This window comes from Ostrea edulis, chromosome 4, assembly GCF_947568905.1.
Source record: "Ostrea edulis chromosome 4, xbOstEdul1.1, whole genome shotgun sequence".
Taxonomy (NCBI): domain Eukaryota; kingdom Metazoa; phylum Mollusca; class Bivalvia; order Ostreida; family Ostreidae; genus Ostrea; species Ostrea edulis.
Genome location: NC_079167.1, coordinates 68,141,515 through 68,280,919, shown reverse-complemented (window position 1 = coordinate 68,280,919; position 139,405 = coordinate 68,141,515). Strand labels below are relative to the sequence as shown.

The 139,405-nt window shown below is 38.2% G+C and overlaps 9 protein-coding genes and 1 long non-coding RNA gene across 13 annotated transcripts; 3 read left to right on the top strand and 7 right to left on the bottom strand.

Annotated features, from left to right (window-relative positions):
• Positions 1–5,310: 5,310 nt before the first annotated feature.
• On the bottom strand, positions 5,311–13,264 carry LOC125670169 (uncharacterized). Its single transcript, XM_048905171.2, has 5 exons — positions 13,022–13,264; positions 12,611–12,696; positions 8,174–8,276; positions 5,968–6,086; positions 5,311–5,523 (listed from the first exon to the last, which is right to left on the bottom strand). Exons 1-5 carry the CDS (start codon positions 13,131–13,133, stop codon positions 5,359–5,361), a joined length of 585 nt encoding a protein of 194 aa, XP_048761128.2. The 5' UTR covers positions 13,134–13,264; the 3' UTR covers positions 5,311–5,358.
• Positions 13,265–16,689: 3,425 nt separating this feature from the next.
• On the top strand, positions 16,690–28,050 carry LOC125669116 (uncharacterized). Its single transcript, XM_056163594.1, has 5 exons — positions 16,690–16,875; positions 19,580–19,665; positions 19,993–20,095; positions 21,528–21,622; positions 26,397–28,050. The coding sequence occupies exons 1-5, from the start codon at positions 16,764–16,766 to the stop codon at positions 26,559–26,561; spliced, it is 561 nt and encodes a 186-aa protein (XP_056019569.1). The 5' UTR covers positions 16,690–16,763; the 3' UTR covers positions 26,562–28,050.
• Positions 28,051–31,928: 3,878 nt separating this feature from the next.
• On the bottom strand, positions 31,929–35,161 carry LOC125671432 (ependymin-related protein 1-like). Its single transcript, XM_048907174.2, has 5 exons — positions 34,648–35,161; positions 34,483–34,561; positions 34,222–34,347; positions 33,577–33,731; positions 31,929–33,269 (listed from the first exon to the last, which is right to left on the bottom strand). The coding sequence occupies exons 1-5, from the start codon at positions 34,969–34,971 to the stop codon at positions 33,210–33,212; spliced, it is 744 nt and encodes a 247-aa protein (XP_048763131.2). The 5' UTR covers positions 34,972–35,161; the 3' UTR covers positions 31,929–33,209.
• Positions 35,162–38,798: 3,637 nt separating this feature from the next.
• LOC125671433 (uncharacterized) lies at positions 38,799–52,160 on the bottom strand. Of its 2 annotated transcripts, XM_048907176.2 has the most exons (5): positions 51,774–52,160; positions 49,679–49,757; positions 48,912–49,037; positions 41,578–41,732; positions 38,799–41,293 (listed from the first exon to the last, which is right to left on the bottom strand). In XM_048907176.2, the coding sequence occupies exons 1-5, from the start codon at positions 52,068–52,070 to the stop codon at positions 41,234–41,236; spliced, it is 717 nt and encodes a 238-aa protein (XP_048763133.2). In that variant the 5' UTR covers positions 52,071–52,160; the 3' UTR covers positions 38,799–41,233. The 2 variants fall into 2 exon arrangements, with proteins under 2 accessions (XP_048763133.2, XP_056019568.1); XM_056163593.1 differs by having other exon boundaries at positions 38,799–41,732; positions 51,774–52,138.
• Positions 52,161–65,081: 12,921 nt separating this feature from the next.
• On the top strand, positions 65,082–66,485 carry LOC130053838 (uncharacterized protein F54H12.2-like). The gene is made up of 2 exons (XM_056161442.1): positions 65,082–66,116; positions 66,246–66,485. The coding sequence occupies exons 1-2, from the start codon at positions 65,082–65,084 to the stop codon at positions 66,483–66,485; spliced, it is 1,275 nt and encodes a 424-aa protein (XP_056017417.1).
• Positions 66,486–68,406: 1,921 nt separating this feature from the next.
• LOC130053837 (uncharacterized) lies at positions 68,407–69,195 on the bottom strand. Its single transcript, XM_056161441.1, has one exon. The coding sequence runs from the start codon at positions 69,193–69,195 to the stop codon at positions 68,407–68,409; it is 789 nt and encodes a 262-aa protein (XP_056017416.1).
• A 15,161-nt stretch (positions 69,196–84,356) lies between these two features.
• Positions 84,357–85,760, bottom strand: LOC130053836 (uncharacterized protein F54H12.2-like). The gene is made up of 2 exons (XM_056161440.1): positions 84,726–85,760; positions 84,357–84,596 (listed from the first exon to the last, which is right to left on the bottom strand). Exons 1-2 carry the CDS (start codon positions 85,758–85,760, stop codon positions 84,357–84,359), a joined length of 1,275 nt encoding a protein of 424 aa, XP_056017415.1.
• Positions 85,761–91,649: 5,889 nt separating this feature from the next.
• Positions 91,650–92,856, bottom strand: LOC130053835 (death-associated inhibitor of apoptosis 1-like). Its single transcript, XM_056161439.1, has 3 exons — positions 92,578–92,856; positions 92,036–92,255; positions 91,650–91,780 (listed from the first exon to the last, which is right to left on the bottom strand). The coding sequence occupies exons 1-3, from the start codon at positions 92,854–92,856 to the stop codon at positions 91,650–91,652; spliced, it is 630 nt and encodes a 209-aa protein (XP_056017414.1).
• Positions 92,857–101,737: 8,881 nt separating this feature from the next.
• LOC125671871 (uncharacterized) lies at positions 101,738–129,116 on the top strand. Of its 3 annotated transcripts, none has more exons than XM_048907857.2 (2): positions 101,738–102,323; positions 127,966–129,116. In XM_048907857.2, the coding sequence occupies exon 2, from the start codon at positions 128,000–128,002 to the stop codon at positions 128,783–128,785; it is 786 nt and encodes a 261-aa protein (XP_048763814.2). In that variant the 5' UTR covers positions 101,738–102,323; positions 127,966–127,999; the 3' UTR covers positions 128,786–129,116. The 3 variants fall into 3 exon arrangements, with proteins under 3 accessions (XP_048763814.2, XP_048763813.2, XP_048763815.2); XM_048907856.2 differs by lacking the exon at positions 101,738–102,323 and adding an exon at positions 102,804–105,326; XM_048907858.2 differs by lacking the exon at positions 101,738–102,323 and adding an exon at positions 127,734–127,857.
• LOC125671872 (uncharacterized) lies at positions 108,056–110,305 on the bottom strand. Its single transcript, XR_007368766.2, has 2 exons — positions 110,207–110,305; positions 108,056–108,172 (listed from the first exon to the last, which is right to left on the bottom strand). It is a non-coding gene; the product is annotated as an uncharacterized LOC125671872 (long non-coding RNA).
• Positions 129,117–139,405: the final 10,289 nt, after the last annotated feature.

Sequence of the window (139,405 nt, the reverse complement as noted above, 5' to 3'; positions counted from 1 at the left end):
ACATAAATCCCAAAAGATTTGCCAAAGAGAATTTACATATAGTTTTATGAAATATTTAAAATCAGTGTATGGAATTTTGAAGTGTACAATATCACCCTGAAGTGCATTTTTGGCCGCTTTGTCTGCTTTGGTGTTGCCATGGATACCAATGTGACTTGGGATCCAGCGGAAAAAAGCAACTATTTTACGTTGTTTAGTAAAAAGATGGTACCGGTGTAAGATATTTAAAATATATGGATGATCAATATTCATGTTGTTTATTGACTGAAGACATGATAGGGAGTCTGAGAATATAGTAAAATGTTTGTCATTAGAAGTTTTTATGTATTCAAACGCAAGCTGAATAGCCTTTGCTTCGGCGGTATAAATTGTTGCTTCATTTGGAAGTCGTGCAGAGAAAACGTCGTTTGTGATTACTGCAGCAGCAGCGACTTTATTTTGGTCTATTGAACCATCTGTATAGATCAGTTGTAGTATGTTAAATTATCAACTTTTTGTTAGGAATATGCTTGATAATACCACTAAAACACAAATGATAACCAAACTTTGATCAGAAAAAAAATTCACAAAGGTGTCAGGTTACGTAAGTAAACACGGGGGTATTTCGCACAGGTCTTATCAGTGACCGTGGTATTGATTTTCACATTCTGTATTTTGTTTTCTGTTGAACATATCCATATTTACTCCCTTTTTTCAGTACCATGGGTGTTTCAGGAAAGGTCTTTCAGCCCCACCCACCCAGTATTTTCTTTTCATTACCATAAGGGTAATCAGTTATGATCACTGATATGACATTCATAAAAACGGTTTCTGTGTAGCATTTGTTTATTTGATTTAAATATTAATCACTCACCTTGTCACCTGGACCAAGCTGTTATGATTTTAAAAGATTTTTTCCCAATGTTTACTCCTATGAAAAATGCTGACCCTATATTATGACCCCAAAGGATCATGACATAGCCAAACTTGACTTCACACAACATGGGTATGTCTTATTACCAATACGACTAACATTACAACGCTGTTTTGGAGAAGATTTTCTTTCCTGTATACTTGCATTATGTTAACTTTGATCTACTCTATTATCAGTATGCTGTCTGGTGCAAACAGCTAGCAAACCAATGACAACACAAATATATGTATGCTAACATGTGCTTTATTATGTGTACGTATGAAGGTAAAAGGCTACAAAAAATAGGAAAGAAAATTACTCACATGGTTGAACATATGGGCAAAATTAAAAAATATATATCAATTCGAAATTTCCTACGAAAAAATAATAGTTATAAAAGAATTTATTATGTTCAAAACTAATTCAGATATGCTTAAAAACTTACATGATGGTCTACATCGAGCGATGCCGAAGGATAGAATATGCTGTTCGAATTGCAAAGGAGTGTTAGAAGTGAAAACCTTAGAACAGGAAGTACTCAAACAGAAAATGAAAGTTTACAATAGATAATTTATACGTCATTTATAAACATGTTGTACATGTAATAAGTTGTAGCAACGCAATCTGCACTAGCTTGGGATGTTTGTATACCAATATGACTAATCATGGTCCTGCAGTCCTCGAAAAGTTTTCCCTTTATATCCCCATGTTAAACTTTGATCTTCTAATGTCGCCCCCCCCCCCCTTACTTTTGGGAACCATATTTTGATGAAATTGAATGAAAGGCGAAGATAACGAACAGTGATCAATCTCATTAGTCCTATAAGCAATACAAAATAAAAAAATTGGGCAAATACAGACCCCTGGATATACCAGGGATGGGATCAGGTGTCTAGAAGGAGTAAGCATCCCCTGTCGACCGGTCACATCCACCGTGAGCCCTATATCTTTATCAGGTAAACGGAGTTATCTGTAGACCAGTGTACCAAGAACGGCCTAACAATTGGCATGAAACAGTCAGACAGCATTTGAAGTACTGAAGTACCTGACGATGCTTGCATGTAAATATAACTCTTCGTGGTCCTGTTGCTCTTAGAGGAAGATCTTTCCTATATATTCCCATTTAAAACTTCCATCCCTTACTGTGGCCCCACCTTACTTCCCGGACCACAATTTGAATAAACTTCAATCTGTTCTACTTGGGGATGTCTACATACTAATATGTCTATGCATGGCTCTATTATTCATGAGGAAAACATCATTAAAGTCCCCCTCCCCTATATATCCGCATGTAGAACTTTAATCTCCTATTGAAGCCCCATCGTACTTGCGGGAACCACAATTTGAACAAACCTGAACCTGTATCCTGGGAATGCATGCATATTAATAAGGCTAATCATGGCCCTGTTTAAAATATTTTCCCTATATATCTGCATGTATTTGATCCGAGGGGTGGGGTGGGGTGGGGGTGGTGTGGTGATGTAAACAAACTTGAATCTACACTATGACAAGAAGACTTCATGTTCCACTTTTCTGACTCGGTGAGTCTTGATATGATCCCTCTACGTTTTTGTGTTTTCTTGATTGTCTCCCTTTTGAAGGGATCATGATTCTTTATTTAAACAACCCTGAGTCGTTTTACCCAGGGATGACTTGTACCAAGTGTAATTAAAATTGGCGGGGTGATACTGGAGAAGATGTTGATGGGGAAATTTACAGATAGACGGACGCCGGATACATGTAGTATGTGATCAGAAAAACCTCACCTGAGCTGAACGCTCTTTCAACTCAAATTATGTAAATCACCAGCTCTCAGGTTGAATATATTGTGAAAAATATCAGGGGTGGATCCAGGAATTGCGGTTAGAAGGGCGTAAGTTTATGAGGCAGGGGTGGGGCCCAGTGGGCGAAGCTCCTGGATTTTACAGACTTTATAGGGCTTGAAATATGTCTCCTAGGAAATCATTTATACTATTTTCTGTCATTTTTAATTAGGTGAAATTAATGAAATGACGCAAATTTTAAGGGTTTTTTGGGGGGAAATGTAAGTTCTCCCAATAAAAGTAATTCAATACATCAAAGGATTTCGTCATTTATTTCTCCGAGAGTGGAAGAAATTATTGCTTCTTTTATCGTTTACATTTTTCTAAACAAGAGACCACGATTTACCTTAATTTGGAATATACGCTAAATATACCCAAGGCATTGAACATTTTAAAAGTACAGGGAGGGAGAGTCCGGTCTCTACAAACATCTGTGTTCTGAAACCAAAACGTGATTCGATCATTTCTCTAAGGCAGGACCAAATGTTCAGTTTCGTGTTTACTATTTTTTATTCCTTCGCTTTTAGTCTTTCGAACTGTGCAAGTTAGAAAATATATATGTATATATATTACTTAATATCTTCCAATAATATACGTTTGTAGAGAAGCGGAGGGGATCGTAAACCCTTGGCTAGCAAAGATGGATTTAGACTGAATGTCGGTGTATGCAATGACATGCCCACCGACTGATGTAATTTTCATTTATCAAAGATGAACGCTATATATGGAGAGAGAGAGAGAGAGAGAGAGAGAGAGAGAGAGAGAGAGAGTTTTATAACTACTCTTTGTTGACGATTTAGGGAAATGTAAAGATATAAACACGGACACATTTTTGTTAGGGTTTTAATTATATTTACTATATGAAATATACCACAAGAAGTTACATGCATATTACTTGACGTGTTTTGCTTTACCCCCAAAAAATGATACCCCATTCATGCAACATACATTTGTATCGTTTAGTACATGTACCACGCTCTATTCAATATATTTTGTAAATACCCACAGCAGGCAGACATATTTTATTCGTATGTACTGTAGCATGTATATTACATACACATGTAAGCAGACCTGTTATATAGTCCTTGGTGTACATGGCATAACAAGTAATTTTATCCGACTCATTCGACGTTTTTAATCGAAGTGTTTATATTTATGAGCAAACAAAAATGAAAATTTAAGAGCCATTTCATTTTCCATAATTCATTTGAATAGGAGGACATCGAACAGCACCTTCGAAAATATTATTGCCTTCTACTCAACAATTTTTGGCAAATACATGCATTATTTTCCTCACTCTAATTAACACAAGATTCTCCGCAAAATGTCTATAAACACGATAAAGTTACATGTAAACGCATAATGTATTTTCCATAGCATGCCAGTTTTCAATAAGTATTTTTATAGAAAAAGTTAAAATATAGATATTTAGAAAAATATTCTAGAAGAAGCGGGGGACTGTAAATCCTATAAGGTCGATGAAAAGAATTTGTTCCGAAAAAGCGACCGTCGGAAGACAGCGTCAGAGTTAACAATGCAAAATTGTAATGTTATTTTCTCAATATCAGCAACAAATAAATGGTACATGTTATATATGAATGAAATGAGAACATTTTCACCTTTCTACCGGCAAAATATGATCGGCTTTTGAAGCGCGGCCAATTTTGGTCAATAACGTATTTGTTATTTGCGAGATGTTTTGCGAATGTTTTAAAGGTTAACCATTAACCTTGCAACCATTTCATGTATATATATATATATATATATATATATATATATATATATATATATATATATATATGAGACTTACAGATAGCTAATTCAAAGCACTATTAAAACTATTTATGTTTATTATCATTTTTAAATAGCAAAAAAAATGTAATTAGCAATTCTAAATGTATATATAGAGAAAGATACATGCTAAAATTCATATTATATGTCATATCAGCCCGAGTGGCCCCATATTAGCCCAAGGGTTGATTTGAGGCACGACGATTGATACATGTAAGACATATGATATGGATTTTGGCATATAATATTCAATTTATCATATAATGTTGTACTTTTTCATGCTTGAATATTTCATACATAGGGTATAGTATTCTTAATTTTTTATTTTATTTGATACGGAGTCCGAAAACTGACTTTATAAAATAAATTCTTACCTTTATTTACCATACTTGTAAATCTCTGATACTATGGTAAAAATATTGATATATCATTTATAATCAACTATCATAGTAAAAACTCTGAAACATTGATTCACTACACTGAAACATTGATTTACCATGGTAAAAACTCTGAAACATTGATTCACTACACTGAAACATTGATTTACCTTGGTAAAAACTCTGAAACATTGATTCACTACACTGAAACATTGATTTACCTTGGCAAAAACTTTGATACACTGATTGTTATATTATGTACTTGGGAAAACATGTACGTAATTCACAGATTGATATGCGTTTTTGTACACCCACAACACATACTATGTTTATCAATTAATGTCCGGTTGCTGAACAATAAAATCAGTGAGTACATTATATATCATGGTTTTGAATTAGCAATAATCTGTGAATAATAAAGCATAAGAGCAGCAAAAGCGTTTTATTTCTAGATAGGTTCTGTTAACAACAACATTTAATAACATTCTCCATGATTGCCCCACGTACACACGCCCTCTGCATTTCTTTTACAATAGCTACTTCTGGAGCAGGCGTAAACAGGAGCATTGCATTCGTTATTAGTGGGTGGTGGCAGGCCGGATGCATCATATCCAAAATACGCATCATAATCGAACTTTATCTACAAAATTGTAGTCATTTAAACATTGTTTGCAGTCATTGTTTGTCACTTCCTATGTACATATCATTATATCATTACTGACGTTTATCTAGAACCATTTTACTGTGTCTGTCATATATGTCCGTGTTCACGATTTATAATACCAAATTAGAGTTACATAAAATATCAGTTCATTGGACAGATGTTCATAGGAAGAGAACGCATGAAACCAAAGAAATATATAAGCTATTCATTAATGCCAATACTACGGAATAATTCAATATCAATTATTTTTACAAGTTATATTTTGATATAAATATTCGTGTATTCTGGTCCGTTGCTACAGATTTCCTTTGAATATTCATATACAATTCCACCAATTTACGCCTCCATGAAATGAAAAAAAAAATCAACATTTGGATTTACCACGAAAATGGAATTCCGTGATTTTCTTCAGAAACTTACTGTGCAGTTGCAGTCGTATTTGGTCGTCATTCTCTCAATATCAACATCGTTTACATTGTCCATAGGTTTATATCCATCGATACGCAGACCTCCTTCAATTTCATTGTAATTATCCCCGGCTACAAAACAAGCATCTCCAAAATATACCAACGATATTTATGCAATTCAATCATATTGAATTGTTTGATTTCGTCCATTCAGTAATCAACCTACACATGGACTTTAATCTACCACCATTTATCAGTTCCTCTCATGATTTCATTTTACTTCGTAGTTTTATCCAAATTGTTTGCGTCCATGAGAAATTCAAACATAGCATATCAATGAAAGTTTTACTCACTTAGGAATTAATCGGTTTTTTTATATAGGGTTTTCTTCAACTACTGGTCAGTTTTAAATTCAGCTAAAGCCGTTTTTGCTACTGTAGAATAATGTGTTAAGGAGGTATGCGACACCAGAGAAATTTGATATGGATGAAAAGTGGAGGATATGTGCAACAATGTTTTGAAATTGAAAACTTTCAAATTTACTTAATTTAGTCAAAAAATGCAGTTTTAGTAGAAAGCAATCTTTAATTTTTTTTAAAACCCTGCTGGACTCGAACCTGCGCTCTACAGTTCAGCAGTCAACGTGCTAACATACTGAGCTACTCAGCTAGGCTATACATTTTTCAATCAAAAGACAGATATTGCTGATATTTATATTTTCATCCATGATTGAAAACAAAGTCAGCCATTATGACGATGTAGAGTACCTCCTTAATACAAAGTGGTTCTCTTTTGATGCTTCACTCACCGAAAGTGCCTTAATTTTAACTATAGATTATTTCTAAAATTTCGAATTCAACTACTGCGGTTTTTTCTTCATTTTATTCAGGTATAAAATATCACAGAATGTCATGATTGTAAATTTAAAATAACAAATGGAAACCTGGCATAATCTATAGCACTATGCAGTTATAACAGTTAAAGAATAAGTAACTGTATGAATAACATGACATATGATGATATAATAACATAAGTATAACTCATAAAAGCTTTAATTAGCTTATTTCCAATGGGGTCCTTATATTTATATAATATATGTGATCAACAGACAAAAAGAATAAACATTACATGACTAACAATTGGAATTTTGGCAGGTTTTGATTAATATTTGCATAATGCGTTGAAAAATGACAAGCTTCAGACATATTTTATAATAGAATACTGAAGTGTTAAAAAAAATACTATTAAGTATTAAACAAACATTGGACATGTTATCTGGTTATACCCTTGCCTTGCTGGCTAATAAGGACTTAACAGCTTTTTTAAAACTTGCTTAGTTGCCAACTCTTTTGTATCTAAAGGTAAATTATTCCAATCCTTGATAGCATTGTAAAAATAAAACAAGAAGATTCTTTGCCTTTTATCTTAGGTATGATAATTTTTTTGTTTGTAGCACTTCTAGTATTATTATTGTTTAGAACAAAATGATCACAGAGAAAATGTGGGGCTTTACCATGAAATATATTAAATACATGGTTCAATCTTAATTGAGTAGCTCTGTCATCCACTCTTAACATGCCCAAAGAACCCAGAATGTCACTAGAAATGCTAGCTCTAGGACCTAGATTGAAAGTAAATCTGACTAATTTGTTTTGGGTGTAAATTTAAATATTCTCGGTGCGAATGCCATACAAATTCAAAGCAATACGAAATAGGATTCTAAGTTGTGTTAAATTTTCCATGTGAAGGGAGCATGAATTCTATCATTTGGTTTAAGGGCGAAAGTGATGAAAAAGAAACGGGAGCAAAACTTTTCTATGTCTTGTTTTAAAATTAGTTTTGTTTCCATTTCAGCGCATTTAGCAAATACGAGGATAACGGAGAGCTGTGATTTATAATCACCATTAGAATATTGACATAAACCTGCGTGCTGTGATAACACTAATTAATGATTAATTTGTTTTTAACATAGTTTACTGTGACAGATACATTGCCAAAGGACTGAGCGAAATGTTTCAAATCGAACGCAACAGTTTGCTCATAACCCACAGTCATGAATCTGCATGGTAAATATGTTAAAGCATACAGTCCGTGGACAAATGTTGCTAGCAAGATTTTTATGATAAAACAATTATTCTTTTCTTTAATTTGTCGAATTTACGTACGAAAAATTACTTGCATTGAGCAAAATTTTTAATACTTCAGCATTTTCTAATTACCGTAAATCATGTACGAGGTTCCATTATTTAGAATCTGTGGTCCACAGGAATGCATTGGTCCATCTCCAAACACCGTGTGATAAATACCTGCTGCTTTGTCCTTCTAAAAATTTGTTTTATTTTGAACATTATTTTATTCATGAATATATACAAAATACATACGTAAATAGGATTAGGCAGTAGGAGCAATACCTATATAAGCCCTTTCCACAGGTCGCAGGTCAGTTATTGCATAACGTGATTGATATACAATATGACATTATCAACAAAATAATTGGGAAAAAAGCACTAGTTTACCAATAAGAAAGAAGAATGAAATAATTATAAATAAAGGGGATAATTTGAAGTATTAGTCAATAGAACCATGACTGGAATATGAAACAAACTGCTTTTTAACTTTAGTTTAAAGATAAACTGTATGTTCAGTCCGGTAGAGGACGGTTTTCCTTCCGAACTCATAAAATCACTGTTGCATGGATGAAAATACCGCCCTATGCTTCGGAAGATTAATCCATCCAGTGTATAAGATGGTAAATCCTTCCAGTGTTGGAGTCAAACTAAGGATAAACCCTCAATACATTTTACATTCAAAATTTTCTGATGTAGGTATTAGAGACATGCAATACAGGTACAGACCCGTAGCATCGTTTTTCATAGTACAGAGTCGTCCGCTTCTGCTTCATACTTAGATATTTTATTGAAAGTAGATATCAACGGCAAACTAACAACTCAACTTAATTTATGACAAACGGGATGATTTCAGCTTCTCCATCATCAACTTCCGATATTTATGTAGCAATATTCCATTACCACCTGCATATGGTGTTTACATCTCTCAACCACTTCGATACCTAAAAACTTGTTCTGCGTTTGGTCAGTTTTTAAATCGAAGCAGGCTACTGAAAAATAAGTTGATGGTGCAGGGGCTCCAACAGTCTCGTTTAAAGTCAGCATTTCGCAAATTCTGTGGTCGTTATAACGATCTCGTTTTCCAATACCACCTATCATTGGGTCAAATGTTGTCTGACGTATTTCATGCCAATTATTAGGCTGTTCTTGGCACACTGATTTTGACTAAGGATAACTCCCTTTGCCCGATCAAGATATAGGTCTCACGCACGGCGGGTGTAAGCGGTCGACAGGGGTTGCTTACTCCTCCAAGACACCTGATCCCACCTCTGGTATATCCAGGGGTCCGTGTTTGCCCAACTCTCTATTTCGTATTGCTTATGAAAAGTGAATATAACGAACAGTGATCAATCTCATAACTCCTGGTATGCAATTCAAAAGAGATAGTTGGGCAAACTCGGACCCCTGGACACACCAGAGGTGGGATCAGGTGCCTAGGAACAGTAAGCATTCCCTGTCGACCGGTCATACCCGCCGTGAGCCCTATATCCTGATCAGGTAAACAGAGTTATCCGTTGTTAAAATCAGTGTGCCAAGAACGGTCTAACAATCGGTATGAAACACGTCAGACAGCATTTGACTAATGATAGATTGTATTGACCAACTAGATCGTTATAACGACCATAGAATTTGCGAAATGTTGATTTCAATCGAGAATGTTGAAACCCCTGAACCATCAATTTGTTTGTCAGTAGCTTGCATCGATTTAAAAACTTACCATAAGCAGAACAAGCTCTTGCGTATCGAATCAGCTGAGACAGATATAAACACCATATACAGGTGATGATGGAATATTGCTAAATAAATATGGGAAGTTGACGATGGAGAAGCTGAAATCATCCCGTTTGTCATAAAGATGAGTTGTTAAGTTGACGTTAGTATCTACTTTCAATAAAACATCGAGGTATGAAGCAAACGTGGGCGACTCTGTGGTGTCTTTTATTTGGAGCTCACAGGGATATATCTAATCGACATATGAATGAAAGTTATTATTGTTAATGGACAAAACGTCGTCGATATATTTAAATGTCGAATTGAAGGTCACAGCAAGAGATTTTTTTCTTGTCACGTAGAAGTTTTTGAATAAATTCTACTTCAAATGAATATAGAAACAGGTCAGCTAACAAAGAAGCACCATTCGTGCCCATGGGAATTCCAACAGACTATTGGAAGACCTGATCACCAAAGACCACGAAGATATTGTCAATGAAGAACTCTAGCGTATTTTCTATTTCAACTTCAGAGTACTTGTGCGTGGAATCAGAGTGATGTTTAACAAAGTAATTGTTTTAGATGACTGATCACTAGTTATGAATATTTTCGTTTTCATATTTTTTGAAGAAGCAAATATCTATGATGTCAAAAAGTCTAGTCTTTAATAATTTATCGTGAGGAATGGTCAGGTAAAGTGTTGAAAAGTCATAGGTTTTGATGTTATTGATTTGGGAAAAGTTTTGCGATTTCAAGTTTACTAAAAGTTCTTTAGTAGTAGGAGTAATGAGATTGATCATTGTTCGTTATCTTCTCCTTTCATAGTAGGAAAGTGGGAGATGGTGCAACGAATTAAATTTCATATATGAAAATAACGGTAAAAATTGAATTGTCAACAACAACAACCCCTTGTTGCTACATCGATGATGTTTTGAGATTACTTCCCCGAAAGGTAAGTCAAATAAGAATTAATGTCTATTCCTGACAATTAAAATCACACTACAAAGCCCAGTGGACTCTAAATCACTTGTATCAAGTTGTATGACCTAATGTTTCTACTTATAAATAATAACAAATCCGTAAAATAAAAAATCTTGAACACCGAACATTCATTTGGTAGCACAGTAAAAGTTATTGTCACAAAATAAGGACGGAGATACCGTCCTTCCATCTGGGATGGAAACGCATCCACTGAATGCTCTCAGTTGAAATTTTTTAAATCACAAAAATTACAATGCTTCCACGCACGTCCATTGCATAATTCTTCTTTATTTCAAACGAAATAAATTATTTTCAAGTAGTGTAGACATTCCTCTTTCATATTCCCGTAAGCAATGTTAATGAAAAAATATCTTTTATATACTATATTCGTGGAATTTCTTAACAGTCGTTTTCTCCCTGCCATCTCCCTCTGGCGCTACATTGCTTCTTCCGATTATCAAAGGTCATGCAAAGTCGAAATTGACTTGATATAACTTTCGGATATACATGTGTCTAGAATTCATGTTAAAAACGTCTATTATCATGATTATCATTACTCCTTTGATCGCCTTTTGCTAGAGAACATCGGATAAATCACATCCATTCTATCGACTTTTGCGAGAGAGCATCGAATAAATCACACCCATTCTATCGACTTTTGCTAGAGAACATCGAATAAGCCACACCCCTTTATCGGCCGTCGCTAGAGAACATTAAATAAACCACACCCCTTTATCGACTGTCGCTAGAGAACATGGAATAAACTACACCCCTTTTATTGACTGTCACTAGACTGAGATTGGCTACTTCATCTTTTCCAAAAGTCCTATTTCAGTGTTGAAATCACCTTGTTAATTATACAAATTGTTTTATTGAATAAAAACAGCATACAATTTTAAATTTACCTCTGAATATATTATCGGTTTCTTGGCTAAATGAAAGAAAAGGTGAAGATAACGAAGAGTTATCAGTCTTATAAATCCTGTCTTGATCAGGTAAACGGAGTAACCCTTAGTTAAAATCAGAATGTAAAAAAAAAAACGGTCTAACAATACGCCAGTTTCGAGATCAGAGCTCTTTCTTATAGGGGTGAACTTAGTAAAACTTTGAATTTTAAGTGGGACAGAGTAGACATACAGCCAGTGAGAAAGATGATAAAATGTATTAAAAGCGGCTTCTCTTTAAATGTGTAAATGTAGGAAACACAAAATAAGTGGAAACATAACAATATCATATTTGCAATATTCTAGATATGACGATTACAAACAATGAAATAACGTGGTATAATAAGAATGTCATGTATTTAATTACTCCCTGAATACTTATTACTTACTTAGTTTGTGTATCACTCGAGTACGGGTGATGAAACAGCGTATGGGGAACCTACCGAGTGCATTCATTTAATAGATGCAGTGATAAAAATTTGTCACACTTCCGTATGTAAGCAAATTGTTTCCCACCTCACTATATACGAGATTTCTCCAAAGGGAAATAACTCGGACGTATCTCTAAACTGGCGTATTGTATGAGACACTTCAGACAGTATTCCACCTAATGATAGATTGGATTTGTAAATGAAATCATCATAACGGCCACAGAATGTGAAATTCTGACTTGGATGAGACTGTAGAAACCCCTATAACATCAACTGATTCGTCTCTACCTGTCTTGGTTTAAATATTGATCATACAAAAACTTGCTCGTGTTTTCAAGCATTGTAAATTCATGGTTATCATATTTTATATATGGGAATATTTATGGGGGATAGGTTGTATCCACCAGTTTTGGTGTCATTGTTTTGACTGTGATATTTAAATCAGCTGTTTATCACCTTACCTTGTATTCTGTTTTTATGTTGATGGTGTATTCATAAGCCGAATCCTTGTCAGCTTGTTTGACGTCTGTGACTTCTGCTTCAAACGCTGAAGAAAAATGGAAGGGTTCGTTAAAGAAGACAATCTCCACTGGCGATCAATAACTTCTTAAGGTTGCAAAGTTCGAAATAAAACCTGATCCACAATCTGATAAATACGATCCCATTGATTTTTGTAAAGTTAAGCTTTCTCGTCTTGTATTTTCCGAAAGTCGTGGTATATAATGCAATTATTGTTAACAGAACCGGTTTCGAATCCGATTTGAATGATCAAAGTAGAATCGAAGTGTATTCTTGAACATTTACATGCTTAATCTCTGAAGAAAACAAAACTTAAAATTCTAAATATAACAAAATGTTGAAAGAAAGTTTACCATATTTCGCATAGCAAAAATCACTCTGGTCAACTCTGGGAAGTGGAGTACACCCCAGGGTAACAGAAACAATGGCTGCTATAGTAAGAATTTCAACCAACCAAGTCATCATAAGTTCATAGACAATGCTACTGTCGATGTGAACGTGACCTGTTGTTTTATATTGCCATTAAATGATAATTATTTATCACTTATAGCCTTTCGACAAATCATGGCGTCTCGATTTGTTTTGCGGATGAAAATAACATCTGTTGATCCATCACCGTCGGGAATGTTTCCATCAATGGAAGCCCCTCAATGACTTCGTGTTTTTACAATGTTTAATAAAGAAATATTTTGTATAGAATAGAATAGAATATATTTATTTGTAATTTAGAACCCAAACAGGGCATAAGGAAATGTTACATAAATGGCCGCCTACATTTGAAAGTTCATTCCAACCGACAAAAAATCATATAAGGTCTTGCTGGTTGTATAGGTCATATTTGTACATTTCTACAACACATAATAATCTGCAGTAAATTACATTTTTCATTTCAAACACACCCCATATGGTAATGTCCTGTCATTTCTCGATTTTTATTTTTTTTTTGGCGATATTTTTTCATCCTGATAATTGACTTAAACCCCTATAATATTTCTTTCGATTCCAAATAATTTCACTGCTGATCATTATTTTAGCCAATGACGCAACACTAAGACTTTTTACCTTTGCTCAATCTTGGGGTAAACTGCGTTCGGGTTACGCATCCGGGGTTTTGGTACTCTCATTTCATCTTTGTATTAGTATGAATTACCTTTTAACATACATATACTTGACCATTTCCTGTGAGAGCCGCAGAGTAAACAAATGGCCGTCCTAGTGATTACCCTGCACACACTTGCACATTCTCAGTATAAACACCTGTCTGTTCACGTGAAGTACTTTGTTCTGACTCGTACATTCAGTATAAACACCTGTCTGTTCACGTGAAGTACTTTGTTCTGACTCGTACATTCAGTATAAACACCTGTCTGTTCACGTGAAGTACATTGTTCTGACTCATACATTCAGTATAAACACCTGTCTGTTCACGTGAAGTACATTGCTCTGACGTGAAGTACTTAGTACCGACTCCTACATTCAGTATAAACACCTGTCTGTTCACGTGAAATACTTAATTCTGACTCGTACATTTAGTATAAACACCTGTCTGTTCACGTGAAATACATTGTACCGACTCGTACATTTAGTATAAACACCTGTCTGTTCACGTGAAGTACTTAGTACCGACTCCTACATTCAGTATAAACACCTGTCTGTTCACGTGAAGTACTTAGTACCGACTCGTACATTCAGTATAAACACCTGTCTGTTCACGTGAAGTACATTGTTCTGACTCATACATTCAGTATAAACACCTGTCTGTTCACGTGAAGTACATTGCTCTGACGTGAAGTACTTAGTACCGACTCCTACATTCAGTATAAACACCTGTCTGTTCACGTGAAATACTTAATTCTGACTCGTACATTTAGTATAAACACCTGTCTGTTCACGTGAAATACATTGTACCGACTCGTACATTTAGTATAAACACCTGTCTGTTCACGTGAAGTACTTAGTACCGACTCCTACATTCAGTATAAACACCTGTCTGTTCACGTGAAGTACTTAGTACCGACTCGTACATTCAGTATAAACACCTGTCTGTTCACGTGAAGTACTTTGTACTGACTCGTTCATTCTGTTCAGACTTGCAGTGTGAGCACCTGTCTGTAAGTATCTTGTTTGTCTGTTTTACGTCCCATCGACAATTTTTTACTCATAATGAGACGTCACAACTTGAGGTGAAGTATCGCCAGATTAATCGTATGCTTGGTGCTCAGAGTCGTAGAAATGAGGGTTCTTTAACGTGTCATCGCCTGTCATGACACGGTTTTAAGGTAATATCCAAAAGACCCGTGACTCTCACTTTTAAATGTCGAGCATTTGGACCGGGACCTGTAGCTCAGCTGTATCTCGTGTTCGCTTCTTAACCGGGAGGTCGTAAGTTCGAGCCCCGCTCGTGGCATGGCCGCGTTAAATCTAAGACGTAAACATGGGTAGTTATTGCTCTCGACATTTAGAAGTGAGAATCACGGGTCTTAAGATATGACCTTAAAAACGGAGGTCCCTTGTCACGGCAGGCGTTGGCACGTTAAAGAACCCTCACCGCTACCGTCGTAAGCTGTAAGTATAGGTCTAAATTTGAGGTACTTCACTTACAACTGGTTACGTCTAAATATGAGTGAAAAATCCTCGATTAGATGTAAATAAACTCTGTGTATTAGTCCCAAATGTTGTTTACACCAAAAGGAGTACCAACTTTGTGCTCGGGCATGTCTAATAAAGGTGTTTTTCATTAAATACAATGTACAGCATGCAAAATTCTTCGTCTGCTCCGCCATGCTTGTTATCGCGAGATCTCGTAGGTGGATCTAATGAAAAACCTAAACATTGACAATCAGCGCAAAAATGTAGTTACTCGAGCCACTTCGACAAAGAAAGGAAAATCATATTGTTGCAGAAAGAATTTACACTCTGCTGTTCGGTTTTTAACTCGATATTAAATTCAAACCTTTTCAATACCGACGAAATAGCTTTCGCCTCCATACTTGTCCATTGATGTAAATACTACCTTATATGGCATATGCAAATGACTTGACAATCGGAAGTTTATACTTCAGTACATCAAACATGGCGCACAAAAATGAATCGAGAAATTGGAATTTATCGAAATTGTTGAAAACGGTAAAATAGAGCCTCACAAATCTTAAGTTGCAGGTTGTAAATTTATATATTGACTAAGAAACATAGAATATCATTTTATTTACGTAAAGAAAGTCAGGAAATGTTTAGAATGAGCGCAAATGTTGCGGGAGTGAATCACTCCCGCATTTGCACCATTACGGAGATCCTAAGGAGTTGTAGCCCTCTCCCTAAAAAAAAAATCAAAAATCAGAGAGGGCTACATTATTGCAGCTAATCGTTTACAACCGCATCGCATTTCTGAGGAAATGACTGTCATTAAACTGTTAAGGATATCGAACGCAAAAACATTAGAAATGTAAATATATACCAATATTTACATTTCTATTGTTTTTACTTTTGAAATCTTTACCATTTGAAACGATAGTTATTTCCTCCTAAATGCAAGCAATACGCGTATGAATATTGAATAATATAGTACAACTATTCTAACGGCTGGGAATATCCCGACAGAAATAAAAGATAAATTCCATTATTGAAAATACATAATGGTATGAACAGCAACGCTTCACGCCAGCATACTTCTCCAACATGCGATAACGCGTGAAGCGTCGCAGTTAATAACCCTCATGTATTTTCAAAAATGTGTATTATTTATTATATACTACTGAACATTCTCTGTGGGCCTGCCTGTCTGTTAGAACTGATATACCACGAAGTCTTTATGATTCATATAAAAGCAATACAACAAATTACCAGCAAGTGAAATCATTTAAATGACGTTTGAAAATGAAGAGATAAATATAATATCACACTGAACTTGTCACATGTTCTTTCACCCTTGAAACAAACCCACTCGCTGACATTTGCTTAAAGGTCACATTTAAGGATAGTGATAGATGGTACTAATTCGAAATAAATCATTATAGCCGGCGAGGATGTTTTGAACAGTATAAAACTTCCCAAAAAGCGAATATATGCGCACAAAATCGTTAACGTCTGAATTTGGAGATGGCGTTGCTGTTGTTCAGAGTTGCTGTGACGACATTAGCCGTCTCTGTTGCGTTGGGTTGCACTCCGATTGATAAAGTAGACCAAGGTGATTTCTGCTTTGCAAACTACGGTGAGTGTTTCATTCCAGAAATGTTGATGTTTTTCCTTAAATTCTGTATTTGGTTTAACTGCAGTATCGTCGGTGACGTATATGTACGAAGTTCTAATCGAGTCCGTCCATCCCTCCAAAACATTAAAGGCTTTGAGTAATCTGTAACTGTGACAGTATCAAAAATTTGCAGAGATATTACATGCGTTTAGAAAGAATCAATACATACACTGACATATACCTAAGTATAGAAGCCCAACATATGTCCTTCGTTAACGAGACACTTGGTGTTGTTAACAAAACAATGACCATACACCCCGTACTGGATAGGTTTACGCTACCAGTAAATGATACCTACCGTCCCAGGGTCGAATCGGCCGAACAAAAAAATGTTTGTTTCTAGATTTACGTCTCATTAGGTCTTCTTCTTTTTTTTTTTTTTTTTTTTATCTCAGCTGCATGCTTTGCTCTCAAGGCCGAAGTAGTGAGGTTTTCATTTTATCGTTCCATAGCCTGCCGTGACATTGAACTTCCGTTTCATCCAAAACACCCGTGACTTTTGCTTTTAACGAAGGAACAGTACTTCCTCAATTAAAACTTTATCGCCGTGTGATCGAGAATAGAACTCCACACCTCCCCGGTTGCGAAGCGAACGCCCTTTACCACAAAGCCAGAACGACTGGTTCGATCAAGGAATAAAAGCTGACGTACATCGTACCTTGTTTTTATTGTAGCTAAAAAAGTTATGCATGATTTTAATCAAATATTCTTCAGAATGCACGTACACGTGTCTCTCCAAGTGATAATCAAAACAGAAAAAGGAATATTGTTAGATTGGTCTAGAAGTTTAATGAACTCATACAAAACAGCCTTACATGTAAGTGATGGGAAGTATTGTGTTTAAATTGGTCTAGAAGTTTAATGAACTCATACTTTCAGGTTGGTCCCTATGATGTTTCTTTACTCAAGTGAAATAGTTACTCTCGCATCCATTTTAAAAACTTGCGTGCACAAGATCTTTGTTTTAACGGCACATACATGTATATGAAGTTCCATTCGATATTTTTATACAGTTATCAATTTTCAAAAGTGAATACTGTTTTGTTGGGATGACTATAGGTTAATATACATTTTGTTTGTTATTACAAGTAAATCCAATCTTATAATCGTTACATCACTAGAACATATCTTGTGAATTTATTTTACTTTTGAAAAACAGGAACACAAATAAATAAAACGTTCAAACTGACCGAGATATTAAATAATCTATAGGGTTCACGCGACATTGACAATATCATCAGCACTGGCCGAGATATCAAATAATTCATAGGATTCACGCGACATTGTCACCATCATCACTACTGAATTTAAGAAATGTAATTTGATTAACAACCGCGGAGGAAACAATTTCGTAAAGTTAGAATCTAGCATATCTACTGCACGCCTCATTTCATTTTTTGTCATCCAATTCACGCTTGAAATATTTCCAAGCGTACGATGCTTGGGTCGGAGGCATCTTCCATGACGTTTTGAAATTAACGATTTTGGAATTATTCCCGAATGACTAAAGAACTTCTCTCTGGACCCGCAAATTGACCAATCTTCACTCGAAGAGTCTTCTTTATCTTCAAATTAATTTGATTATATCACTGACAATGCGTCGCTCTTCAGCGGTTAAAAAAATCTTGAAATAAAAATCCCTTCAAACTTTAATTTTTTTTGGGGGTGGGGGACTAATCGATTATAGAATTTGTATAACCGATCACCATCGTTCCGATTGGTTAACCGGTTAAAAATTGTCATCCCAACTGTTTTGTAATCTACATGCACTTATCTGATATTTATTGGTTTGCACCTGTCAGTCGGTCGGTCGGTAGACCACATGTTGTCCGCTCAATATCTTGAGAACCATTCACTTGATGATAATGATATTTCATATGTGGGTTGGTTATGAGTATAAGAGGACTCCTTTTGTTTTTCAAGTCAAAAAGTCAAGGGTCAATCTACTCTGGATATAGGAATATAATGTCCGCACAATATCTTGAGAACCCTGTGCTTGAAAGACATCAAACTTGGCACACTGGTACATCCTAAGGAGTAGATGACCCCTATTGATTTTGAGCTCATATGGTCAAAGGTCAAACTGGGCATAGGAATATACTGACCATTCAATGTCTAGAGAACCCTTTACTTGACAGACATCAAACTTGGTACATCAGTACATCTTCAGGAGAAAATGACCCCTATTGATTTTGAGGTCACATAGTCAAAGGTCAAGGGTCAAACTGGACATAGGAATATAATGTCCGCTCAATATCTTGAGAACCCTTTGCTTGACAGACATCAAACTTAGTACACTGGTGTATATTCAGGAAAAGATGACCCATATTGATTTTGAGGTCAAAAGTCAATAGTTGAACTGGACATAGTAATGTATTTTCTCCTATATTTTAAGAATTATTTGCTTGATTGACACCAAACTTGGTACACTGGTACAGCATAAGGAGTAGATGATCCCTATTGATTTTTAGGTCACATGGTCAATTCACTCTTGATATAGGAAGATATTGTCTGCTCAATATTTTGAATTGATGATACTACTATCAATTAAATGGTGAGTGTGTATAACCCTTTTCAATTTTGCACCATGGGGGGCATATGTGTTTTACAAACATCTCTTGTTGAAATAAAATTTCAATGTATGATATTTTTCTTTTGTACACAGCATTTGAAGCCAACATCACTTCGGTTAAACAAGCTGACGAGTACTCCAATTACGAATATACAATTGATATCAAGAAAGACTATAAGGTATAATTTTACTGCTGATATCAAGAGAAACTACATGTAATATAATTCCACCATCGATTGATTGATTGATTGAATATTGTTTAACATCCCTCTCGAGAATATTTTACTCGTTTTGGGTTGTATTGGCAAACTAGATCGTTATAACGACCATAGAATATCATACATGTACAATGTATATCTAAAAGTTTGGTAACATTTTTTCCTTCTCTTGTTGGACCTCACGGTGTTAATCTGCAATAGACCGGAAATCGCGGTCAAACTTTACCGTACTGTGGTTTACATTTAATACGTTGTTTTTTTTATTCATTCATAATTTCTTCTGTATAGAAAAACAAAGCAATCGACACGATCCAGATTATATCTGGTTTTGGTCCCTCCCATTCTTGTGGTCCTCAAATCCTTGATATTGGAACTTCCTACTTAATTTACGGTACGTGCTTAATTTGCTCAAAGACCCCCATGTAAAACTAATCTTGGGGCGGAGCTGCATAATCCTTGTGTTTTCCTGAGGTCTGGAAAAGATGTTCTAGCTGAAAGAAGTCATTACTGTATCTTTCTTCTAAATTGCCTACCAGACCTCAAGACCAAACACAAACTGAGTCTCTTGATATCTATCTTCTAGAACAGATGTTTGATATAACACACACAAACTGAGTCTCTTAATAGCTGTCTTCTAGAACAGATGTTTGATATAACTCCTGGTTCATAAGAAAATAAATGTAAACATTTCAAAAGATCCGGTTTTCAGACTTGTGTCTATTCTCAGTTTATGGTCTTGAGGCCTGGGATTCTATGAATTTTATATATCTCAGAAGTAAATACATGTAGTTTACAGGTATCCAAGGTGGAATGTAGAGTTTAAGTAATCTAGAAATGCTTTGTATAACATATATTTCATCTTTGAATAGCTATTGTAGCTCTCTGTTTACTAAACTCAATATGAGGCTCCGTGATTTCTTTTTCATTTTAAATTCCAAGATATAACATTTTTTACATAAGTTTCATTTAAAAAAAAAACTTTGGCAAATTCTCTTTTTAGAGTTAAACAAAAGTTTACAAAAAACTATGCATTATACAAAAATTGAGATCCAAGCCAAAAATGCGCTTTCATTTTTAAGTGCAAAATGGTCAAAAATGATTTTATGTCAGTAGCTTACCATGAATTTGTCATCAGTTCTGTTGGATTATACAATTATATTTCTCGAGTACTTTTTTTAATTTCTGATATCCAGTGCTAATTATCGTAACAAGTGTCTATTTGAAACAGCTAAGCGCTCTATTGTAAGTATAAAAGATCAAATTCTATATGATCGGGTTCTTTACGATACACATGAACCACCTCTTTTCTCCCGATTTGCAATTCGCCATATTTCGCGCATCTGGTGCATCAAAATTGATACCGTATGAGTTTTACATGATGACCCCTGGGTCGAGGCCTCTGCTGGTGGACTGTTAGTCCCCGAGGGTCTCTACAGCCCAGTAACTAAGTACTTCGTTACTAGCTTGAAAATACGGATGTATATTTAATAGCTGTTATAAAATTTAGAAATTCATTTCAAAATTAAGGATTATCTCCCTGATGCATAGCTCTTATCCTTAGACGAATTTGACTCCACTTTTTTGGCACGCTGTTTTTGGCTATATTTAGCTCTAAAACTTCATTGTTATTTCGGTTTTCAAACATTTCGGTTGAGCATCACTGAAGAGACTGGTGCATCTGGTGCATCAAAATTGGTACCGTATAAGTTTTACATTTCTAGATAATAAAAATATACATTGGTTTGGATTTTTAATGATTTTCATACTCGGGAACAAACATCCGCAATAAAATATCAAGAAGTATTTTATCTTTGATTTTTCAGCCAAAGACCTGCGTATTATTACCTATAAAAGTATGGCGAATGTTGTTGGCACTGATATTGAGAGAATCACTACCAAGTACGACTGCACCTGTACGGTAAGTTTTTGTTAAAACTATATAACTTTTCCGATTTCCCTATTATTAATTTCTCTTTAACTTGTAGAATTGTCGTACAACTTTTATTTTTATATTTTCCGTATTTTTTTATTTTATTTTTTTAAAATCTTTTAATTTATTTTTGTCTTTGAAATGTTCTAAATTTCTGCTTATAACGTAGAAACTTTCAGTATGCTTAGCTTGCAAAATACATACTCTAGAAGATCGGAGATTTAGAAAATATATGACTAGGACGAACTTCCCTGGTAAGGAACTGAAAACACTTGATATCGTCAGTGCTGTGCTATAGCCGTGTTTTATTGGTATTTTGTGCTGTCCAGCAGCCATGTTTTATTATATTTTGTGCTGTGCTAAAGCCATGTTTTATTGGTGTTTTGTGATGTGCTATAGCCATGTTTTATTGCTGTTTGAGCATTGCTATAGCTATGTTTTATTGGTGTTTTGTGATTTGTTATAGCCATGTTTTATTAGTGTTTTGTGCTGTGTTATAGCCATGTTTTATTGGTGTTTTATGATTTGCTATAGCCATGTTTTATTGGTGTTTTGCGCTTTCCTATAGCCATGTTTTATTGGTGTTTTGTGTTGTGCTATAGCCATGTTTTATTGGTTTTTTGTGCTGTGCTATAGCCATGTTTTATTGGTGTTTTGTGATGTGCTATAGCCATGTTTTATTGGGGTTTTGCGCTTTGCTATAGCCATGTTTTATTGGGGTTTTGTGATGTGCTATAGCCATGTTTTTTTGGGGTTTTGTGCTGTGCTATAGCCATGTTTTATTGGTGTTTTGTACTTTACTTAGCCATGTTTTATAGGAGTTTTGTGCTTTGCTATTTGCCATGTTTTATTGGTGTTTTGTGCTTTGCTATAGCCATGTTTTGCGTTTTGCTATAGCCATGTTTTAGAGGTGTTTTGTGATGTGCTATAGCCATGTTGTTTTGTGATGTGCTATAGCCATGTTTTATTGGTGTTTTGCGCTTTGCTATATCCATGTTTTATTGGTGTTTTGTGATGTGCTATAACCATGTTTTATTGGTGTTTTGTGCTGTGCTATAGCCATGTTTTATTGGTGTTTTGTGATGTGCTATAGCCATGTTTTATTGGTGTTTTGTGATGTGTTATAGCCATGTTTTATTGGTGTTTTGTGATGTGCTATAGCCATGTTTTATTGGGGTTTTGCGCTTTGCTATAGCCATGTTTTATTGGGGTTTTGCGCTTTGCTATAGCCATGTTTTATTGGTGTTTTGTGCTGTGCTATAGCCATGTTTTATTTGCTATAGCCGTGTTTTGCGTTTTGCTATAACCATGTTTTAGAGGTGTTTTGTGATGTGCTATAGCCATGTTGTTTGGTGTTTTGTGATGTGCTATAGCCATGTTTTATTGGTGTTTTGCGCTTTGCTATAGCCATGTTTTATTGGTGTTTTGTGTTTTGCTATAGCCATGTTTTATTGATGTTTTGTGCTGTGCTATAGCCATGTTTTATTGGTGTTTTGTGATGTGCTATAGCCATGTTTTATTAGTGTTTGAGCATTGTTATAGCTATGTTTTATTCGTGTTTTGCTATAGCCATGTTTTATTAGTGTTTTGTGATGTGCTATAGCCGTGTTTTATCGACATTTTGTGCGTGCTATAGCCGTGTTGTTTGGTGTTTTGTGATGTGCTATAGCCATGTTTTATTGGTGTTTTGTGATGAGTTATAGCCATGTTTTATTGGTGTTTTGTGATGTGCTATAGCCATGTTTTATTGGTGTTTTGTGATTTGCTATAGCCATGTTTTATTGGTGTTTTGTGATGTGCTATAGCCATGTTTTGTTGGTGTTTTGTGCTGTGCTATAGCCATGTTTTATTGGTGTTTTGTGCTGTGCTATAACCATGTTTTATTTGTGTTACTCTCATCAATACGCAACTTCCGAGATATCAGCTCTTCTGTGATGGAGGTACGTTCAATATTGTGTGGAACGTTTGGGTGGGTACAAGATGTATGCATGTATTATAGACTAGCTATGTAGACAAGGATAAAAGTTATGAAAGTTTCATCAATGAAAGATGGTGATTATCGATTTTTGTTTGAGCAATTTTATTATAAAATACTCGTAAACTTACTAAAATTGTGTGTTCCAGCAGTTTGGGTGATTGCATGATGTCTGATAATCGTCCTTTAAAACAATATATGAAGACAACTATAAGCATTTGTACCCACTGCGTGTAGGCGAAAGTATATTTTGCGTCTCACTCTGCGTAAGAGTTCCAGTAAGGGAAAGAACTATTGGACAACTCGGAAATTGCGTATTCGATTTATGCGCACATCCATTTGATGAAAATATTGCTCATGAAAATTAATTTAGAGCTCGGTATAAATGATGAAAGGTGAAGATAACGAACAGTGATCAATCTCATAACTCATTTGATGGCACCTTTAATTCAATTGAAGATATCTTTAATTATATATAACGAATTTGTATAAGAAAATTAATGCGCACATCAATATTTTAAAGAAAGCAACAATTCATTTAAAGAGATATGTTGAATTGAAGTTGTCTCTCATTAGAACGTTGCTTTCACTACAAAGAAATTGATGATGGGAGCGTTAACAAGCAAGCCTACATTTGTATATCTCTGTCTCCTGTATTTCTTTTCTACAAATATTGCCTGGCTTGTTAACATGGCCTTTTAACTCCCTCCTTTCTGACTTTTTCCAAGTTGTACATATGTTTGGGTCTATTTTTTATATGCCAAATATGCCATAATTTGTCACTGGTCATAATATGTCAGATGACACATTTTTTGTTCTCAGGTGCTAATTTTGAGATGTGGAAATTTGTCAATATACATTGTCTGTACATTTTACTTGTATGTAACTTTTACTTATATTTGAATCCTAGTTTGTGTTCCCTTTACTGTCATTTATTGTATATGTAATAAATGACCTATTTTATTCTTTAAAGGGTTTGATGTTTAGGTCACCTGAATTCATTCAGGTGACCTATTGCTATCTGTTTTTGTCCGTCGTGCGTTAACATTTGAACATTTTCAGCTTCTTCTCTGAAACCCCTGAACCAATTTCAACCAATTTTGGCATATAGCATCTGTGGGTGGAGGGGAACAAAAATTGTGAAATTCGTGGTCCCTGCCCCCCTGGGGCCTGAGGGGTGGGGCAAAAACCATCAAAATGAGTGTAATTTTAAAAAATCTTCTTCTTTACTCCTGGACATCAAGAAGCCAAAATGTGGGCATAATTATAATGAGCGTTGAGCCCTCTACCAAAATTGTGAAATTCATGGCCCCTGGGACAGGGGTTCTTGTGTTACGGTGGGGCTCTATTGGTCATATAGTGAAAATGTAGAAATTCTTTGAAAATCTTCTTCTCTGTCTCTGGGTATTAAGTAGACAAACTAATAGCATGGTAATGATGAGCAAGGATGCCTCTTTATACCCCCCGCAACAAGTTGTGGGGGGGGGGGGGGGGTATACTGGAATCGGGTTGTCCGTCTGTCCGTCCGTCTGTAGACGCAATGGTTTCCGGGCTCTAAAGCATTATCCTTTCCACCTACCGTCACCATATCATACATATGGACTACCCATAGGATGAAGATGTTCCCTATCGATTTTGGGGTCAAAAGGTCAAAGGTCAAGCGCACTGGACATTGAAGTAGCAATATGGTTTCCGGGCTCTAAAGCGTTATCCTTTCCACCTACAGTCACCATATCATATATATGGACTACCCATGCGATGAAGATGATCCCTATCGATTTTGGGGTCAAAAGGTCAAAGGTCAAGCGCACTGGACATTGAAGTAGCAATATGGTTTCTGGGCTCTAAAACGTTATCCTTTCCACCTACAGTCACCATATCAAACATATGGACTACCCATGGGATGAAGATGTTCCCTATCGATTTTGGGGTCAAAAGGTCAAAGGTCATGCGCACTGGACATCGAAGTAGCAACACTCAGAAAAGAGGTAGTTTATACCTATTACCAACACCCTTTGGGAGATTGGGGGAAGCGGGGGGTATTTTAGTGAGCATTGCTCACAGTACCTCTTGTTAAAAATTGTGAAATTCATGGCCCCTGGATCAGGGGTTCTGGTGCTAGGGTGGGGCTCTATAAGTCATATAGTGAAAATGCATTATTTCTTTGAAAATCTTCTTCTCTGTCCTTGGGTATTAAGTAGACAAACCAATAGCATGGTTATGATGAGCAAGGATGCCTCTTTCAAAATTGTGAAATTCATGGCCCCTGGGTCAGGGGTTCTGGTATTAGGGTGGGGCCCTATTGATCATATAGTGAAAATGCATTTTATTTCATTGAAAATCTTCTCTGCTGCTGGGTATTAAGTAGACAAACTAATAGTATGATAATGATGATCAAGGATGCTTCTTTCAAAACTGAAATTTATGGCCCCTGGGTCAGGGGTTCTGGTGCAAAGTCGGGGATGACCACATAGCTATTCAATGTTTCTTCCATCCAAAAGTAAAATTCGTATATTTAAACACAAACCTAATTCAAACATTGGAAGGTTGTTACATGATACTCAGGTGACCTATAAGGCCCCTGGGCCTCTTGTTTATTTAGTACAAGCAGATAGGTATAAAAAGAATTGATGATATCGTCAAATAATTTTAAAAGAAATATTCAATTATTTGAGTGTATGATAATTTGACGCTCCATATTATGAAGCTTTTAATACACTTTTCATACCTACAGAAATGGCATCGCAAAATCAAAAGTGACAAGATTTTATTGAAATAATTTTACAGATTAAGTTCGACTTTGACAAATATATTCAAATGCAGACCATTAGTCTTCCACCCACTACTACAGATGAATGCAACGCTCCCCTGGATTACTGCAGAAGGAGTGGTTATTGTAAGAGGGACCAGGGCGGTGGTTGTACCTGGGGAAACCTGGGCGTGTGTAACTAACGCGTACGATAAATATATTCTTTTTTTTTTTTTTTTTTTTAGAAGTCTTGATTATCTTTTCTTATATATAGATCCACCGTGACCTTTCCGTCTCAATGATATCAGTCGAAGGCTAATATGATGGATATGAAAAGGTGAAGATAACGAACAGTGATCAATCTCAAAATTCCTTTAAACCTTTAAAGAGTACAAAATTAACAGTAGGGCAAACATGATCCCTGGAACACCAGTGGTGAGATCAGGTGTTTAGGGGGAGAAAGCATCCCCGGTTGACCGGTCATACTCGCCGTGAGCTGTATATCTTGATCAGGTAAACGGAGTAATCCAAATCAGCATGTAAAGGGTGACTTAACTGTAGTACGGATTCGACAAAGTGATATCTTGTATTTGCAAATTATAACAGTATTACGACTATGGAATTTGTGAAATGCTAGCTTTAAAACCCCTGTAACATCAACTTATTTGTAAGTAGCATGTCTCTATTCTAAAATTGATCATACACAGAACATCGTAACACATTACATCCCCTTCTTATTCATCGTAATGAACGCTGATTGGTGGAGAGAGGTCCGTTTGCTCTGTGTATGGGTGTGAGAGTTTCAAGTGATGCGACTAGCTGGTATTTGTGAGTGATCTTGTAAGTTGCTTTACCGGTTTTGGTGCTATATAAGCATAATTCGCGCCAACCCCAAACCATCCGGCACTCCTAGCCAAATAGTGATTTGAGTATAAAGAAAGACAGACGGAGAGGTGGATAGAGGAAGAGGCAAAAAGGGAAAGACAAAAATATAGACGACTATTTTGTTCTCGTATTCACATTCTATTTCTTTCTAATTGTCTGTCTTGCAATGATCCCATATCTTCTCTGAACATTGACCCATCTTAATTTTGAAATTAGAAATCGAAGCCTCCATAGCAATGTGCATACATCGTATGCACAGTACATTCAATAATCCGGCGGAAAGATTATTAGTAACACGGTGTACCAGTGTATTCCCATAATAATAGGGATACCCCTTGTATCGGCGTATATATAATCACTCCCATGACAATATGTTCCGTGTCTGTGTATATATAATTAATAATCACATGATATTATGGACATACAAAGTACCTGTGTATTATAAACAATATTATTATCCTTCAGAATAATAGTCAATTTCATTGGTCGAGGGCTGGGCACGTGGAGGGAGACAATTCGTAATGTCTCCCTCACGCGCAGGGTGACAACTGTGTTGTCTCCCTTTAGAAGATAACTTTTAATGGCACAAGCGAGAAAGCTCTAAAGAATAATTGAAAATATGCGGGATCGTTAATCATAAACTTCAGCGTCAACATTAACGCTCACAAATAACAATCGAGAAGAAAAATATTTCCATTCTAATGCAATTTTGCATTTCACTTGATGTTTACGTTTTAGTCTTGAAATACGTTACGAAATGTTTACGTTTGCCGTTATGTTTTTGCGTCATTCTACTGTGACGTCACAATTGAAAGCTTTCTCTCGTTTAAGTTTCTCAAACCTCAATGTTTTGCTTTCGTTAACATATACATCTAATACATGTATGGCATTGAGTATAAAACAAAATAATATATGAAGTTGGGGGTAACATTAATTTCAGCCCTCGAAAACTATTGAAAGGTTATCAGAATTTACTGCAGAGAGTTATTAGGGCCTACGAATTTGTTGACGTTTTAGATAATGATTTAAAAAAAGATACATGGTAAAAGTCAATAAATGTGTGATAGTTTTTTTTTACATTCAAATTCTTCAGGATAATAAAACTATTATGAACTGTTTAGCACTGAGACATCACAAATTACGCATAGGCGCCCTCGGGTGATAACCCTACTAAGACCTGATAATTTGTGATGTCTCCCTGCTAAACAGTCCATAATTGTATATTGTCATGATGATGTAGATACACCGTGTATAAATTATCAATGAAATCATATAATATGCCGTGTACATTTAAAAATGAATTTCATTTTTGAAAATACATGAGAGTATGAACTGCAGCACTGGCATAGTTTTCATGAAGCCCTAACGCAAAAAATACCGGCGTGAAGCGTTACAGTTCATACCCTCATGCATTCTCAAAAGTCAGGTTTATTTCTTATATTTTCATTCTGCTTTCATTTTATCGGAATTTCCAGCCATCAAAATTGACGCATTATATTTATCAAGTTGTTCACATCGATTGTAAAGATACCAAAGGCAAACACAATGGGAATATAAATAATTATAATTAATGAACACAAAATTATGAACTTTTGAAAACAAAATCCTACTGGTTTCGTAACAGCATGGTAATTGTAATCCTGAATTTTAAAGTAAATCTAATTCGACCAGTAACTTGTAAAATGAACACGGTGTCAAGTGATTGCAAAACCTGATTAAGATTTAATCAAAAATGATTTTTTTTTTAGAATAAAGTATTTATGTTTCATTAATATATTGAATTATCTTTGGTGAAGTCTCAATTAGATTCCATTCTTAAGTAAAAGTTTGATAATAATTTATCATTGTTGAAATATAAAACTTTCAAAATATTCAAAATACCACCCACCCCCCCCCCCCCCCCCCCCACTCAGTTGAGTAGGTGTTTTCCTGGTATGCAGAAAATAAAATTGCAGTGATATATTTCTTGATAGGGGTGTCTGAAAGAAAATGTTTCTTCAAAATTCGATTTATAGTGCAATTAAACAAAATTGTTATCGTTTCTGTCTTTCACAGATGATAGATATTTTAAATTCCAGTGCCTAAACGATATCAAAATATATAGGTTTATAATAAAATACAAATGATTTCGCATCCTTTCACAAGGAAAAATATATTCATTTTGTAAATACAAAAAGTGTGAACATTTATACAACCAGATGAAAATTAAAAAGTGACAGTTGGCATATGATATTGTAATATTTCTTTCACGTCTGAAAAAAAAAATGTGGAACTATGAAGATTTTGTTCTGCGAATGAAATTTCCTCTGCTTCCAATTTTGATGAACAGGATAACCCAATTTCCATAGTAGAAATGACATGTATTAAAATCCAGCAAGCACCCTTCTCTTGCCTGTCCAGTTATTTCACAAGGTAGATAGCGTTGTCATTATTTATTTACCTACGTTGATAACAAGTCTCAAAACAACTGTACACATTCTTACTCAGGAGTCTTAATCAAATCTCGGAAGTACAGGAATGCTGATGATTAATTCAATTATTTCCTCTACCCTTTGCTCTTGATTATTTTTAGATAAGTACTGGGTTTTTTTTAAATTTTCTTTTAAAGAATTTTTGTCACATGTTTGTGTTTAAAGAGGAAATGACACATCGTCATAATGACTGAATTCCTTTTGAAACATGAATACACGTATCAGCAATATTTGTATTGCTTAGCTGGGTAGTTCAGTAGGTTAACCTGTAAAGTGCTGATCTGTAGATCGTGGGTTAGAATCCAGGAGTTTTGATTTTTTCAGACTACTTTCATCTAAAACTACATTTTGTAACTTAATAAGGTAAATTTGAGAGTTTTTAATTTCCAGTTATTATTGTAAATATCCCCCACTGTCCATTCATAGCAGGCTCCCCAGGTGTGTTATTCATTCTTAAATGATAAAGCCTCTCTTTATCAACAGGTGGTTAATCTTTAGTCAGTCGTAAATCCTGCGTTTACGTCTACGAACTTTAGCAAATATATACTTTGTTACGGTGGGTATACTGGAATCCGGTTGTCCGTCCATCCGTCTGTAGACGCAATGGATTCTGGGCTCTAAAAGCATTATCCTTTCCACCTACCGTCAGCATATCATACATATGGACTACCCATGGGACGAAGATGTTCCTTATCGAATTTGGGGTTCAAAGGTCAAGCGCACTCATAGATAAAGACTACCCATGGTTTCTTTTCTACACTAAGGAAAGAGGTAATTTACACCTACTAACAACACCCTTTGGGAGATTGGGGTATGCGTGGGGTATTTTTTGATGAGCATTTCTCACAGTACTTCTTGTTCTTCTTTAAAATTTCGATATTTTATTCAATAGAATGATTGGTTTAACGTCCCTCTCGAGAATATTTCACTCATATGGAGACGTCACCATGGCCGGTGAAGGGCTGCAAAATTTAGGCCTGTGCTCGGCGTTTTTGGCATTGAGCAGGGAGGGATCTTTATCGTGCCACACCTGCTGTGTCACTGGACCTCGGTTTTTGCGGTCACATCCGAAGGACCGCTCCATTTAATCGCCTTTTACGACAAGCAAGGTGTACTGAGGACCTATTCTAACCCAGATCCCCACGGGACGAATAAGCAGTAATCATTAGTATGTTGTATGACGGAGAATAATAAAATAACATGAAAGATAATGGAATTATGTATATTTCACCCCAGATACTAGGCATTTAATTATTTTGGCAGGGGATACAATCAGAAAGTTATGTCACCAGACCGTAAATTTAAAACAACTAACCTATTGTGTTGATTTTTCAATTGCAAAGTCTTTGCTGTAAACTTTTAGGTCTAACACCTTCGCAAATTCATTTGGACGCTAAAATTATTTTTTCGGAAAAGAATCTTTTGATGAATTTCGCTCATTGATGATACGAAGAAATTCCATTCCATTTATTTACTCACTAAAAACCAGATCACTGGTACATGAGGTACAAACACATGTATACATGAAAGGTGAAGATAACGAACAGTGATCAATCTCAGAACTCCTATAAGCAATACGAAACAGATACTTGGGCAAACACGGACCCCCTAGACACACCAAAAGATGGGATCAGGTGCCTAGGAGAAGTAAGCATCCCCTGTCGACCGGTCACACCCGCCGTGAGCCCTATATCCTGATCAGGAAAACGGAGTTATCCGTAGTCAAAATCAGTGTGCCAAGAACAGCCTAACAATCGGTATGAAACACGTCAGACAGCATTTGACCCAATGATATGTTGTATTGACGAACTAGATCGTTATAACGACCGTAGAATTTGCGAAATGATGACTTCAATCGAGACTGTTAAGCTCTTGCGTATCGAATCAATTGAGAGATATAAACACCATATGCAGGTGATAATGGAATATTGCTACATAAATATGGAAAGTTGACGATGGAGAAGCTGAAATCATCCCGTTTGTCATACAGTTGAGTTGTCAGTTTGCCATTAATGTCTACTTTAATATACTATCTATATATTTTGATAACCTATGATTATAAGTAAGGATCACAAAAAATAAAAGTAGATATTGAAAAATTAATAAACAGTCAGGTGTAAGTAAATTAGTTCTGGAAGAGCAGGCAGCACTAGAATTATTTTAACAAACTTTGCCAGTGATTTCAAAGATACCACATTGTTTTCATTCATTAACTCGTTAAACTTTTTAAAAAAATATTTTTTGTTAACCTTCATATTCATAATATTTTTACAATAGCATGCACATACATATATACGCATACATATACATACATGTACATACAGACATAAATACATATACACAAATATACACATAATGGATTAATTTCAGTTATATAAATGATTCACAATTAATATTAAGGAATATATATATATATATATATATGAAAGTTTTGGGAGTTTTATTTATAGAAGAAAAGAAAGAAACAGGTTAGAGATAAGAGTTTGAAAAGAAGAGAGAAAGTCATTTAAAGAGATGCAACACACAGATTAACTCGTTAAACTTAATCATGTTGGGTTTTCACAAAATCTTTTGTTAAGGTATACACCAAAGGATGTAAAGAGTTCATATCAATTAAGTTAAAGCTGTATGACCCGATGTTCATGTATTATTTTTGTACATAATTACTTTAAAGCAGATTAATTACTTTATAAAGTTATTAACTTTCCCTTAATTACATGCTTGAAACCATCTGCATGTAAAAGAAAACAGTGCGAATATTATTTAGAAAGTAAATACAGTGGGTACATATATAAATAATCCCATAATAGACGTCTATAAATAGACCCACGCGCGTCAGGGGAATCCCAACATAATGTATTAACTCATACGCAACTGTCTAGTTTTAAGGCTGAAAGAGCGTAAAACAACAAATTACTAAGAGGTATTTGATATTTTTATTTCTATTAAACTTATGGTACGGTACTGTTATAACAAAATACACAGCTTTACACAGATATGACCACCGATGATCTGAAAGTTTGAACTGGTCACGTGACTGTCTCTTGAAATGGCAGTGAAGCTGTTATTTGTAAACATCGATTTAAACTCAAATAATTTGGGTTAAAACAGCTGAAATAATTTATGATATGTCGTACAGCCTCATAACTACATACGTGCGATGATTTAATAGCGTTTTTACGAGATGGGGAAAAAATATTGTAATTCGGACCATACAGCTTTAAGAAATCACCTTTAAATTCCCAAATATTAATGGTTGTACAATTTTTATGCCCTTGTAGACATGGTACATGTATCTGTTGTAAATTAGTTTCAGAATTACTGAAGATTTGACTCGATTCTGTTTACTAAATTTCTAAATGAACCAAACGTACATGTCTACAGCTGGAAGTTTTAACATAATTGTTACCTAATTCCCTAAGACTGCTACAGTCTTCCTGTTAAAGATGATGTACACATATTTACAACCAAATTACATATTTTTATTGACTCAAGTCAAATGAAAATGCCCATTCTCAGAATTCGCTGCAATCCTTTATTGTCATCGCTTTCCATCTGGAAAAAATAATATTTAAAAAAGTAATTTTTATTATTTTCTTTTACGGAAATGAGTTTCATTTCTCTGTCAAATTCTTTTCCCATCCCTAATTTCTATACAATTAATAAGTAATGAATGTTGAAACGTGGTATACAGAATTACACCTATGACTTCAGCTACTGTCTATCAGAGACTATAGAATGTACAGTCATCTAATGATGTTCAATCAATCTGCAATTAGCAACGTGTTGGCAATACAAAGTGAATTATGAAGAAATCGCCTACAGAGATTGGCATGAACTGAATGCTGAACAGAAACCTGACCTTAAATCTGGCGTTTCTACACTGCGGGGGAACATCGAACACGGACGGGTCAATGTTATAAGGTACGACATTCAGGACATCCAGATTAATCATTGTTCCGCTGCCACGCTCGGCGCTACCCACGAAATATACAACATGCACCGGGTTACAGGACGCTGAAATGTACATTGGGCATGCATTTTTGTAAGAATTAAAAACATGCAGGTTGACTGGGTAAATTAAAAAGCATAATATTTATATTTAAATTTCCAATGTGTTTGCCTTCGATATATGTGTACCAATTGCACAAAATTGGGAGTTGAAACTCTACACATCAAATTAAACAATGGATCACTGACTTTTACTTTTATATTCTTATTCATCTGCATTTTCAAATGTAATCGAGTATATATATACAAAAAGAATTAGCTGACTAATCAGTTTTCATCTCAATTACACACATGTACATTGTATATGTAGGTAGGGTCTTTTTCATTGAATAATTAGTTTGCTTCAAACAAAGTCCAAATCATCGTTACTATCTATCATGCACCCTAACAAAAATGTAACACGTGGTTTTTCTTCCTCTAGAGACTCCATTACCTAAGATGCATGATATAATAAAATATAATATATATTTGAAATAAACAGGTCAATGTATCTTACATGAAGGTAAATTCCTGCTGACCGTGGCATCAACAGACGTTGAATCATCATTGATTGCAAATTTGTAATTCTCAACTTTATTCCATTCCATCGCCAGCGAGCCCGTGCTTACCAATTCGGCATCCTCTGAAAAAGTATGAAGATTTCCACGTTAATTACCTCTAAATTATATAGCTTGTAATGTTATTTATCCACAATTTAAATCACACACGCACGCACACACGCACACACATATATATAAATGTATAAATATTGTATTACCTGGTATGCATTGTTTTGTCATATTATCAACTTTGTCCTTTTGACAACTGCCATCTGCTCCGATGGTGTATTGTATTCCCTGCAACATATATCCATTATGTAATTCATAAATATTTTCATACAATAAAATTCATTAGAAACAAATGAAAACTAACCATAGCTTACATTCTTGTAGTCGCTGATAATGGTGGTATCATATGGAACGCCGGGACCCGGAATTAGAGGCGATACCTCCGCCCCCTGCAGTTTGAGGTAGCTACGTTGGTTTGGATAATCGTATGTAGCCTTTATTGTCCCATTGATATAGGAATATGCTGTACTCGGCACCCCTTTGTTGCTATCAATAAACACTATTCCATAATCCAGAAACATATCAGCGATCCATACATCAGGGGTACAGCATATCTGAGAAAAACACGGTGGTGTAACGACTGCTAAATATACTAGCAATGAAACACAATATAATTTATCCATTTCAGCAGTCTTCATTGATTAATATATATCATCCAGCATTATCCTGCAACTGTGCGCAAGTTTTAAATCGGTCACTGATAACGGAAAATCTAAGTCAATAATATGTATTATAGTACTCATATATGCATGGACTTGTTACTGTATACACACATGTATAGAAACTTACCTTGTGTAGTACAATACGGGTCACCCGACAAACACACAGACAATGGTGTTACTTATAAAGGACATTATGGTATAAGAATTCGTATATAAATGTGTAGATGACGCTTCAATCCATTTACACGTACAATTTTAGCTCACCTGGCCTGAATTTCTCGAAAAAAACACCTTAAACTGAAGTTTGAGTTTTCTCTTATTTGAGCATTGAGAAGTTGAGAAAAATCTGACTTAAGTCCAAGTTTCGACTTAAGTTTCTTTCGAGAAATCCAGGCCTGAGCTGAAAGTTCAGGTGAGCTATTCTGATCACCCGTTGTTCGTCGCCCGTCTGTCTGTAAATTTTTCACATTTTGATCTTACTGGGCAAAATTCAATCGAACTTAATACACATCATCCATGGGTAAAGGGGATGCACGATTGTTCAAAGGAAGGGCCACGCCCCCTTCAAAGGGGAGATAATCACAAAAATGCAAAAATAAAGGTACGGTCATTTTAAAATCTTCTCAAGAACCACTGAGCCAGAAAAGTTCAAATTTACATGAAAGCTTCCTGACATCATGCAGATTCAAGTTTTACATGCAAATATATACTAGGGAAAATCTTTAAAAATCTTCTTCTCAAGAACCAGGTTAGAATAGGTCCTCAGTACCACGTCCTTGTCAAAAGAGGCGACTAAATGGGGGTGGTCCTTCGGATGAGACCACAAAAACCCGAGGTCCCGTGTCACAGCAGATGTGGCACGATAAAGATCCGTCCTTGCGCGAAGGCCGTAAGCGCCGAGCATTAGACTAAATTTTGCAGCCTTTCTCCGGCAATGATGACGTCTCCATATGAGTGAAAGATTCTCGACAGGGACGATAAACAATACACAATCACAAGAACCACTGGGCCAGAAAAGTTCAAGTTTATAAGAAAGCATACTGACATAATGCAGATTCAATTTGTTCAAATCATATCCCCCGGGGTAAGGTGGGGCCAGAATAGGGGATCAAAGTTTTACATTTGAGTATATAAGGAAAATATTTAAAATTCTTCTGATGAAGAACCACTGGGCCAGAAGAGTTGATATTTATATGAAAACTTCCTGACATAGAGCAGATTCAAGTTTGTTTAAATCATGGCCACTGGGGGTAGGGTGGGCCACAATAGGCGATCAAAGTTTTACATTCAGATGTATAAGGAAAATCTTTAAAAATCTTGCTCTCAAAAACCACTGGAAAAAAAGTTCAAATTTAAATGAAAGCTTCCTGGCATAGAGTAGATCCAGGTTTGTGCAACTCATAGTCCCCAGGGGTAGGGCGTAGCCATAATGGGAGATCAAAATGTTCTATGCTGATACATGTATATGGGAAAATTTTTAAAATATCTCTTGGAACTATTTAAGCTATGGCTTTCATATTTTTTATATACTTTTTTACGGAAAGACCTTTCATGTGATGCAATGGTTTGTGATCTTGTGACATTGACTTGGAAGTTTGACCTACTTTTAATACAAATCTGACCTATACAATATGTCCTGACGTATTTAACGTACATGTATATCTTTCATATCTTGTATATGCAAGGTGAAGATAACGAACAGTGATCAATCTCATAACTCCTACAAGCAATACAAAATAGATAGTTGGGCAAACACGGACCCCTGGACACACCAGAGGTGAGATCAGGTGCCTAGGAGGAGTAAGCATCCCCTGTTGACCGGTCACACCCGCCGTGAGCCCCATATCCTGATCAGGTAAACGGAGTTATCCGCAGTCAAAATCAGTGTGCCAAGAACGGCTTAACAATCGGTATGAAACACGTCAGACAGATATATATTTCTTATGGCAAAACCTTTCATTTCATGATATTTGACCTTGTGGCCTTGAACTCGGAGATTGACCCACTTTTAAGAAAATATAATCTATTAGATACATTCGGAACCATTTTAGGTGGGACTTTCATATTTTGTAGATGGATTCTTTATGGCAAGACACTGTTCGAAAGGCGAAGATAACGAACAATGATCAATTTCAAAATCCTATTAGCAATACAAAATGAAGAGTTGGGCAACATGGAACCCTGAATATACCAGAGGTGGTGTTTGATATTTTGACCTTGGAGTTTGACCTACTTTTTAAAAATCCCTGACCTATTTAATATCTCCTGAACTATATAAGGTAGGGCTTTGATATTTTGTATGTAGGTTCTTGTTGACAAGACCTTATTATTTCGTGAAACTTGACCCTGTGGCCTTGAAGTTTGACCTACTTTTAATAAAAAAAATCTTACATATTTAATATCTCCTAAACTACTTAAGATAGAGCTTTTATATTCTGTGTATAGATTTCTTATGACCAGGTCTTTATATCATACCGGGTGTGACCGGTCGACAGGGGATGCTTACTCCTCCTAGACAACTGATCCCACCTCCGGTGTGTCCAGAGGTCCGTGTTTGCCCAACTATCTATTTTGTATTGCTTGTAGGAGTTATGAGATTGATCACTGTTCGTTATCTTCACCTTTCACCATGATCAATGACCTCGGTATTATCCAAAACAGCAAGATCGTGTTAGTGATATTGGTGTTGAGGCATCTCTAATTATGTGAATTCATTTTCAGTTACATGTATGTTGTAATCCTTTAGAGCTAGGTTGAGGCCACAGTATGGGGTCAAAAGTTTTCACGGGAATAAAGATTGATAAAAAAAATCCTTAAAACATTACAACAGCTGAACAATGTCAAGGCCAACGTTACTCTGGTGAGCGATGAGGTCCACGGACCTCTTGTTTCTCAATTGATTTGAATTAATGTTGACTTGATGAAGTTTGATGTGATATGTTCAAAAGAAGCACATTTACTGATCTTTAACAGCCAATTTGTATATCAAGCGATCCCACGATTCAAAAGGTATTTGTTCTTATTGATTATCCGTGAATATTTTTCCGCCTACAATTAGACAAAATGGATTAATTTTATACACGTAATTGCATGTTATTTCTCCGATATTTCAGATAAGCACTGAGGTCATTATGATACAGAATCTGTCCCAAGATGCTGTACAGTGTTCCGCTTAATGTTACAACTCGTAAGAACACCCTCTCAAAGAATCAGCGAATCTGTAGAGTATCCTTTGAAGTGACCGACATAACATGATTATTATTAATATATGTACAATATTAACTTTATATTCATCATACAAACAGTGGTGGGCAGTGTGGATATTTGGTTGTCTCGTGAGAGGAAGAGCTCTAGTCCTTCAACAAAATGTGACTTATCTTCTCGACACCATTTACTTCGGGGGAAAGATCGCCATTATTGTTTTTCACGATGCTAGAAAGCTATTTGCTAAATATACACAGTTTAATACAGTTAAACTCTGGTTATATTATTCATATCTTGGTTGAAATAGCAGATAATGCATGAGGACAACATAATACATGTACCACTTCTAGCAAAAGACATATTTATTAATTTTTGTACAGAATGTCTCGCGTTCTTACTTATCAAAGGAAATACAATCACGTTTGTGAAATGGCTGCATATTTAGATACGATTGGAGGAGTTATCTCTCTTACTCCTAGTATGTTCTCACTGACTCTTCTCTCATATAATATTTTATGTTTACAAGATTCTATTGCCTGACTCTCTCTGCTCACCAAAGCTCATTTTTGCTGATATCTGAACAAAAACATAAGAGTAACTGAGATTGAAAATTGCCATTTATTACATAACAAATGACTAAAGAAATCTTCAAAAGAAAATTCTGGGGGAAATCAGCTAATACAATTCTACACCAAAGTACCTGCAAAGCTAAATGACTTAAAGTGTGATTTCCCCGAAAGAAGACAAGATAACGAAAATGATGCTACGCTAAAAAATGACAAATCATGTAATATTTTGTAGATTTAAGTGCATTAATACAAAGGTTTGAATTAATTAAATCATTTTGCTCCCTCCTGTGATGTCATAAGATTTAGCAAAATCATTGATTTATTTAGATTTATGCATGACAGGAACATAATTTTCCAATAGGTATTGTTAAAAAAAATCTTTTTAAACATGAAATACTTCAAAAATCTAAGTTATAGATGAATAAACAATTATCTGTTTCAGAATATTAAATCCAAGTGCAATAACTGTTTTCATCGATTTCGTTATCAAGTCCATCATGCGACGGATTCCCTTTATTTTTCAGACATTTTGTACAATTTGAAAAGAAACAGTTTCAGGAAATCATCATGAATTTGGTGAAATTTTGGTAATGCTGTTTAAGAAAAAGTGCAATTTTCTGATGTTGATATGTGATTCTGTGTATGTCTCGCAACTTAAAAAGTGTGATGTCAGACCTGTATATTTTATTTGATGATTTATTACTTTGAACTCTAATAAATGGAAATAAATACACTTCCTATACTTTTATCAGATAAAAATGCTAGTATGGATTTACCTTAATTTGCAAATGACCCTTGTCTCTGTCTTGATATATATAGTTTTATAAATGTATTTCGTTTACACCAAGAGTAAATGTGTAGATATCTCTACAACCAATAGGCCTACACCTATGTTCAATCTTCTGTTTACGGTATGAGTGGAAGAAATTTAACATATCTGTTATTTTCATCTTATTCAACAATTTTTCTTAAGAGCTGTAGGTTTTGACCTACATACATGTATGTCTGCATGACGCTCAGGACCGTAGCAGTGAGGGTTCTCGTGTCAACACTTATCTGCCCCGGTATTTCAGTTCGTAATCGACCTGTAACTTTCGTTTCTAATGCTGGACAGGGCTTGGTGAAGGAACAATCACTGCTTGTGTTGGTTTGAACGTGGCGCCGGACCCGGGGCCTTCTAGTTGAGAAAACTTTAAGAGGGAGAACACCAAAGTCAAATAATGGTCCAAAAATCGCAAATTTTACACGAATATAAAGCCCTGTACAATCGATGGAGACCTTGGCTGTGGCACTCTACATGGGCTGTTTCGTCTTGTTCCAGGAACAGCACCCATCACATGGTACAGATTGATTATATCCCCTTAAGAATAGATACACAAGTCTTCATCTTCAAAGGGCCTGACTTCCGATTTAGGAGTCGTGAATTGTGTAATTTTGATAGAAGATGTTTTGTTACATACACATTGACATTTATTAGAAGTGGGAACACAACGATGTACGTACATGTATGGTCTGCATCAGTGTAGGTATCACTCAAAACATCACAACCAATCACAGACAAGAGGGACCTTGCTGCAATTAGTATTATCTCATTCTGTTACATTTAGAGCCATTGATCTCACCTTTAAACTGACATGTGAAAATGCTTACGAATTTTCCCATAATATGTAATTTACATCGTTTGAAATGAAGAATGGAAAACAAATTATAAGCATGGGTAATAAAATTACAAAAAGTTTCCATATTTGTAATTTTGTAAATTTTCCATAAAAATTGAGTCCTCACCAAATTATGCATGCAATACAATACATCCAAAGCTCTTGATTTTAATTCAAAAAGTAAAGAAAGAAATAAAGACCTGATATATGTGCTTATCTAGAAATATGGTAAATGAAAGTTCTGTGAATAAAGGTGTAATGAAAAACAAAGAAGCAACATACAATGTACTCATTTTAGGTCGACCATATCTGGGTTTTTTAAAAGACATTATTATTAAATGCATACATGTTAAGAATTAATAAGTACCTCAAATTTAGGTATGAAAAAAATCATTGACACATTTCTAGCAGGTGTGGCACGATAAAACCCCTCCCTGCTCAAAGGCCGTGGGCGTAAATTTTGCAGCTCTTCACCGGCAATGGTGACGTCTCATATGAGTGAAATATACTCGAGAGGGACGTTAAACAATATACAATCAATCGATAAACAATTGAACGATGCTTCAAAAAGGAATAACGACTCCAAAACAATCTATGTTTTTGTACACTCTCCAGGCATGCTTCAAAATTGTTCCTTAATTCTTGAATCGATCTATTTACTTCGTATTATATTGTAAAAAGCAGAAACATAATTCACTAACAGCTTTTAGAAAACATAATCGTTATTTAATTCTTAAAAATATTAACGATGATACATATTTATAGCAACACCATATGTGTTTATTGACTCTTGCACATAACAGTTATTCAAATGAAAACCCTCATTTTCAGAACCAGCTCCAGTTTATTATTTTCTTCATTTTCAATCTGAAAGAAAAAAACACACAAAAGAGTTCTATTTTACGTAAATGAAAGTGGAATTCGTTTTATTGGATCACTGTCTTTTACGTCCTTAGTCTTTAAGCAATTAACGAAATTACACATACATCTACATGCCTTCAATACATATTCGAGTAAATATTTAATCTAAAGATGAGCAATCACGAGCGATAAATCTGCAAAAAGTACCGTGTTTGCAATACAAATGCAAAATCAAGAATTATGAAGGAATAATTATGGGTTATTCTATCAATAGTAAGTGAACGCCTGACCTTAAACCTGGCGTTCCTGCACTGTGGAGGAATGTGGAACACGGACGGGTCAGTGTTATAAGGTACGACATTCAGGACGTCCAGATTAATCATTGCTCCACTGTCGTACTCAGCGCTACCGATGAAATACACAACATGTACTGGGTTACAGGACGCTGAAATTTACAATTATGTCACGTGCATCAAAGGTGAAGATAACGAACAGTGATCAATCTCATAAATCCTACAAGTAAAGCTTTTCTAAAAAAGCTTGCCGTCTTTAGCAGCAACTCTATAGAGCGAAGTTGAATTATGTCCCTTGTCTTCATTATTGAATTGAGCTAAAATAAATAATCTCACGGACATCATGCCTACAAAGCTGTGTCCTGACTCCCATTGTAAAAGTTTGTATTTATGAAGGGTGTATGTACTGGAAATCAAAATCACTGTTCCCTGTATTAGCACTGATTAAAGCCTCTATATCAAATGAAACTGAGATTTTCAGTGTGTATATCAAAATATTTATTTTTTAACAAAGTTATGAAACAAAACAAATTAAAAAGATTTAAATTGCTCAAATTTGCATAAAAATTATTCTGGCATATTGTACAGTACAATTGCTTTAGAAATTAACCAGAATAAAGACCTGAGAATTTTGTAATAGTTTTGCAAATTTTTTTATATCATAAAATACATAGAGTTTGATGGAAAAGATTAATAATTGTTATTCAAATTTGAGCAATTGTAAGGAAAAAAATATTCTGAAGGAATAGGATAGTTTTAGAACAGATGTGTTGAAAAAAACAAAAACTTTAAGTTTACCTGATACAGACAGTCTAAACTTACAGCAGGGGTAATTTTAAGCAACATAATATGTAATGAAATGTTACTATCCTATTCCTTCTTAAGATTAGCAAAGTTCTCAAATGCCACTGATAATACAAACAAAAATGGTTGCATTGGAATCACTGATTGTCAATTAAAATTATCCCAAAACACAAGCAATCAAAACTAAAAACGGCGAGTTTTTCTGTTTGTATGCAAAAATGAAAACATTGCTGTAAATGAAGTAACCATAGAAATGCTTTGTATTAGTTGCTTTTAAAAAAGTAATGTGTCAATTTCATGAATTGCATTTTTCTTTTGTTCGTTTTGTCGGTTTTTTTAAAAATTGAAAATCTTGAAAAATTGTTAAGTCGTACGAAAATTAGAACACCAGAACATTATCTCCCTTGCCTTGAAGAGCATTTCAACCAATGAAATAATTGAAAATTTTCACTTCATGCACTTTCTACCAATGAAAAAAGAGAGGAAGTGTAAAGTCCGAAGACTGTAAAACACTTCAACTCTGTATACCGTCTTCCAAGGAAGACGGTAATAAGCATACAAAAAATAGAGAGTTGGGAAAACACAGACCCCTGGATATACCAGAGGTGGGATCAGGTGCCCAGGAGTAAGCGTCCCCTCTCTACCGGTCACACCCGCCACGAGCCCTATATCTTGATCAGGTAAACGGAGTTATCCGTAGTCAAAATCAGTGCATTTATTTTTCAAAGACTTATAAAGCACGATAATAGCAAGAATCTGTGATAGTTATGTGCCTTTATAAACTTAAGATGAATGAAATGACATAATGTCCATATTGTAAAATAGAATCCAACCATACTTCAGGCTGTATGACCAGAGTAAACTATTAGCCTATAAAAGGTGAAGATAACAAACTGATTAATCTCATAACACCCACAAGGAATACAACTTTTAAGAGTTGGGGAAACACGGATCCCTGGATACACCAGAGGTAGGATCAGGTGCCTAGGAGACGTAAGCATCCCCTCTCGACCGGTTACATCCGCCGTGATCCCTATATCCTGATCATGTAAACGGAGTAATCCGTAGTTAAAATCAGTGTGTCAAGAACGGTCTAACAATCGGTATGAAACAGTTAACCCAATGATAGGTCCTATCTTCTGATGTTTTAATGTTAATACATATATTATATTATATAAAGCCTGTCATCGGTGTATGCACTTTTGAAGGCAGTGAAGTTTTAAGAACGCATCTTGTTTTATACTGTTGTTGAACATTAGAATTTAGTTTAAATATTCAGAACAGGAAATTTATTCTAGATGTCATAGCCCTTGGGAGTAGTGATACTTTTTCACTAGTATTCAGGTGACCGATAAGGCCTGTGGGCCTCTTGTTATCTTAATTCGTATAATTGACATAAAAAGAAATTCACAGGAGTCCACACTGAAAATATTAAGATATAACCATATATGTATGTGTATTTGTGGGAACTTTAACCTAGTTTAGATATTTACTTAGAAATGACATAACAAAAATATATGTATTCAGAATAATCAATTTAGTAAGAATATTTATCCATGGGTGATGGGTTGTTTGACATCATTTGACGAGTTTCAGATTTGCCAGTCATGTAAGAAGAAAGCATAGTATCATGACAATTGTACTATAAAAGAGGTACACGAATATTTTCGTGATTCTGAATTATCTTAATAATTCTTCTGTGTAACATTTAGATAAACAGGACACGTACATGTAGGTCGCAAACACTGCAGAAAAATGTAAGTTAGCGGGCTATGTAAAGAGTCATTTTATTATTTATATTTTTCTGAGTTTTTTTCTCTCTCAATATAAATAAGGACATAAAATATCAAATCTAAAGTAACAACCGAAAATCACCTGACATTGACTAGTCTTCATATTTGGTAATGGGTTCAGCATTTGAACTTGAAAGAAGAACAAACACTAAACCCATCAAACAGCCCATCTTATAATATAGATGAGCGTTATTCAGTATACTAAAGTCAAATAAAAGGTTAAAAAAAAACCAGAAAGCATATTTCCAACAATTTCATCAATGCTACAAAATAGGATGCGGAGTTCTAGGAATGCTAACAGGTTAATTAATATTCACACGTAGACAGGTGGTACTAAAAATGGGATCTAACTAGATTGAAGCAACATGTATCTTCATAGTTGCAAATGACAAGCAATGGATTTCAATAGAAATGAAGCAGTATACACACAGTGAATGTAAATGTTTTAATATTTTAGGTGTGTTATTTGGAAAGGAATCGGTTACGGGATCTCATGCAGCGGTTCTAGAGCGTTGGCTTCGTAACCGGGAGGTCGTGAGTTTGAGCCCCGCTCATGCCATGGCCGAGTCAAACCTTAGACATACACATAGGTAGTGATTGCTCCTTCGCCAAACCCTCGGCATTTAGAAGTGAGAAGCACAGGTCTTTCGGATATGACTTTACAAAAGGAGGTCCCCTGTCGCGACAGGGGTTGGCACGCTAAAGAACCCTCACTGCTTCAACGGCCCTGAGTGCTAAGTATAGGTCTAGATTTGTGGTACTTCATCTACAGATAGCGTCGTCTCAATATGAGTGGAAAATTCTCGACGGGACGTAAAACAATCTAGCTAGCTATTTGGTAAAGAGAGATGGTGGATTTCATTTTCAGTTGGTTGAATGTTTTATGTCTCGTTGAGAATTGTTCACTGATATTAAGACGTCACCAACTGTATGTGACTTACCACAAATTTAGACCTAGACTTAGCACTCTGGGCTGAAGCAGCGTGGGTTCTTTAACATGCCAACGCCTACCCGTGAATACCGAACGTTTGGCGAAGGAGCTATCACTACCTATGTTTATCTCTTAGGTCCCCCATAACCCTTGCTTGCCCAGAGAGGCAACTTAATGGGGCGGTCCTTCGGATAAGACCGCAAAAAACCCCGCGAGGCCTCGTGTCATAGAAAGTGTGGTACGATAAAGATCCCTCCCTAATCCCTCCTTGAGCGCCTAGCATATACCTCGATTTTGCAGCTCTTCACACGTCTCCATATGACACAAAACAATATACAACCAACTTGAGCTGCAACGATTCAATTCGATTTCGACTCACGCCATTCGATTTAGTTATTTTCGATTCGATTTAGAACCTGTTGGTATTTGTATAGTAACTCATTACCAGATCTTATTAAAAAAAAAATGCACAACTACCACATCTTTTAAATCAGCCTATCTCAAACATTGTATCGATCCTCAATGATACTCATGTGTTTATTGTCTCTTTTCATTTAGTTCTTATCTGTATGTATATAAACTGTGATATTTTCATGTTTTGTGATATATGTTCTCGATACGTATATATGTTATAGACAGGACCACAATGTAAACTAGTTTATATAACTAATTGTGCAATCCTGTATATATAAAGGATATTAGTATTACTTATTCAACAATTAATTTCAATCACAATCATACACTCACACACAAACACTTTATAGATCATTTAATGGACACATTTTGATGACATTTTAGTAATTAAAAATTAAATACAAATGTTGATTAAATTCAATTGACACAAAAGTTCTTTAACTATTTGAGTATTCGTCCTGATAATTATAGAAAATAAATGCAATATCACAGAATAAGTAAATGCAACTTATGCTAGTTTGATTAAAAATGGTTTATAATAGCATTCCGTATGTCATAATTACATCAAATCACTGGAATGATCAAAATTTTGAAAGACACACTTGCATGACAACCTGCTCACTTGATAAACAAGTCCTTTGAGATGTGATATTGTCTTCTGCTATGGAGAAGACTCACTGGCATCACTTGTTGCAGGGATCCCATGATACTGTCGAGCCAACTGGGAGAGGAGGGATCAATCTCATAACTCCTATAAGCAATACAAATGTAATGTGTAGTGGTCACCCAGCCAAGTGCTGATCACGCCCGTCGTTGCTTTAATAACTTTATAATTTTAACAACTTGCGTGATCGAGAGAGAGAGAGAGAGAGAGAGAGAGAGAGAGAGAGATTGTACCACATCACTAGAAAAGCTAGTGAACTAGCGAGTAGTATAAATTCCCTCTTATATTGTCCGCTACACAAAATACAGAGATGGGTAAACACGGACCCCTAGATATAAATCTAATTTACTTGCTTTGTGTTCATAATGACATAATTGATTACTACATGGGCAAATTTCTTCTCTTTTTTTTGCTCTAAATACATTTCATGAATCAATATACAGTAATTGGTAAATAATGAATTTTCAACCATTATGGCAAACCTCATCATTTTCTAATAATGCTAGAGAGAGATTACTGTGTGTCTTTGCTTGTCATTGATATATGGTAAGCTCTTGAAGCGCGGGTCAAAGACAGAGGCTTCTAGGATAAGCGTAAGAATTTCAGAGCCATTATACAAAACAGTTGGCAAATAATAAAGCTCTCATGTATTTATTTTATTCATTGAAGCTTTCTGAAATTTTGAAATTTAAACCACAAAGTATTCTAAAAATGAAATCATAGGTGTTTCATAATACTATATAAATGAGTGTAGCGCGTGATGATTAGTAATTAACCGCATGGTTTAGTAACAAAATATATAAGTTACCTTGGTTTAAGATCATCAGTGATAGCAGTTTTAACAACTGTCACAAGTCGATTGTCCATTTCTTTGATCTCCATCTACTTCAAGAGTCTTTCCTTGGGAGAGTGAATTAGAGATGCAGTTGGATGTTTGGAACTGCTCATAAGAGTGGTCACAGTTTTGAGTGGCTTCAGAATCTTGAGAACTTCCTCAGTATCATGCATATCATTGTCTGAGAGTGTCACTATATCCTTAGCATTTTCTTAGCTTCCAATAGTGCAGCAAACACAGCTGCTTGCTGCTCCAAGTAACGTTCAAGCATGTTATAACTAGAGTCCCATCGTCTTTGCACATCAATAAGTAACTTATGCTGGGGTATTTCTAGCCTCGTCTGCATTCTTTTCAGGTTCCTTGTGGCAGTGGTACTCTTGGGAAAAAATGATACCACTTTTCTTACTCTCCCCAATAAAGGATCCATCTGGGCAACTTTCATATTCCCAGAATATTCAGAATCACTGAATTTGGTTTGAAGGGTATAATCTTCCACTTCCCAATCACTGCTTATGATTGACTGATTGATTTTTGCTGTTTTCCGCCACACTCAACAATTTTTCAGTTTTATGGTGGCGCTCAGTTTTTATTGGTGGAAGAGAGAACCCAGATACAATGTACCTGGGAAGAGACCACCGACCTTCCCAAAGTAAACTGGGAAACTTTCTCAATTACCGGCGCGAGCGGGATTCGAACCCGCGCCAACCAGAGGTGAGAGGTAGTGTGATTTTGAGCTCGATGCTCTAACCACTCGGCCACGGAACCAACCCCCCCCCCCCCAACTGTTTATGAAATGCGCTGTGATTGCAATAAAGTTATCTGTAGCCCTGAATCTGTTGTGATGGCAACATATGTAGCTTTTTGTAGATGTTTCTTCATTCTGGCAACAACTGTTTCCACTAATTCCGGTATTACTTTCTGGTTAGAATTTGTCCCACAGGGAAGTTCATATCTAGGATCTAAAACTGTCAACATCTACTTGAAAACTTCACTCTGAACTGAGGGATAATTGTAGATAACCGTAGATAGCTTTAGAAATATGTGTAAAATGTTGACTTCTTCACCCATATTTTGCGGTTTGCAACGGAGTAATTTCATTTGTTTGGAAGGTTGAACTGGCTCTTGAGACAGGGATATTTGATGTTGCATTATCAGACTCACAAATGTTGCATGTTTTGCCATGTTTCCTTTTCCAGTGCCCTGACATGGTAGTCGTGGATCCTGTTTTGTATTTAATGTCAACAAATCATATTTTACATGTTGCTTGGTCTTTTACATCTTCTTTAAACACAAAGTGATCTTATCACACTTTGGATCTATGAATCTAGGGGGGATCTTTGAAAACAGGATTGCTGTCAACCGCCTCCATTTTGTTTGTTTTGGCTATTATCTTAATGTTGATTGGATGTTTCTTAGTCAGTCATAGATGCCGTTTAAAAAATTGAAGAAAATAGATAACAGGTACACATTTTATTCTTTTATAATGAACCGTACCGAATTCACACCATTGTGAATCGCGATTCGATTTGCCTGTCAGAATCGGTTTTCGATGCACCGTGGTGAATCGTTGCACCTCTACAACCAACCATCTTAGGTGTGATGCCCTCGTTTCAGACCCAAGTCCGAAGCATTGTTACTCTTATGTGTAACATTTCTCAAAAATTCTTATATCACTCCTAGAGAAAGGTATTGTAAAGAGCTTTAAAATATGATTGTTTAAAAAGTTGAATCAAGGAAAATTCATGGTATCGTATATGCACTAACTTACGCTAGAGTGCTATCAAACAAAGTCTAAAGATTGATCTGATTTCTTCACTTCTAAGATTCAAAACACTACTGATATCGTATTATATAATACATATTTGAAATAAACAGGTCAATGTATCTTACATGAAGGTAAATTCCTGCTGACCGTGGCATCAACAGACATTGAATCATCATTGATTGCAAACTTGTAATTCTCAACCTTATTCCATTCCATCGCCAGTGAGCCAGTGTTGACTAATTTGGCATCCTCTGAAAAAAACCTTCTATATCAATTACATCCTATGGTGGCATGTTTCTGTCATCACTTGTCAGATAATTATGTCGACTTGTCAGTTAATTGTGTCGAGTTATCGGATAATTATGTTGACTTGTCAGGTGATTATTTTGACTTATCATTTCCTATTATCTTTTAATTTTGATTTGCTTATGCTTTTTCCTGACATCCTTTTCCCCCGTTTAATATTTGACAAATCAACATTACGATCTGGCAAGTCAACATCAGGCAAGTCAACATCACGATATCTGACAAGTCAACACCACGATATGACAAGTCAACATAATCAACTGACAAGTTGACGTTATTATCTTGGTTGGGATTGTTATATCATTATGTCGACTTTTCAGATCTTTATGTTGGCTTCTCAGATCATTATTTTGACTTGTCAGATCATTATGTTGTTAAGTAGATGGCATATGTTGAGCGTGAAAGCATTTTCCGATTACCTTTTGAAACTTTTTATTATTTGAACAGCATTATCTGACAAGTCAATATAATTAACTGTCAAGACGATATAATTATCTGACAAGTGATGGCAGAAATATGTCACTATAACATCCAAATTGCATAGCTTTGTAATATATTTTCAAATTATGCATCGATATCGTATTACTTGGTATGCACTGTTTTGTCATATTTCCAAGTCTTTCCTTTTCACAACTGCCATCTGGTTTAATATCATATTGCATCCCCTGCAATATATGTATTTATTTAAGTAAGATAGCTTCTCGGATTTTGATCAATACCTCTCAGGATGTTTTAATATTTCATTGGCCAAAATACATTGTATAACATATATTTGTAACTTTACCCTTTCAATTTGATGTTTGTTATGTAAATTGGCTTGTAAAGGACTACATTTTGCGGCGTGATCAAAAAGCTATAAATATACACGATTTATCATGTTTTCAAAGGTGAAGATCAATCTCACAACTTTAATAAAAATACAAAATTAAGAGTAGGGCAAACACGGACTCCTGGACATACCAGAGGTAGGATAAGATGCCTATGACGACCAAGCATTTTTTTTTGTCGACCGGTCACACCCGCCGTGAGCCCCTTTTCTGGATAAGGTAAACAGAGTAATCCGTAATCACAATCACTTTGTAAAGAACAACCTCAATTGGTATGAAACATGTCAGACAGCATTTTACCCAAATGAAAGGTTATATTAGTAAATTAAATCATTATAATGACCGTAAAATTTGCGAATTTGGGACTTAAAACGAGAGCGTTAAATCCCTGTCTATTTCATCTAATATATTGTCAATATTAATAAAATTTATTCCTTAATTGATTAATGCATTAGACATTGGCAATATTTATGATACAAGTAGCAGAGGCTTGGAACTACATGTAATTCAAATGTTGTAAAGTCATGAATTTGGTTAATATACGTATATTGATTGATAATTTTTCACTCTGATTGAGACGTCACCAGCTGTAGGTGAAGTACCACAAATTCAGAACTATGCTTAGCGCTTACGGCCGTAACAATGAGAGTTCTGTATCGTGCCAACGTTTGTAGCGACACGGGACCTCCGTTTCCGAAAGACCTGTGATTATCACTTGAGACACGCAAACGTCCATTTCATGCTTCACTTGGTCCAACGGTCACACCATTATGAATATTATAAAACGAGAGCAAATTATTCCTGTATCATTCCTTCCCTATAATTCAAATTAAATACGCATTTAATGTAATTTCACAAATGATTATAGAGAAAAACTTGATTTTATATGACGCAGAGCAATAATGTTGTAGGATAATGTTATAATTCATTAAACGTCATATATATGCATATGGTGTTTATATCTCAACTGATTCTACACGCAAGAGCTTGTTCTGCATATGATCAATTTTTAAATCGAGCAGGCTACTGACAATCTGATGTTACAGAGGTTTCATCAATCTCGTTGAAAGTCAGCATTTCGCAAATTCTATGGTCAATATCTATCTTTGGGTCAAATGCTCTCTGATGTGTTTCATACCGATTTTCGGCCGTTCTTGGCCTTGGATTTTGACCATGGATTACTAAGTAACTTTACGTGTTCAAGATACATGTGCTCATGGCGAGTGTGACCGGTCGAGAGGGGATGCTTTCTCCTCCTAGGCACCTGATCCCACCTGGTTTATCCAGGGATCCGGCCCGATCCGTGTTTGCCCAACACCCCCTTTTATATTCCTTATGGGAGTTACTGTTCGTTATCTTCACCTTTCATGTATTTGTATTTTATTATCTGATTTGTCAAATTCAAACTGAGGAACGCAAGTTATTTTTTGTATAACCTGGGTTGGTGTGGGAACAACCTTCCCCCTTTAGCAACCAGATGCAGGAAATACTTTTTTCTCTAAATTTACATCATATGACTGTTTTAGGCCTTCTATGGAATAGAAAGTGAACGTGTGCACTTCGGTTAGATACACAGATTGTTTTCTCATTGTCGAGATTTACGTACAACTGTACAAGTAGATTCCACACGTCTTGTTGTAATACATATTTCCCTGTATGATGGTCGAATAATAAATTAAAGGTGTATTCGAATTATAAAGCGTTAACTGACCCAAACCACGTTATACTCGTTATTTCTTAACTATATTTTTTTATAAAATCAAACGAGCCAATGAAACTGCCTTTTTACAAGTCAAATTAAATCAAAGGCAATAAATATATGTCTTTACTAAATGAAAACTTAACCAAGCTTACATTCTTGTAGTCGTTGATAATGGTGGCGTGGTATGGAACGCTTGGGCCCGGAACAAGTGGGAACACTTCCGCTCCCCGTAGATTGACGTAACTCCGTTGGTTTGGATAATCATACGTGGCCTTTATTGTTCCATTGATATAGGAGTAAGACGTATTTGGTACATCTTTCTTTCTATCAATATATACTGTGCCATAATCCAAAAACATATCAGCGGTCCATTGATCGGGAGTACAACATATTTGACAAAAACACTGTTGTGCAGCGATTGCTACGGAAAAAGCAATGAAACACCACATGATTTGTTTATTTCAATAGTCTTTATTGATGAATTGATATACGTAGCATTGAAAACTATCATGCATTTGCTTGCAATTTAATCAGTTACTGATTACGAAAAACAAAGTCAACATACATAGTATGCATAGTACTTCTACACGACTAGACGTGTTTATATCAACCTGCCGTCAGATCAATGTTTAGTTAACAGTGCAGTTCCGAAAGTATCACATTATTCGAAGTCCCTGAAAATTTACACTGAAAATCGGTAGATTTTGAGACCCTTAACTGATATGCATGGTCATAATTACTTATTTGCACGCGCATGCACGTGCGCTTCTTTTTGATTGAATAATACTAAAACGTTTGTAATTATCTTATTTATGAAGCGAATGAGTTGATATTCACAGTATAGGTAGATAATATGTGTATTTATATATTAATGTGACAAAAAAATGCCAACGCACAGGCGCATGCGCGTACATAGTTTTTCAAATGTTCAATTTTTAAAGGACGATAACGTTTTTGTTTTTCATCAAATTCTATTGATATTAAGGGTTTAGATGTGTCTTGGTACTCCTTACGAATTGCTGTGGTTAAAATCACTGCTCTGCACGTGTGCTGAATTCTAATTGGACGATTTTAAAATCGCTATAACTTCCTTATATTTGATGGAAACGTTATGAAATTCATACTGTGGGTATATGATATGAATGCCTGTTGAATGACATCAATGAAAGTGCAGAATCATACACGCGTGCGCGTGTATGCACGTGCAACGCTTTCTTTCATTTCTTGGTACTGAAATGACCATATTGAACGTACTACATGTAATTAAAGGCTAAAATGAAATGATTTTTTGCTATAGGTTTACAATGACATCACATTTTGATTGGGGGAGGTTTGGGGAACATATGTAACGGTCCCCGTTACAATTAGAACTAGTTGGTTTTGTTTTTTGTCGAAAACCGAAGCACGCAGTTTCTCAATCTTTTGTTATCTAATATTGCTTTCCTTATATACAAGATAAAAATGAAATTAAGATATGAACAGAGACCAGAAACAGATATGGAGATTAAAATGTACGCAATAAGCTATCTTTTACGAAATTTATAAGAAATTAAATTAAATGTGAAACTGTTTTATGATTTGTCAATATGCTTATAAATGTTTTTCTTTCAACTACAAGGAGACCTGTCCTCCTGTAGTACTGCCATGGGGGTTGTGAATGGGCTGTATTCTAAGTGAGGCGTTACCCCCTAATGGCAGCATTCAGAAATATACGTGTATATATATTTTTCATTCTTTATACATGAATGTGTTTTGCCTACCGATATTATAATGTATATGTCCATCAATATATAACTTTTTCTTTGTAATCTATAATATGCATGATAGTCCGAATTTTCTTATGAATATATATACTGTATCAAATGAAATGTCAGAACAATCATTTTGCTATTATTGTACGTACATGTATATTCTTTCATATTGTTGTTGTGTGAGTAGTATAACGCGTCCCGATAGGGAGGTCAACTGAGTGCACTTTTTATGCAAATGAGGTCAAGTAAGGGGGTTTTTGATTGGTCAAGCGGTGTCGGGGTCAACGGAGTGCACTAGGACGGGGTCAACCCCAGCAGGGGTTGTAGAGCGGGTGAATAGACTGGCCTATGGCCGCTGGTCTATGATGCGGTACTTTCGCTTTGAGTTCCTGGAATGAGTTCCTGCTATTTTTCTGAAAATCCAGTGAAATCCTGTGTATTAAATCTAAAAGAATAACAGTGTATTAAATCTAAAAGAATAACACAAGGTTTTAAGTTGACATGTTTATTAAAGAACAATAGTACAATCCCCAGAGCTGGCACGGTCCCTAGTTTTACCCAGCGCTGTCTACAGGTAATATATATAAAGCGGCGCGCGGTGCATTGGGTGTCACTTTCGACATCATGTCAGACAAGTTACCTACTGGACTTCCACGGAGTTATATTGAACAGCGATTGAGATTTTTGAATGATCAGCTGAACAGACAACGGCAGCGTGAATTACAACTCCGCAGAGAGAATCAACGACGACTACAGTATTTACAGCGGGGAGGGGGGAAAAAGAAACTCATTTCGGATTATTACAAAATTCAACTGGAACGAGGACGTCAATCACGGAAATTTAAAGTCAAGGAAAATGTCTACAATGTTGCTTTCAAACCTATTCCAGAGAAAGAAAATACAGCTTTCATTCGTCGGCTCTTCCGGGATATGTTAAAAAATGTGAAACAGGAAATGCAGTGCAATCCCAATGATTATCTACGTTTAAATATTCGGCACCCGTCTCTGGATTCAGCTATTTGGTACGAATTTACGCAGTCCAATCAGCTCAACGAGGACAAAATTCTGAACAAAATAGAATCCGTCCAGCAATCTAAAAAGGAATTCCTAATCACCGACGGGGCAGTGCAGATGGATTTTTTCCATGTCAAATATCCACAAGGCAGCGGGTGCACTAAGAAAAAACATCTACACGTGGATAAGGAGAAATTCAAAAACTCCAAGAGAGCGATCGTTCGCATTCAAAATCCTGAGGATTCTCTCTGCTTGTCCCGGGCTATTGTGGTAGCACGTCTACACAGCCAGAAATCAAACGACCCGGCATGGGAAACGAAATGGTTACGCATGAGAAAAGGGGATTTCAAAACGCTCGACCAGAAACGAGAAGCGATAGCCTTGATGGAACAAGCTGGGTGTGTTATGAACCAGCCGTGTGGGCCGCGTGAATGGGAGCAATTACAGCACGCGCTCGCCCCACAGTATCGATTGAAAATATTTCAATTCAAAACGAATACAACTCGTTTACGACTGGAACCTATTTACAAAGGACCGGGGTACGGGACTTGTTTGAATATCCTGCTGGATAACGAGCATTACGATGCCATTGTGTCTATGACTGGAGTGACGGAAAACGGATACTATTGCGATTATTGCGATGTTGGTTACAGTCACATTGAAGATCATCGGACCGTCTGTCCTCATCGATGCTCATTTTGTTTAGCCGATACCCGCTGTACCCCGGACGGGACTCAGACGAATTGCCCTCATTGTAAGGGATTTTTCAGAAATGCAGCTTGTTACCAGAACCATTTAAAACCCTACAGCAGTAATACAACGACCACGGTCTGCAGTTTAATGGGGCGTTGTAACCAGTGTCAGAAATGGATGTCCAAGAATTTATTAAAACGCCACGCGTGTGGGGGTCAAACCGAATGCCGCATCTGTCACAAAGTCGTCACCATGCCTCATCACTGCTTTGTACAGACGAAACCCAAACCTAAGAAAGAAAAAGAAGAAGAAGAGGAGTTGAAAATATACATTTATTACGATTTCGAATGCAGTCAGGAAAACGGTATTCACATTCCCAATTTATGCGTGGCAGAACGTGTGTGTCAACATTGCGACAGTGTGGATATCGACAAGCCCTGTTCTCATTGTGAAGGATTCGGATCACAACGCCGCTTCCTATTTCAAGGACCCGACACGTTAAAACAGTTTATGGAATGGCTCTTACAGAGCGAGACCGATGAGCAAGGCCATGTGGAACTCAAACACGATGAAGCCACCATCATTGCCCACAATTTCAAAGGATACGATGGGCAGTTTATTTTGAATTACCTGGTGCACACGGCGTGTATCAAACCCACCGTCATCCTGAACGGCAGTAAAATCTTATCCATGCAAGTCTTGGGGTTGAGATTCATCGATTCTTACAACTTTCTACCCTTTGCTCTTGCCAAGATGCCCTCTGCTTTCGGATTAACGGAATTGAAAAAAGGATATTTCCCGCACTTTTTCAACACGACAGAGAACCAGCAGTATGTGGGTCCTTACCCGGCCGCTCATTTCTACAATCCTGACGATATGTCCACCGCCAATCGTGGAGCCTTCTATACTTGGTACCATCAACAAGAGGGCAAAGTCTTTGATTTCCAGAAAGAATTCTTAGCTTACTGCATCTCGGACGTGGATATTTTACGCCGCTGTTGTGCCCATTTCAAATCCACCCTGTTTGATCTGGTGGAAGTAGACCCCTTTCAAGAATCCATCACGTTTGCCAGCACGGCTAATTTAGCCTACCGACGAGGATTCATGGTTGAAAATACCATCGCCATCATTCCCAATATGGGCTACCGGCCAGCACGACGATATTCAGCTAAAGCTTGCCGATGGCTCGCCTGGTTAGAACATCAACATCACTGCATACGACATGCTAGAAATGGGGGCGAAGTCACGCTTGGACCCTATACAGTAGATGGGTATGATGAGGAATCTCGTATCGTGTACGAATTCTATGGCTGTTACTGGCACGGCTGTCCCACCTGTTTCCCGAATCTGTTGACTGACATGCATCCTCATCGTGTTCAGCATACGTATCAAGACCTCTACCTGGACACCTTAAAACGAGCCAGTGCTTTAGAAGACCAAGGCTATACAGTCGTGAGCATATGGGAACACGAGTTTGATCGTCAGACCCAGACCAATCCCGACTTACAGGAATTTTTACAAGGAGTCGATATACAAGATCCTTTGAATCCCCGTGACGCTTTGTACGGAGGCCGGACCAATGCTACACGACTGTATTGTGAGGAGGGTGACATGCGATACGTGGATGTCTGTTCCCTGTACCCGTACGTGTTGAAATACAAGCCATTTCCCGTCCAACATCCCCAAGTCATCACCAGCCATTTCACCGATGTCAGAGACTATTTCGGGCTCATTCGTTGTCGTGTCCTCCCACCCCGAGAGCTGTATCACCCCGTATTACCTTACAAGACCGGGGGTAAATTACTCTTTCCCTTATGCCGCACCTGTGCGGAACAGCGCAACTTAAGACCCGACGAGCGGTGCCAGCACACCGATTCTGAACGCAGTCTCACGGGCACCTGGGTGACCACCGAACTTCACAAAGCATTAGATCTAGGCTATCGTCTCGACCGCATTTACGAAGTTTGGCATTTTGAGAAAACCAGTGACCACTTATTTCGAGCGTATATCAACACCTTTTTGAAAATTAAACAAGAAGCTTCCGGATTCCCCGAGGATTGTCAAACAGCCCAACAGCAGCAACATTACATTGAGGAAATTCAGCAACGAGAAGGCATTGCCATGAATCCGGCAGACATCCAGAAAAATCCGGTCCGAAGAACCATTGCCAAACTCTTTTTAAATTGTTTGTGGGGAAAATTTGCTCAACGATTACAATTACCCAAATCCCTGTATCTCACGGAAGAAGAAGAATTACAACAGAAATTACAAGATGCCACTTTAGAAGTCAAAGGCATCGAACTCTTAGAAAATCGTGAACGCCCCGAATGTGATATGATGCTGATCAATTATCAGGAGAAAGAAGAATTTTTAGAAGACTGTCCCTTTGGAAACGTGGTGCTGGCGTGTTTTACAACAGCTCATGCTCGTTTACATTTGTACGAGACGTTACAGCCTTTGGGAGAGCGTGTCTTATACTTTGACACGGATAGTATCATCTATCAGCACGACGAGACCCAGTTCAATCCGACCATTATCAACAGTTTAGGCGGCTGGACCGATGAATTGGGTGGAGATCGTATCATCAAGTACATGTCGGGCGGGCCCAAAAATTATGCATACGAGACCCAGGGGGGAAAATCTGTCTGCAAAGTCAAAGGATTGACACTCAATTATCGTGCCTCTAGAGTCGTGTCTCTCGATACGTTGGAAAAAATGTTAAAAGGAGAAGAAGAAGAAGTCCATGTCAACTATCCGCACTTTATTCAACGAACCCGCCAACATGATGTGCGAACCATTCCTCTGGTGAAGAAATACCGCATGGTGTATGATAAACGTCAACGTATTCATAATTATGACACGCTGCCTTACGGGTATTAAAAAGGACATGCTAGAGAAAACCATCAGTCGGCAAAATGACGGACTACGAATCACTACATAACCCGGGTACACCACGTTATGCTCTACTGTCAGATCGAGTAACGTCGTTTGAAAATGCTCCCGAACACTTGCAGAACCTATTACCTACCATTGCAGAAGCGGGATACTTTTACAAAGGGTACGGGGATAACACGTGCTGTTTTTATTGCAACTTTGGACTTCACCATTGGGGAGCTGTCGACAATCCTTGGATACAACATGCTTATTGGTATCCTCACTGTCCTTACCTGAAGTGTAATAAGGGTAAACAATGGGTACGACAAGCCTTCAATGCCTATGCCCGCGCTAAAGACAGTGGTTGCGATTGGGAAGGCTTACCCTTAGACGCGGCAGGGAATCCAATGTGTACCCAGAAATGTCACATTTGTTTAGAACGAGACTTGAGAATTGCTTTTTTACCTTGTGGTCATTTATGTACTTGTGCTATATGTGCTACGGGACTGAAACAATGTCCTATTTGTAGACATAGTGTTGAGCAAGCTGTACGTATTTTTATTTGTTAATAAATATGTATGATCCCATGAACTTGTGTCATTTATCAAGATGTATACCTACGAGACACTTGAGCCTTTTCAGTTGAAACATGAATTTACCATGGTGGTGGCTGGACCCTCTAAATCGGGTAAAACGGAATTTGTGAAGCAACTGGTACAAAATACGCAGTGGATTGCACCGCCTCCCGAAAAGATAGTATGGTGTTATCGAGAATGGCAGTCCGCGTACGAATCCTTACAGGACAAGGTCACTTTTATCCACAATATACCTCAAGACGATGAGCAGATAGTGGCGGATCTCAGTACGCGTCATCTACTCATTTTTGATGATATGATGGGAGGTAAAGCCATCGAATCGATTGTCGACTGGTTTACGCGCAAAGCGCATCATCGCAATACCAGCGTCATTTATATCACACAAAATCTGTTTGATCGAGCAGTACAACATCGTACCATCAGTCTGAATGCTCACTATCTTGTGCTGTTTAAAAATCCTCGAGATAAATCTCAGATTGGGGTGTTAAGTCGGCAATTACAAATGCCGCATTTACTTCCAGCCTATGAGGACGCCACCCGTGTACCTCACGGGTATTTACTAGTGGACTTGAGTCCTCAGACGTCGGACGATTTAAGATTAAGAAGTCAACTCTTTACCAACTTGGCTGTGCACATGCCCCCGAGAGTATAAATAATGTCACATCATGGGCAGGTGTATCATTCGAAAGACAGTCTTCATCATGGGTAGACCTTCCGCGAAGAGTAAATTAGTCAAAACGTTACGCCGTTTACAACGGGAACGGGATCCCGTTCAACGGAGCCATCTCATTGAATTAGGACGTAGAGCCTTACTCAACTGGTTTGCGATGGGCGCTCGAAATTTATTGCGAGGCGTCTTACCAGGCAATAAAATCACTCAGCGGTTCATTCAATCCCATCGCCAAGACTTGAGTGTCATTGCCGATAAGAAGTCCAATGAAGAAGAGCGTAAAAAAGCCATTTTGAAACGAGGAGGCGCCGGATTCTTAGGAGGGACCATTATCCGTCATTTATTCAAATGGGAAACAGGCCGTAGGCCCCGTGGGGGACAACCCAAGAAAACCAAGAAACCACGGGCTAAGAAAGCTAAAAAATCGCCTCAGAGAATTCCTAAACTCATTATTCGCTTACCTAAGAAGACACCTAAGAAATCCCCTAAGAAGTCCCCTAAGAAGACACCTCTCAGGATGAAGAATCCGTTTCCCAATTGGGCTCCAAAGAAATCCCCTCTCATTGTGAAGATGCCGTTTCCCAAGGCCACTCCCCCCAAGGCCACTAAAACGTTAGCCAATCTGAAAGCCGGATTAGCTCAAAAGAAAATGGAACGACCCATGCATGGACCTATAGGAAGTTCCAGAACCAGTGATACTGCTCTACCGAGTTTTGCTCATACCTTTGGAAGCATGAAATTTCAACCCTTAACCACCTCAACACCGGTTCAGGTGCAAAAGAAATATAAATGTAAATTTTGCCCTCTGGTCTTCAATGCGAGAGAGAACCGCAATCGTCACGAAGAGACCGTCCATCACAAGCGTTTTGATCCTAAACATCCGAGTGCCGTTGTCCTGGACTAGGTATAAAAAGGAGGGGGAAGGTGACCCACCCTTCATTACCATGGCTCATACGAAGAAGTGTGAATGTCGATTACGACCTCATTTACCGCTCTTGCAGACGTTAGCGGCTCCTCACTATTCCAGCAAATTAAAGACAGAGGTGTTGAAACATTGTTCCAATGACTGCATTTTAAAGATTTGTGAGATTGTGTACAATCTATTAAAAGGGGTGATTCCTCTCAATCCTACTCAGAAGCGACAACTGGGTCGAAAGAAACACATCTTAAGACGCTTAGTCCGGACTCAACCCGTGAAAAAACGACGAGGTATACTCATCCACCAAAAAGGATTGGGTTCGTTTGTGTGTGGCAAGATTTGTAAGAAATCATGAGTCGAAAAATGGTGTTGGTACCGGAAGCGATGCTCAACGAATTAAAAGGCAAATTACCTAAACCTCCCGAATTTACCTCGACTATTGGTTTACGCAGTGATTTGGACGAGATTGAACATCGAGATGATTTAACCGAGAAAGAAAAAGTGGGGTTGTACGGTCATCAACTTCATCGCTATCGTCAATATTTACAACAAGCTCGACATCCCACCCCAGCCACTCGGCCCTCCCCAACCAGTGCAGCCAGTGCCGCCTCACCACCCACAGCCGCCGCAGCACCCGATGACTTGGAGGAACAGATTATCAAAAGCGTCAATAAACCGGGTCGAAAGAAAGCAGGTTTATTACTCGATCATCTCAAGAAATCCAAAGTGGTGACTTGGAATAAAGAAGGAGAAATCAGCTATAGAGGACGCAGGGTTCCCGATTCCAATATTGTGGATTTAATGACCGAAGCCCAACGACAAAGACCCTTAAGACATCGTGATCCCCCCACGGGATTAGAGGAATTTGCTCAAGCGTTAAAAGAGACTCATGCTCCCAAAGGATATGTGAACAATCGGGATGTTATAAAAGCCATGGACAAACCAGGGAAAATCAGTACGCCTAGACCTCTAGAGGAAGAGGAGAGCGGATTTCAAGAAATCTCGGGTTTTGACCAATCGTTCTATGAAACTCCCAGACGAATGATGACCCCTAAAAATATCTGGGAGGCCAGTAAAAAGACATCACGTGAAATTGGAAAATGGTTAAATCTACCATGAAAGCAGAACAGATCTTACAGCGACTGTATTACGATCCCAAGACAGGGTATGGGGGAGTCCAGGCGTTGTATCGTCAAGTGCGTCAATTAGGACACAAGATTACCCTGTCTCAAATTCGAGAATGGGTGAAAGCTCAAGATACCTATACCTTGCATAAACCGATACGGAGGAAATTCAAGCGACGACAAACACGAGTGACGGATATGGATGAACAATGGCAATTAGATTTAGCCGATGTCTCCAGCTTGAAACAAGACAATAATGGGTATACGTTTTTATTATGTGCCATTGACGTGCTGTCTAAATATGCCTGGGTCGTGCCTTTAAAACAGAAAACGGGTAAAGAAATGATACGAGGCTTACGAGGGATTTTTCGAGAGGGACGTCGCCCCGTGCGCATTCAGTCCGATCAAGGAAAAGAATTTACCAATAAAGAATTTCGTCAAGCCTTCAAATCCATTCATTTCTTTACGACCCGTAATGCCGAAACCAAAGCCAGTATTGTGGAACGTTTTCAACGCACGCTGAAAGCACGCATGTGGCGGTATTTTACACGTCATAAAACACGACGGTATGTCGATGTCTTGGGGGATCTGGTGTATGGTTACAATCATACCTATCATCGCAGTATCCGGCGAGCTCCTGCTCAAGTCAATGCCAAGAATGTCTTGACCGTATGGAAAACCTTGTATGGAAAACAGAGTGCCGATACCACGAGTCGCTTGCAAGTGGGGGATCGTGTACGCATTAGTAAAGCCAAACGTACGTTTGAAAAAGGATATTTACCGAATTGGACCAAAGAACTGTTTACCATCTCTAGAAAAGTGCCAGGACGAAACGTCTATCGCATTCAAGATGATCACGGGGAAGAATTAGAAGGAACGTTTTACGAGAAGGAATTACAACAAGTGATTAAAGACGATGATGTCTATGAAGTGGAAGAAATCTTAGGGTATAAAAAGCGGCGTGTGGGGAAAAAAGTCATTTCAGAAGTCAAAGTGCGTTGGAAAGGATATCCTCCCAGTTTTGATTCATGGATTCCGCAAGCGGATCTCATTCAGCCATGACCAACCAGTGGACTTTCTTGGGTGAAAAAGTCCCTCGAGCAGAAATTGTGTATTTTGCACAATTATTCCTGTGTTTAACCATCATTATCACCTCGGTCGTCATGTTAGCCTTAGGCGATCCCAATCGCGATTTTTGGATGGTCACCTTAAGTTCTTTGGTGGGCTACGTCATGCCTAGTCCACAAATGACGTTAGCGAGCCCGAGTATAAAACAGGAACGATCTTCTTCAGATTCATCAGTTCACCATGGCTAACACACAGTACGCCTGGAAACAAGAGGGAAAGAAAACGGCATGGTTTGCGGATAAGCAGATGTGTTTGATGCATTGTAAACAACACAAAACGTCCACGCATTCTGTGTACTTGTACAAACGTATACTGATACCTCACGGATGGTCAGCCTTTATCATGAAGACCAAGTATCAAGAGTTTCGCTGGAAAGTCAAAGCCTTCTGGGGATTGATGGGACGACAAGACGAATCCGATTGGACCTTAAATGAGAGTCCTTGGTTTGACCATTCCGAGGACTGTCTCCGACATTTCAAAGACATGATCAATGAAGGTTATGATGTAGCCGATTGCTGGGGAACCCGACACTATCTGGTGATGCGACGACGCTTAGTCCCGAGACGAACACTAGAGTTGGAAGACTCGGATGCGTTGATGTGGGGTGGTGGTGGCCGCGATCAAGAAGAATGAATTGAATGTATTGTCATGTTGTATGTTGTTTCAAATAAAAAATTGTGAAAAAACAAAACGGTGTTGTGTATAAATAGAGAAGGAAACAGAGACAGGGGCTCATTTAAGACATCATGGCTGGAGGAGGAGAAGGGTTTTACATGACTCTGTTGAGTGATGGGTCGATGGAATCGTTTCCGACGAATACGACTGCTCAATTTAAAACGTTATTGCCACACACCATGGACTTAACGGATGGAGCATGGGAAGTCGGATTGACCGAAATGATGTACTCGGCCAACTTACAAAACGTATCGGATAGCGAGGCTTATGTGGACGTTCTCATTCCAGATCCGTATACGCAACATGTCCAAGATCCCAACACTTATAAATGGGAAAGATTTAAGACAGAGAATATGGGCAAAGTCACGATGGCCAGGTGTGAGGTGGTGGTCCCCTGGGATCTGACGCCATGGTCCCATCTCTTTGCGGGAGGGGATAGTTTATTTCCCTTCGATATCATTCGCATTCACTTTCGACCCGGAGCTTATACACAACCTTTGGCGTTAATCAATGAAATCAACGCAGCCTTAAGGAGAACCCTGTGGAAAGTATGGACCGAGTTAGGGAATCCTAACGACGAGGGGAACAACCAGATCTTAGTGTATCACCCCGAGTACGATCGTGTCGAGTATCAGTTTAATGGGAAAGCACTGAGATCCACCCCCATGTGCATTCGTTTCCCTACGCCCTTAGCGTACAAGCTAGGTCTGGATAGTGACAAAATGATCCTGGGCCAAGAAACCATGACGAAATGGATCAACGTGAATTACTTGGGGAACACGACCATGGATGTCTACGACAATCTGAAAGCCATGTATGTGTATTGTGACATTGTGGATCCTCAAGTGGTGGGCACCAACAAATTGAAATTATTGAGAGTCGTCCCCTGTACGGCTCAATACGACGATCGACAACAAGCCCGTTGGGAACCGATTCGAGCCGAATATTTGAAACTGAGTAAGAAATATTTCGATACCATTGAGGTACACATCATGAATTCTTTAGGGCGTCCTATGGGGTTTTTAAATGGGCGCTCCCTAGTCAAACTTCATTTCCGCAAAGTGTATTGAAAGATGAAGTACCATCGAGGAGTCAGACGCCAGAAAGGACACGGAATCTGGTTTCTCATTCCGTGGATTGCCAATGCCATTGTGGGTCAAGCGGGGCAAGGAAAGAAGAGAAAGAGACGGCGTAAAAAGTATAAAAAGCGGGTGTAAACCCTAACGAAGTTCATTTACATCAAGATGCACTACCATAAAGGTTTAATACGGCAGCAGGGTCACGGGCTTGGAGCCCTGTTGGGAATAGCCAGCAAAGTGGCGGGTCCCCTGATCAGCGGATTATTAGGTGGATCCCCCGCACAACAGCAACAACAACAACAACGTCCTGTCTATCAAGAGAGATATTATGATTACGACCGCCCTTATCGCTCTTATCAGAGGAGACGACGTAGAAGCCATCCAACAGAAGAATATGACCCAGAATCTGAAAAGCAGAAGGGAAAAGGATTTTTCACCGATTTACTCAAATCGGGGGCTAAAAGTGCCTTAAAGGCTGCTGCTAAAACAGGGATGGATGTGTTAGATAATAAACGATCACTCAAAGACGCTCTCAAGACACACGGTGCCCAAGCCCTGAAAGAGACAGCAGGGTATGCCCGTAGGCGAAGATCTCGAAAAGCCCCATCCAAACGAGGAAGAAAAGCGCGCACAGGAATACTCAGGAAGCCTGGAACCACGACCCTCAAAAGAAAACAGGTGGGAAAACAGGTGGGAATACAGGAAGGAAAAGGATTTGTTAAAAGAAAACAACGTATCTTAGCTCGGGGAGGGCCTCATAAGAGACCTAGGAAGCAACCTAGGAAGCGATCTAGGAAGGGAGGTAGGAAGCTAGTGAAAAGGGGTAAGCCAAAACGCTCTCTGGATATTTTCGACTGAGAACCCTATAAAAAGGGAGTGAGAAGGAGCCCAGAACACATTTGATGCCAGTTCACGCTGAGTAACACATCGTTCCAATATGATGCACCGAGAATCTTGCGCTTGTGGCACCAGCAGTTTAGAACTGTTTAAAGTGCCCCCGACCAACGTCACTTTAGAAGATTCGAAATGGATGGAATATTATCCCATTTCCAGTACCCTCAACTCGGATACGGCTCCGATTGAATTTGAAATCAAAGGACAAGGAGATGAATATCTGGATTTATCCCAAACTTATCTCCAGATGGTATGTAAATTCACGAAAGCCAATGGAACGAATCTCGCAGGAGGCAATTCGACCTCGACCCCCGTGAATAACATTCTCCATTCCTTGTTCAGTGAAATCGATGTCAGTCTCAATGGAAAAGTCATTACCCCGGGGACGGATACTTATCCCTACAAAGCGTATCTGGAGAAATTGTTGTCTTATGCACCCAAGACTCTGGAAACCCAGATGAGAGCCTGTAGCTTGTGGGAAAAAGATACGGCAGGACATATGGATGAGGTCAAATTAGAAGCTCTGGCTCAAACTCCTGTGGAATTTGCAGTAGTGTCTAACAAAGTCAACATCGCGGCCGTCATCCCGACTCCCGAGTATCCGGATGATTCCAAGAATGTAGGGTTGAGAAAACGTCACGAGAAGATTACAGACAGTAAGGAGATCGTGTTGATGGATCGATTACATCTGGATTTGTTTGAGCAAGAGAAATGTCTCCCTAATGGCTTGGATGTCCGTCTCAGATTCAATCGCGCTCGACCCCAGTTCTACATGATGACCGCTGCCGGGAGTAGTGGGAAAGTGGCCATTCAAAGTATGATCTTGTGGGTGAGGAAAGTCAAACCTGTGCCGAGTATCATTAATCTCATCAATCAGCAACTGAGTACTCAAACGGCGAAATATCCATTGAGACGAGTGGAAGTGAAAACCTTCACCATTCCTAGTGGCACCCAATCTAAAATCACCGATCATCTGTTTCAAGGACAGATGCCTAAACTGATCGTGTTGGGCTTTGTGGACAATGCGGCTTTTAATGGGGATAATACCAGAAACCCCTTTCATTTCCAAAATGAGAGAGTCAAGAAATTAGAAATCAGTATCAATGGAGAAATGATGGAAACCCGACCTTTGGAACCTAATTTCACCGACGATCAGTACCTGAGATCGTATTTGAGTCTGTACAAAGGCTTGGGAAAATTAGGTCAGGACTGGGCTCCGGACATTACCCTGGAAGAGTATAAAAACGGTTACACCCTCTGGTGTGTGGATTTCACGAAAGATCAAGAAGCCCAGACGGATAAATTTCATCTCATACAGACGGGGAACTTGAGAGTGGAAGTGCAATTTGCCGCCAACGTAGCCAGGACCTTAAACTGTGTGGTGTATGCCGTGTTCGACAATCTGCTAGAAATCAACAAACAACGAGAAGTCAGTATCGATTACTAAGAGAGAGATGGATACTCAGCAATTGAGAGATGTTTTACAACGAGATTTAGGACCGGCGTTTGCCGGTGTGTATCCTCGAGATGTCATACCTGAGCTGTTACCTCATCACAAAGCCATCGTGGTGAATACAGACCCTCACGATCGCCCTGGAGCGCATTGGGTCTGTTTGTATTTGAGTAGCCCTACCGTCGAATATTTTGATTCTTACGGATTACCTCCCAGCCATAAAGACATCCAAGACTTTATTCAACGCCACGGAGAGACTTGGATTCATAACACCCATTGTTATCAAGATTTGAATACGGATGTCTGTGGACAATACTGTGTGTATTTTTTACATCAACGCCATCGCCATAGAAGCACCGTACGAGAATGGTTACTTCCCTGGAAAGGCACGGCCTTACAACGCGATCGTTTTGTGGCGGATTGGTTTAAAGAGACCTTCCGTAAACCGAGAACCCATCAAGGACAAACTTGTCAATGTCAAAGACTGAATGTATTGTAAACTATGTTATTGTTATTGTTCATAGTTGGAGTTTAATAAAACGTTGGAAAAAAAAAAATTTCTTGTCATTGTAATCAACCATGTCTTTTCAAAAAGAATGGGTAGCCCTGAAAAGGGCTGTTTTCTTTCTCTCTCTGTTCTTGGTCTTTTCTCTTCTTCTTCTCTCTTCTCCTTCTTCTCCTTCTCTTCTTCTTCTTTTCTTCTCGGTCCCCCTCACTGTCTGTTCTTCTTCTTCTTTCTTCTCTTCTTTTTCTGCTCCTCCGGGGGTTGCTCGTGGTCAAACACAAAAACGGGCAACCACCCGTGTTTAAAAAACAATCTCCCCGGAGGCCGCTGTACCACTTCTAACTCTGCGTCCCAGTTTTCTTCTGGCGGGGGCAGATCCTGGCTCATGGGCGGTGGGGGAAGAGCCTCCCGTGAGGCCGGCGGGGTAATCTCTTGCTCCCAATCCTCCTCCCATTTGATACAATAATCATTCACCGTAGGGTCTGGTCCTACTCTGCGGCTCATGGTTCTGGTTCCTTTAAAAACTCGGAATGCCCGATTTTGACGTTGCGCTCGGTTTAAAAAGGCGAGAGCGCGGACGTCCTCGAAAACATCCCCTACCTCAGATGGCTGACGTCATGTTGATGACTCATCAAAAAACACTATATACATAGGTCACTTGTTACCATTTTTCTCAATCATGTCGTTTGAACGGTACGCGGATGATGAGAATGATGTACTAGTGTGTGGGTATTGCCGAGGACCTTGGAGCACTTGTGGCTGTTTTCATTATAAAAAAGAAAACATCCTGGCCAAACAGAAGTGGATAGAGAGATTGGCAGAGCTGACGTATTATCCCTTTGTCTATAAATGTTGTGGTCACACTAGAGAACCCTGGCTAGAGTGCAAGTGTCCGCAGCATTGTACCATCACCCCTGAAGAAGAAATAGTGCATAAGGACTGTACCTGTGAGATCTGTCAGGAGTTTAGAGAGCGCTGGACTCAGAGAAAGTTTGATCCCCGGCTGTTTCAACATTGTCCTTACAGTCAAGAACCCTGGTCAACGTGTACCTGTGAGACCTGTCAACCAGCATGTCGGTGACGGATCTACGAGGAGATGTATTATCTCTACCTTGGGTGGATGCTATTGTACAACAATGTAACTGTTTAACGGTGAAACCTCATGGATTAGCCGGAGGCAATTGGACTCATTATAGACAATGGATTTGTGACTTTGCTTATCAGTATCATAAACATGTGTACATTGTCAAGAAAATGTAACTTTATTATAGCTTTATTCTAGCTATTACTTGTGTTAATAAAAACTTTTTTAAAACAAACTTGTGTGTTTCTTGATTTTTGCCATAAAAAGTGTCTTTTCAAAAAAGTTGGTGGCCCTGAAAAGGGCCGTTTGGTCCTAAGGACCGACTTTCATTCCCTGGTTCCGGTAAACCGGCATAACGGGCACCGTCCCCGGGTGTGTCGCCGCTCCTGTAACTCTTCCACGCACGAGCAGCAAGCTGGGCGCTGCCCACATCCCCTGCACGTGATACCAGAGTGTACCCTGTCTTGCCAGCAGACAGGGCACTTAAACCAAATGGGAACCGCCCTATCTGCCCAGCCAGGGACAGTCATAGGGTGGTTCCTCGGGGGATGAGTTGCCACCGGTGCGTGGGTTGGTCTCGGTGGCGGAGTCCTCCCTGCAAACCGGATGGTAGGTGGTGGGGGTCTTGCAGGGGCTGCCGGTCTCGGTGGTGATGACGTGGCTGCCACCAGCAGCGACGGACTCTGGGCTGGACTGGGAGGTGGTGCGGGGGACGGTGACCGCGGTGAATACTCCACCGGTGACGCTGGTGAGTCGCTCATCGGCACCGGGCTGTATTCCACTGGTGCCGATGGGATCGCTGGTGGTGGTGTTGTAGGCGTCGCCGGGGAGTAAGGTGGTGGTGGTGAGGGTGGCTGTGGGGCCCGTCGGCGCGGTCTCGTGGCCGTGGAGATCCGGGCGGTGCGGCGGCGGGGTGCCCTCCCTTCATACTCGGCCCGCACCCGGCAGATGATCTCACGGACCCCACTCTGGTCGAAAGGGGAGAAGGTGCTCAGGTCGTTCTCAGAACGCACGACCCAATTCTCCCCTACCCGTTCCTCACCCACCACTACCAGCCGGTACCGGAATCCAGGCAAGGTCTGAAAATTGTAGAGCGGGTCTCTTCTTGTAGCCATTCTTCTTTCTTCTTTAAAATCCTTCAAAAATCTTCTATAACTGTGCTGGATCACCAGTGAAGCAAACTGGCGAGTGCGCCGGTATATATCGGGAAAGCGCGGACCTCCTCGAAAACATCCCTCGCTTCGGAGACGAAGCCAAGATGGTGGCCGTCAAAATGGCGGATTTGTGCTTTCGAGTAGAGAGTTTTTTCTCATTGTCTTTTTCTAGACATTCGATATCTGTGTATGGTAGATTTAATCTGATAGATTCTGAGACGGCGAATGCGTTAAACTTATTTTTATTTTGCTACGTCGCATAGTTTTCAAAGAAACAGAGGTTAAAGAGGTCGAGTCGAGGTTCAATGTTTCTTCACCCCCTCTTTAAAAATTTATTTCTCGACCATGTACATCCCTAAAAACATCTCATAAGGTCTATTCGATAGAAAACACCTTATTTGATTCGATTTTCACTCTACCTTTAGGATTTTAGGATTCCTCAACAAATAAACCCTTCTCTGAGAGACTCAACCAAACACAGCTTTCGTGTAAACAATTTTATTCATGTCACATATTTCAAATACATAACTCCCACACACAACACCAATTCACATGTCTTTTTAAAATAGGGTCCAACATTTTTTCCATTTCTCGAATCCTGCGTTGAAATCGATAGCGATCAGCGGCTACAGTCATCCAGATACTTGTCCGGTCTTCTTCGGGTAACAGATGCACTTCATTTTGATCCAGATTAAAAGTCACACGTTTAACTTGACGTACATCTCTCGAAGACATCGTAGTCTGATTTTCTCGATTTCTGCTCTGTCTGTGGGTCGAATTCGTTTCAATTCCTGGCCCATTAAATGAATCAGTACTAAGGCTTGCGGGGTGATCCGGTTCTCGATCAAATACTGACAGAGACATGGATAGTCCTTTAAGCTGATGGGAAATAATTCTTCTCGCATATAGTGTAACACAAATTCAAACTGCCCAGAATGAATGTCTGTGAGATAATCCAATACATAAACTATCGCTTTCTCTGTGATGTGGTCACTGCTGGCCATCCTCCGGGAATAAATGAAATGAATTAAGTTCTTCACACTTTATGTATACTTCTCGAAGCCAGTCCTTGGTGATACTTTCAATCTCGGCGGTTTTTTCAGGCATGCGTTTCTTGAATTCCTCCCCCGCGACATAAATTAACATCAACCCCGCATCGTTATAGAGATTGATGTACACATGGTTCCGTAGATCTGTATATTCGTCCAGAGTCATTGGAAACACCCCCGCTATCAGATAATTTTTAACAGCTTGAAACACCGTATCGTCTTGCATTTTCTCCACCCATTCTAATGCATGGTTATGCGCTTTTTCTGCGATGTTGTCACTGCTGGCCATCCTCCAGGAATAAAGGAAAAGAAAACGGTTAGGTTTTTTTATACACCTTTTCCAGCCAGTGATCGGTAATCGCTACAATCGCCCCAGTCTTCTCAGGTTCCCGTCGTCTAAATTCTTGGTCCATGTTATAAATCATGATCAATCCAGACTCTCTGTTCAGGTTGTCGGCTATATGCTTGCAAACGCTGGAATATTCATATAAGGTCATAGGAAATTCCCAAAAGATCAACAACTTCATGGCGAATTTATATCTCAACGGCTGTTTTTCTTTCCAGTCCTTGATACACCGTAATGCAGCGCTACGAGCGTTGTTCACCGATTCTTTGTAGTCCTCGAAATGCTGTAATACAGCGGTAAGAACGTTGTTGGTCAATTCAGCCATGATGATCAAAATGAAAAAATTCTAAAACGTTCTTGTTTTATAACAGGGCAGCCATTCCTTTCATACGAATCAGTTCCACGAATCCTTTTTGTAGACAATCGCGTAAGATCCGATCAATGTCACTCATCTGGTCTGGAAGATTCTGTTTCAATTCCTCAGCATACAAATAAATCATGAGTAAACGTCCCGTATTGGTATTCTCCGCTAATGAATCAGCAATCCGTTGAAAACTATGTACATTTCTGACCTCCGGTGACATCTGTTGTACAAATTGACGAGCATTTTGAATGTGAGGATTATGTAAGGCCACGTTCATACATTGTAGTACATAACTATATCCATTTATTCTCGTAGTAGCACTGCCCCCCATAGTAAATAACGAACGTTCAGAAAACACCTGTATTTATAGGTAAAGGTTATGCATCACGTGATCAAACACCTGCACCACGTGATCAAGCACCTGTACGTCAGCTGGTTTTTCTACAGTCATTCTTGTCTGACCTTCAGTCATGGATACACGGAGAATTTTAAGAGCGAGACGCCGCGGCCAGGGAATACAACCAGTGGAGAATTTAACCATAGTAGAAGATTATGTAGACGAGATGGAGATCTGGGCCAATTTAGTACAGAGATGTCGCCATCGATTACGCTGGGGCCGATCTAAAAATTGGTGTTTTGACTATGTATTGCGGTCACATGAAACAGTGGAGGATATTTACCTGCGTTTAAGTGACATGTACCTGAAAAATTCCCCCCTCATACAGTACATGATTTACCAGTTTTACACGTTATTGAACGGCACTCAAAAAGTATCGGGATTTATTCGACTGGAGAAACCACGTTACCGGAGAAGTGTATGGGTATTGTTTTGGGATGCACACTGGATGTGGGAAACCGTCGAAGAGATACGTTTCCCCGGGAGAAGAGCTCGACAATTAGTACAACACATTATATCCGAAGATCATGACTTACACGTGTATATAGAAGAACCTGCGTATGAAGCCGGCCATTTTTAAAAATAAAAACTTCATGCACAGCCCTTTTTAGGGCTACTTTAAACACCAATATAAGTTCCATTCCACTAAAGTCAATGTGTACCAATGGGCACTAGCACGCGCTGGTCGCGAGAAACCGGCTTTTCAAGTTCAATTAGTGCACTAGCACGCGCTGGTCGCGCGATGTTCTAGCTGAAACCGGTTTTTCCAGAAAAAGATGATGCAACCACGTGCTCCCCACGTGCCCCTCACGAGACAGAATAGTCTAGACATTTTGCTGGCTATAAAAGCGGAGCCCCAGTGTCAGTCCTCATTCGATCTTCAATCACCTTCCAGAAGACATGGCTCAGAAACAACTAGAATTTGTGGACAAAGCTCAGAAGAAAATAGATCAGCTGGTACAGAAGGAGATGGGGCCACAGAAAGACTACATTGAACTGAAGAAAGCTAAGAGTGACGATCAGAAGACTGAACTGGGGAAGACCTCGAACTTCTTGCTCACGTCTCCAGACTACGTTGCTCAAAGAAGAAGAGAAGAGAAGAAGATGGCCCAGACCTCGAACCAGACCACGAGCTTCAATCTCACGCCTTCAGACCACGTTGCTCGACAAGTGAAGATGGCCCAGACCTCGGATTACCTCCCTAGCCAGAATCCGACAGACCCGGGATTAGGCTTCTATTTTCCCGATTCACAGGACGCTACGGGACTGGAGATGGGCTTATACGATAAACCCCCCTTCGGCGGAGAAGATTCCCCCATGAGCAGGACCGATTTCGCCATCATTACCACGACACTCGACGGGATCGTTAACCGCATTAATGTGCTGAGTAATGAGATTGGAAATCATACCACAATCCTACTGAAGAAGCTGGAAGACCTGACTTCTAAAAAACCTAGGAAGGAATACACTCCAGATTACACTGCTAACCCGTGCTACACGTGTGGAGAAACAGGACATTGGTCGCCGGATTGCCCACAGAAAACAGATTATCCGCAGACCAGTAAGAAATCGTGGTCGGCAGATTCTCAACAGACCAGCAAGAAAACCAAACAAAAGGATCCTTGCTTCAAATGCGGAAAAATAGGACACTGGATTAGTGAGTGTCCAGAAGAACAAGCGGAGATAGATGCGATGATTGGACCCGTACCTGGCTCAAAACCCCCTGTGAAGAGAGAATACACACCGTTAGAGATGTGGAATCCACCCGCACCTACTGAAGAACGGCCAAAAAAGAAGAAGAAACTCAGCAGAAAGTAATGGACTGTGCTTGAACTGTTATGCTTATTGAACTGTTTTTATGCTTATTGAATTGTTTTGCATTGTTCTATGCTTGTACCATTGTTCTTTAATAAACATGTCAACTTAAAACCTTGTGTTATTCTTTTAGATTTAATACACTGTTATTCTTTTAGATTTAATACACAGGATTTCACTGGATTTTATACCGATTTTCAGAAAAATAGCAGGAACTCATTCCAGGAACTCAAAGCGAAAGTACCGCATCATAGACCAGCGGCCATAGGCCAGTCTATTCACCCGCTCTACAACCCCTGCTGGGGTTGACCCCGTCCTAGTGCACTCCGTTGACCCCAACACCGCTTGACCAATCAAAAACGCCCTTACTTGACCTCATTTGCATAAAAAGTGCACTCAGTTGACCTCCCTATCGGGACGCGTTATACTACTTGTGTGATAATAAAATATTGTCAAATTCAAAAAAAAAGTCCTTTACCCGTAATCAATGATTACAACTTACAAGTCGAATTTTAAAAAGCTGAAGACTTCATTACACCTCACTTTCGATGTACAATTCCAACAAATATACAGAGATTTATGCATGTAAAACTTATACGGTACCAATTTTGATGCACCAGATGCGCATTTCGACAAATAATGTCTCTTCAGTGATGCTCAACCGAAATGTTTGAAATCCGCATGCATACTCATTCGATTTTGCTCTATCTAATGTATGCTTCGGAGTATTGTACCTTCTATTTTCTACTGACTTGTCTAATAATTCTTGTGAAGTCTCATCAGTATACATATTTACGTGGGAGTCTTTCGGTGTTTGTGGACAATTATCATGAGTAAAACCAATGCGTCTTAACTAGAACCATGTCGGACTCCCTTTGCAAAATTTAGGAACTATGCTGGACGCTTACAGTCTTTAAGCAGGGAGTCGATCTTTATCGTGCCACACCTGTTGTGACATGGGACCTAGGTTTTTGCTGTCTCATCCTAAGGACCACCCCATTTAGTCGCCTCTTACGACAAGCAAGGGGTACTGAGAACCTATTCTAACCCGGATCATCCTGATGCATCAGTAGAGAAATGTAGATATGGTAATAACAGAACAAAGTTTCAGATAATGCGCAACATGCAAAACTGTAATCTATCATCTGTATAGGGTTCAAAGGGTAACCCAAAATTCTATATCAGAGCAAGTGTATGCTAGTATGCGTAACTTAAAGTGCAATTTCGATTGATGATTTTCAAAGGAAACTAAGCACTTATTTGCAAAACAGTTTGTGTTATTTTTCCGCAAATGAGATCAATACATTGCAACATTTAGGTTCAAACAGAACTCTATATGATCTTCGATTTAGCTGCTCCATATTTCATGTAATAAGGAGTTTTGAGATAAAATGCAAGAGAGGTGAGAAAAATATAAAGTAATTCAGCCTGTTATTTGGTGAAATTTACATACACATGACAGTTATGTATAAATATCATTTATGCTCCATTAACACCAAATACAGAACTACTTTCTCCATGAAACAGAACGAGTGGTACAAAAGAGAATTTTTTCCACTCCGAATGGTATCTGTCAATTATAAGCTTGAATAGCTTCTAAGAGAAATATATCTTACACCTACATATAGTCAACAGAATAATCAAATAAAAACTGGGCGCCACCAGATAACTGCAAAAGTGTTGAGTGTGGCGGAAAACATCAAGCAATCAAACAATCATTTCAACAAAAAGATACAATTGGATCAAAACAGGTTTTTTTCTAGAAGAACTCGTAAATGTCAACATACTTCAGAAGTTAAAACAAAATCTTGGCATCAAATCCATTAATTTTCCTTTAATAACTGAAACCAAAAACACAATATTTAATCAAGCTCAAACTTTTATTGTAGATGTACCTTCATTGATTTCCAGGATGGTAAGAATTTTTTTTTAAATTGTTCAATCTGTGTGGGGTGGTGGTGTTGATCGTGGAAGTGTTATTGTAGGTGGTGGTGGTGGTGGTAGGAGTGTTGTTGTAGGTACTAGTGTTATAGGTGTGTGGTGGTGATCGTGGTAGTGCTGGGGTGGTGGTGGTGATTCTGGTGTTGTAGGTGGTGGTGGAAGCAGTATTGTAGGTGGTGTGGTGATCGTGCTAGTGTTGTTGGAGGTGGTGGTAGTGTAGGTGGCGGGGTGATCGTGGTAGTATTGTTGGAGGTGGTGGAGTGAAGGTGGTGATCGTGGTAGTGCTGGGGATTATGGTGTTATAGGTGGCAGGGTGGTGGTGGAAGCAGTGTTGTAGGTGGTGGGGTGATCGTGGTAGTGTTGTTGGAGGTGGTGGTAGTGTAGGTGGCGGGGTGATCGTGGTAGTATTGTTGGAGGTGGTGGAGTGAAGGTGGTGATCGTGGTAGTGTTGGGGTGGTGGTGGTGATTATGGTGTTGTAGGTGGCAGGGTGGTGGTGGAAGCAGTGTTGTAGGTGGTGGGGTGATCATGGTAGTGTTGTTGGAGGTGGTGGTAGTGTAGGTGGCGGTAGTGTAGGTGATGGGGTAACCGTGGTAGTGTTGTAGTTGGTGATCGTGTTGTAGGTGGCGGGGTGGTGATGGTAGCAGTGTTGTATGTGGTAGTGTTGTAGGTGTGTGGTGGTGGTGATCATGGTAGCAGTGTCTTAGGTGGTAGAGTGATCATGGTGGTGGTGTAAGTGGTAGTGTTGTAGGTGGCGGGGTGGTGGTGGTAGCAGTATTGTTGTAAGTGGTAATGTTGTTGTAGATGGTTTGATTGATTTTATATTGTTTAACGTCCCACTCGAGAATTTTTCACTCATGGAGACTTCACCATTGCCGGTGAGGGGCTTACGAGCAGGGAGAGATCTTTATTGTGCCACACCTGCTACGACACAGGTCCTCGTAATTTACGGTCTCATCCGAAGGGCCGCCCCATATAGTTGCCTCTTACGATAAGCAAGGGGTACTGAGGGCCTACTCTAACCCGAATCCCCACGGGATTTAGGTGGTGGTGGTGGTAACAGTGTCATTGGTTTAGTAGGTCGCGGAGTGGTGATCGTGTTGTTGTTGTTGTTCATATAACGTATGTGGGAAAAACATATCCTGCGTGGCATTACTGCTCGGTGGTTCATTGAAAGACTCACGTTGACGATACGTATTCTCTAAATGCCTGGAACAATAAGAAATGGACCAATAAAAGAACAATAAGAATGACAAATCGATACGGAAGATCTGAAGCAGTAGTTCTCGAAGGCAAAAATTGGTTCCGATCACCAAAGAGTGATAAGGTAACCTGAATTGCAATAAAAATACCGTAATTGAACTTATTGCAGCATTTCCTCCGATAAAGTATTTCATTAATCTGAAGACAACCGGGGAAGCGCCATAATATGCTAAGGATTGGAGAAAGAACACCGTGTAGGGAATTAATCCTTCACTAACTCGCACATAATTACTGACTGAGGTGTTTCTTTGATATTTCCACTTCAAGCATCATCTCTTTCACAACGTTTACAATCAAACCTCAGATATGGAGAAATTGTGTGTCTATTCATTGTGCCAGAAAGAGAAGTCAGGTAATAAAAATGCAATGAATAGCCCTCAATGTATGCAGTATTTAAAAGACTTACTTCGTTTAGGATAATTACGTTCGTCTGATCTTTCTTCCTTCCACTAGATTTCATTGTTAAGTCGTCTGCCTTTTCGGGCATTTCTAAATACTTGTGAGATCCTGTTAGTCATTTAAAATCTTTGTGAGAAACGTCTAGGCCAATATTTCAAATAAACTCAATCCGCGAGAAAGATTTTGAAGACCATTGTAGTTTATTGTGCTCACTTTCTTGATCCATCCAGCCCACGACCGCGGTATGCTGTCTCTGTATACTCATAACACGATACAAGTATAGAATTTTTAATGCACCCATTCTTTCGATCTGTTTCTTTGTATAAACTCTTTTCTTTCTATAAACACAAGCAGGAATAGAATCTGTATATTGTCGAAAGGGTTCTTTGTTTGCCATAAGTAGTATAAGGCGTCCCGATAGGGGGTTCAACTGAGTGCACTTTTTATGCAAATGAGGTCAAGTAAGGGGGTTTTTGATTGGTCAAGCGGTGTCGGGGTCAACGGAGTGCACTAGGACGGGGTCAACCCCAGCAGGGGTTGTAGAGCGGGTGAATAGACTGGCCTATGGCCGCTGGTCTATGATGCGGTACTTTCGCTTTGAGTTCCTGGAATGAGTTCCTGCTATTTTTCTGAAAATCCAGTGAAATCCTGTGTATTAAATCTAAAAGAATAACAGTGTATTAAATCTAAAAGAATAACACAAGGTTTTAAGTTGACATGTTTATTAAAGAACAATGGTACAAGCATAGAACAATGCAAAACAATTCAATAAGCATAAAAACAGTTCAATAAGCATAACAGTTCAAGCACAGTCCATTACTTTCTGCTGAGTTTCTTCTTCTTTTTTGGCCGTTCTTCAGTAGGTGCGGGTGGATTCCACATCTCTAACGGTGTGTATTCTCTCTTCACAGGGGGTTTTGAGCCAGGTACGGGTCCAATCATCGCATCTATCTCCGCTTGTTCTTCTGGACACTCACTAATCCAGTGTCCTATTTTTCCGCATTTGAAGCAAGGATCCTTTTGTTTGGTTTTCTTGCTGGTCTGTTGAGAATCTGCCGACCACGATTTCTTACTGGTCTGCGGATAATCTGTTTTCTGTGGGCAATCCGGCGACCAATGTCCTGTTTCTCCACACGTGTAGCACGGGTTAGCAGTGTAATCTGGAGTGTATTCCTTCCTAGGTTTTTTAGAAGTCAGGTCTTCCAGCTTCTTCAGTAGGATTGTGGTATGATTTCCAATCTCATTACTCAGCACATTAATGCGGTTAACGATCCCGTCTAGTGTCGTGGTAATGATGGCGAAATCGGTCCTGCTCATGGGGGAATCTTCTCCGCCGAAGGGGGGTTTATCGTATAAGCCCATCTCCAGTCCCGTAGCGTCCTGTGAATCGGGAAAATAGAAGCCTAATCCCGGGTCTGTCGGATTCTGGCTAGGGAGGTAATCCGAGGTCTGGGCCATCTTCACTTGTCGAGCAACGTGGTCTGAAGGTGTGAGATTGAAGCTCGTGGTCTGGTTCGAGGTCTGGGCCATCTTCTTCTCTTCTCTTCTTCTTTGAGCAACGTAGTCTGGAGACGTGAGCAAGAAGTTCGAGGTCTTCCCCAGTTCAGTCTTCTGATCGTCACTCTTAGCTTTCTTCAGTTCAATGTAGTCTTTCTGTGGCCCCATCTCCTTCTGTACCAGCTGATCTATTTTCTTCTGAGCTTTGTCCACAAATTCTAGTTGTTTCTGAGCCATGTCTTCTGGAAGGTGATTGAAGATCGAATGAGGACTGACACTGGGGCTCCGCTTTTATAGCCAGCAAAATGTCTAGACTATTCTGTCTCGTGAGGGGCACGTGGGGAGCACGTGGTTGCATCATCTTTTTCTGGAAAAACCGGTTTCAGCTAGAACATCGCGCGACCAGCGCGTGCTAGTGCACTAATTGAACTTGAAAAGCCGGTTTCTCGCGACCAGCGCGTGCTAGTGCCCATTGGTACACATTGACTTTAGTGGAATGGAACTTATATTGGTGTTTAAAGTAGCCCTAAAAAGGGCTGTGCATGAAGTTTTTATTTTTAAAAATGGCCGGCTTCATACGCAGGTTCTTCTATATACACGTGTAAGTCATGATCTTCGGATATAATGTGTTGTACTAATTGTCGAGCTCTTCTCCCGGGGAAACGTATCTCTTCGACGGTTTCCCACATCCGGTGTGCATCCCAAAACAATACCCATACACTTCTCCGGTAACGTGGTTTCTCCAGTCGAATAAATCCCGATACTTTTTGAGTGCCGTTCAATAACGTGTAAAACTGGTAAATCATGTACTGTATGAGGGGGGAATTTTTCAGGTACATGTCACTTAAACGCAGGTAAATATCCTCCACTGTTTCATGTGACCGCAATACATAGTCAAAACACCAATTTTTAGATCGGCCCCAGCGTAATCGATGGCGACATCTCTGTACTAAATTGTCCCAGATCTCCATCTCGTCTACATAATCTTCTACTATGGTTAAATTCTCCACTGGTTGTATTCCCTGGCCGCGGCGTCTCGCTCTTAAAATTCTCCGTGTATCCATGACTGAAGGTCAGACAAGAATGACTGTAGAAAAACCAGCTGACGTACAGGTGCTTGATCACGTGGTGCAGGTGTTTGATCACGTGATGCATAACCTTTACCTATAAATACAGGTGTTTTCTGAACGTTCGTTATTTACTATGGGGGGCAGTGCTACTACGAGAATAAATGGATATAGTTATGTACTACAATGTATGAACGTGGCCTTACATAATCCTCACATTCAAAATGCTCGTCAATTTGTACAACAGATGTCAACCGGAGGTCAGAAATGTACATAGTTTTCAACGGATTGCTGATTCATTAGCGGAGAATACCAATACGGGACGTTTACTCATGATTTATTTGTATGCTGAGGAATTGAAACAGAATCTTCCAGACCAGATGAGTGACATTGATCGGATCTTACGCGATTGTCTACAAAAAGGATTCGTGGAACTGATTCGTATGAAAGGAATGGCTGCCCTGTTATAAAACAAGAACGTTTTAGAATTTTTTCATTTTGATCATCATGGCTGAATTGACCAACAACGTTCTTACCGCTGTATTACAGCATTTCGAGGACTACAAAGAATCGGTGAACAACGCTCGTAGCGCTGCATTACAGTGTATCAAGGACTGGAAAGAAAAACAGCCGTTGAGATATAAATTCGCCATGAAGTTGTTGATCTTTTGGGAATTTCCTATGACCTTATATGAATATTCCAGCGTTTGCAAGCATATAGCCGACAACCTGAACAGAGAGTCTGGATTGATTATGATTTATAACATGGACCAAGAATTTAGACGACGGGAACCTGAGAAGACTGGGGCGATTGTAGCGATTACCGATCACTGGCTGGAAAAGGTGTATAAAAAAACCTAACCGTTTTCTTTTCCTTTATTCCTGGAGGATGGCCAGCAGTGACAACATCGCAGAAAAAGCGCATAACCATGCATTAGAATGGGTGGAGAAAATGCAAGACGATACGGTGTTTCAAGCTGTTAAAAATTATCTGATAGCGGGGGTGTTTCCAATGACTCTGGACGAATATACAGATCTACGGAACCATGTGTACATCAATCTCTATAACGATGCGGGATTGATGTTAATTTATGTCGCGGGGGAGGAATTCAAGAAACGCATGCCTGAAAAAACCGCCGAGATTGAAAGTATCACCAAGGACTGGCTTCGAGAAGTATACATAAAGTGTGAAGAACTTAATTCATTTCATTGATGAAATCATGAGTGCTAGGGATAACATCGAAAAAACATTTGTCCTACAGTGTATTGAGGAAATAGAAAACTTGCCAGATTTTCAAAAATTGAAATCCTGTCTTCGTGCGGTATTATTTCCAATCACTTTAGACGAATATTGGTGGATATGCAGACATTTGATCGAGAACCGTATCAACACCGAGGCATTAGTGTTGATTCATTTAGTAGCCGAGGAATTAAAGAGAACAAAGCCGCACATCAGTGGGGTGATCGAGACCCTTCGAGGACGGTATCTTCATCACATGTACAACAAAATACAAGAAAACGTGTGACTTTTAATCTGGATCATAATGAAGTGTATCTGTTACCCGAAGAAGACCGGACAAGTATCTGGATGACTGTAGCTGCTGATCGCTATCGATTTCAACGCAGGATTCGAGAAATGGAAAAAATGTTGGACCCTATTTTAAAAAGACATGTGCATTGGTGTTGTGTGTGGGAGTTATGTATTTGAAATATGTGACATGAATAAAATTGTTTACACGAAAGCTGTGTTTGGTCGAGTCTCTCAGAGAAGGGTTTATTTGTTGAGGAATCCAAAAAATCCTAAAGGTAGAGTGAAAATCGAATCAAATAAGGTGTTTTCTATCGAATAGACCTTATGAGATGTTTTTAGGGATGTACATGGTCGAGAAATAAATTTTTAAAGAGGCGGTGAAGAAACATTGAACCTCGACTCGACCTCTTTAACCGCTGTTTCTTTGAAAACTATGCGACGTAGCAAAATAAAAATAAGTTTAACGCATTCGCCGTCTCAGAATCTATCAGATTAAATCTACCTTGCACAGATATCGAATGTCTAGAAAAAGACAATGAGAAAAAACTCTCTACTCGAAAGCACAAATCCGCCATTTTGACGGCCACCATCTTGGCTTCGTCTCCGAAGCGAGGGATGTTTTCGAGGAGGTCCGCGCTTTCCCGATATATACCGGTGCACTCGCCAGTTCGCTTCACTGGTGATCCAGCACAGTTGTAGAAGATTTTTGAAGGATTTTAAAGAAGAAAGAAGAATGGCTACAAGAAGAGACCCGCTCTACAATTTCCAGACCTTGCCTGGATTCCGGTACCGGCTAGTAGTGGTGGCTGAGGAACGGGTAGGGGAGAATTGGGTCGTGCGTTCTGAGAACGACCTGAGCACCTTCTCCCCTTTCGACCAGAGTGGGGTCCGTGAGATCATCTGCCGGGTGCGGGCCGAGTATGAAGGGAGGGCACCCCGCCGCCGCACCGCTCGAATCTCCACGGCCACGAGACCGCGCCGACGGGCCCCACAGCCACCCTCACCACCACCACCTTACTCCCCGGCGACGCCTACAACACCACCACCAGCGATCCCATCGGCACCAGTGGAATACAGCCCGGTGCCGATGAGCGACTCACCAGCGTCACCGGTGGAGTATTCACCGAGGTCACCGTCCCCCGCACCACCTCCCAGTCCAGCCCAGAGTCCGTCGCTGTTGGCCGCAGACACAGCATCACCACCGAGACCAGCAGCCCCTGCAAGACCCCCACCACCTACCATCCGGTTTGCAGGGAGGACTCCGCCACCACCGAGACCAACCCACGCACCGGTGGCAACTCATCCCCCGACGAACCACCCTATGACTGTCCCTGGCTGGGCAGATAGGGCGGTTCCCATCTGGTTTAAGTGTCCTGTCTGCTGGCAAGACAGGGTACACTCTGGAATTACGTGTAGGGGATGTGGGCAGCGCCCAGCTTGCTGCTCGTGCGTGGAAGAGTTACAGGAGCGGCGACACACCCGGGGACGGTGCCCGTTATGCCGGTTTACCGGAAGCAGGGAATGAAAAGTCGGTCCTTAGGACCAAACGGCCCTTTTCAGGGCCACCAACTTTTTTGAAAAGACACTTTTTATGGCAAAAATCAAGAAACACACAAGTTTGTTTTTAAAAAGTTTTATTAACACAAGTAATAGCTAGAATAAAGCTATAATAAAGTTACATTTTCTTGACAATGTAAACATGTTTATGATACTGATAAGCAAAGTCACAAATCCATTGTCTATAATGAGCCCAATTGCCTCCGGCTAATCCATGAGGTTTCACCGTTAAACAGTTACATTGTTGTACAATAGCATCCACCCAAGGTAGAGATAATACATCTCCTCGTAGATCCGTCACCGACATGCTGGTTGACAGGTCTCACAGGTACACGTTGACCAGGGTTCTTGACTGTAAGGACAATGTTGAAACAGCCGGGGATCAAACTTTCTCTGAGTCCAGCGCTCTCTAAACTCCTGACAGATCTCACAGGTACAGTCCTTATGCGCTATTTCTTCTTCAGGGGTGATGGTACAATACTGCGGACACTTACACTCTAGCCAGGGTTCTCTAGTGTGACCACAACATTTATAGACAAAGGGATAATACGTCAGCTCTGCCAATCTCTCTATCCACTTCTGTTTGGGCAGGATGTTTTCTTTTTTATAATGAAAACAGCCACAAGTGCTCCAAGGTCCTCGGCAATACCCACACACTAGTACATCTTTCTCATCATCCGCGTACCGTTCAAACGACATGATTGAGAAAAATGGTAACAAGTGACCTATTTATATAGTGTTTTTTGAGGAGTCATCAACATGACGTCAGCCATCTGAGGTAGGGGATGTTTTCGAGGACGTCCGCGCTCTCGCCTTTTTAAACGAGCGCAACGTCAAAATCGGGCATTCCGATTTTTTAAAGGAACCAGAACCATGAGCCGTAGAGTAGGACCAGACCCTACAGTGAATGATTATTGTATCAAATGGGAGGAGGATTGGGAGCAAGAGATTGCCCCGCCGGCCTCACGGGAGGCTCTTCCCCCACCGCCCATGAGCCAGGATCTGCCCCCGCCAGAGGAAAACTGGGACGCAGAGTTAGAAGTGGTGCAACGGCCTCCGGGGAGATTGTTTTTTAAACACGGGTGGTTGCCCGTTTTTGTGTTTGACCACGAGCAACCCCCGGAGGAGCAGAAAAAGAAGAGAAGAAAGAAGAAGAAGAACAGACAGTGAGGGGGACCGAGAAGAAAAGAAGAGAAGGAGAAGAGAAGAAGAGAAGGAGAAGAGAGAAGAAGAAGAGAAAAGACCAAGAACAGAGAGAGAGAAAGAAAACAGCCCTTTTCAGGGCTACCCATTCTTTTTGAAAAGACATGGTTGATTACAATGACAAGAAAAAAAAATTTTTTTTTCCAACGTTTTATTAAACTCCAACTATAAACAATAACAATAACATAGTTTACAATACATTCAGTCTTTGACATTGACAAGTTTGTCCTTGATGGGTTCTCGGTTTACGGAAGGTCTCTTTAAACCAATCCGCCACAAAACGATCGCGTTGTAAGGCCGTGCCTTTCCAGGGAAGTAACCATTCTCGTACGGTGCTTCTATGGCGATGGCGTTGATGTAAAAAATACACACAGTATTGTCCACAGACATCCGTATTCAAATCTTGATAACAATGGGTGTTATGAATCCAAGTCTCTCCGTGGCGTTGAATAAAGTCTTGGATGTCTTTATGGCTGGGGGGTAATCCGTAAGAATCAAAATATTCGACGGTAGGGCTACTCAAATACAAACAGACCCAATGCGCTCCAGGGCGATCGTGAGGGTCTGTATTCACCACGATGGCTTTGTGATGAGGTAACAGCTCAGGTATGACATCTCGAGGATACACACCGGCAAACGCCGGTCCTAAATCTCGTTGTAAAACATCTCTCAATTGCTGAGTATCCATCTCTCTCTTAGTAATCGATGCTGACTTCTCGTTGTTTGTTGATTTCTAGCAGATTGTCGAACACGGCATACACCACACAGTTTAAGGTCCTGGCTACGTTGGCGGCAAATTGCACTTCCACTCTCAAGTTCCCCGTCTGTATGAGATGAAATTTATCCGTCTGGGCTTCTTGATCTTTCGTGAAATCCACACACCAGAGGGTGTAACCGTTTTTATACTCTTCTAGGGTAATGTCCGGAGCCCAGTCCTGACCTAATTTTCCCAAGCCTTTGTACAGACTCAAATACGATCTCAGGTACTGATCGTCGGTGAAATTAGGTTCCAAAGGTCGGGTTTCCATCATTTCTCCATTGATACTGATTTCTAATTTCTTGACTCTCTCATTTTGGAAATGAAAGGGGTTTCTGGTATTATCCCCATTAAAAGCCGCATTGTCCACAAAGCCCAACACGATCAGTTTAGGCATCTGTCCTTGAAACAGATGATCGGTGATTTTAGATTGGGTGCCACTAGGAATGGTGAAGGTTTTCACTTCCACTCGTCTCAATGGATATTTCGCCGTTTGAGTACTCAGTTGCTGATTGATGAGATTAATGATACTCGGCACAGGTTTGACTTTCCTCACCCACAAGATCATACTTTGAATGGCCACTTTCCCACTACTCCCGGCAGCGGTCATCATGTAGAACTGGGGTCGAGCGCGATTGAATCGGAGACGGACATCCAAGCCATTAGGGAGACATTTCTCTTGCTCAAACAAATCCAGATGTAATCGATCCATCAACACGATCTCCTTACTGTCTGTAATCTTCTCGTGACGTTTTCTCAACCCTACATTCTTGGAATCATCCAGATACTCGGGAGTCGGAATGACGGCCGCGATGCTGATTTTGTTATTCACTACTGGAAATTCCACAGGAGTTTGAGCCAGATCTTCTAATTTGACCTCATCCATATGTCCTGCCGTATCTTTTTCCCACAAGCTACAGGCTCTCATCTGGGTTTCCAGAGTCTTTGGTGCATAAGACAACAATTTCTCCAGATACGCTTTGTAGGGATAAGTATCCGTCCCCGGGGTAATGACTTTTCCATTGAGACTGACATCGATTTCACTGAACAAGGAATGGAGAATGTTATTCACGGGGGTCGAGGTCGAATGGCCTCCTGTGAGATTCGTTCCATTGGCTTTCGTGAATTTACAGACCATCTGGAGATAAGTTTGGGATAAATCCAGATATTCATCTCCTTGTCCTTTGATTTCAAATTCAATCGGAGCCGTATCCGAGTTGAGGGTACTGGAAATGGGGTAATATTCCATCCATTTCGAATCTTCTAAAGTGACGTTGGTCGGGGGCACTTTAAACAGTTCTAAACTGCTGGTACCACAAGCGCAAGATTCTCTGTGCATCATATTGGAACGATGTGTTACTCAGCGTGAACTGGGATCAAATGTGTTCTGGTCTCCTTCTCACTCCCTTTTTATAGGGTTCTCAGTCGAAAATATCCAGAGAGCGTTTTGGCTTACCCCTTTTCACTAGCTTCCTACCTCCCTACCTAGATCGCTTCCTAGGTTGCTTCCTAGGTCTCTTATGAGGCCCTCCCCGAGCTAAGATACGTTGTTTTCTTTTAACAAATCCTTTTCCTTCCTGTATTCCCACCTGTTTTCCCACCTGTTTTCTTTTGAGGGTCGTGGTTCCAGGCTTCCTGAGTATTCCTGTGCGTGCTTTTCTTCCTCGTTTGGATGGGGCTTTTCGAGATCTTCGCCTACGGGCATACCCTGCTGTCTCTTTCAGGGCTTGGGCACCGTGTGTCTTGAGAGCGTCTTTGAGTGATCGTTTATTATCTAACACATCCATCCCTGTTTTAGCAGCAGCCTTTAAGGCACTTTTAGCCCCCGATTTGAGTAAATCGGTGAAAAATCCTTTTCCCTTCTGCTTTTCAGATTCTGGATCATATTCTTCTGTTGGATGGCTTCTACGTCGTCTCCTCCGATAAGAGCGATAAGGGCGGTCGTAATCATAATATCTCTCTTGATAGACAGGACGTTGTTGTTGTTGTTGCTGTTGTGCGGGGGCTCCACCTAATAATCCACTGATCAGGGGACCCGCCACTTTGCTGGCTATTCCCAGCAGGGCTCCAAGCCCGTGACCCTGCTGCCGTATTAAACCTTTATGGTAGTGCATCTTGATGTAAATGAACTTCGTTAGGGGTTACACCCGCTTTTTATACTTTTTACGCCGTCTCTTTCTCTTCTTTCCTTGGCCCGCTTGACCCACAATGGCATTGGCAATCCACGGAATGAGAAACCAGATTCCGTGTCCTTTCTGGCGTCTGACTCCTCGATGGTACTTCATCTTTCAATACACTTTGCGGAAATGAAGTTTGACTAAGGAGCGCCCATTTAAAAACCCCATAGGACGCCCTAAAGAATTCATGATGTGTACCTCAATGGTATCGAAATATTTCTTACTCAGTTTCAAATATTCGGCTCGAATCGGTTCCCAACGGGCTTGTTGTCGATCGTCGTATTGACCCGTACAGGGGACGACTCTCAATAATTTCAATTTGTTGGTGCCCACCACTTGAGGATCCACAATGTCACAATACACATACATGGCTTTCAGATTGTCGTAGACATCCATGGTCGTGTTCCCCAAGTAATTCACGTTGATCCATTTCGTCATGGTTTCATCGCCCAGGATCATTTTGTCACTATCCAGACCTAGCTTGTACGCTAAGGGTGTAGGGAAACGAATGCACATGGGGGTGGTTCTCAGTGCTTTCCCATTAAACTGATACTCGACACGATCGTACTCGGGGTGATACACTAAGATCTGGTTGTTCCCCTCGTCGTTAGGATTCCCTAACTCACTCCATACTTTCCACAGGGTTCTCCTTAAGGCTGCGTTGATTTCATTGATTAACGCCAAAGGTTGTGTATAAGCTCCGGGTCGGAAGTGAATGCGAATGATATCGAAGGGAAATAAACTATCCCCTCCCGCAAAGAGATGGGACCATGGCGTCAGATCCCAGGGGACCACCACCTCACACCTGGCCATCGTGACTTTACCCATATTCTCTGTCTTAAATCTTTCCCATTTATAAGTGTTGGGATCTTGGACATGTTTCGTATACGGATCTGGAATGAGAACGTCCACATAAGCCTCGCTATCCGATACGTTTTGTAAGTTGGCCGAGTACATCATTTCGGTCAATCCGACTTCCCATGCTCCATCCGTTAAGTCCATGGTGTGTGGCAATAACGTTTTAAATTGAGCAGTCGTATTCGTCGGAAACGATTCCATCGAACCATCACTCAACAGAGTCATGTAAAACCCTTCTCCTCCAGCCATGATGTCTTAAATGAGCCCCTGTCTCTGTTTCCTTCTCTATTTATACACAACACCGTTTTGTTTTTTCACAATTTTTTATTTGAAACAACATACAACATAATGTTAATACACAATTTTACATGTCATTCTTCTTGATCGCGGCCACCACCACCCCACATCAACGCATCCGAGTCTTCCAACTCTAGTGTTCGTCTCGGGACTAAGCGTCGTCGCATCACCAGATAGTGTCGGGTTCCCCAGCAATCGGCTACATCATAACCTTCATTGATCATGTCTTTGAAATGTCGGAGACAGTCCTCGGAATGGTCAAACCAAGGACTCTCATTTAAGGTCCAATCGGATTCGTCTTGTCGTCCCATCAATCCCCAGAAGGCTTTGACTTTCCAGCGAAACTCTTGATACTTGGTCTTCATGATAAAGGCTGACCATCCGTGAGGTATCAGTATACGTTTGTACAAGTACACAGGATGCGTGGAGGTTTTGTGTTGTTTACAATGCATCAAACACATCTGCTTATCCGCAAACCATGCCGTTTTCTTTCCCTCTTGTTTCCAGGCGTACTGTGTGTTAGCCATGGTGAACTGATGAATCTGAAGAAGATCGTTCCTGTTTTATACTCGGGCTCGCTAACGTCATTTGTGGACTAGGCATGACGTAGCCCACCAAAGAACTTAAGGTCACCATCCAAAAATCGCGATTGGGATCGCCTAAGGCTAACATGACGACCGAAGTGATAATGATGGTTAAACACAGGAATAATTGTGCAAAATACACAATTTCTGCTCGAGGGACTTTTTCACCCAAGAAAGTCCACTGGTTGGTCATGGCCGAATGAGATCCGCTTGCGGAATCCATGAATCAAAACTGGGAGGATATCCTTTCCAACGCACTTTGACTTCTGAAATGACTTTTTTTCCCACACGCCGCTTTTTATACCCTAAGATTTCTTCCACTTCATAGACATCATCGTCTTTAATCACTTGTTGTAATTCCTTCTCGTAAAACGTTCCTTCTAATTCTTCCCCGTGATCATCTTGAATACGATAGACGTTTCGTCCTGGCACTTTTCTAGAGATGGTAAACAGTTCTTTGGTCCAATTCGGTAAATATCCTTTTTCAAACGTACGTTTGGCTTTACTAATGCGTACACGATCCCCCACTTGCAAGCGACTCGTGGTATCGGCACTCTGTTTTCCATACAAGGTTTTCCATACGGTCAAGACATTCTTGGCATTGACTTGAGCAGGAGCTCGCCGGATACTGCGATGATAGTTATGATTGTAACCATACACCAGATCCCCCAAGACATCGACATACCGTCGTGTTTTATGACGTGTAAAATACCGCCACATGCGTGCTTTCAGCGTGCGTTGAAAACGTTCCACAATACTGGCTTTGGTTTCGGCATTACGGGTCGTAAAGAAATGAATGGATTTGAAGGTTTGACGAAATTCCTTATTGGTAAATTCTTTTCCTTGATCGGACTGAATGCGCACGGGGCAACGTCCCTCTCGAAAAATCCGTCGTAAGCCTCGTATCATTTCTTTCCCCGTTTTCTGTTTTAAAGGCACGACCCAGGAATATTTAGACAGCACGTCAATGGCACATAATAAAAACGTATACCCATTATTGTCTTGTTTCAAGCTGGAGACATCGGCTAAATCTAATTGCCATTGTTCATCCATACCCGTCACTCGTGTTTGTCGTCGCTTGAATTTCCTCCGTATCGGTTTATGCAAGGTATAGGTATCTTGAGCTTTCACCCATTCTCGAATTTGAGACAGGGTAATCTTGTGTCCTAATTGACGCACTTGACGATACAACGCCTGGACTCCCCCATACCCTGTCTTGGGATCGTAATACAGTCGCTGTAAGATCTGTTCTGCTTTCATGGTAGATTTAACCATTTTCCAATTTCACGTGATGTCTTTTTACCAGCCTCCCTGATATTTTTAGGGGTCATCATTCGTCTGGGAGTTTCATAGAAAGATTGGTCAAAACCCGAGATTTCTTGAAATCCGCTCTCATCTTCTTCTTCTATAGGTTTAGGCGTACTGATTTTTCCGGGCTTGTCCATGGCTTTTATAACATCCCGATTGGTCACATATCCTTTGGGAGCATGAGTCTCTTTTAACGCTTGAGCAAATTCCTCTAATCCCGCGGGGGGATCACGATGTCTTAAGGGTCTTTGTCGCTGGGCTTCGGTCATTAAATCCACAATATTGGAATCGGGAACCCTGCGTCCTCTATAGCTGATTTCTCCTTCTTTATTCCAACTCACCACTTTGGATTTCTTGAGATGATCGAGTAATAAACCTGCTTTCTTTTGACCCGGTTTATTGACGCTTTTGATAATCTGTTCCTCCAAGTCATCGGGTGCTGCGGCAGCTGAGGGTGGTGAGGCGGCACTGGCTGCACTGGTTGGGGAGGGCCGAGTGGCTGGGGTGGGATGTCGAGCTTGTTGTAAATATTGACGATAGCGATGAAGTTGATGCCCGTACAACCCCACTTTTTCTTTCTCGGTTAAATCATCTCGATGTTCAATCTCGTCCAAATCACTGCGTAAACCAATAGTCGAGGTAAATTCGGGAGGTTTAGGTAATTTGCCTTTTAATTCGTTGAGCATCGCTTCCGGTACCAACACCATTTTTCGACTCATGATTTCTTACAAATCTTGCCACACACAAACGAACCCAATCCTTTTTGGTGGATGAGTATACCTCGTCGTTTTTTCACGGGTTGAGTCCGGACTAAGCGTCTTAAGATGTGTTTCTTTCGACCCAGTTGTCGCTTCTGAGTAGGATTGAGAGGAATCACCCCTTTTAATAGATTGTACACAATCTCACAAATCTTTAAAATGCAGTCATTGGAACAATGTTTCAACACCTCTGTCTTTAATTTGCTGGAATAGTGAGGAGCCGCTAACGTCTGCAAGAGCGGTAAATGAGGTCGTAATCGACATTCACACTTCTTCGTATGAGCCATGGTAATGAAGGGTGGGGCACCTTACCCCTCCTTTTTATACCTAGTCCAGGACAACGGCACTCGGATGTTTAGGATCAAAACGCTTGTGATGGACGGTCTCTTCGTGACGATTGCGGTTCTCTCTCGCATTGAAGACCAGAGGGCAAAATTTACATTTATATTTCTTTTGCACCTGAACCGGTGTTGAGGTGGTTAAGGGTTGAAATTTCATGCTTCCAAAGGTATGAGCAAAACTCGGTAGAGCAGTATCACTGGTTCTGGAACTTCCTATAGGCCCATGCATGGGTCGTTCCATTTTCTTTTGAGCTAATCCGGCTTTCAGATTGGCTAACGTTTTAGTGGCCTTGGGGGGAGTGGCCTTGGGAAACGGCATCTTCACAATGAGAGGGGTTTTCTTTGGAGCCCAATTGGGAAACGGATTCTTCATCCTGAGAGGTGTCTTCTTAGGGGATTTCTTAGGGGACTTCTTAGGTGTCTTCTTAGGTAAGCGAATAATGAGTTTAGGAATTCTCTGAGGTGATTTTTTAGCTTTCTTAGCCCGTGGTTTCTTGGTTTTCTTGGGTTGTCCCCCACGGGGCTTACGGCCTGTTTCCCATTTGAATAAATGACGGATAATGGTCCCTCCTAAGAATCCGGCGCCTCCTCGTTTCAAAATGGCTTTTTTACGCTCTTCTTCATTGGACTTCTTATCGGCAATGACACTCAAGTCTTGGCGATGGGATTGAATGAACCGCTGAGTGATTTTATTGCCTGGTAAGACGCCTCGCAATAAATTTCGAGCGCCCATCGCAAACCAGTTGAGTAAGGCTCTACGTCCTAATTCAATGAGATGGCTCCGTTGAACGGGATCCCGTTCCCGTTGTAAACGGCGTAACGTTTTGACTAATTTACTCTTCGCGGAAGGTCTACCCATGATGAAGACTGTCTTTCGAATGATACACCTGCCCATGATGTGACATTATTTATACTCTCGGGGGCATGTGCACAGCCAAGTTGGTAAAGAGTTGACTTCTTAATCTTAAATCGTCCGACGTCTGAGGACTCAAGTCCACTAGTAAATACCCGTGAGGTACACGGGTGGCGTCCTCATAGGCTGGAAGTAAATGCGGCATTTGTAATTGCCGACTTAACACCCCAATCTGAGATTTATCTCGAGGATTTTTAAACAGCACAAGATAGTGAGCATTCAGACTGATGGTACGATGTTGTACTGCTCGATCAAACAGATTTTGTGTGATATAAATGACACTGGTATTGCGATGATGCGCTTTGCGCGTAAACCAGTCGACAATCGATTCGATGGCTTTACCTCCCATCATATCATCAAAAATGAGTAGATGACGCGTACTGAGATCCGCCACTATCTGCTCATCGTCTTGAGGTATATTGCGGATAAAAGTGACCTTGTCCTGTAAGGATTCGTACGCGGACTGCCATTCTCGATAACACCATACTATCTTTTCGGGAGGCGGTGCAATCCACTGTGTATTTTGCACCAGTTGCTTGACAAATTCCGTTTTACCCGATTTAGAGGGTCCAGCCACCACCATGGTAAATTCATGTTTCAACTGAAAAGGTTCAAGTGTCTCGTAGGTATACATCTTGATAAATGACACAAGTTCATGGGATCATACATATTTATTAACAAATAAAAATACGTACAGCTTGCTCAACACCATGTCTACAAATAGGACATTGTTTCAGTCCCGTAGCACATATAGCACAAGTACATAAATGACCACAAGGTAAAAAAGCAATTCTCAAGTCTCGTTCTAAACAAATGTGACATTTCTGGGTACACATTGGATTCCCTGCCGCGTCTAAGGGTAAGCCTTCCCAATCGCAACCACTGTCTTTAGCGCGGGCATAGGCATTGAAGGCTTGTCGTACCCATTGTTTACCCTTATTACACTTCAGGTAAGGACAGTGAGGATACCAATAAGCATGTTGTATCCAAGGATTGTCGACAGCTCCCCAATGGTGAAGTCCAAAGTTGCAATAAAAACAGCACGTGTTATCCCCGTACCCTTTGTAAAAGTATCCCGCTTCTGCAATGGTAGGTAATAGGTTCTGCAAGTGTTCGGGAGCATTTTCAAACGACGTTACTCGATCTGACAGTAGAGCATAACGTGGTGTACCCGGGTTATGTAGTGATTCGTAGTCCGTCATTTTGCCGACTGATGGTTTTCTCTAGCATGTCCTTTTTAATACCCGTAAGGCAGCGTGTCATAGTTATGAATACGTTGACGTTTATCATACACCATGCGGTATTTCTTCACCAGAGGAATGGTTCGCACATCATGTTGGCGGGTTCGTTGAATAAAGTGTGGATAGCTGACATGGACTTCTTCTTCTTCTCCTTTTAACATTTTTTCCAACGTATCGAGAGACACGACTCTAGAGGCACGATAATTGAGTGTCAATCCTTTGACTTTGCAGACAGATTTTCCATTCTGGGTCTCGTATGCATAATTTTTGGGCCCGCCCGACATGTACTTGATGATACGATCTCCACCCAATTCATCGGTCCAGCCGCCTAAACTGTTGATAATGGTCGGATTGAACTGGGTCTCGTCGTGCTGATAGATGATACTATCCGTGTCAAAGTATAAGACACGCTCTCCCAACGGCTGTAACGTCTTGTACAAATGTAAACGAGCATGAGCTGTTGTAAAACACGCCAGCACCACGTTTCCAAAGGGACAGTCTTCTAAAAATTCTTCTTTCTCCTGATAATTGATCAGCATCATATCACATTCGGGGCGTTCACGATTTTCTAAGAGTTCGATGCCTTTGACTTCTAAAGTGGCATCTTGTAATTTCTGTTGTAATTCTTCTTCTTCCGTGAGATACAGGGATTTGGGTAATTGTAATCGTTGAGCAAATTTTCCCCACAAACAATTTAAAAAGAGTTTGGCAATGGTTCTTCGGACCGGATTTTTCTGGATGTCTGCCGGATTCATGGCAATGCCTTCTCGTTGCTGAATTTCCTCAATGTAATGTTGCTGCTGTTGGGCTGTTTGACAATCCTCGGGGAATCCGGAAGCTTCTTGTTTAATTTTCAAAAAGGTGTTGATATACGCTCGAAATAAGTGGTCACTGGTTTTCTCAAAATGCCAAACTTCGTAAATGCGGTCGAGACGATAGCCTAGATCTAATGCTTTGTGAAGTTCGGTGGTCACCCAGGTGCCCGTGAGACTGCGTTCAGAATCGGTGTGCTGGCACCGCTCGTCGGGTCCTAAGTTGCGCTGTTCCGCACAGGTGCGGCATAAGGGAAAGAGTAATTTACCCCCGGTCTTGTAAGGTAATACGGGGTGATACAGCTCTCGGGGTGGGAGGACACGACAACGAATGAGCCCGAAATAGTCTCTGACATCGGTGAAATGGCTGGTGATGACTTGGGGATGTTGGACGGGAAATGGCTTGTATTTCAACACGTACGGGTACAGGGAACAGACATCCACGTATCGCATGTCACCCTCCTCACAATACAGTCGTGTAGCATTGGTCCGGCCTCCGTACAAAGCGTCACGGGGATTCAAAGGATCTTGTATATCGACTCCTTGTAAAAATTCCTGTAAGTCGGGATTGGTCTGGGTCTGACGATCAAACTCGTGTTCCCATATGCTCACGACTGTATAGCCTTGGTCTTCTAAAGCACTGGCTCGTTTTAAGGTGTCCAGGTAGAGGTCTTGATACGTATGCTGAACACGATGAGGATGCATGTCAGTCAACAGATTCGGGAAACAGGTGGGACAGCCGTGCCAGTAACAGCCATAGAATTCGTACACGATACGAGATTCCTCATCATACCCATCTACTGTATAGGGTCCAAGCGTGACTTCGCCCCCATTTCTAGCATGTCGTATGCAGTGATGTTGATGTTCTAGCCAGGCGAACCATCGACAAGCTTTAGCTGAATATCGTCGTGCTGGCCGGTAGCCCATATTGGGAATGATGGCGATGGTATTTTCAACCATGAATCCTCTTCGGTAGGCTAAATTAGCCGTGCTGGCAAACGTGATGGATTCTTGAAAGGGGTCTACTTCCACCAGATCAAACAGGGTGGACTTGAAATGGGCACAACACCGGCGTAAAATATCCACATCCGAGATGCAGTAAGCTAAGAATTCTTTCTGGAAATCAAAGACTTTGCCCTCTTGTTGATGGTACCAAGTATAGAAGGCTTCACGATTGGCGGTGGACATATCGTCAGGATTGTAGAAATGAGCGGCCGGGTAAGGACCCACATACTGCTGGTTCTCTGTCGTGTTGAAAAAGTGCGGGAAATATCCTTTTTTCAATTCCGTTAATCCGAAAGCAGAGGGCATCTTGGCAAGAGCAAAGGGTAGAAAGTTGTAAGAATCGATGAATCTCAACCCCAAGACTTGCATGGATAAGATTTTACTGCCGTTCAGGATGACGGTGGGTTTGATACACGCCGTGTGAACCAGGTAATTCAAAATAAACTGCCCATCGTATCCTTTGAAATTGTGGGCAATGATGGTGGCTTCATCGTGTTTGAGTTCCACATGGCCTTGCTCATCGGTCTCGCTCTGTAAGAGCCATTCCATAAACTGTTTTAACGTGTCGGGTCCTTGAAATAGGAAGCGGCGTTGTGATCCGAATCCTTCACAATGAGAACAGGGCTTGTCGATATCCACACTGTCGCAATGTTGACACACACGTTCTGCCACGCATAAATTGGGAATGTGAATACCGTTTTCCTGACTGCATTCGAAATCGTAATAAATGTATATTTTCAACTCCTCTTCTTCTTCTTTTTCTTTCTTAGGTTTGGGTTTCGTCTGTACAAAGCAGTGATGAGGCATGGTGACGACTTTGTGACAGATGCGGCATTCGGTTTGACCCCCACACGCGTGGCGTTTTAATAATTTCTTGGACATCCATTTCTGACACTGGTTACAACGCCCCATTAAACTGCAGACCGTGGTCGTTGTATTACTGCTGTAGGGTTTTAAATGGTTCTGGTAACAAGCTGCATTTCTGAAAAATCCCTTACAATGAGGGCAATTCGTCTGAGTCCCGTCCGGGGTACAGGGGGTATCGGCTAAACAAAATGAGCATCGATGAGGACAGACGGTCCGATGATCTTCAATGTGACTGTAACCAACATCGCAATAATCGCAATAGTATCCGTTTTCCGTCACTCCAGGCATAGACACAATGGCATCGTAATGCTCGTTATCCAGCAGGATATTCAAACAAGTCCCGTACTCCGGTCCTTTGTAAATAGGTTCCAGTCGTAAACGAGTTGTATTCGTTTTGAATTGAAATATTTTCAATCGATACTGTGGGGCGAGCGCGTGCTGTAATTGCTCCCATTCACGTGGCCCACACGGCTGGTTCATAACACACCCAGCTTGTTCCATCAAGGCTATCGCTTCTCGTTTCTGATCGAGAGAATCTTTATCCCCTTTTCTCATGCGTAACCATTTCGTTTCCCATACCGGGTCGTTTGATTTCTGGCTGTGTAGACGTGCTACCACAATAGCCCGGGACAAGCAGAGAGAATCCTCAGGATTTTGAATGCGAACGATCGCTCTCTTGGAGGTTTTGAATTTTTCCTTATCCACGTGTAGATGTTTTTTCTTAGTGCACCCGCTGCCTTGTGGATATTTGACATGGAAAAAATCCATCTGCACTGCCCCGTCGGTGATTAGGAATTCCTTTTTAGATTGCTGGACGGATTCTATTTTGTTCAGAATTTTGTCCTCGTTGAGCTGATTGGACTGCGTAAATTCGTACCAAATAGCTGAATCCAGAGACGGGTGCCGAATATTTAAACGTAGATAATCATTGGGATTGCACTGCATTTCCTGTTTCACATTTTTTAACATATCCCGGAAGAGCCGACGAATGAAGGCTGTATTTTCTTTCTCTGGAATAGGTTTGAAAGCAACATTGTAGACATTTTCCTTGACTTTAAATTTCCGTGATTGACGTCCTCGTTCCAGTTGAATTTTGTAATAATCCGAAATGAGTTTCTTTTTCCCCCCTCCCCGCTGTAAATACTGTAGTCGTCGTTGATTCTCTCTGCGGAGTTGTAATTCACGCTGCCGTTGTCTGTTCAGCTGATCATTCAAAAATCTCAATCGCTGTTCAATATAACTCCGTGGAAGTCCAGTAGGTAACTTGTCTGACATGATGTCAAAAGTGACACCCAATGCACCGCGCGCCGCTTTATATATATTACCTGTAGACAGCGCTGGGTAAAACTAGGGACCGTGCCAGCTCTGGGGATTGTACCATTGTTCTTTAATAAACATGTCAACTTAAAACCTTGTGTTATTCTTTTAGATTTAATACACTGTTATTCTTTTAGATTTAATACACAGGATTTCACTGGATTTTCAGAAAAATAGCAGGAACTCATTCCAGGAACTCAAAGCGAAAGTACCGCATCATAGACCAGCGGCCATAGGCCAGTCTATTCACCCGCTCTACAACCCCTGCTGGGGTTGACCCCGTCCTAGTGCACTCCGTTGACCCCGACACCGCTTGACCAATCAAAAACCCCCTTACTTGACCTCATTTGCATAAAAAGTGCACTCAGTTGAACCCCCTATCGGGACGCCTTATACTACTGCCATATGCAACCTTGTAGTCGAAGCAATATATTTCGTGGTGGTGGTAGACTACAATTTTGTATATTTTTTTAACTTCATGAGTGGAAAAAAATATGAAAGATGGAATCGATATGAATCTGTGAGAATTCATGGAAATTGATGGCGGTATAGATCCTTTAAAGATCTGGACATGTTCGATAAAAGACAATATTCAATTACGATTGTCTACTATTTCTAGAAGTTCTGCATGATAATCTGATTTTACGATCGTTAGAACGTTGGCAGATAATGAGAAGGAAAGTATTTTGTGGTGAAACTATCGACCATTTGAAAGAACCCTACATCAACCGTAATTGATCTTTCTTTTTTTTTTTAAAGAGAGAGCGAAAAATCTTTCATTACTGTGAAGTACAAGATTCAGATAGTCATTTGTATCTTCAAAAGTAAAATAATTATCGAGGGAGTCAGTACTCATTGTTTAGCATTCGAAGATATATCTATGCTATCATGGTCCATCATTTTTCTTGTGAATCTTAAAACCTGCAAATCTGTCTTCTATACCCAGTATAACTTTATTTTAAAAACTACGTTGCGTTTAACACGATTTATTACAGTAGGTGATATCGAGGGAGTTTATCGGGAGTTGAAGATCAATTTCAATATAAAATATACTTGTTTCTGTGTTTCGGCTAATTCAAATATTTAAATTGAATTTGGAGCATATATAAATAACACGCACGTTAAGAATCTTATTCTTGAAGTAGGTATATTGTTTTAACTTTCTTTTGCATTAAGTAATGTTCACCTTCGCCCTCTTTTATGAAACGTGTTTGTTTAAAAAGAAAGAGAAAAGAGTTTAGATTTGGCATGCAGAACCAAACACCACCTATACAAACAAACGACTAAATGCCAAAACATTTCCTCTGTACAATTCAACATGTTCAGCGGGTATTCTTGATTTACTTTTATATACCAAAGAATTCGTGATCAGAATGTGTTAAGAATGTTTTATGCTACGACTTGTCCTTGTTTTCCATTTTTTTCCGCAATGCTGCATACTGATAACTTCATTCTCGGATATATGTAAGAAGTAACAATGAGATGATGATCCACAGATGATGTTAGGATTTACATTTAGAACACGATGAAAAAGTATTTTAAAAATCGAACAAATGCATGAATGGAATTGCTCTCAAAAATTTTACGACAATGTAGTATCTCAACCAGCTCAACAAGCCAGCCTGAAAAATCACAGAATGAAATGACGAAGGAAAAAACCCCATTTATCAGTCAACAAGATGTGGAGTAAATTACTTTTGTCATCAAAATTAAGGTACTATGTCCCTCTCATAAGAACAATAACTCTTACATTGATCAACTACTATTGATTTATCATAACTCCCAACATCGATTTTATGTATTTTTATACCCCCCGCAAACGAAGTTTTTTTTTGGGGGGGGGGGTATACTGGAATCACTCTGTCCGTCCGTCCGTTTGTCCGTAGACGCAATTTGCCCGAAGTTTATTTCTAATACCGCTGGACATATTTCATTCAAACTTTATGCACATCTTCTATATATTATGTAGTTGTGCATCTCCTATTTTCATTGAAATATTTTAACAGTTATAGAAGTTACGCACATTTTCTTTTCATTTTGGGGGTTGCGCACTTTGTCCAGAGTTTAATTCTAATACCGTTGAACATATTTGATTCAAACTTTATTCTCATCTTATATATATAATGTAGGTGTGCATCTTCTATTTTCATTGAAATATTTTAACAGTTATGGAAGTTACGGACATTTTCTGGTTTGGTTGTACTTGTAGTAATAGACACAATTTGTCCAGAGTTTATTTCTAATACCGTTTTACACTCATAAGTCAATCAGGAATTGAAGAAGTGGAAAGAAGTTCAACAATGAAGTTCAACTACATTTCTTCTCATCCGTCCGTCTGTCCGTAGACGCAATTTGTCCGAAGTTTATTTCTAATACTGCTGGACATATTTCATTCAAACTTTATGCACATCTTCTATATATACTAATGTCATTTATTTACTGACAAAATCAAAGACAAAGTAAAGTTGGCATAACATAATGATCTTTAACAAAGTGAATTTAAACTAAAGACTAGAAGAGTTGACCAGGGATTTGCAATCATACAGCCTAAAATGTGCCAAATAGTATTCATTGTTTATATTAAGCATATTTTTAATATTTCATGTACTGCTGTACTGTAGAATATACACTTCTGCATTCACATTGATTGCCCTGTAGATAATGTGAAAATATCCAATGTGCTTGCATTAAATATTTCCCATCATCTTATATGCCCCGCGGGGGGTATTAGTCCCATTAGGACAGTTCTAGTTTACATGGATGAATTGATACGTATAATTCCTTACATGGATAAATTCAAATGATTCCTTACATCGACGAAATATGATTCTTTACATATATGAATTAATATGGATCTAATTTGTATCAACCTAATTGACATCAGGCGTATTAGATCCGCACCATATACTCTTAAGCAGCGTATAATGCGCGGATCTAGGAAGTCTGGTTTTGATTGATTGATTGAATATTGTTTAACGTCCCTCTCGAGAATATTTCACTCATATGGAGACGTCACCACTGCCGGTGAAGGGCTGCAAAATTTAGGCCTATCCACGGCGCTAATGGCCTTTGAGCAGGGAGGTATCTTTATCGTGCCACACCTGGTGTAACACGGGACCTCGGTTTTTGCGGTCTCATCCGAAGGACCACCCCTATTAGTCGCCTCTTACGACAAGCAAGGGGGTACTGAGGACATATTCTAACCCTGATCCCCACGGGACAATTATATTGTAATTATACCCCCCGCATCAAGTTGTGGGGGGGGGGGGGTTATACTGGAATCGGGTTGTCCGTCTGTCTGTCCGTCCGTCTGTAGACGCAATGGTTTCCGGGCTCTAAAGCATCATCCTTTCCACCTACCGTCACCATATCATAGATATGGACTACCCATGGGATGAAGATGTTCCCTATCGATTTTGGGGTCCAAAGGTCAAGCGCACTGGACATCGAAGTAGCAATATGGTTTCCGGGCTCTAAAGCGTTATCCTTTCCACCTACAGTCACCATATCATACATATGGACTACCCATGGGATGAAGATGTTCCCTATCGATTTTGGGGTCAAAAGGTCAAAGTTCAAGCGCACTGGACATCGAAATAGCAATATGGTTTCCGGGCTCTAAAGCGTTATCCTTTCCACCTACAGTCACCATATCATACATATGGACTACCCATGGGATGAAGATGTTCCCTATCGATTTGGGGGTCAAAAGGTCAAAGGTCACGCGCACTGGACATCGAAGTAGCAATATGGTTCGGTTTGTCATGCCTTTTGTTTTTTACACTCAGAAAAGAGGTAGTTTATACCTATTACCAACGCCCTTTGGGAGATTGGGGTAAGCGGGGGGTATTCTTAGTGAGCATTGCTCACAGTACCTCTTGTTTGTATATGAAGTTATTGTGTCACACTACAATTAATTTAAAAATACAACAACATTTTGTCATTAGAGATACACTGATATTGTTTGTGTTTTAAAGACAGTTACTTTAAGAATGAATTAAAGATTAAAGACAAAATTATGTTCATAGATACTGCTTGGTAAGCTGATTTAGACACAAAAAACAAGAGTCGCGACACCCGCTTATCTGTGTGTTAAAAGAATGTTTATTATACTGCAAATATTACATCTCAACACGTCTAATAAAGATGATATATAGATATATATAGAGAGAGAGAGGGAGAGAGAACGAGGGGGGGGGGGGGGGGGGTTAGAGATTCATCCCTAATAAGAGTTGAGGGAAATTTTAAGAACCTTATATCTTAAGTACCCGAGTCATTTTAATACTAAAAAAAATATTTGTTACTATTTTCAACCTGGGTTGTTGAAATCTTGAATTCTACGGTTTTAGGATAATAAACAAAATCATATCTATCTCTTTCAATGATTACATAATTTCACCAATCTATTGTGGTTGTTTTGTTTTTTCATTCAATAATTTTCTTCATGGAATTCTAATTTGTACAGCTGTTATCCTGAGATACGTATTATGTGACGCGACTTAATCTTGACCTTGTATGACAAATTTTATTTACATTTCTACAGCATCCACAGTTTGTATTTGACTGCCGATCAGCACTAATGGAAACTGGTGAAACCCACTTACTCTTATTTACTGCACAAATGGATACGCTTTATTTTGTAAACAAGAAAAAAAATTATCACGATTTTTTTCGGAAAGGGGAGGGGGGTATCCAAAGTGGGGCAAGTGTTATGCAAATAACAATATTGAACATAAAAAATATTCTTAAATGCAATCAATAAAACAATATTGTTAAAATTTTTGCCTTTGGAACTCGATATTGATTAGCAGTAATTATTCGTGTGCCTACCCAGGTTGAGGAAAATATTTGAAGTTTTAAGAGACATTTGTTCTATTTGGAAACACGTGTTAAATTTATCACACGTTATCAAGATCAATATCAGGTATATGTTTAAAATGCATGTGGCATTTATGACACAAGGAAGCAATTCACCGCTGTTTCTTCTAATTGTAAAGACAAAAGGATAAGAATACGTCCATTATATGTCGAGGCCTTGATTCCATAGTGACACTGGAGGTCCATGTAAACAATCATCAGAGAAAGTTGATTGTTAATAACCTAATCAATTATTCATAAACGTACGCTGGGTGTATCTATAACCGCTGTCAGGAACGTCGGAAAGAGCACTTTTAATGGGAAGTAGTTCTAGTAGATTTTCTCCGCGGAGTTAGACCACCTAGACTTGGAGAGAGAATTTTTGGTCACAAGGTAAAGAATGTTTGGCAGCAAAACGTACTGCACCGTGCTAGATGGTTATTTGACGGAAAACATATATGATAAACATAAATATATTTAACCTTCATCTTTACTGACGATGCTTGTGCCTACAGCTGTTGTGCGAAAGGCCACTGATGAATAGACAGTGAAGGAATTTTCTTAACAAAGGTTTGTCTAGGAAATTTATTTTTCATCTTATTTATATTCAGCGATTATCTTTGTTTTCATTTTTTTTTTCTTTCAAAAAATGGATATTCATATGAATATACATGTATCTCACTGTACATGTAATTTTTCAAACTGAATAGGTGAGGTGCCGTTTTGTTCAGCGATGTACAATATCACGATATAGATAAGAAGACAGATATTTCACTTCAAGCTGAAACACATTGCCTCAGAATATTCTTATGTAATGTATGATTTCGGAGCACTTGTGTAAACGGTGGTAACGATTAACAATATCATATACGATCCACGACTCGCGATACAATTTGAAATCATTTAAAAGCATTTGAATAATCAATATTGCCATTATCTTAATTATTCTGCCTTGATTAAACCAAGTGCACAGCTGGATGGCTAAATCATTGACCCCTTCAATACAAGTGCATATACCTAGCCATGTAACGCCTTTCTTTGTTTTCCTTTAGAAGACGATTAGAAGTTGTATATACGGTTAGAATTTCTCATTTTAGAATCGAGATGAAGGTGCCCGATTAAGTTCACGAGTAAAGTGTCATATGAGACTATCTAAGACTAATATGTCATTTGAGTACCTAAGTATCTGTTTTGGGATTGCATTTGTAGTCATAATTGATAGTTTATGACGAAACATATTGTTAAAAGGTTACTGACAGGACAAGCTGTATGTTTTCAATTAGGATCGTTATATTTTATTATCGGATATGTATACCTGCATACTTGTACAGACTGAAAATGTAAGCATTAATTTCCCCAAGGAGCACTTCTATAAATGATTTAGTACAGAAAATGAAATAATGCATCATAACAGGCCAGATTATGGGATTTTTTCCCTTGGGAAATATTAAATGCAATTTATATTTCTTTTAAAGCAGGCGATGATAGCATGCATATTACTAGAATTTCATAAAAACTAGACAACAGAACAGCTGAATTAGTAAAAAAAAAAACCGCTAGGCGTTGGTTCGTCCATTGATTTTCCAAAGTGAAATTACAATACGTGCCATGTTTCGTATTGAACTCCCGTGGTTTGTTTCTCTGCATCTCTTCAGCACATTCAGGAGATAATCCACTTATTAGTAAATTTTCGGAAATCGCGATTTCCCGTCTCCGAAGCGTGCTGCAAGCTGTTAATATCATATTAGGGTCCCGGTGTATGAATTGTCATTTTTCGTCATGTTAACTTCTGATCTCATCCTCGAATTCTTAAAATATATGAGTTTTTGCTTTGAATCGTTTGTCATGCAGTATAATTTGTTAAAGCCTTCGATTATATTTAAATACCAATATATTTGAAATAAAGTCAGCGACTTTTTATTTCCAATGAAATTACGCTGTGAATAGAAATGTATTGAAATACAATGCAATGATTAGTTACATTTAAAACAATGATTCATTATTGAATTGACGCGTCTGTGGTTTCGTCATTTTTTTTCCAATCGATATCAATTTTTGTTGTTTTTATGGTTGTACCAGACCATGAAATTATGTTATCAGTAAAGTACAAATTTGTTCATTAAGGAAAAACGCGATGTAGCTGTCAACGAATTAACGAATCTACAAATCCACGAAAGTTCACACCCACGAAAATTTAGGAAACCACGGTATAAATAAATGAATCTGTTGACACTTCTTCATCAAGTACCTAATTCAATATCAACTCCTGAAACCTCATTTTCAAGAGGAACTACATGTACTCACAATAGCAGTTAACATACAAAGAAGTGATGAAAAATTCAATAGAATCGTTTAATAGATTTCAATGATCTAATGGCTGGTAAGTCTGTATGAACTTACAACTGGTATGTCTTACAACTGGTATGTTTCTCTTACAACTGATATACTATTTATGTCTATGACTTTCAACTGGTATGTCTATGACGTCACTATGACCTTACAACTGGTATGTCTATGACGTCACTATGACCTTACAATTGGTATGTCTATGACGTCACTATGACCCTACAACTATTATGTTTCTATGAGTTTGCATCTTGAATATTTCAAGGTTCTTGCGTTTGAGTTACCTCTATGATCTTAAATAGGATGTCTTTATAATATGACATATGATATAATGTTAAGGATTTATTCACTTCTACGAAAGAATATAAATATAATACCTACATGTACATTTCACCAGTGTATTTCTCAATTTTCGTAGCAAAATATTTAAATCCTTTTTACACTTGAATTTCGATTTTCAAATTCTAGTGGGTTTTTTTTTTTTTAAATGGTCGACTGATTTGTTACAAAGTGACATGCTATATCGACATTTTCGGATGTCGCTCGAAAGATAGGATATGGGTTTTAAGGATGTGTTGCTAGGTTCAATTTGTAATAGGAAGCAGGATCCATTCGTCTGTATCATCCGTAAATGTATAAAAGAAATCGGTAACTACAGGTTACAACCCGTATCATTTACAATAAAAATGAAAGATTTCTAGAAAAGGAAAAACTGCACAACAATGTATCTATCTACCTCCACGATACACAACAATGTATCTATCTACCTCCACGATAATCTTGTCGAAATATCATCTTCTTTATGTAGTTTTCACTCGTTGGTTTCCATTCAGGTTTATTGATTTTTAATACAAATAATAACGGTATTCCCCGTACAAGACTCATATAGAACTGACATCAAAGATATTTATTATATTCACTATTATCGAAATTTCAAATACGAAATACAAAATCTTCTTTGAACCAACCCCCCCCCCCCCCCTTCCCAAACTTGTTGCACTAATGATGTCAAAGACTTGTAAGATATCGATTACATATCTCCATGGTTTTAGATCCATCTTGTAAAAAAAAATGGATGATAACTTGCATTATACTAGAATAAGGATCTCAAAGTACTCTTAGTCATCACGTACACTTCGTGCTTTGTTGGTCGTCAATATTTTATGAGGCTGGTTCATCTTTAAGTGAGGTCTCCTTACATTTGACAGGAATGAAGCTTTTGGAGCTGTGAGTATTATCAGAGGTTGAGGTATCTAATTTAATTGTGTGAAACGCTTCTGCTAAGCATTAGATATGGATACTTGTTGCCCTTAGAGTATAGGGTTGTAAAATCATTTGAACTGTGTAAAAGTTTAGTGATTTATGAGAAGAATTATGTAATTCTTTTGTGACTAATACATATCCTGTGAATTTATGGATGCTGTTTTGAAAAATAGGATCTTAAATCTCTGTTTTTCAAGCAATTTCATTACAATATCCATAACTTAAACACAGAATGAGATCGTATTGCATTTTACGAAGTTTACATAGATTGCACGAAAGTGTGCTTTATTAGATTTGATAAACTTTCGTGCAATTCAAAGTCGTATTTGCCTTGAAATAAAACCTAAAATGTGAAACAACCTTTATGATTTTCTTTTGAATTAAGAATAATTATTACTAACATTATCTATGTTGTTTTCCTGTAGATAACAGAAACGCACGAGCTGTCTCATTGGTATATTACAAGATATACTAATGATAATTTATTTGGAATTACTTGATTATAAGCAGGATAAACTCTTAATGGAGTTCACATCCTTCATGCTTCCTAACATCATTTCTATTATCTATGTTATCTTACAATCTGCCTCTCAGAGGGAAGTAACCCATACACCTACCAAAAACCTTGAAACGCAACGTAATATTTTACGACATTATCATCGCGAGTCATCAGTTGTCTGAATTGAGGGCATGTCGAACTCGGCACTGCAAACTTAGCGGGTTTTTTATCCACTCATTTGACTTGTCGTTTTATTGTTGAAGAACTAAGTTAATAGTGTAGCATCAGTTTTGATGTTGAAGGATTGATTATTCTGATTGCCTCTTGAAACCTTTAGGTTATATTTGCAATGCTTTGTAAATTATAAAATATGATATACATGCAATCATAATGAAAACTGTATACTGTTAAAATGTCTGTAGCATCTATTGCATTTCTCGGTGGTTAAAACTAAGAATGCAAACGAAATCAATAACAACCATATGCTTTATTACACACTTCAGTGATAGATGTGTAAAATTATGGACGGTCTACCGATGCATTGTTTTTCTATTGCTTGTGTTTGTACAGTCTCCTAGCGATAGAAATACCTACGCATTCAGGAAACCCTGGAGAAGATTTACATTTGTTCTCTGTTTTTGCTTACAAAGTTTATTTCATCCATGAATTCACAAAGCTCAGAATGAAAAGGGTCTCTCAATTTTATATGAGTCAGAAAATTACACCTCTCTCACCCTGTAAGTGTGGATGGTTGTACATTGTTTGATATCCCCTCTCGAACAATTTTCACTCGCACAATTGCCGGTGAAATGCTGCAAAATTGAAGCTCTGTGTGTGTCACTAACAACATTTACTGCTTTGTCTAATAACAGATCATTTCCTTTCATTCATGTAGACACTCATCGTGATTGCATTTCCAGTTTGACACACTGGTACAACTGATCGTATGACTTCCGGGACAGTTTGTTTCATGTTTTGATATACAGATTTTTTTCAATGCTCTCGGTGTAAAATTTAGATTTGCTTGTTCGATCAAACTGAGGCGATCAAATGATAACCCGTGTTACTTTAATACATCCCGATATCAAGATGTCTCATGAATAGACAGACGCTTCTTAATCTTAAGAGATTTCTCTCGAGATTTCGTTGTTCAGTGAGAAGTTTTAATTCTTCAAAACAGGAATATCTATAAAGTTAAAGAGATGCATGTATCACCGGAAGTTTAAAGAATATCTATATTTTCCAAAGAAATATGATCTCTTATTGTGGAAGTAATACAAATTGCTAGAAATATATTTCCTAACCCAAACATTAAAGTTATATCTCTGGTTAGAATATATTTGATGGAAATAAAAGATTAACCTTTTCTAAAATGGGTTATCAATTAAACTTAAATGTTTAACGAGACATATCTCTTATAATTCCAAACAGAGATATCTGATTTGTGACAAAAACATCCAGGGATGACTTGTGCCAGAACGCACGTTTGAAGTCTAAAGTGTGAATTTAATTCAATTCTTTAATTTATTGGCACTAAAACACATGTACGTGTTATTAGCCATATGATATAAACAAATTCATGTACCCTGTGTGACATGATATTATAATTGTTACAAGCCTTTGTTTCTAAGATTTAGGAGTCTCTGATATGTAAACAAATTTCGTAATATGTAGACACAAGATTGAGAGGAATGAGTAAACAAGATCACATGATACTTTGAATACTCTTTTCTTAAATGTTTGTATAAAATTCAATAAAGTAAAAATGTATTTCATCTTCAACACTGGTCTTACAATGGTTGCAAAGTTGGTTTTCTCTATGAATGACAATCATATGCTATTTTTAAATACTCTTTTCTTAAATGTTGTATAAAAGTCAATAAAGTAAAAATGTATTTCATCTTCAACACTGGTCTTACAATGGTTGCAAAGTTGGTTTTATCTAAGAATGACAAGATTACAATATCTGCCTGTTTCTATATATACATGTATGTATGATCATAGGTTCTTGTGAATTGGAAGACACAAATATAGTTGTATTTCTAGTTTGTGAAACATGGTTGTATTTCTAATTTTTGTTCGTTCGAGGGTTGGGTTTTTTGGGGTTTTTTTGTCATCATAAAATGAGAGTTTTCTACATTGCGTGTTATTGATATATTCTAATTCTTCAAGAGTTTTATTTACAAAGAAATGATGAAGTTCAGAACGAAATAGTTTATTTGTTGCATCGCAGTTAATTTGTTCTATGCCGTGGCAGGAGAGACTGGTTCTTCTTTAGGTTTTACCAGACTGTACAGTTCTACATTGCCATCTGTATAAAACAAAACATTAAGATACAGCTATACCATTTTCACTTTAAAATAATTCCAATCAACATGTCTTTCCATGAAATAAACATGTTTCAACTTCGAACCCCAATCATAATCATAACACTCCCCCCCCCCCCCCCCCCCCCCCCCCCCCCCAATACATTCTTTCATCAAACAAGCCCCGTGGGAATCCGAGTTAGAATATACTCTCAGTACCCCTTGTTTGTCGTAAGAGGCGACTAAATGGGGGTTGGGGGGGAAGGGGGTGTCGTTCGGATGAGACCACAAAAACCGAGGCCCCGTGTCACAACAGGTGTGGTACGATTAAGATCCCTCCCTGTTCAAAGGCTGTAAGCGCCGAGCATAGGCCTAAGTTTTGCAACCTTTCACCGGCAATGGTGACGTCTCCATATGAGTGAAATATTCTCTAGTGGGACGTTAAACAGTATAAAACCAATCAACACACCAAACAAACGGTATGGAGTAAAACTGCGTATACTCTAGTTAGAAAATATTCTGAATGGTTAATACTGCACAAGTAAATATTACTAGATAGGCGTCGTATTACAAAACAAAACTATTCTTTTATTAAAGAGATATCGCTGTATTAGAACCAGATACCGGATATAATTTTCCCCAAAGTTCAACATCTGTTGTATGAAGAGCCACGGTTTCCTCTGTTCCAAACGGAACCTTTAAGTTGGAGATGTCGATATCTGTTTGAGAGATACTTTGTTTAAACACTGTAAAATGAGTGTTACTTTTACATCACACAAAATAAATAAATAATAGAAATCCAGAATTTCTTGTTTATAAAGTATTTAGAATAGTAGAAATCACTATGAATTATTACAATTAATTTATCACACCATTTTCCTTGCAGTTTTCGCAAACAAATGTAATCGTAATGAAATTTTTGAAATGTCCGTGGTTCTTAACGGATATACATTTAAGATATTCTATGCAATAGTGCAATTGATCATTGCTATTAGGAATCTAAAGTCGTTATTTATCTAAGGGCAATAATCAGGTAATGAATCGGCAAAGTTAAATTGCATTAAGCGGATTAGCCAACATTAGACCTATCTCTGTCTCGTCTCTGGCAACACGAAATAAGCTAATTATCAGTAATCATGAATTATATCCCACGGGAAATACAGAAAGACGCCTGGTATTGGTAAATCAATACATATTTAAAATATTTGGCGCTAAAGGAAAATCGCTTTAAATGTCATAGACGTATATAATGCAAAATTAATGTACTTTAATCAATCCAAGAGTTCAATTGGAAATAGTTGTTCAAAAGTCCGAGGAACTTGATAATTTCACGATATTTCGTTCAGAGCCGGGCGTTCAGCTCCCTGGACAGTGAACTGGTTCAGAGCCGGGCGTTCAGTTGCCTGGGTAGTGAACTGGTTCATAGTCGGGCGTTCAGTTGCCTGGGCAGTGAACTGATTCAGAGCCAGGCGTTCAGCTCCCTGGGCAGTGAATTGGTTCTGTCTTGGTTTCAATATAGAGTACTTAGTATTTGTTTTATATAGCATATACACGTACATGTATTAAGAACACTTGTCACTTAGATTTCTTGATATAAACATAGACTATACTGGTGAGGGAATTTGTCATTCAAGAGTTCACAATCAATAGACATGCGCTTCCTTAATTACCGGGAATTTGTAATTAACTTTCCAAATTAAATGTTTATTCATTTTAAGTTAGTTAATAGACTTGAATCGGGTGAACTATCAAACTGTGGACGCCTAATATCTCAGGAATTATAGGAATATTTATTTATCATTAGAGAGGATTTCATGCTTATGTTAACCGATTATATATTTCACTTTGTCACTTTCCTACCGGATGTAAATGGACTTCATTTCAGAACTTCATCATTGTAAGATAAGGGGCCAAATATTAGATTGCTTCCAAATCGATTTTTCGTGTTTCCCCCCAGAATTGGTCTTCATAACCATAACATCAATTAAAGGAAATCAGAGTTCTTAAAGGTTAAAAGATTGAGAGGAATTGTGTCTTACCACTTTGTTCTTCAGAATCTCGCTTGAAGCATTATAGAGTAGTCTCTGTATAGTTTGTTAATATGCAGCTTCCTATTTCTTCCACAAAAAATGTTATTTGTCTGTCACAGCTGTGTTTGTGGGTGCCTAAAACAGTTGTTGATGTAATGAAGGCCATCGACATCCGTAGACCTAGCATTTGTATATAGAGTCCGTTACTAGTTAATTATCAACCTTTGGTTGGGAAGTCAATGACACCTCTGCCACGCAAACTTTTTCAACAATACATAGCAGGTGGACAAACTGTTTTGATATATGATAGAATAATTCTGAACTTTCTAGTTGGTTGAGATTCAACAAACTAGATTGATTTATTGAATATTATTTAACGTCCCTCCCGAAAATATTTCACTCATATGGAGACGTAACCACTGCCGGTGAAGGGCTGCAAAATTTAGGCCTACGCTCGGCGCTTACGGCCATTGAGCAGGGAGGGACACCTGCTGTGACACGGGACCTCGGTTTGTACGGTCTCATCCGAAGGACCGCCCCATTTAGTCGCCTCTTACGACAAGCAAGGGGTACTGAGGACCAATTCTAACCCGAATCCCCACAGGACCCAACAAACTAGAATGTCTATCTTTACGTGCCTTCGAGGTCAATATAACATCTAATATTTCCAACGTCAAAATTAATTCACTAATAAATACGATTGGTTAATATTATTTATGGTCGCCCAATGCAAACTCGCGTCTTTAATCACTATTGACTAAGTCTTACACCCTACCTGTAAACAAAGATGACCGAGGATGGTTTGTTTGCTAAACTCATGTAGCCAGTATAGATGTATCAAAGAATCTAATCCAATAATAGACATGGTCGACTGATATCGTTTCGTAGACTCTGGTAGCCGGTTTCAATGTTTTGAATTATCCAATCATTTATAAATCAAACTGTTATTGACATTTTGTATATTAATGGTTGTCTATTTCGGTCAATTCCACCAGTGTAAAATATATTGTACATCATTGTACATACCTGCACAAGTAAATAACAAAACGTATCATTCAAGTGAAGATAACGAACATCAATCAATGGCATGAATCCTATAAAGAATACAAAATTAAAAGAAAGGCACCCATAGACCCCTGGACACACCAGAGGTAGAATCAGGTGCCTAGGAGAAGTAAGTTTTTATCTGTTGAGCAGGTAACTTCTGCCGTGAGCCCTATAACTTGGTCAGGTAAACGGAGTAATCCGTAGTCAAAATCAGTATGTAAGCAATAGCCTTGTGGTTGGTATGAAACACGTCAGACAGCACCCGATCCCGTGATAGCTTGTATTTGCAAATTAAATAATCATAACGACCATACAATTTGCGAAATGCTGACTTTAAACGATATTATTGAAACCCCTGTAACATCAACTTATTTCACAGTAGCCTGTGTCAAATTTAAAATTGATCGGAACATGGTCTCGCGTATCGAATCAGTTGAGAGACATAAACAAGATGTGCAGGTGAAAATGGAACATTGCTACATAAACATTGGAAGTTGACAATGGAGAAGTTGATGTAATCTCGTTTGTCATAAAGTTGAGTTGTTTGCTACTATTTTACTAAATACGAAATCAGATAACCTCTGTATGAACTTTCTAAAGGGTCAAGGGGTCACTCATAAACTACATGTAATCACATGGCGTATGTTACATGAAAGGTGAAGATAACGAACAGTGATCAATCTCATAACTCCTACAAGCAATACAATATAGATAGTTTGGCAAACACAGACCCTTGGACACACCGGAGTTGGGATCAGATGCCTATGAGGAGTAAGCATCCCCTGTCGACCGGTCACACCCGCCTTGAGTCCTATATCCTGATCAGGTAAACGGAGTTATCCGTAGTCAAAATCAGTGTGCCAATAACGTCCTAAGAATCGGTATGAAACACATGTACCTTTCATGTAAACAATCACGTAAAGTTGGGGATAAGGATAAAGTAGGATATCAAAATTGACAATAAGAAAAAAGTTTTTAAACAGTATTCCTCATTTATTGAATATTTACATAAAACGCCAAAATTAGATACACTTCCCACTATTTGCTTGTCACGGCCATTTCGTCCATTAGCAACACCGGATTGCATTCCACGCTCGGCACATCAGGTTAATGTCTGGCCATAGATGTCAAGTATCACTGTAAACGTACACCAGAAACATGTCAGCTGATCAGAAAATAAAGGTCAGCTCTGTATTGTCTGCAATAAGCAATCCGTATCACGTTGATACTGATGGATAGGTTCAATCTTGAGACATCTATGTTGCCTCCCGTTTCTGTTGCACATTCCTCATCTTCATAGATAGACTTTTTAACCTAACCAAACGTACCCTACTAGAAGAATGACAGTTGAAATTCTAACCACACCACTGCAACCCAACTTTTAAAACCGTGCTAACTTCGAAGGACCAATTTACAGTTCCATACTTCCTCCTCCGCAGTTCGTTCAAACACTTTCCTATAAAAAAGGGTTTTAAAAAATTATTTCTTACACTGAAAGTTATATGTTGATTGTAATTTATATCGTTCATAGCTTATATTTGTTTAACTTTACGTAAGTAATAAATACTGACTCAAAAGTCTTAGAACTATATTTTAGTGTCTCGCTTCGTTCAAATATTAGGTATAATGTATGGCGGACAGTTAGGATCGCAACTCTCAGTGGTCATTTTCCTCAAATGTCAACATAAGAAATAAAGATCCTTGTTAAAATGTTCGCAGGGATATTAACGTGGTTGGTACAGGATCAAATTGTCTGAGCTGAAATTTTCCAGGCTTCACAGGATTGATCACGTGGCGAAACAAGCTCATTTCTTAAATGTACTATTCAGCAAATGCTAATTAAAAAGTACTGATGATGAAATATTATTAGTAAGCATCAGGCTAATTATAAATGAAAAATCCCCCTATGATAAAAGCATGTTTCCATTTGAGTCTTTGAACTTACTACATGTTTTCATCTTCATGAAAGGTCCTATGTGTGCATGTACCTACATTTGTAGGATGATTACCATCGTTTACGGTCTGATTAAAATCAGACCCATACTCATTATCAAATTGTTTCCCCTAATGAAGTTACCTCTGATTGCACAAATGCGAAACCACAAAGCACACATATATTAGCTTTATAGTCTATACGCCGAGGTGTTAGAATACTTGCATCCTTAATATTAAGCTTGGGAACATATACTAAAACATCGCGTTTCAATCACAATATATAATGAAACAAATTAAAACATATAAACGAGGCGTTCCGAAAAAAATAACAAAGAGAGTTATCGTTCCTGGACTTCCAGAGTCGTGGAAGTGACGATTTGATTGGATAATTAAGGTTATCAAAAGATGACCTGTAGATGATCTCTGCCATACCCCAACGATAGGGTTCCGTGAGGATCCGGGTTAGTATAGGTCCTCAGTACCCCTTGCTTGTCGTAAGAGGTGACTAAATGGGGCGATTCTTCGGATGAGACTGCAGAAACCGAGGTTCCGTGTCACAACAGGTGTGGTTCGATAATGATCCCTCCTTGATCAAAGAGTGTCAGCGCCAAGCCTTTCACCGGCAATGGTGACGTCTCCATATGAGTGAAAAATTCTCTAGAAGGACGTTTAACATTATACAATCAATCAATCCCCAACAATAGGATAATGAGTATGGAGTCTAATTCTAATCAAACTGAATCGTTTATCTCCAGAAATTACATATTTATGCCGCGAAGGTTCAGTGGTTTGAGAGTTCGTTTCGAGACCGGGAGGTGTTGATGGAAGTTCTGTGTCACGGCAGGCGTTAGAGCACAGAAGAACCCTCCTTGTGACGGCCCTAAGCTCTATGCATAGGTCTGAAGGTGTTGCACTTCACCTAGAGCTGGTGGCGTCTCAAGGTCAGTGAAAATTCTGGAAGAGACGTAAAACAAATCAAACTTTCTTTATTCAGAATTAGTCTTTTATTCGTCACTAATGGTTTTCTCTTTATTCAGAATTAGTCTTTTATTCGTCACTAAGGGTTTTCTCTTTATTCAGAATTAGTCTTTTATTCGTCACTAGGGGTTTTCTCTTTATTTCCGTTTCCCATTTATTTCAACGCCTTCATATCGAAGTTTTGATACAGTATCACTTTAAGAACTCTAAATAAAACTTAATTGGTTCTGTAAGATCATACCACACGGGATTCAATTTGTGTAAAAGGATGGTGCACTATCACGTGATCCAAGGGGTAAAAAATGTCAGAAACACATAAGTTACTGGTAAATTAAAGTGATTTCCACACACGTTAGCACTTTCCTTATGCATGTCAGAAAAATGCACAACAAACCTCATTACGCTACTTCTGCAAAAAGAATAAGTAATGAATCGCGACCGCAGAATCAGGATCGTTATAATTATCCGAACAAAAAATACTCTTAACAGCTAACAAGGAAGTACATTTAGGAAAATGAAAGCGCTAGCGTTTTACTTTCGAGTTGCCTTTTAAGATCGGTGAACATTGAGTGGCAAGAAATGAACTATACAGTATTCGTGATGTTCATCTGTTACAGTCATAACATTTGATGTCACAATGCAATGGGCGGACGGAGAAAATATCTAAGCTTATCGCCGCGCACGAATGGGAACATTTTTCAGCAGGGACTGGGGATTTTTTAAATGAAAGCGCTTGTGATGAAATTTAAGGTAGGTCCCTAGTCCTGGACCTACTTGTGATTTCTCAAAATTTTTAGTTTAAATGATTAGATTGTTCATTTGAGGGTATGATAAAAACCAACAAAAAAAATGGGGGGTTGTCAGTATAATGAGTAAATTATGGTATTTTTATTACGTGTACCCCCATTTGTCAAACGGAAATATCATAATTCATTGAAGAAGTCCTAAAATATGTCCATAAAATTTTGTTTGAGGTATGATGCTGCAATTTTTTTCCTCAAATATGAAATAAACATGTCGAACTAAATATTTAAAAGTGAAATTTTAACACAGTTTCATGTATTTTAATAATGGTGGTACAAAATTGAACTCAATACAGGCCCTCGGCAGTCAAAAATACGGCACTGCAACACCACTAATATGAATATTTTAAAAATTTGACTTAAGATTTTTCATTCAAACTCACATATTATGTTCATATATGAATGCTTGTTAAAATACATTTAAAAAATCTGCCCTTTCTAAGCATAATATTTTCACAGCATCTCAATTTATATTTACATTTTTTTTTTGGCCAAAATAGCCATTTTGAAGATGCACATGATTTTCACATAATAGAAGATAAAAAGTATATAACAAGTGCAGAATTGTTTTATTTAATTCCACAATTGCATTATATTGCATATCATGAATTTTTTTTTTTTAATTTACAGATAATTTTAAAATGTAATACCCCTGTATATCAATTAAATTAATATGTACCTCTGGTTTTTATGTGCGAATTAGATGACAAAAAATGGAAAGAAGATTGGAGCCATAGTCTACTCAAATATAAGTGATTGAGTGTTATTGTATTCATTTTACTAAATGGAAAAACATCCAGGTAAATGTAAAAATACGTTTGATAATAATAGTACGTGAACCAATACCGGAGTTCAATCCGGACATGACGTCACGCTACTAGACCCCTACTTTAATTTTTTGGATTTGTTTTCTTTCAGTTTAATGTTTATTATATATACAATATACACATATAATTTAATGCAGTCTTGTTCATGAAGATGGAAGCGCTGCTAGTAATTAATTGCAATGAACTTTTTTGCGATAGCAATATAGTATCCGTAAACATGCATGAAAAATAAGGACTTTTTTTGCAAATCGAGTTCCATATACACATACACCGTTTTCTTGAAATGTTAACCGTACATATATACTTTAATGAGTATACGGATCTCATACATGGTTGATTTGAATTTTGAAATGTTGATCGTTAAAGCTGTATGGTCCGAATTACAATATTTTTTTCCATCTCGTAAAAACGCTATTAAATCATCGCATGTATGTAGTTATGAGGCTGTACGACATATTATAAATTATTTCACCTGTTTTAACCCAAATTATTTGATTTTAAATCGATGTTTACAAATAACCGCGTCACTCTGCCATTTCAAGTGACAGTCACGTGACTACATGCAGTTCAAACTTTCAAATCATCGGTGGTCTTATCTGTGTAAAGCTGTGAATTTTGTTATAACAGTACCATACCATAAGTTTAATAGAAATGAAAATGTTCCAAACATTTTGCCAATTGTGGTCATGGAGATTTCAACATATTTCCATTTTATAAAATGTATAATGACTGCGAAATTTCCAGAGTTACAAAGGAGGAATACTTTATAAAATTGTTTAATCCCAAACTTAAAGCTGTATGGTCCGAATTACAATATTTTTTTCCATCTCGTAAAAACGCTATTAAATCATCGCACGTATGTAGTTATGAGGCTGTACGACATATCATAAATTATTTCACCTGTTTTAACCAAAATTATTTGATTTTAAATCGATGTTTACAAATAACCGCGTCACTCTGCCATTTCAAGTGACAGTCACGTGACCAGTTCAAACTTTCAGATCATCGGTGGTCTTATCTGTGTAAAGCTGTGTATTTTGTTATAACAGTAGCGTACCATAAGTTTAATAGAAATAAAAATATCAAATACCTCTTAGTAATTCGTTGTTTTACGCTCTTTCAGCCTTAAAACTAGACAGTTGCGTATGAGTTAATACATCATGTTGGGATTCCCCTGACGCGCGTGGGTCTATTTATAGACGTCTATTATGGGGTGATTTATATATGTACCCACTATATTTACTTTCTAAATAATATTTGCACTGTTTTCTTTTACATGCAGATGTTTTCAAGCATGTAATTAAGGGAAAGTTAATAACTTTATAAAGTAATTAATCTGCTTTAAAGTAATTATGTACAAAAATAATACATGATAATCGGGTCATACAGCTTTAATAGAAAATAACTGTGTAAAATTGAAACTACATTGAACTGAACTCTGTAATATTGATTTCCAAGTTTTGTCTAATAGTGTGTGTATTATACGGCTACCAGTGTAATTTATTATGACGTCACAAAGGACAATTACTTACGTCGTGATATGTTGACGTTACTTAGCAATATTATTTCATTTTATAACTGTCTGAAGAGGCATTAAAGCCGAAAGCGCTAACAGTGAAATGTTATTCGAGTTTTGTGTTTCTTGACTTTTATTATTGGATATATATATATATATATATATATATATATATATATATATATATATAAACAATTTGATATTGAAAGGGTTTATATTTTCAGTAAATAATCAATTATTTATATTACAAACATGTTTTCCTTGATATATACAATTTAATTCATATGTATTTCTGATGTTGACATAAACTTTTCTTTTAGTATGTACGACATCATTAAAATTCTGGCAACAAATATATTTTCTTCAGTTATTTATTAAATTAACGTATATGAAGACCTATATGTATGTGGAAATCAATACAACTTTTCTACTTTGGATTTTGATAAGTTCCATGAGAGTGGAGCTACCTTAGATACATTATCAATTTTAATGGAATTACAGATGTCTGTTTTTCTACTGGAAATTTCGGTGTCCATTGAACTTTTGAAAAGCTAGCCGTAGAATCTTTGGAAAAAAACCTGTATGATGATTATGTCATGAAAACAGACGGTGAACGAGTGGATAGGATTTACATGGCATTTACACCATCCATTGAAGAGGGAACTGTTATAATACTTAATCTATAGCTATATCATTGATTCATACAAAGCTGTCACTTCTGTGCAGTTTTTTTTATTAATAAACTACCAAGTTATTAACAGAAGTCCGGAAATTAGTGAATTTCTGCATACGGGGTATTGACTTTGTGTTACTAGATACTGTTGCTTTTGCCCTATTGATTATATACAGTCGCCATTGTAGAGACGATTGAGGAAAATGACGTAAGTTATTCGTATACTGATAATATCCTAAATTAGATTAGTTTTTATCTCAACCAAATTTGCTGCAAAGCAAGGCTTTATTGAATGTGCTGTAATTCCATTAAGAATTTCTTCCTACTTCCGTCCGCAGTAACAGATGTATAGTTTATGGACGTTTGAGAGCCTTGATGTCATATTAATATTCATTAATTGATACATTCATCTTCCTAAAGTTAATTTGTGTCCTTCATTTCAAAGAAAATTGCATCTAACGTTTCAAATACTCATAATCGAAAGAAAGGATTAATTTGATTAAATTTCGACAACTCACAATAGGATCAAATGCTGTCTGACGTGTTTCATACCGATTGTTAGGCCGTTCTTGGCACACTGATTTTGACTACGGATAGATCCGTTTACCTGATCAAGATATAGGGCTCACGGCGGGTGTGACCGGTCGATAGGGGATGCTTACTCCTCCTAGGCACCTGATCTCACCCCTGGTGTGTCCAGGGATCCGTGTTTGCCCAACTATCTATTTTGTATTGCTTGTGGGAGTTATGAGATTAATCACTGTTCATTATCTTCGTCTTTCATTCACATTAATGCCGATATTTCAATTCAATTGCTATGAAACCTGTGTCATCATTTTAAAATGTGTACAATTTTTTGTGAGAGATGTCCCGTGTAACAGTAGGTGTGGCACACTAAAGAAACCTCACTGCTCAATGTCCAAAGGGGCCGAGCATAGGCCTAAATTTGAAGCCCTTCACCGGTCTTGGTGACGTCTCGAGTCACTCTCCCTATGAGTGAAAACTTCTCTCTCGAGACGTTAAATAATATACAATCTTGTACGAAAATGCAGATGATGATTTCGTACTTTCCCGCGCATGTTACATCAAATTCTATTTCTATATCGCATTAATTAATTGCAAGATTAACCATTCCATGACAAAATATACAAGTAATTTTATGCAAAGGAATGAAAAATTGTCTATAAAAAATTCTATCAATATGAATATCAATTGATTGAAAACAACATTCATACCGGGATGTTTCATTTAACGAAATCGGAGATTTTACATGTAGTTGGGACTTTGTTACATCGCCAGTTATAATGCATAATATCTTGTATGTAACGTTGGACAGAAATTTATCAAATTACCTCCACTGAATACAATAATCTATAATAATCCCCAGTGAGCTGATGGATTTGACAGTATTTATAGAAATCGGCTAATTGATATTGTATATGTTCAGCTGTGTCGAACAGTTTAGACAGAATCGTCATATTACACATGTAGTAGATACTGTATTATTCTATGTACATAAAGACGGTGAAAATTTTCCATCCGGTAAACACATCAATATTAACCACTTTTATAAGCTTAGTACCTTAGTACGTTTAATATGATACTATAGATGTATTTTAATAATCTATTAGTAAATACTACAGAGGATTTCCCATCAATATTACTCTAACACAGAATTTCGTACACGTTCTCCGGGAATGACAAAAAAGATAATAAAAATTTATCCTAATGACCAGTACACCATACTGAGTCAAAGTTAGTATATTTCGAAAGACGGTAAAGGTCATTTATTTGTACTTGTGTGTAGTCTCTCAGGTTAGGAATAAGGTTTGGGTCAATAGCTCGAAACATCACAACAGTCTCCCCTACTTAAAAGATATTGCTTCCCTAAACAGTTTATCAACCTTGTTGTGTTATGTTACAGAAATCTTCTCTGTTCTTTAATGATGAGTTTACAAAAAAATTGGTACTTAATTTCCCCCCTTTTTTTTTGCCTAGTCATTATATGGTGAGTCCAATTAATTTTTAGTGCATGTTTTCCTTTTTATGCTAGCAAATTTCTAAAAACTCTTAAACACCAATATTCCTGTCCTGTTTAATAGCTGTAATTTTGTAATTATTTGCATTCATTATTGAGCCAGAATGTTAACTTCGGCATTCCGAAGTTCAGTGGAAGCCAATTTGTTTGACAAGATGTATCTATGTTTAGCATAAATTGTACCCTCTTTTTCCCAATAAATTTAGCCATGACAATTATCTTCGGGAAAATTCGAACTATTATTAGCACGGGATAACACATACTCAGTATTCCTCCATTATCATTCGATTCGTTCGCATGCAGAAAGTTCTCGAACTTCCTAAGTCAATATACTTTTCTTCCATGATACCAATTCACCTTGTTGCAGCCGCTCAAAATGTAAAAAAATATATATATTCAAATATCAATATTTTACAAAATTTTCAAACATTAACAAACTTTTGAGTAACGCTTTATTCAAGGTGTTTTCTTTAAAAAAAAAAAAAATCTACATCAAGAGTTCATTTTGAAGTATATTACGCAAGTATATAAAAGTCATTTGCGATAAAGAACATATCTACACCATTTTCTATTTAAAATAAATCCTCCTTGCAAAAAGTTGGTCAAGACTTCCAAAATAAAATGAATCTGCAGCAGTGTGTTGTGAATTGGGTTATCATATCCGTGTTTCAATATTTCTTCATCGTCAGAAACAAACTCCAGATTGACTGGCTGACGCTGAAAGTTATCGTTCAAGTATTAAAATACATCAAAATCAATTCCTGGAACTTAGGGCAATTATGAAGTCAACAAGGCACTGGCTGCGGGGCCATAAAACTTTGGTTCACTTTTGATGTGAGTCTCACTTTTATAGAAGGAACACGTAGTGAAAAGTGAAACTGAGATCAAAAGTGAGCTCGTCTAAGTTTTTTTTTTTTATCCTAAAGCCAGATTATATCTATATACATATATATATTTACATTACTAGTGTTCTTGCTCTTTACATTACTAGTGTTCTTGCCTTTGATATCCTTCCAAATTGTAATGATAGGATAAAAAAAAAACTTAGACGAGCTCACTTTTGATCTCAGTTTCTATGAATGCGCCGAGGTTGTGAACAATGCGCGTATGAATCTTGAAAAATATAATGCGTCTATTTTAACGGCTGGGTATTGCGACAGAAATGAAAGTAGAATGTAAATATCAAAAGTAAATTTCAGTTTTGAAAATGCATGAAGATATGAACTGCAACGTTTCATGAGGTCATACATGTACTTTTCATGAATCGCGTTAGGGCTTCATGAAGTATGCCGGCCTGTAGCGTCGCAGTCCATACCCTCATAAGTTTTTGAAAATGAAATTTATCTCTTAAGTAATAACGACATGTTTGGTGTATATGGAATCAAATGCTTCAAAACTTTTCTGATGGAATTTGATACTTTTACCCTTTTAAGGATATTATTTTTAACATGATCTATAAACTTTATTTACATTTCTCTTGGGATGACTTTCGGAGCTAATTAATATCAATATCGAGTTGTGTCCTTTATTCAGACCAAGCAGTACATGCATTTCTGGCATGCTATAAAATGTCAACCATTGTTTTAGATAATTTCTGTGGACTCTGTAGAACGATATAATGTTAAACATTGATTATCTAATCCTTACCAACATCCCTTGTGTTAGATTTTTTCCCCTTTTCTATTATTCATTCTATTTCACTTTTATGTTTATTTCATCTACCCTCGTTTTCAGATCAATGTAAACATATGCTCATTTCACGAACAATCGATGGAATATTTACATTTGTCAATCACGCAATTCACTCTACAGTCTTGATTGGATTTTGTTTTTGTTCTTTCCCCTATGTATAAATATTTGTTGCTATTTAATTGAATTTCTATTGCCACTGTCACATCCTATGTTTTGATAGATGAATAGCAATAATTAGAATGGTCAACACAAGCAGCAAAATAAAAGCCGCTTCGCCCAAAGTAATCTACCATGCAGATGTAGATGTGGAGTTGATATTAATGGTATTGTAGTTCTCAAATCCCGTAGGTCTACTTGACTCAGAATACGTTTCTTACCCACCATTCCTTGCTGATATTAACCGACAACTACATTTGTACCTGTTTTATTTTTTCCGAGACATTTCACAATTTATCTATAATTCATAGAAAATCAATATCTCATTCTGCTTGACAGATATCTCTTTGCATAAAAATCTTATTTTCTTTTGAATAAAGGATATTTTTCTTTCTATGGGAAATTATATTTAAAAAAAAAGAATATATCTACTATTCAAAGTAAACCAGTCAGAAAGATATCTACTTATGAGATATTGTAGGAGAGATCTGTCGATCTGTGCGAGACAGAATTAACTTTTTTTTAATTTTAGAAATATTTTTGATAAACCTTTGTCTTAAAAAGTTTTGTTTTTAGAATAATTAAAAATATCGCGTTAATGTAAATAAATCTGAAGAAATATAACACGTTGTCTTTATTGAATTGAGATAGGACAGTTTTTAAAGATGAGAGATGGATCTTGCATGTATCTTGAAGAGGCATTTGATTCGACAGTAATTAGAATAAAGTGCACCGCCACGGCACATGATACGCCCGTCACATATTGTTAACAGTATAGATTGTACCCATTAAAACATTTTTTTTAAATATCACCTTAATTAAATGTCACAGTGACCTTAAAGTAGGATGCGACACACCTTCTACCTAAGATGCATTAGTTGACCAATTTTGGTGATTCTAGGTCTAATAGTTTTCAAGTTATGAGCCGGACAAGTTTTTGCCATATATGGCCATATCTTCTTAATGAAAAGTCACAGTGACCTGGTTTTAATGTGCGACACACCTTCTACCCAAGATGTATCTACAGACAAAGTTTGATGATTCTAGGCCTTGTAGTATTTAAGTTATGGGTCGGACACGAAAAAGCTAACAGACGGACGGACAGACGGATGTCTTCTTAATGAAAAGTCAGTGACCTGGTTTTAATGTGCGACACACCTTCTACCCAAGATATATCTACAGACAAAGTTTGATGATTCTAGGCCTTGTAGTATTTAAGTTACGGGTCGGACACGAAAAAGCTAACAGACGGACGGACATGAACGCCATACCATTATACGTCCCGTCTTAAGACGGGCGTATAAAAATGGTTTCCCATAGGCGTTACATGATTAAACAATACTGTGGAATTATTTGAATTTGTGGGTGCCAAATGTGGTGGATTGTCAATATTTTCGCTGAGATGTAATTTCGTTGATATGGTCTCTGTACATTGCAATATTATCTGAATTGTGTATTTAGTTGTGGTTTGAAAATCGTGGGAGAGAGGTACCCACGAAATCTACGAAAATTGAGCTCCCACGAAATCTGATGATTCTACAGTATTGAGTAAGCGACCAACATGAAAATGACGAACTGTTATTTTTCGTCATTTGTTATATTAAATAAATGGCGGATTGCATTACCATTCAAACCGTCTTATTGTGAATCAGTTAAAGCAAAATAAAAAATAAATTTAAAAAAGCCAAAACAATTGCCTCGCGATAGGTGAACTAGTTCGGTTAAGACAATTAATATCTATTATGAAGATGATAGCATTTGTGGCGTGACTGCTTGCAAATTTATCTTAATTATCCTATATGGAAGCCCAATTTAATTTAGACTCATCTTAAATTAATTTCGATTGTAACAGGGACCTTTACATATGCTCCCCAAACGTCATGGAGCTTCTGCACAACCAATCATATTACATTTTAAGTTTTTGTAGTACATGTGTAGGTACCTATGATGTCAATACACCATTCCACTTTTCTCATCCCTAAGAGATTTTCCGGCTATCGAAATGTTAGCCAATCAAAATCGAACGCATGTACTTGCGTGTGTGTATATGAAAGGTGAAGATAACGAACAGTGATCAATCTCATAACTCCTACAAGTAATACAAAATAGATAGTGGGCAAACACGGACCCCTGGACACACCAGAGGTGCGATCAGGTGCCTAGGAGGAGTAAGCACCCCCCGTCAACCAGTCACACCCACCGTGAGCCCTATATCCTGATCAGGTAAACGGAATTATCCGCAGTCAAAATCAGTGTGCCAAGAACGGCTTAACAATCAGTATGAAACACGTCAGACAACATGTATCAGCTACTAAGTAAACGGTCCAGAAATCTCAAAATGTCATAGATCAATTCCTGATTAAAGATTTAAAAATTACAATGCACGTTCATTCTCGCTTTATGCAAATTTGATTTAGCATCTTTTCACACCAATCATTAGGCAGTCATATTGTAAACCTAAATCCTTATATATTCAACCGTTAATTAGTACGTTGTTGCCATTCCGGTACCATGAAATGAAAGAAGGCACTGCACGTGCATACACGCGCACATTATTATGACTCCGGACTTACATTTGTATGATGATGTTATTGAACAGGTCTTTGTATCATATACCAACAGTATTGATTTCATAATGTTTGCAACAAAAATATAAGAAAACTAGTTCTAATTGTAACGGGGACCGTTACATATGTTCCCCAAACCTCCCCCAATTAAAAAGTGATGTCCTTGTGAATCTATAGGAAAAAATCATTTTATTTTAGCCTTTAATTACATGTAGTACGTTCAATATGCTCATTTCAGTACCAAAAAAAATGAAAGAAAGCGTTGCACGCGCATACACGTGCACGCGTGTATGATTCCGAATTTTTGTTGATGTCGTTCAACAGGCATTTGTATCATATACCCACAGTGTGAATTTCATAACGTTTCCACCAAATACAAGGAAGTTATAGCGATTTTAAAATCGTCCAATCAGAATTCAGCACACGTGCATGCACGTGCTGAGCAGTAATTCTAACCACAACAATTTGTAAGGAGTAACAAGACACATCTAAACCATTAATATCAATAGAATTTGATGAAAAACAAAAACGTTATCGTCCTTTAAAAATTGAAAATTTAAAAACGTTGCACGCGCATGCGCGTGTGCGTTGGCATTTTTTTCTTACACCAATATATAGATACACATATTGTCTACATATGCTGTGAATATCATCTCATTCACTTCATAAACAAGATAGTTACAAACGTTTTAGTATTATCCAATCAAAATGAAGCGCACGTGCATGCACGTGCAAATTGGTAATTTTGACCATGCAAATCAGTTAAGAGTCTCAATATCTACCTCTGATTAGAATTTCAAGCCATTTCAATGAACAACAAAAAAGTTAGACTGATTCCAAAGTTAGTGTACAAATTTTGTAATGCGCGTGCACGCGCATGCGTGCACGTGCTGACAAAATAAATATTATTTTTCATATGTACAAATCATATACTATCATCCTATTTAGGATTTATATCGCTTCCTTCAATATTCTGATTTTCCATTTTTTATACCAAAATTGGAATGCACGTGCGCGCGCGTGCATGCACGTGCAAACAAAATGACTATCACTATGCACATCTACAAACGCTATACTATCATCCTGGAAAGTTTCATATCGATCCCTTTTGTAGTTTCTGAGAACACTACCGGACAAAAAAGTACCGGAGAAAAAGAATAATAATAATAATAATAATAATAATAATAACTAGTTCTAATTGTAACGGGGACCGTTACATATGTTCCCCAAACCTCCCCCAATTAAAAAGTGATGTCCTTGTGAATCTATAGGAAAAAATCATTTTATATTAGCCTTTAATTACATGTAGTACGTTCAATATGCTCATTTCAGTACCAAAAAAAATGAAAGAAAGCGTTGCACGCGCATACACGTGCACGCGTGTATGATTCCGAATTTTTGTTGATGTCGTTCAACAGGCATTTGTATCATATACCCACAGTGTGAATTTCATAACGTTTCCACCAAATACAAGGAAGTTATAGCGATTTTAAAATCGTCCAATCAGAATTCAGCACACGTGCATGCACGTGCTGAGCAGTAATTCTAACCACAACAATTTGTAAGGAGTAACAAGACACATCTAAACCATTAATATCAATAGAATTTGATGAAAAACAAAAACGTTATCGTCCTTTAAAAATTGAAAATTTAAAAACGTTGCACGCGCATGCGCGTGGGCATTTTTTTCTTACACCAATATATAGATACACATATTGTCTACATATGCTGTGAATATCATCTCATTCACTTCATAAACAAGATAGTTACAAACGTTTTAGTATTATCCAATCAAAATGAAGCGCACGTGCATGCACGTGCAAATTGGTAATTTTGACCATGCAAATCAGTTAAGAGTCTCAATATCTACCTCTGATATGAATTTCAAGCCATTTCAATGAACAACAAAAAAGTTAGACTGATTCCAAAGTTAGTGTACAAATTTTGTAATGCGCGTGCACGCGCATGCGTGCACGTGCTGACAAAATAAATATTATTTTTCATATGTACAAATCATATACTATCATCCTATTTAGGATTTATATCGCTTCCTTCAATATTCTGATTTTCCATTTTTTATACCAAAATTGGAATGCACGTGCGCGCGCGTGCATGCACGTGCAAACAAAATGACTATCACTATGCACATCTACAAACGCTATACTATCATCCTGGAAAGTTTCATATCGATCCCTTTTGTAGTTTCTGAGAACACTACCGGACAAAAAAGTACCGGAGAAAAAGAATAATAATAATAATAATAAGAAACAGAGTAAAAACAATATGTTCCCAAACTTTGTTTGGGGAACATAATAATAAGAAACAGAGTAAAAACAATATGTTCCCAAACTTTGTTTGGGGAACATAATTATAGTGATTCTATTGATTGAATGATTGTATCTTGCTTAACATCCCTCTCGAGAATATTTCACTCATATGAAGATGATATTGTGATTTTAAAATCGTCCAATCAGAATTCAGTTCTAATGCATGCCGGTGCTGAGCAGTAATTCTATCCATACCAATTTGTAAGGAGTACCAAGACACATCTAAAACCTCAACATCAGTAGAATTTGATGAAAATCAAAGTCACGATGGTCCTTTCAAAATTGAAACTTTAAAAGAGGATGCGCGTGATCGCTGTTAATTATTATTACACTAATCTATAGATAAACACATTATCTACCTATGCTTTGATAATTAACTTCTTCCTTTTATTCATAAGAGAGTTAGGCGTTTTAGCGTTATCCAATCAAAACGAAGCACGTGCATGCAGTCTCAATATCTACCTATGATATGAATATGAAACGATTTTAATAAATAACAAAAAATTAGATGGATTCCGAATTTAGTGTACAAATCATGCAATGCATGCACGTGCAGACAAAATGGCTATCGTTCTGCACATCTATAAATGATATAAAACGGGACGAAACTGTCTGCAAATGTAGAAAGGCGAAAATAACACAGGGTGAAAATAACACTGTAAACAGTACTACGAAAGATGAATTAATATACTGGTATCAAATATTGTTGAAATCTTTTACGGCAAAGCCACTATCACAAAACTTTTCTTCAATAATCTAGTCAATTACACACTATGGTGTTATATAGGGAATTATACACTTTTACACTACGATTGTGAATGACAAATATTCACGGGAATGTCAGCCTTGGCGATTTATTATTGACAAAAGTGTTTACCAACCATCTGCCATTGATCAGAGGGGTGCGTGTTTTATTTTGCATACCATTGATACCAGTGTACTAATCAATGACCCGCACAACAATTCAAATATACTTCAAAACGAATAATTGGTTTCAGATGGTTCATCTTAACAGAACATAGTGTCATTTCACTCTTAGATCATATATGTTGTTTCTCCGTTACGTTCTAATTGAAACTGTTTGTTTGCGAAAAAAGAGAGGTGAAATTTAATGTTCGTTAAGAGAGAAAAAATTGCTACTGAGCATATTGAATGTTACATACTCGTTGGACCGTATTTTCCTATCAGTGTATTCATTATCTGTTTCAGTCTGGGAGAATGCTCTTTCCGCCAGCTAATTAAGATGGTCCCTTCCAGAAACACGACTTATAGCTGCACCACTGATCAGACCACACAGCCCAACGTCTCTCAGAACGACTCGGAAATCGAAGCTGTCCTGTACATAGTAGTGACGTTGTTATTTTACTCTTTGGGAATTATCATTGGAATCGTTCTCTATTTGAAGAAAGAGAGGCAGGAAATTGAGGAAGATAAAGTATATGACGAGTATTTGTCCTATGCAGAGGATCCCCATACAGCTTTGAGGTATGCCAGAGTTCAGCAAGTGGTAGCTAGACTTAATTACTTAGAACAACAGAAGAAAGAAAGGATACGGTTAGACAAAAATTCATCAATAATGGACGACAAGCGGACGACTTGTGAGAATTTAACACCGATAAGTGAGGATAATAAAAAAGTGAGTTTTCAACCCTGTGCATGTGACCAAGAATGTGAATTTGAGAACGAATGTGAAGGAATGGGGGAGTCAAATGTGTTTGAGCAAGACGGTGAATCGATCACTGCAGTCGTTGCCAAATTAATAGATCCGGAAAAAGATAAGTATCTACTTGAAGATTCAGTTGAAGATACTGTTAAAGTTAGCATTACATCCTCATGTTCTATGCAGTCCATCAAAGATTACGATGAAGAACCTAGACGAAGTGAACGTTCATCGGTGTCGTCTGCGAATGAAGAAAATGTGTCTGGTGAAGAAAAATCCAAATTGTTAAATGAAAATGACGCCGTGTTCGAAGAAACTACAGAACAGCAACAAAGGGAAATCAAAGGATGTATCGTCACAAATGTTTAGCGAAAAGAAAACTGAAGTGAGGAAGCGAGAAGTCAAAGAAAATTAGATTATGAAGCAAATTGGCCATTGAAGTGCAGTTTGTTTACGGCGTTTCAGTGCTCGTATGAATTCAACTGATCGTTAATAGTATTGATTAGCTACAGATGTTAGATGGAATTGTTTGATATGTGTTACTCACATCGACCCACGTAGAATTTTCATCGAACGACGATATATTATATAGAAACGAAATTTCACTCAATTTTTGTAAGTGTTCAGTCATTTTTTTACGTCTGTAAAATCCGTATAAATATTTGCACGATTTTTATAATTAAAATGATATGGTTTCGTATACTTTCTTCTTTTTTTGGCATAGAAACAAATCGGGTATATTGTGCAAGCTATATTATTTTCTATCTAATTAAAATCAGATATTTGATCAGCTGTCGATTTCGAACTGCGTAAGTGGATCAAAGACTTTAACTTTAATTAGATAGCTTCAATTTGTTATCCTCCGATGTATAGTATCGTCGTAAGGAAGATCTGAGAAGTAGGCGGAAGCAATGTCAAGATTGATTTAGTATATATCCACTTGCTTTATATATCTTCAGTGCAATCAAATATAAATTCCAAAAGTTATTTTCCCCTTGCTTTAAAAATTGAGAGTTGGGCAAATATAGTCCCCTCCTGGACACACCAAAAGGTTGGATCAGATGTCTAGGATGGATCAGATGACCGGTCACATACATGTACACAATTCAGCCTAAAGCTTGCTTAAAGGTTTGTTATACGACACTCAAATGTTTGATGTACCATGGGAATTTTGCTCCTTATTTATGAAATATGTGCATGTTGATTTAACATTCAAAGTTATCGTGACAAAAATGTGTCCACTCAGTTAAAAAATTATAAGTGCACGAATCGCCGACAGAATCACGACTATCATTTTGAATAGCTTTTTTCCCCTTCTAAATAAGAGTTTGACGTTGATTCTCAGATTCTTTCATTACTATCTTCTGGACATTTTCACGCTTTCTAACCTCATGACTAATCATGCTGAAAAATTCACTGAAACTGGACATGCTCCTAAATGTTGAGATTTTACTAAAATTTAGAAAATCCGCCTATTTTCTCTTAACTGAAAACAGAAACATCAAAGTTCTAATATAGTACTAATAACGTCATCAAAGAGGTTATAAATTTCTTCGAAATGAAAAACAAAATCTAAAAACATTTTCTTGTATCGCTTATCAATATTAAACAATGGCATGAAGTAGATAGACCAGTGTAAACCCTTATTGGGTGTTGTATATATGGAGTTACAATCAGTGGACCTTAAAAAACTATTGCTAATAAAAACAACGACATCCACTTAATGGACGCTACAAGTTAATGCTACCGCATTAATCCAAAACAGTCCTAAAAGGAACATTACAAACACCCTACAATCTATCAACACTTATTTATAAACTCCTCCAATAATTCATAGTTCGTTATGTTTGAAAACCAGCCTTTCTGGTTGCTTCTTGTGTGTGATACCAGTTTGCTTATTGATCCATATTACTTTAGATCACATCTTTTATGATCGCCAGAAAAAAAAGGGATAATAAACATCCCTCTTTACATGTTACCTAGTGATATTTATCTGCCACTGTATTTCCCCCATTATCTACTGTACATTGCACGTTTTGTGTTTTATTCCACATTAAAAACATGAATATACTTTTCCTGCCCCCTGTATACTCCATCAGAGAAAACATGGACTTCAATTCTCAAGAATCGGTCAGAACTAGTATCGAGTAGGCCGAGGCAGTTGTTGCTGCTGTTCTATCAATGCAGAGTAAGCGATAATTTCAAAGTATCAAATTATTTCACTGAGAAAATAAAAATTTTGAATGGTTATATATATATTTTTTTTTACCATCTAATGCGCAAAATAATGCAAATCATTTTGCAATAAATTTTTCGTAATTCTCTAATGCCACGCTATTAAATTCGTCTACACATCGTGGAATGCATATATGTAATATCAATATCCCTACTGTATCAGTATGAATGTGATTTCCAAGAAAAAGTACTATGATATAATCTATGGGGAATTTCAATACCTTCAGTGCCACAGAACCTAAATATAAGACCCAGTTGCATGTAGGGAAGGCAGATCAAAGCACTACAGGTATTCATTCATTCGTTATTTATCTAAGATGACTTGCATTTACTGCTATCTCATATGAAAGCATACGAAGATGAACTTCTATAAACAGGCCAAAAAATCAAATATCAGAACAAGTACACGCTTCTAGTATCATGTTGTGCATTGGCTTCTGGTGTATAGAGAATTCAGCGTACTTTAACGGCTTCATGTCGAACACTGAACGAAATGTTATTACAAGAGAAATCGTTCAAGGATCAATGAGTCCTCAAATGAGTCCTCCTTTCTGAAAAGATTTCTAATTCGTGGAACCAAAGTGAGCTTAGCAATTCTGTATAACTAGAACGGGTCAATGATAAATGATTAAACCGAAAATACATGTATTTAGGAATTGTAAATGAATAGGGCATAATTTTCGATTGTGAATTAAGTCTATCGGTAATGAAATTGGTTGTTTCATTTTCTCATTTGCTTCATCCAATACTTCAGCATGGACAATATCAATAAAAGTATATTGATGTAGCCGGTGAGCGTGAGATACTTGCTCTTCCTGGGTGCCTGGTCCCACCTCTGATATATCCAGGGGTCCCTGTTTGTCCAACTCTCTGTTTTCTGTTCCTTGCGGGAGTCGCGAGATTGGTTGCTGTTTGTTGTCTTCACCTTTCACGAAGAATGGAAAAACATTTACAAAGGAAACACACATCCGGGTATAGGTCGTACAATCAAAGAATGCAAACCCTTGCCATGTTCTTCAAACTCTGTGTTAAATAAAGCGGTCTCCCGGTAATGAACAATTCAAGCTCATCGTTACTGAATTTTCTTGATTGCCGAATTCAGTAAATCAGTATAGCTGCAACTATTATGGCACGCCAAATTCACAAAAATAAGCTAAACATAGTTTCACAGTTGATAAACTAGGTTTATCGACTGTAAACTATAGTTTACGAACTGTAAACTATAGTTAACGATTCGTTAACTATAGTTTTCATCCGTAAAACTATATTTAACGGTTGTAAACTATAGTTTACAAATGCTAATCCAAGTTTATCTGTCTTTAAATAAACGTTAACAATAGATTTTGCTGATAAATACAGATTCACATTTGTAAACTATAATTTACATTCGTTAACTATAGTTCACAATTGTTAATCCTAGTTTCACAAATTGTGATACTATATTTATCAGATAAACTATAACTTGTAAACCGTAGTTTACAATCGTGAAACCGTATTTATCAGATAAACTATGTTTTGCAATCGCTAATGATTGTTTTCATTGTTAATTATAGTTTACGCTTGTGAAACATAGATTATCTGTTAACTATGGTTTACAGATGTGAAATATAGATTAACGTCGTTAACTATAGTTTACGGTCCGTAAACTATAGTTTACAGTCGATAAACCTAGTTTATCAACTGTGAAACTATGTTTAGCTAATTTTTGTGAATTTGGCGTGCCATAAACTATTCTCATGCTTAAATTATTAAAAAAAAAATTTATTAACCTTTCTGTGTGAAAATTTGATAAAAAGTCATGCAAACCTGTGAATATAAAAAGAACAACGGACCGAAAACAAGAGTACTTAAAGAAAGTAAACCCCAACTACATTCCCCAGTCTCCGTGTATCCTGAATCCTTCGTCCAGTGTCTAACTGATCATATTCGCATTGCTTACCCGTATGATCAATAAAGCTCCTCTGAGTCCTCTACCATGGCTATTTCATTATCGATATATAAGAAAGGAAGAATTGTTTAAGCACACTAAAACTGATGTCTCCCCTTCCATTTTCCTTAATTTTTAAAAAACATTTTCATAGATCATCTTTAAAGAGGAAAAGTAAGACTTATGATACATAACATTCGCCTATATGCATATGAGCTTCAAACAAGGAACAGTGTTGTGAACCACAGGCACTTGTTTCTGTAAATAACTTACGACCTCTGTATACTAATAATACCACAAGGTACCTAACTTCAAACAAGAGGTACTGTGAGCAATGCTCACTAAGAATACCCCCCGCTTACCCCAATCTCCCAAAGGGTGTTGTTAATAGGTATAAATTACCTCTTTCTCGAGTGTAAAAATAAGGTATGCCTTTGTAAAAGAAAATGGAAGACATAGTCCAAACACAAATCCATGGCATAAACCTATAGTTTTGACCTTGAGATCAAAGGTCAAGGTCAGAAAGAGGTAATGAATGTACATGACACATAGTATCATGGTGATACACTCATGTCTTATGGTATGACTATGTCAAAACCCTATAATCAATTTTGACCTTGATGTTAAAGTTCAAGGTCATATAGAGGTCATGAAGGTACCTGACACATTTTCTCATGGTGATACACTCATGTGTCAAATATGGTATGCCTATGTCAAAGAACAAAGAAGTCATGGCCCTGACACGAATCCATTGTAAAAACCTTTAATTTTGACCTTGATGTCAAGGTCATATAGGTACTCGACACATCGTCTCATGGTGATCCATCTGTGTGCCAAATATGGTATGCCCAAGTCAAAGAACAAAGAAGTTATGGCCCGGACACGAATCTGCACAGACAGACAGAGTGATTCCTATATACCCCCCTGAACTTCGTTCGGGGGGTATAATAAATCTGAAGAATTCCAAACGTAATTTTAGAAGAGCGTGCTAGCCAGTCAAAATCGCACACTTATTCTGCGTGGTATCAGTACAAAGCACTTCGTGGTATAAATTTAATAAAACGGAAAATCGAGCTGTAGACCCATATTTTGTTGCAGTTTTCGGAGATAATAGGCAATAAATGCAGTCATGCCATACATGGTTTTTTAGTTGAATGATTGTACAAGAGAACGGTAGTAAGTACATTTACATTAACATATTCCCTGGAAGCTTAAAAAGCCGACATTCTCGGGGGGTGGGGGGGGGGGGGGGGTGTGCCATTTGAAGCTAGGTACCTTGTGTTATTATTAGTATACAGAGGTCGTAAGTTATTTACAGAAACAAGTGCCTTTGTTGTGAAAATATAATAGTAAATTAAACTTGCCAACATACCAAATATCAAAGGCCTATACACACATACCAAGTATCATAAAAAAATGACACATGACACACTGTCATATTATGGTATACCTACATACCAAATGCCTACGTAAAAAGACAAAAATGTTATGGTCTGGACAACAAAAATGCCAAAAAAGTATATTATTTGACCTTTAAATAAACGTTCAAGGTCATCATAAATAGTAGGCGACACTGTCTTATCATGGTATATCCACATACCAAACATTAAAGGCCCATGTCGAAAGACCAAAAAGTTATGTCCCAGACAAAATAATTGTCCCCAAAATTTTATTGTTTCACCTTTACATATAAGGTCATGGTCAGAGGTCATCAAAAATGGTACGGGACACACTGTCTTATCATGACATACCCACATACCAAATATCAAAGGCCTATGTCGAAAGACAAAAAAGTTATGGTCCCGACAAACTTTGTATGCCAAGAAGAAGAAACAATATGTCTCCCTTCTGGGAAGAGAAGACAAAATTACCAAAAGATCTTTTCCTCTCGAAAATAAGAAACCCTATTTTTGTATAAAAATATAACAAGACATATCCTATAGTAACCTTGTCCGATGATAATCACACACACGCACCAACATCCACTTAATTTTGTATTCTTTATAGAATTTATGAAAATGATCACTGTTCGTTATCTTCACTTGTCCATCCCTCTCCACGGAAAACAGACAGTGTTTGGTATATCCAATCAATATTTCAGGGATGCATTACAATTGCATATTCATATGAAGTCAAGTTTTGATATTTACTTTTACTAATGTTTCTATATAAACCATTCTAGAAGACTGATAATGTTTGTCACAGTACTGAAATGCGTAAAAATCCACAAGGAATTCCGCACCACGTTGCAATAAGTATCTGGTTGGTTCTATATTATCTAACGTCCCGCTCGAGATTTTTTCACTCATATGGAGACATCACCATTGCCGGTGTAAGGCTGCAAAATTTAGGCCTGTTATGCTCGGCGCTTACGGCCTTTGAGCAGGGAGGGATCTTTATCGTGCCACACCTGCTGTGACAGGGAGCCTCAGTTTTTGCGGTACCATCCGAAGGACCGCCCCATTTAGTCGCCTCTTACCACAAGCAAGGGGTACTGAGGACCTATTCTAACCCGGATTCCTACTGGATTTAATAAATAGTAAAACCATCACTATTAATAAAATCTATGATAATCAAACAAACCTCAGGATATCGTGTGATGATTTTAAACGGGCAATGTCCTTAATATATACCCGTGGACATTCCATATCTACATAATTTCAGGTCGTGTATCGCGTGCTATTTCCTTCGGAATGAAGTTTGATTTATGTACTAGTAGCGTGCGTCGTGGTACTCAAAAGAGGATGTTTGAATATATTTTAGTAAAACGTGTTTGACGTCAGCCAGTTCGAAGTGATAAAGTTCTGCATGAAACGGCTGGGAGGCTGGACTTTAAAATCAGAAACACCCCCTGTCGTACTTAGTACCGTATGTAGTATAGATGTTTACATGTGTATGGATTTGACAAATGTGTGTCTTTGTACTTCCAAAATAAATAAATAAATAAAAAAAAAATACAAGAATATTTTCTGTATGAATGTATTCCCATAATAATAAAAAAAAAAAACCCACCCCAAACTCTATTGTTGTTCATTCTTGTCCTTGTCCTGCCCTGGCTAGAGGTAATATTTTAACAAACTTAATTGCAAATTGATTTGACAAACTACGATTAAATATTGATTGGTTAGATCGTTAAATGAATGTGTTAATTATTTTTCTGTCCTCATTTGAAATATTACTTTGCACATACTGGATTTCATAATTTTGGTGTTTTTTCCTTTATATTATTTACCCCCCCCCCCCCCCCTCCGAAAAAAAAAAACCCAAACGTTTCACACGAAAAATATATATATATAAAAAAAAAAAAAAAAAAAAAACCCATGAAGGCATTCTTCAAGAATCAAATTTCATGTACACTTCATCAAATATAAACATCGATACAGATCACAAAATTGGGTATATTGCTCAAGTCAATATTCCAGATATTAGAGCTACAATCTCGACAAAGATGTCTTGTTACTCTATTCCAGATGTTTCGTTTCCACCATGAAAAAAAAAGTCATTGCGTTTTACGTTTCATGATTTGCAGCGGAGTTTCAATTCATACGAGTAATAACGTGTAATATGGAAATGAAAGAACTAGGTGGATCTACGAGTTTTTCCACACTAATTAACAAATACAAGAGGGCCACATGCCTTATCGGTCACTTGAGTATTAGTTAAAGGTATCTCTAGTCTCAAGGGCTATGAAATCCAGGAAACAATTCCTGTTCTACATATTTAAGCTAAATTCTAATATCCTGCAACAGTATAAAACAAGATGTCTTCTCAGAACTTAAATGCCCCCGAAAGTGCCTTTACTGATAACAGACTTTACATATAATATATTTAACATTAACACGATATGACTACTTTGACCCGTTCTAGAGTCGAAGCCTTGGGTTTGCAAAATTCACAATTTTGGTACATCTTTTTTCTAAACATGCATTAGTTTATATATCGTATCAGCGAACTTAAAGCAGTTTTTAAAATGATAAAGATTGATTGATTGATGTTTTCTGCCACACTCAACAATTTTTCAGTTATATGGTGGCGCCCAGTTTTTATTGGTGGAAGAGAGAACCCAGATACAATGTACCACCGACCTCCGAAAGTAAACTGGGAAACTTTTTCACTTAACGGCGCGAGCGGGATTCGAACCCGCGCCGACAGAGGTGAGAGGCTTAAAATGATAAAGACAATTTGGCCCCACCCTGGAATCAAATATGGGGTCATGAAATTTTCAATTTTGGTACATCTAGTTACACTTTTATTTTTATTCTTTTTTTTTTTTTTTTTTACCCCTGAAGTCAGAACCTCTACCCTGGTGATCATGAAATTTACAATTTAGGTAGAGATTTTCCTGCTCTACATCACTATGCATTTAGTTTTTATACGCCCGTTGAAAAACGTTCGCCACGCATGCGGAAGGCCGGGGTTCAAATCCAAGCCGCGACACACCGCATGCGGAAGGCCGGGGTTCGAATCCTGGCCGCGACACACCCAAGTCGTTAAAACAGGTAGTGACAGTTCCATCGCCAAACGCTCGGCATCACGTGAGAATGTCACGGGTCCTCGGAGATGACCTTAAAAACGGACGTCCCGTATCACAGTAGGTGTGGCGCGCTAAAGAACCCTCACTGTTCAATTGCCGTAAGCGCCGAGCAAAGGCCTAAATCTAAAGTTCTTCACCGGTCTTGGTGACGTCTCCATATGAGTGAAATATTCTCATGAGAGACGTTAATTAAGATACAATCAATCGAAGACGGGACATACACGTACAAGAATCATCCGAAACACACGTGGAAACTAGGAATGATTATCAATCTTTCCATCGAAATCGAGAAAGGGCATGCTTTCCAAACTATGCATGAGTACCACATGTATTATGGTATGGCGTCGTCCGTCTGTCTGTCCGGACTTTGTGGGCAGGATACAGACCGAACCGAAAGCTCCATATTTTACAACTTGGTACATATGATCACCATGATGAGAGGAAGATGCCTATTGTTTTTCAAGATGAAAGGTCAAGATCGTAGTATGATACTAGTATCACTTAGTAGGAATACCTGGTAGGAAACTCTTGTGGGCAGGATACAAACCGAATCGTAAGCTCCAAGGTATTACAACTTAGTATATTTGATCACCATGATGAGAAGATGCCTATTGTTTTTCAAGGTCAGAAGTCAAAGGTCAAGGTCGTAGTATTGTTATGAAATATGTGTTGGTCTGTACCTGAAGAAAGGTGAAGATAATGAACAGTGATCAATCTCATATCAGAAGAAATTCGGATTAAACTTAACCTTCTTCCATTCTACCATGTAACCATTAAATGATCGTTACGACATGTATAACTTTCATGATATTTAATTATTTGTTATTCCATTTAGAATATTATTTACAGAGAGTTGTAATACAAGCAACTTTACTACGTGTTGAAGATGCAAGCATCGGATGTAGTTTGTTTACATTCGATCTGAAGGTTGTCTCCACCGTTTGCAACCAGCCGTGTTAATAAAAACACACCACAGCATATAATTAAGCTTACCTATGTCTCTAATATGGATTTTCAGTGTTATCATGCCTTTATTAATATTCAAAACTGCTAGTGTAAGGTAACGAATCAATAACCCTTGACTTGTGAAGTGCAGCAATTGCTTTTGTGGCGGATCTAACAGACAGAGCTGTACCTTCTCAGCGCCTCTCTGTTTATAAATATTATGCTGACCAATCAAAGACCAGTTTACTATAAAGGTACAGTCTGTAGCACAAGGTAAACTCAATCCGAAGTATGGAGGGGAAAAGGAACACAGCTTTTTACACAAAGTAAAGGCAAGATAACACTGACCAGTGTCACGTGGGTTTACCTTGCTAGAAATGAGTGCAACATTTATCCGCATGGTTTACTATCTACAAAACATCTCACTCTGTATGGTGGCGTGCCCAATTTGAATCCCCTAAAGAATCTATATAAATGTACGTCAAATTTGGTTTTAAAAATCTCCATAGGTTACAGAAGTCGGAAAGGCTAAGCAACTTCAGATACATGCGAGACGATCTACAAACGACGGAGAAATTGCAGTCAGAATTAGAACTCTATGTGATAATGATGTTGGTATGAGATTTATTATATCATGTTCAGCTTTAAGTGATAATAGAACAATTTATTTACCTTCTAAATATACAAACAGATCAACCAAATGCCATAAAATTCAATTTGTTTTCATGTAAAAAGGTATCTATTTATTATCATAATATGAGTAATCTTACCAAATTCATAAATATAATTCACATGAGAGTTACCCTTCCAGATTAAAACAATATAAACTGTACACTCTTTTAATGCATTGCATCAGTTAAATTCTTGTTTAACATTGTGCGTATATGTACAGTGTATATCTTCTCTATGTTGTTCAGAGCATAAATTGAATTGAAAAGCTTACTAGAGTTCAGGTGAATTAAGAAATGGAAGACAATTTTTGTTATCTTTGATTATAGGTCCTTGCAATCAATACGAGAACATCAGTTTGAGAGACTTTCGATTAATTTGTGTTGATGTAGCCTACATCCCTTGATATACACAATCGATTGAAATTTTTGGTAACGCGAGGAGTAGATTAGAGATGAAGATGCAAACGGCCCTACATTTAATCTATCATGAGATAAGCGACACACCAATCAATGGTAATTGGACATCAAAATGTAAATCTTGCTTTCAGCGTTGATATCCAACGGAAAATTAGAATTTAATGGAATATACCGTGCTTTTTCATCGAAAGCAAATATTAACCCATTTTTATTGTACTACTCGTGTCTACCCATACCGTGTGTACACAAAGTACAATTTG

Coding starts and splice junctions, on each gene's coding strand:
- LOC130053838 (XM_056161442.1), top strand. CDS start 65,082: ATGATGCACCGAGAATCTTGCGCTTGTGGCACCAGCAGTTTAGAACTG. Junction 66,117..66,245: donor TTCATTTCCAAAATGAGAGA/GTCAAGAAATTA, acceptor AAATTAGGTCAG/GACTGGGCTCCGGACATTAC.
- LOC125670169 (XM_048905171.2), bottom strand. CDS start 13,133: ATGATGACTTGGTTGGTTGAAATTCTTACTATAGCAGCCATTGTTTCT. Junction 8,277..12,610: donor ACATAAAAACAGAATACAAG/GTAAGGTGATAA, acceptor ACAAATTTTTAG/AAGGACAAAGCAGCAGGTAT. Junction 6,087..8,173: donor AACCTCGTACATGATTTACG/GTAATTAGAAAA, acceptor CTTGTTTTGTAG/CCGGGGATAATTACAATGAA.
- LOC125671433 (XM_056163593.1), bottom strand. CDS start 52,070: ATGTGGTGTTTCATTGCTTTTTCCGTAGCAATCGCTGCACAACAGTGT. Junction 49,758..51,773: donor TTATCAACGACTACAAGAAT/GTAAGCTTGGTT, acceptor CATATATTGCAG/GGGATGCAATATGATATTAA. Junction 49,038..49,678: donor GACAAAACAGTGCATACCAA/GTAATACGATAT, acceptor GGTTTTTTTCAG/AGGATGCCAAATTAGTCAAC.
- LOC130053836 (XM_056161440.1), bottom strand. CDS start 85,760: ATGATGCACAGAGAATCTTGCGCTTGTGGTACCAGCAGTTTAGAACTG. Junction 84,597..84,725: donor TTCATTTCCAAAATGAGAGA/GTCAAGAAATTA, acceptor AAATTAGGTCAG/GACTGGGCTCCGGACATTAC.
- LOC125669116 (XM_056163594.1), top strand. CDS start 16,764: ATGGCGTTGCTGTTGTTCAGAGTTGCTGTGACGACATTAGCCGTCTCT. Junction 19,666..19,992: donor ATATCAAGAAAGACTATAAG/GTATAATTTTAC, acceptor TCTTCTGTATAG/AAAAACAAAGCAATCGACAC. Junction 20,096..21,527: donor AACTTCCTACTTAATTTACG/GTACGTGCTTAA, acceptor TTGATTTTTCAG/CCAAAGACCTGCGTATTATT.
- LOC130053837 (XM_056161441.1), bottom strand. CDS start 69,195: ATGGCTACAAGAAGAGACCCGCTCTACAATTTTCAGACCTTGCCTGGA.
- LOC130053835 (XM_056161439.1), bottom strand. CDS start 92,856: ATGACGGACTACGAATCACTACATAACCCGGGTACACCACGTTATGCT. Junction 92,256..92,577: donor GTAATAAGGGTAAACAATGG/GTACGACAAGCC, acceptor GAACCTTTTCAG/TTGAAACATGAATTTACCAT. Junction 91,781..92,035: donor GCAGATAGTGGCGGATCTCA/GTACGCGTCATC, acceptor ATTTACTTCCAG/CCTATGAGGACGCCACCCGT.
- LOC125671432 (XM_048907174.2), bottom strand. CDS start 34,971: ATGAAGACTGCTGAAATGGATAAATTATATTGTGTTTCATTGCTAGTA. Junction 34,562..34,647: donor TTATCAGCGACTACAAGAAT/GTAAGCTATGGT, acceptor TATATGTTGCAG/GGAATACAATACACCATCGG. Junction 34,348..34,482: donor GACAAAACAATGCATACCAG/GTAATACAATAT, acceptor ATACTTTTTCAG/AGGATGCCGAATTGGTAAGC.